This window comes from Cupressus sempervirens, chromosome 10 (assembly GCF_028749045.1).
Source record: "Cupressus sempervirens isolate cs-2001-9-10 chromosome 10, ASM2874904v1, whole genome shotgun sequence".
NCBI classification, from domain to species: domain Eukaryota; kingdom Viridiplantae; phylum Streptophyta; class Pinopsida; order Cupressales; family Cupressaceae; genus Cupressus; species Cupressus sempervirens.
In genome coordinates, this window is record NC_143127.1 from 81,264,333 (window position 1) to 81,408,511 (window position 144,179).

General features: G+C 34.8%; 2 protein-coding genes across 7 annotated transcripts; one reads left to right on the forward strand and one right to left on the reverse strand.

Moving 5' to 3' along the window:
- Nucleotides 1-35,972: 35,972 nt before the first annotated feature.
- Nucleotides 35,973-107,953, forward strand: LOC149532672 (uncharacterized). Of its 5 annotated transcripts, none has more exons than XR_016358161.1 (15): nt 35,973-36,010; nt 36,173-36,256; nt 55,627-55,688; nt 63,069-63,143; nt 74,016-74,094; nt 74,466-74,536; nt 75,383-75,484; nt 75,592-75,681; nt 75,805-75,879; nt 75,998-76,030; nt 76,309-76,389; nt 93,934-93,999; nt 94,399-94,544; nt 94,689-94,772; nt 107,664-107,953. XR_016358161.1 is itself a non-coding variant. In XM_089807720.1 (14 exons), exons 2-14 carry the CDS (start codon nt 36,202-36,204, stop codon nt 94,708-94,710), a joined length of 957 nt encoding a protein of 318 aa, XP_089663846.1. In that variant the 5' UTR covers nt 35,973-36,010; nt 36,173-36,201; the 3' UTR covers nt 94,711-95,135. The 5 variants fall into 5 exon arrangements, 2 of the variants coding, with proteins under 2 accessions (XP_089663846.1, XP_089663847.1); XR_016358160.1 differs by lacking the exon at nt 107,664-107,953 and adding an exon at nt 94,901-95,135; XR_016358162.1 differs by having other exon boundaries at nt 35,973-36,256.
- Nucleotides 107,954-138,069: 30,116 nt separating this feature from the next.
- On the reverse strand, nt 138,070-141,194 carry LOC149532673 (non-specific lipid transfer protein GPI-anchored 7-like). 2 transcript variants are annotated; one of them, XM_089803155.1, is made up of 4 exons: nt 140,478-141,194; nt 140,343-140,381; nt 139,636-139,703; nt 138,070-138,633 (listed from the first exon to the last, which is right to left on the reverse strand). In XM_089803155.1, the coding sequence occupies exons 1-4, from the start codon at nt 140,815-140,817 to the stop codon at nt 138,601-138,603; spliced, it is 480 nt and encodes a 159-aa protein (XP_089659281.1). In that variant the 5' UTR covers nt 140,818-141,194; the 3' UTR covers nt 138,070-138,600. The 2 variants fall into 2 exon arrangements, with proteins under 2 accessions (XP_089659281.1, XP_089659280.1); XM_089803154.1 differs by having other exon boundaries at nt 139,552-139,703.
- Between the last annotated feature and the right edge of the window lie 2,985 nt (nt 141,195-144,179).

Here is a 144,179-nt window from a genome sequence, read left to right on the forward strand (position 1 = left end):
TCTATCTGACAACTTCCTATCCCAATGGAAGTTAATTCCATCCATATCCAACCCCATGGCTTCTACAATTATCTCTTTAGTCACCTACATTCTCTGGTTTCCAACCAAAATAGAGTTGTCCCGCCATGTTTTGATGAATTGTTGTGTTATGACGGGATTGTTACCTTTGAGCCTTTCCATAAATCTAGTAAAATTTCCAAGCCTTAAAATGTCCTAGACCTCCTCTTTCTTCATCCATTCCTTGAAACTTGTAGATTCCACTCTCTTCCTTTTACTTCCCATATTCTTCCCTTTAATGTCACTCAATAGATTTCTCTGTAAAACCCTATACACACTATCACCGAAATGAAATCCGCATTCAAAGGAAATTTTGGAAATAACAACCCATAATCCATGTGAAATAAAGCTTGACATTTGAAAAATCATCACCCACCATAACCTGATACTAATCAACATATAATTAAAAATCTCTGACATAATCATTATTAAAACATTTTTGCCTACACCTCAATTTATCATAATCGATAAATTGGATAACATCAATAGGTAATGGATCATTATTATCCCAAATAACTTTTTGCTCACTTAAGCATGTTGCATTAGCAGCCCAATCAGTAGCATGGTTAGCTTCCCTAAAGTTATGGGTAACAATACATATATCAAAAGATTTGATAATATTACTACCCTGGAAAATAATATTGCTAATAGTCCATGAAGGTTTAGTAATATTATTAAGATAGTTAATGATATTGAGAGAGTCTCCTGCCACCCAAACCTTCCTCAAATGAGGACTCTTAGCATAAATAAGACCATGAAGTGAGTCACAAGCTTCAACCACATGTTTAGTTTGACACCCAATAGGAATAGCCATACATCCCACTTTCTCACCATAAGAGTTCCTAATAACAACTCCATAGCTAGCAATGCCTAAGTTCCCTTTAGAGGCCCCTTAAAAATTTACCTTGAATCAATCCTTTGGTGGGCTATCCCATCTAGCATTATCCCTTAGAATAGGGTCCTTCTTGTCCTTATACAAGCTCCCAAGGTTCCAATTTTGGATCACCCTATCTTCCCAATCATTGTGAGGTTGCTGTCCAAAACCAATAGCTTTGATATTCTCTATAATTAGAGCCTTTATTTTGCAAAAAACTTGATTTGCACTAGATTCCACACCTCTAAAGACCCTGTCATTGCGCTCCTTCCAAATGCCCCAACAAAGATGGCGAAGAATAAAATCTCACAATCTTAAAATCAAAACATTCTTGGAAGGGGGTTTCTAGCTAAAAAAGAACATTTGTATAGTAGCTAGAAAGACCCAAACCATATTCAACAAGTTGCACACCTTATCCCAAAGCATTTTGGTAAAAGGGCAATGCAAAGTAATATGGTTGACCAATTCACAATCATTCTTGTAGAGAACACACCTATTAATAGTGATGAATCCTTTCTTTTGTAAATTGTCTAAAGTCAAGATCTTATCCTACAAAAGAATCCAAAAGAAAATATAAATTTTAGGTGTTAAACCTTTCACCCAAGCCTTAGCCCAACAAGGTACTTAATGCATATCAAAATATTTAGCATAGGCTAAGGAAAGAGAGAACATTCCACTAGGAACAGGCTTCCATATTAGTTCATCCTCCTTTTGATTTAAAAAGACAACATTCAGACTCTTGTTAAGGTCAACCAAGTTTTGATTCACCCTGTTAAGGTCCACCCACATCTCATTTCGCCAATAATCCACCACAGAAATACCAAAAAGATTCTTGCATTGCTCCATATAGTTATTCCACCTTGGATCCTCACAAAGTGGATGATCCAAAATCCATGTATCTGCCCAAAAAAGAATTGTTCTTCCATTGCTCACCTTCCATCTGACCCCTTTCCTTATTATGTGTTTGAATTTCTAAGCATTTTTCCAGATCATGAATCCCCCTTGCCCCAAATCATTATGAAGGAATTGATTAAAATCAATGTTATCCCTATTGTATTTGTCAACCCAAATATTCTTCCATTCCCCTTCCTCTTTGTGCCATCTCCATAAAAGTTTGGCCAATAAAAATTCATTCATAGTTGTAACTCTTCTCAAGCCAAGCCCACCCTTATTAAGGGGCATACAAACTTTCTCCCAAGCAATCAAAGGTAACCTTTTTTAAATCTTCATACCTGTCCATAAAAAGATCTTCTAGATTTGCTCAATAGCCAAAGAAAACTTCTTTGGAATTTTGAAAACACTCAAAGCATAAAGCAGGACACTCTAGAGGATAGATTTCAGAACAATAACCTTTCCAGCCTGGCTAAGGAGGGAGCCTTTACAACTAGCAAGTTTCATGTGAATTTTGTCAATCAACGAACTCCAAAAGCTATTAGGTGGGTCCAGACCTAGAGGTAACCCCAAATAGGAGCCAGGGAGAGAGCCAATCTAATAGCCAATAATCTTTTTAATTTTATTTTTCCTAGGCTCATTGACATTAATAAACTATATCACACTTTTGCTCCAATTAATAGTTTGTCCAGAAGTTTTCCCATAATCCTCCAAGGCTTTTTTGAGATTTCTTGCATTTCTAACTAAGGCCTCTCCCATAAAAATAGAGTCATCAAAAAATTGTTGATGAGAGCATATCAAAGCTGAGGAGGAAGGATTTAGGCCCACAAAGTCTCTCTTCATCACCATATTTTCCACAAATCTCCCCAAGCATTTAGCCAAGACTATACAAAGAATAGGAGAAATCGGGTCTCCCTGTCTAAGACCTCTTGGAGCTTTAAAGAAAGGGGTAGGAGATCCATTAACAAGCATCAAAAAAGTAGCAGAAGAGACCAACATGAATATCAAATCCCTAAATCTCTTATTAAACCCAAATGTTCAAGACCACAAAGAAGGAAATTCCAATCCACTCTATCATAAGCTTTGGAAAGGTCCAACTTAAGAAGAAACCCTTCTTTCTTAGACACCAAAAGAGAGTGAATATTTTCATGCACAGTAATAATGGAGTCTACAATATGTCTACTAGGAACAAACCCATTTTGCTATCTAAAAATGACAAAAGGAAGGAGAGGCAGAATTTTGAGAGTTAGCACTTTAGAGATAATATTATAAAAAGAATTACAAAGGCTGATAGGCCAAAATTGATCCATACTATCTGCTTCTGGCTTCTTTGGAATAAGAGAAATGAAGGTACCATACACTTCTTCAAGAATATTCCTAGATCCAAAAAATTCCTTAACCCCATTACAAACATCAGTGCCAATGATATGCCAAAACTTATGAAATAACAAAAAAGGAAACCCATCATGTCCTAGGGCTTTATCTCCTTCAAAAGAGAAAACAACCTTAGCAATTTCATCACCAAAAGGGATGGAGGTAAGAGAATTATTCTGATCATTAGAAACATAATTTAGAATACAATCAAGAAACAAATCCTGCTTAGCCATATCCAAATTGGGTACACCTTGAAGCAAGTTACTGAAAAACTCCATAGCTTCCCTTTTAATAGCCTTCTCATTCTCAGTAACTCCCTCTTGCATATTAAGCTTAGAAATTCTATTAGCCATCCTATGCTTCAAAGTAATCATATGAAAATACTTAGTATTTTTGTCTCCTTCCTTCAAAAAAATCTTTCTGGATCGTTGCCTCCAAAAGATCTCCTCCTTGGAAATGTTATCATGAATCTCAACTAGTTTTACACTTTCCTCCTCCCTAGAGATGGCCTCATATCCATCCTTCTAAATCTTATCTTGTATTTCTTTTAGTTCCTCCAAAATCTTACTTTTATTCTCAAAAATATTGCCAAAGGTTTCTTTGTTCCATTTTTTGATGGTTTTCTTGACATTTTTTAGTTTGGCTACAACTTTAAACATAGTTGTACCTTCCACAGTAATACCCCACCACTCCTTGATGAGGTTCTCCATGTTCGGATGAAGAGTCCACATTTTTTCAAACCTAAAGGGGAAATTTCTCTGATAATTAAGCTTATAAGCCACAAGGAAAATTGGATAATGATTCGAACCCAAACGAACTTGAGCACTAAGAGAACATTTGTAATTAAGGAACCAATCATTACTTACAAGAGCACAGTCCAACCTGACCTGAATGTGATCATTTCTAGTTCTTCTAGTAGTTTAGGTATACTCAACCCCATGCAAGTCAAGATCATGAAGAAGATGATTATTAATAAAGTCCATAAGGTCTAATCTATTATCCAAATTCGTCTAACTACCTCCCCATTTTTTAGCTTCTTTTAGAGGGGTGTTGAAGTCCCCCATAACAATCCAATTCTCATTATCAAAAAGCTTTCTCTGGTTAGAAATTTCTTCCCAAAGAGCCTTTCTTCCCCACTTTGAATTGGGAGCATATACATTAGTAAGAACCCAAGTGAAGCCATCCTTGGTGTTAGTAAATCTAACATTCATCATGATTCTATTTTGAGAGATAAGATCTCCTTGAATCCATCTATTAATCCAAAAAACTATCATACCTCTTGATGCTCCCTCAGAGTCATTCCCTATGATCTTCCCACCCCTAAAAATTGGAAGACCTTCCACTTTTACCTTCAACATCTTAGTTTCTTGATTAACCAAAATATTCGGCTTGTTATCCCTAATCATATTTTTCAAAATGTCATGTTTGTGAGGATTATTTAACCCTCAAATATTCCAAGAGATAATCTTCATATTTTATGAAAATATTTTGATTCAAGGATAGTCCTCTGACTACCATCTGCAATACTTCTATTAGTCTCAACAATTCTTTTCTACATGTTAGAAGGTCTTCCCACTGGAGAGGAGGAAGAGCCAACATCCCCATTCTTGAGGATCAACCCTGTAGGTGTTGAGGATGGACAAAAATCTCTAATATTGTTATTTTTAGAATCCCCTTTTTTGATTCTAGGTTCAAGGATGTACCAAAGATGCCCCCTTTCTTATTCCTAGATTTGGTAGCAGCAATCTCCACTTCCTTTTTGTTATTACCTACTCCTTTCTTCTTGGTTTTAGATGGTTTACCAACTGAGATCCAGTTGGCACCAGAAGTCTCCTCCTCCCACATTGCTTCCTCCTCTTGTGAAACAATTAAGAGATCCTCTACATCTCCTCTAACAAAGCTACCTGCCAGAATAGCAACTTGAGTTAGAGGTTCAATACTCTCAACACCAGACAGATCCTTATGGATTAACCCATGATCACTATCCTCCCCTTTCTTAGGGTAATACTCTTCCCTTCCTTAGGTCTTAACACTAATATTCACTAATAGGATTTAGCAGTTTAGCTTGAACTGTAATCTCAGTCCCTAACACCAACTCCTTAACTCCCAAGTTAGGTTAAGGGACATCCACACTCAAAGACTCACCTCTACTCTTAGTAGTCTCAACAAACCCACCTGAGAGCTCATCTCCACTCTTAGGAGTCTTTGTACTATAGATTTGTTCCTGTGGGAGAGCATCCACTACTAAGGACTCACCTCCACTCTTAATGTTCTTAGAAACATTGTTCCATGCCTTTCTCACCCACACTTTCTTGACCTTCATAGGAGCCCCCTTCAAAGAAGGTAAATTTTTAACCCAATGGCTAGATTTTTTACAATGAAAATAGGTGAATGCAATAGGTTCATACTCAATATGTTGATTCTAGATACCCAACTTAGATTTGAGCGAGATAGATTTAGGCAAGTCAGAACCCTGGAAAACCCCAACAGAAAACCTAACATAGTTCAATCTTCTCCGAGAAACCATCATAGGATCCAATGAAAGAAGCTCCCCAAAGGTGTTGATAATGCCCTGAAACACATCCTCCACCCAAAACTCAAGTGGGAGGCTAGTCAGTCAGATCCAGACAGAGGTTTGAATAAAGGAATCATCCAAAGAGTATAAATTTGGAGTCCATTTCTGCAATATCAAAGTATGCTTCCCCAAGACCCAAGGGTTGCAACATAGAATATCCCACTTGTCTTATTGGAAAGAAAAATAAAAAGAAAGACACCCTTTGGCCATTGTCGTAATATCAACCTGGCCTTTCAACTTCCACTTCTTACTCACATAGGTCCTAATGACTTCAATGTTGGGTCTAGCCCCTAAAAACCTTCCAACCAAAGTTGAATCCATACAAGAGATGTTCTTATCAATGTTTTGATTTGGTATTTCAATGGAATACAAACCTTTGTCCTTTGAGGAAATATCCTTGACTAAAAAGAACACAGATTTTCTAGTTGGTCGTACCCCAAATAGGATGGACCATTTTTTATTCTGCTCCCCCCTGAGTCCTCCAAAGACCCGCCTTCATCGGGATCACAAGATTCAGTAGAGGAATCTCCAGCTAACTCATCTCACATTCTAGACTCAGACGGACTAGTCACGTTACCACCAGAGGAGTTCAAAACCAAATTCTTGCCCACTCCCTTCTCCACACTCCCACTCGCCATCATTCCTAAAATTTATTAACCCTTGGTTGTAAGCACTACAGGCAAGAAGCCCCACTATTTCACCAAGGGTCAATGTAAAACATTCTCAATTAAGATCCACAGTAGAGAATGGCCCTGTGGGGACTTCAATGTTGGTTGTAGGGCCTACAGGCAAGAAGCCCCACCATTTCACCAAAGGGAAAATCTTGGTATGATATGATGTTATATTGTACATCCACACGTGTTTTTTAGGTCCACAACAAATTCATTTCTTTAGTAGGCTTGCATTGATAGTTCTATCCTTTGGAGATGACTTGATTAGTTTGGATTCATTCAAAGGTGAAAGATGATGAGTTAGGTGTGTTATGAGGTGTGTTGACATGGTGTGATGATCACATGTTTTCGTTTTCCTTCAAATTTTAACGGGCGAAACATTTTTGGCCACCTACTTGTGTTCTACACATTACACTAATTATATTAACCCAATTCATCTTATTATTTATTATAGATGATATATAATGGATGAGATCAATTGAGGTATTACGTGTGTTGGATAAGTGGTTGTATTTGGTGTGTGGTTTTAGTGAAAAGATCTACATTTGTATATAAACAATAATGAAGTTAATTTCAAATGTTTAAAATAATAAATTTTAATCAATATTTTAGAATATGGATTTCTCTTCATCCCAGCACTCACAATTCATTATAATCAAAATATAGTGTATCTTGCCTCAAAGAAGTGATCTTCAATGTCTGCAAGTCCATTGTCTCTTGTGCCCTAAGGTTGTGCACCTTAACCTGCAAGTTAAATTAGGAGTAATTAGCTTCCTTGGCCAAAAGCCTAAAATATTGTAATTTTTAAAATATAGTAAGACAGTTTCCATCATGATTTTCACCACATTGGATTTTCCATATAAAGATCTTGGTATCACCATGTATTCCATGTTTTACTTCTATGATAAGATTTTGGTTAGTCCCTTCTTTTGTTTAAGGGCCTCATTTCCTTTGCAATCTATTTGGAAGGTTTGGCAAGAACTCCAAAAAAATTTAAATTGGAGAGTGTCTCTTTAGAACAAATTTAGTTCTAGTACCTCTTGTATTTGATGGAATTGACTAGTGCAATATCATGGACAACCTCTTGCAATTAGTCTTTCTCAAATATCTCATTACAATTTAGCAATATTTGGGATTTTAACTCACATGAGTGGGCTGAGTGGAAAAACATCAAAAACTCTTTCAAGTTAACCAATAATCCAAAAGATTTATCAGATTTTTTAAATGACTAGTGCTTATGGAGCTTCTGATGAAAAAATTCACTTCTCTCTAATGCAATATTTTTAAAGATTGGCTTTGGTTGAGGAAAATTGTATTTTATCTTCCCTTTAAAGAAGATTTGCTTCAGTTTTTCTTTCGTACATGAAACTAAACCCAAGCCTTGAATGTGGTTCCGTACTAAAAGAGTAGAAGCGGAGGTACTCAAGGGCTTAAATCTAGAGGTCAAGAGCATAAGTTAATGCTCAAATGTTGACATGGAAAATTCTATACTTCAATTTCTAATTATAAAATAAATCTATAACATTAAAGACATTTAAGTAACATTGAAGTATTTTAATTTTACTAGTTGATTTGAAGGTCAATTTTCAACATGGAAAACATGTATAAAGGATGAGATCAACCATCCTCATGGCATGGCTATCTTTGATTTTTTAACTATGTATGTTTTTTATTACTAGTCGTCAAACATTCATCGCGAACATTAAGTCTATTGCCCCTAATAGATCATGGGACTTTTAAATTGAACAAATCAATATAGTTCAAAGTGTTATGCTGATAAAAGGGAAGTAAAGAAAATATTATGACTAATTTTTGGTAACTTTTGTTTGAAGTGGATATGCCATGTAATTAATGAGTAAAACCTATTCATTTAACTTTTGATTTTTAAAATTGATTTAGATCTTAGTTTTTAAATTATTTTAATTTATTTGTTTATATTAGTTAAATTTTTTCTTTAAATATTATTTTTTAGTTTCTATAATTTATTTAGTCAATAGAATATTTGTTAGACATTTTTTTTTGTATTTCTCTTATTAATTTTTCATAATAGATTTTTTGATGGGTTTTTTTAAATGATTTTTTTTTCACATTTCATAAATTTAATTTAAATAAATAATATTTATTAATCTATTTAAAAGATTTTAGTAAATATTATGTTGTGATATGAATAGCAGGATTTAACTGTGTGATTTTGAGTCAAACTCGATGACCCATGTTTCATGAGTAGTGATTCAACATGAATCCATCTCTCATGAGAATAAATGGAACACTTAGCACTCATTGGATCTAGGTGATGCTCACAAGGGTGAAGCACCGGGACTTCCCGGGAGGTCACCCATCCCAGTACTACTCCAGCCTGAGCGCGCTTAACTACGGAGTTTCCTCCATAGTTAGATCACACAGTTACATCCTGATATTCATATCACAATTTGACTAGCTATGGAAATTATATCCTACTTATCAAATATTATGTTATTTAAATTAAAAATTAATAATAATTATAAACAAATAAAAATTGATGAGTATTCAAAAAGTTCGGCTATGCTCTGCAATAATGACAAAAAAAATGAAGTATCAAGCTAAACTCAGTCGCCCTATTTCGAGATTCGCTTCTTTCAAGCAAAAGCCCTATCCACAGCATCCCTTGGAGATCAAAAACAAATTTGCAGCACTTTCACTGAGAAATTTGGATCAAAAAGAAATTCGCAATTCAAACCAATATAAATTCAATTCGATTGAAAGGCAACAGACCAGGCAAAATTGGGAAATTCGCGATATTCAAACCCTAAAAAAAGAAGACAGATGGCAATTGGTACATAGGAGAAGAAAGAGATTCCAAATCAGGTAGGAACAAAACAAATTAGGAGAAAAAATTCAGAAGCAAAAATCCTTTTATCTTCAAACTAAATATGTGTCAGAACCAGAGGATATTCATAAAACCAAGCCAGAAAAAATTCGCATCCAAAAGGAATAGCCAGTAAAGCCACGATGGATTTTAGAAGTCAATGCCATCCCTCTAGGGCAAGGCATGGGAAAATTCTCTAAAAAAATAAAGGCACCACTTATGCATGCATTGGAAAAGAAATCGTGAATTATCAATCCCACCAAAGAGAAATTACTGTATATCTTGCCGCATCGGCAATCAAGTCAAACAAAACCCCAAGGAAGAACATCAGGAGAGTCTCAGCAAAATTTTCTAGTAGAAAGCACAAAATGAGATGAAGTAATCATCAATAATACGTATAGTGAAAAAAGATGGGTGGATTGCAAGGATAAGGGCATCTACACGTATTGGAACGGTCCATCAAGGAAAAGTTCCAGGCTGGTAGGTATGATATCTAAGATCAGGGGCAACAAGGTAAGTTCTCTTAACTCATTTGTAGATAAATTTTGGTTCATTCTATGTCAAAATGCACAGGACAAAAAGGAAATCTTGGAAAATGATTTTCTATTTTATAGAGGGCACCATATTAGATTTCTAGATTGGAAACCAAAATTTAACAAAAATCACATTAAAAACATTGAAACTATCAAATGGATGGAGAGCATAGAAATCTCAGCAGAATTAATGAAAGAAAATACTATTAAAAGAATCAATAATTCGTTAGGTACTGTAATTGGAATTGAATAAAATCGAAACAAAACCAATAAAATCAGGGTGCTGGTCAAAACTGATCAAAATAACTCGGTCAGCAAGAAGATCATCACAAACAGATCCATATCCAATTTAATCTTCAATGAATACTTGGGAGAAATATTAAAAATTGAAGATGCAGACTTCACAAAATATGGCATCAAAAATAATATCAAAGACCTAATTAACATTAAAAGGAGACCAGGCAAAAGAGAAGAGAGACAGGATAAGGATATTAACAAATCCCCAATACTAAAAGAATCTTAGAAAGAAGAAATAAAAGAAAAATTTCCTGAGAAAAGGGATGCGGATTTTAGATCAGAAATAGTGAATAATGAAAAGGAACTGGAAGGAACAAAGGAAATAGAAGAGAAGGAGAATATAAGCTACCAGCATTCACTTAACGAATTTAAGCAATGTAAGGATTTCCAGTTGGAAAAAGAAGTCATCAAAGAAATGGATTTGAATATCTTCAAACTAAATAAGCTCCAGCATGAAACACTCTTGATTCAAAACAATCTAATTGATCAAAGTTTATTAGCAGAAGAAATTCATAAGGAACATAAAGGGAAAAGGATACTAAACATAGAAATGGGGGAGACATCAAGAATTTGTGGAAATCAAAATAAGGAACAGAATTAGATGGCTGACATAAATCACATTTGGAATGATAAAATAAAACAAATAGGCAAGGATTAGACAGAAGGAAAGAACAAGAAGCAAGAAAACTGCCAGGAAAGGCCCCCCACAGAGAAATAATAAAGCAGGTGGTCATCATCCCACTAGCAGATTCAGCCCAATGGGGAAACATTTCCATTAGGAAGAAAGGGAAAAAGAAGAGTTATAAGTTCTGGAAAATACCTAGTGATGGGAAAGATATGTTTGCTACAGAAACAGAGAACACAGAAACAACCCTAAAAGAATCAGTATCAGCAGAACTAGCTCAAATCTGGGAGAGTGGGTAGTTGGAGAGTCCAAACACACAAGATTGCTTTAAAAAGAATGAATTATTAGAGGACAAGGAACAACTAATCAACAAAAAGCTAATTAAAGAAATCACCAGGGAGGACAGTTAGGAGGATGAGGTGTCAAAGATTGCAGAAAAGGTATTAGAAGAAAAAAATCTTGAAAAAATTGGTATAGCTATGAATCAGGAAGGTATGAAGACACCAATTTGTGGAAAACTAAAACAAAAATGTGGCAGAAAATCATTAGAAGAACTCAGAGAGGCTGCAGGGCAAGTAAAGGATCAGACAAAGATAATCGATGTTCTTCACATTGGGAAGGGGAAGTTCCTTCCCAAGGAGCAATGAAAATCACAACCTGGAATGCTAGGGGCCTTAATGCTCCTAGCAAAAAATACTTATTAAAGCGTAATCTTACCTTATTTGATTTAGATATTACATTATTACAAGAAACTAAATTAAATAAAGAAGAAGGAATAAAGTTGAGCCAGAAATTAGGGAAATGGAAATCAGAATTTTAGCAAGCACAAGGGGCCTCAGGAGGACTGGGTATAATATGGAATCCCAGATTAATAAATATCAAAATATTCTCATCACAAACAAATTGGATGGGAGCTAGAATTGTAAGTACAAAATCCAACTCACAAATTTTTATAATCAATGTTTATGGACCGACACCTACAGAAGAGAAACTTGCAGTCTGGAATGCAATCAACACCTTCATCAACTCTTTTCCCCTAGAAATAGTCATAATAGGAGGAGACTTCAATGCAGTATCAAGTAAGGACGAAAAACAGGGGGGTAGTAACCAAAAAAACAAAGCAATGGAAGATTTTAAAGATTGGATATAGAAAGACTCTCTTATGGATATAAAAACAAAGAATGGTATATATACTTGGAATAACAGAAGAAAAGGATATTGTTATATAGCAAAAAGATTGGACAGATTTCTTTTAAAAGGAGATCTTAGCACGAATAATTTGATCAATGTGGAAATTCTACCCATGGCTGGTTCAGACCATTTCCCAGTGCAAATGGAAATCAAAGAGCAATTTAAACCTAGCAGAAATCCCTTTAAATGTGAAAAAATGTGGTTTATGGACAAAAACTTTATGGATCATATTAGAGATTGGTGGCAAGAAGATCAGTTTGAGGGTTCAAAAATGTTTTGCCTAGTCTCCAAACTTAAAAATATAAAACAAAAAATCTTAACATGGAATAAGCTACATTTCAAAAACATCTTTAAAGAGAAACTTGAATTAGAAGGAAAATGAGTAAATTAAATAAAGAGATTCTAATAAAAGGTATGAATAACGAATCATATCAACTGGAAAAAGAATACCTCATTAAACACAAAGAAATTCTAGCTCAAGAAGAAATATTCTGGAGGCAGAAATCCAGAGAAAAATGGATCCTAGAAGGAGACCAAAACACAAAAAAATTTCATAACAGTATTATAAATAATAGAAACTATACAACCATTTCTAAAATCAGGAATCCAGAGGGGAAGCAAACTAAGAATCCAGAAGAAATTTTGAAATATTCACCAAATATTTCTATGATACTCTTAACAATTTTGAATCATCAGATAAAGCTACTCAAGAAGAGTTTTTAAGACATATCCCTAAGTTGATATCTGAAGAAGATAAAAAAATTCTTAACAAGCCCTTCACCCTTCAAGAGGTGAAATCGACACTGTTCAGCATGAAACTGGATAAATCTCTGGGTCTAGATGGCTTCCAAGCCTTCTTTTTTCAACAGTGTTGGGACATTCTAGGAGAAGAGTTGTGGAAAGCTTTAGAAGCTACATGGAAGGGAGGAGCAATTTTAACAGAAATCAATCATACATTCTTAACTCTCATTCCCAAAAAAAATGAATGCATAGTGCCAGGGGATTTCAAACCTATCGCGTTATGTAACACTATATATAAAGTATTTTCAAAGATCCTTGGTAGTCATCTCAAAAGCTTTCTTCCTAAACTCATTTCAGAAGAACAAACTGGATTTGTCCCTAGCAGATCCATATTAGATGGCATATCTATTATACAGGAAATTATCCATTCAGCGATTAAAAATAAGGAACCTTGCATGTTGCTTAAACTAGATTTCAAAAAAGCATATGATAAGGTAGATTAGAGATTCCTCTGTAAAACCTTAGAGGCCTTTGGGTTTTCCAAACAATGGATTAACATTTTTTACCAATGTATATCAACTCCTAAAATTTCAATTCTCATTAATGGAACCCCGGAAGGTTTTTTTAATATCTCAAGGGGTATTAGACGAGGAGACCCAATATCCCCATTCCTGTTTATAATAATGGTAGATGCATTTGGAAGGGCAATCAAGGTAGCACAAAAGGAAAGTAAAATCAAAGGAGTGAAAGTCACAAATAATGTCAATAACACAACCCATCAACAATTTGCTGATGACACTATACTTATTGGAACTAGCACTTTACAAGAGACAGAGCAAATACAAAACATCTTGGAAATATACACCAAAGCATCAGGGAAAATAATCAATGCTGAGAAATAAGAGATTTATTTCCTAAATACAAAGACAAAAGTTGAAAATCAAAATTTTCAGAAATTAGGCTTTAAAAAAGGAAACTTACCATTCAAATATCTAGGGATCTACCTTGACAAGAGTATGATTTCAAATCAGGGATGGGAACACATTCTCAAGAAAATTGATAACCATACTGAATCCTGGAAAGGAAGATGGTTAACTAAGGCAGGAAGGATAACAAAGATCAAAGCAGTCTTAGCAGCTACCTCATCCTATCAACTTTCATGTTCCCATTTGCCCAAAAATATCAACACTAAATTGGAAAGTAAACTACGAAACTTCTTTTGGAAAGGATTAGAGGACAAGCAAAAAGCATCCTTAATTAGCTGGAGTAAAATATGCAAACCAAAAGAATTTGGTGGATTAGGAATAAAAAACCTGGAATGGGAAAACGAAGCACTAGGAGCCAAACAAGTTTGGAGACTCTACCAAGAAAGGGATAGGAAATGGGCTAGAATAATTTTTAACAAATATCTTGACCCCTTAGATAAAACATCATTATTCAGAACCAAAGCGCCCCCCAAGGGTTCAGCAAGATGGAATTTTATTATACATAATCGTAATTTGATCTCCAAATACCTCACCTGGGATACTGGGAATGGAGAAGAAGCATTATTTTGGGAAGATTCATGGGATGGTAACCCCCCGCTGATAAGGGCAAAATTCTCTCAAGAAATAATATCTACCCTCAAAACTTTATGGGGAACTAAAGTGAAAGATTATTTAGAGGAAACTTACTCAGATATGGGAAAAAGTTGGAAATGGAAACAATTATCAAATTGCGATATTAACCAAGAAGACAAAGAGAAATTGGAAAACATACTAAAAAATAGAACCATTATACTTAAGAACAAGGAAGACAAGTTAATATGGGCAGCCTCTAAAGATGGGATATACAAAGTTAAAGAAGGATACAAAATGATCACAAATTTGCAGAAATGGGAAATAAGTTCCCTTCCCTTGAGCCTATGTTGGGACACAGCTGGTCTCCTGAAAGCAGGCACGTTTCTATGGGAAGCCTTGCAAAAGAGAATATTAACTATTGATAGAATTCGGAAAATGGGATTTGAAGGACCGTCTAGATGTATTCTTTCTAAAGAGGATGAAGAAAATGCAGAACACCTCTTATATACATGCAAATTTTCTCAAGAATGCTAGCGGTGGCTTCAAAGTAAATTTAATTGGTCCTCCCCATTAGCAGGAAGATGGGTAGATCACTTACTGGGGTGGCCTAAAGACAATGAAAAGAAAATTTATGGTAAACTCTGGAATATATCTCCGGCCATTTTTTATTGGGAAATTTGCAAAGAACGTAATCATCGAATTTTCCAAGATCAATGTCTATCAAAACAAGCCCTATTTACAAAAATAGAAGTAGCTATTTCGAAAGTAATGAACAGTGATCTCAGGAAAAGACCTAGAGAAGAAGGATCTTTCTCTGAATGGGATGCAGAAATTAAAAAATGATGGCCTTTATTAATAAATCCTCCCCTCTACTACAAAAAAAAGAATGACTTAGCTAGACTTGAGTGTAAATGGGAACCTCCACCTCCAGGATGGATTAAGCTGAATTTCGATGGGGCTTCAAGAGGAAACCCTAGGAAAGCAGGAATTGGATGTATTATAAGGGACAAATCAAGCTATTGGATTATCAAAAGATCCAAGTCTCTAAACAAGGTATCAAATAATATCGATGAACTAGAAGTAGTAGAATAAGGTATCAACCCATGTATTAAACTTAAAATCAAAAAACTTATTATAGAAGGTGATTCCCAAATCATCATTAATGCTCTTAAGAAAGGAAGTACCCCAAACTGGGTGTTAAATTCCAAACTAGAAGCTATTAACAAAGCTCTTTTAACATTTGAAGAAATAAGATATGTTCACATTTATAGAGAAGGTAACAAAGAGGCAGATATATTAGCCAACTTAGGTACAGATCGCTTTAATACATTAGAATTTAATCATAACGCTAAACCACTTTCGATAGCAATATAATCATTTTCCTTCAAGCTCTGACGAAGATAGTTATTCCACACATTTTGCGGCAGAGTACCAAGATTGCAAAATCTCTCACCTAAGTATTTCCATCCTTTCTAAATGATGAATCAACAAGGAAATATTTTATTCACTCGGATGTCATCGCCATTATGAGGTTTCCAAAAATTTTGATGTCACCTATTTATTTAAGGAATAGAGGTTACTTTCTCATTCACCTCAGTTTGCATTTTAGTCTCTTTCAATTAACAGATAGCAGTCTGCTTTGAGTGTCATGGATACCAACATAAGTTTGTTTCATGCATTTGAAAAATGCACCATGGCCTTTTGTGGGCTGGTCACACAAGAGCGTTGGAATTGTCTGTTAAGGCCCATAGATGATATGAGTCATGTAGCAGTCAGTTATGTCTTAGGAGAAGGGGTTTTAAGCTACGAATACTCATGGAGGACTAATAGCGACATAGTTGGGCTCTGGGTAGGATGTCTGGCTAGAGCTGGGGTAGAAATATGGGACATCATCAGGATTACCCATAATCTTTTCGAACCCTGTTGGTTAGTTGGGTTGGAAATTGCTGTTGCAAATATTGACGCTCGGCTTTGCATCCCTCTTCTTGAAGCCTACATGGAATTTGATGTGAAAAACCCTAAAATAGGAAGAAACCCTAGACGACCTTGCATGGTAGTCAGAGACAATGTCCAATTTTTAAAGAATGGCCGTGAATGGAGGCGAGTATCAACTTTCTTTTAAGATGGAGGGGAATTGTTGAAGATCATGAAAGGGATTAGTTAACGACTTACCTACAGATGTATGATGCCTATATCCATCCAGATGTGGACTTTAATAATTTGGAGAATGTGGAATTCTACTTGCCAAACTATGACATAACTAGTAGGGGAAGATCAACATTCAAGTTTCCACTAGGTTCCACAGCCACCAACCTGCATGAAGTTACAAAAACCATAATGGTTTTTAAGATAGAATAATATTAAGATGTTAATGGGTCACATGTATAATACTCCGACCCAAATTTTGGATTTTAGTGAATTTTAGTTATGGATGTTAAGTAGATAACAAATCTAGCGAATATTCGGCCAAACTGTTAGCAGGGCATATTTTAAATTAATGTCCATATCAAACTTTTCGAAAAAACTTATGTTTCTGTACATATTAATCTATAGTAATGGAATGACTTTTAGAAATAATTTGCTTCGATATCTAGATTGATTTGATCATTATATTTTGGATCCACCTTCCAATCTATGATTGTTTAAATTCAGTCTTTCATTTCCTAGTCTTTCATACATACATGAAGTTTGAGGCATAAAATTTCAAAGATTGGGCGCCCTACAACAATATTTTTCAGTCATTATGGCTTCCCCTCTGGATTCGTGTGAAAATATTAGACCTAGCTTTAATAAATTATCAAGTGTTAAAATCAATATAAATTTAACTTATGATTAGTTTAGATTATTTAATAAAAATCTAATCTTCAAACATAAGTCATTTCAATCTTATATTAATTGACTAAAATTAGTAATTAATCTATTAAAAAACATAACCAATATGTATTATCTAAATTTAATTAATCTCCTGATAATACTTATTTTTCAGTTAAAACTTAGTATGGGCCTCCTGGTTGTACAATGAGAAATAATTATGTTGGTTTTGTTAAACTTTAACAAATTGATGTTTATGATGACTGAAGACAGATTTTGTTAACATCTATACCAATTTGGAGCTTGGAGGGAAAGGCAGATTATAGATATGGATTTTATAATGAAGCTTTCACTGGGGTATGCCCCTTTTACTAATGTATAATATAGGATTGAAGTCCCGGGCAAGACTGGAGGTTTTCTTTACCCGTTCTTTCCTACCAGTGCCCGTCAAAATGGGGGATCTATTTGTAAATTACAAATTTAAATTAATAAAAATAATTATGGCCATGGCCGTTTACTGATAAAAAAAAATAAAAAAATAAAAATTATTAATAATCTAATGCGTTCACATAAGATTATATTTTAAATATCCACTTTTAACTATTGTTTTTCTTTTCTTATTTATTTGAAAAATAATTACTTGTGATCTCCACATTAGATTATGTTGTGATCTCTATTTATTAAACTTTTGATTTTTTAAATTGATTTAGGTTTTAGTTTTTAAATTACTTTAAATTTTTTTTTAATATTAGTTTAGTTTTTCCTTTAAATATTGTTTTTTCAGTTTCTATAATTTATTTAGTGAATAGAATATTTGTTAGATATGTGGCTATTTTTCATATTATTTTTTGGTATTTTTCTTATTAATTTTTTGTAATAAATTTTTTGATAGTTTTTTTAAATTTTTTTTTTCGTATTTGATAAATTGAATTTAATTGTAAAATCTTCAATTTTTTTTTTTTTTTTTGATCAGTAAACAACCAAGGCCTTGATCTATATTATGAATTTAAAAGAAATTACAGAACATATCTCTGTTCAAACGGGCACTGTTAGGAAAGAACGGAGAAGAAAACCTCTAGTCTTGCCCAGGACAAAATGTCCTATATTATTACAAATTTAAAAGGGGCATACCCCAGTGAAATTATTTACCTAATTTTTACATATAATCTGGGGGATACCCCTGAAAATTTACAACTTAAGAAAATCCAAAGTCTCTGCCGAGTGATGCTAGGATAGCGAACAAGGGATAGATTATAATCTCTCAATTCTTTCTTCCTGCATCCAACCATTTTTTATGCTAGACACTCAAACAAAGGGTTAGTAGCTTATGAGAAAGAGAGCAAGACACATAGAAACCCATCAAGATAAAGAGCTAATCATAAAACACTAACCTAACTAAAAAAGAAGTTTAAAGAAGGAAAGAAAAAGAGAACAAAAATGAACAGCGAGCTAATCTACTAGAGAGGGAATAGCGAGCAACTCTGCTAGAAGACCACTATGCTAAAATCTGAATGTATTAATAATAACCAACAATATGAGACAAAATACCACATCATAAATAAAGATTAAAAAATGGAGTCCCGAGCCATGATTGCACTTCTAAAAATCATTACAATTAAAAATCATAACTTAACCAAATATAGCAAAGATGAGCCTCTTCTATGAGATTGCCTAGCTATAACTGATAGAGGAGGCTTACTAAAGGATTTATAGATTTAAAGAACCCATATCGAGAGGCTACATGCCTACCAATCATTAATGGAGATAGAACTAGTGACCAAAAGGAAGAAAATGGGGGCTATCAAACAGATCAGTCGAGCAAATCCGACCGACTTTAAATAATTAGTCTTAATTTGGGAAACAGAGTCTAATCCTCATTGAAGATCTACTACTATATTCTGAATTACATAGAATCCAAAACAATGATACTTCACCCAGTATGAATACACTCAAAGAATTTCCTAAGGATGGAAGTCGATAAGCAGTTTCGAGAAAGCTAGATGATTACCAAGTACTAGATCTATATAATTTCTAAATTGAAGTCACCATCTAATTAATGATATCCTCATGAGAATTACCACAAACTATAGCTTAATCTAAAGCAAAAATTAAGCATTTATTAAAGCTCGGAGTGTTTAATTTCTACGAATTTCATGAGATTTATTCGTACCTTAGAGATATCGCATATACAGCTGAGAAAGCTACTAACTAAATTAAAATAGAGTAAATTGGGCCTTGCACTGCCCAGTGTTCACATGTATCACAAGCCTACTCTGAAGTAAGGGATTAAATCCATCTCAATTTAGATAGGATCCTAAAAGCATCCAAGATCAAGAAATACACAAAACCTCATCCAAATATCCTTATATAATACATTTCATAAAGTATTAACACACCAATTTACAGTAGAGTGCTTATCACCAATTTATAGACCCCACATTTATATGTATCACACCGATTTACAGACCATACATTTCTGCTAAAAACCGAAGGAAAAGCATCTTAGCTATATTAAGCGTAATAACAAAAGCGCTACCATAATACACACTAAAGATCTCTATAGGGCTAAATCTAACCAGACAAGCTAGTATCTAACTAGTCAGGCCCTTTCCTTCCTTCCAAAAAACATTAATCACATCCGCCATGTCGTTTGGATGCTCCACTTGGTAATTGGGAGGAAATACATAGTCGTGTTTCACCCTGCTTGATTTCTCTGCATTTGGGGTACTGAATACTAGATCATCCAGATTGTCCAAAGACACCCTTGGCTTGATGTAGGCGTTGAAGATAGTTGAGGAGCCATTCTTTTTTTTCTTCTATAATAATCCCTCGCCAATGAAGGAGAAAATGCAGACTAGCCTCCATTTTGGGCCATTCTCTATAGAAGGCTAAGTTATCCCGAATGGTCAGGGACTGACGGCGAGGAGCGGTGATTAAGTCTGAATACCCTAAAGGAAGACTCATATACCTTTCAAGGAGGGGAATCCTCCATTTTTCATCGATGCTAAACACGGCTTTTTCCAGACCCTTTCTCCATGACGGGACAAAAAGATCACGACAGAGCCTGACAATGTCATTCGCCGCTACTTTAGCTCTTACCAAACATCTGATAAAGGACCCGATGATGTCACTATTGGTCCTCCAGGTATATTGGTAATCAAACACTCCCTCTCCCAGAGCTCTCTAGATAGCAAAATGCATCATGTCGTCCACCGAATATAAAATATGGTTCCACCTTTCTGGTTTCACCGATCCACAAAACACCATAGTTCGACTTTCATAGGCGTGGAACAGGTAAATATTAGATTCCATGTTTAAATTGAGAAATTGGGGATGGATATCTCAGACGAGCTCTCCTATAGATACCGAGGGGAAACTTCTAGATGCAAGCATGAGAGATACAATCTCAAGAAATACCTAAATGAAATTTCCAAAGCTAGCCTATGCTAAGTACTTAAGGCGTAGAATATCACCTAAGAGGGAAATCATTAAACGAGAATGCAATCTTCCTACAAATTGTGGTTTACACAATAATGATGAGAAGGGTACCTAAATCATACAGACTATATACTCCACACACTCGGTATACCACAGAAAGATCTACCGAGAAATTATAAAAAAGATGAAGATGACTGAACTACTTCTTTAGTGATGTCACTAAATAAGACAAAAACTATATCCTACTGGAAGAAATAATTAAACTATACAGACTAAAAAGATACACTCAAATTAGTCAAATATTAGAGTGAATTAGAGTATTTTTATTAACGAGGAGAGAGTTGACTCCATCTACTCCTAAATTTGCTAGCTGATCTGCCAGTGAATTACCTTCCCTGTATATGTGATAGATCCTATACTCTTCCAACTTATCCAATAGGGAGAGAATTTCTTCTAAATGTGAATCAAGGACCCAGTTGGGGGTGGATCTTTTTCTAATAGCATTTAAGATAATTTGAGAGTCTCCTTCAATGATAACTTTGGATAAATTGAGCTTAAGGCATAACTGAATCCCTTGATGAAGAGCCTCCAGTTCTGCTATGTTATTAGAGGTGGGTTGGATAGACATCACTTTTTTAGCTATCTGAGATCTTGCCTCATTGTTTATAATACAACCAATACCAGCTATACCCGGGTTACCATGCGCAGCTCCATCAAAATTTAGTTTGACCCATCCAATTGGCGACGACTCCCATTTGCAGATTTTCCTAGCCTCTATACTTTTCTTCATATAGATAAGAGGGGGGTTAATCAGGTTAGACCAGGGCTTCTTCATAAGGCCATCCCAATTTGAAAAAGAACCTTCCTCTAACCTTGATTTACTTAAGTGTGAGTTGACCAATTCTACAATACTAGCTTCAATTTTGACCATGAGCTCTGCCAGTTCAAGTTCCAAGCTCTGGAAAATATGTCAATTCCTTTCTTTCCAGATTTCCCAAATAATGATAGAAGGGGAGATGTTCCACAGCTTACTATAGACACCCTTTACTATTTCTGTAGGCCAGCCAAAGAGCAGATCAACCAATGAATTTGGAAAAGGTGTAGACCAGCCCAACATCCACCTGAGCCATTCCCAACAACTTTGAGAGTAGGAACAGTTAAACAAAAGATGATCAACATTTTCAATATTGCAATGGCAAAGGGTACACCTAGAGGGACCCTGAACACCAAGAATGTATAGTCTATCCATAGTTAGGATCCTCTTTTAAATAGCTAGCCAAAGAAAGAAGCCAGCTTTTGGGAGACAGGAGGAATCCCAACATAGTTGTGATGGGATATCCACAAACTCTGTTTGGTGAGCTTTGACAATAGCCCTATAGCCATTGCTGACCATATATTGCCCATCATTGGAAGCTGCCCAAATTAGAGTATCCTCTCTGTTAGTTTGTTTAATTTTTCTACCTTCCAATAGCTTATCAAAGCTTTCAGTTATCTCTTTTTCAAAACCTAGTCCTTTGAGCGATTTCCAAGACCATTTTGGTGAACCTTCTACATCTGACAGAATCTTGTAGTCTTTAACTTTATTGCCCCAAAGGGTCGTTAATTTGTTTTTGAGGGTTAGGTTATTGAGATGGAGAGAGAGAGGTGGATTACCATCCCAGGAATCCTCCCAAAATAGGGCTTCGTCACCCAAGCCTACATCCCAAGTTAGAAATTTACAAATCAGACTACGACATTTTATCACGAAGTTCCAACATTCTGATCCTTTGGGAGGAGAAATAATTCTAAAAATTGAAAGTTGATCCTCTGCGATGAGATATTTATTATAGAGTATCTTAGCCCATTTACGGTTATGTTCATTGGAGAGACGCCAAATAAGTTTCGCTCCTAAAGCTTCATTTTGCCATTGAAGGTTTTTGACCCCTAAACCCCCTAATTCTTTAGGTTTACAGATATGCTTCCACTTGATGAGAGCCCACTTATTATCTCCATCCCTATCGTTCCATAGAAAATTTCTCATCTTAGTTTCAAAATTCTTAAGATGTTGCTTAGAAAGAGGTAGGCAGGAAAGCGGGTAGGTAGGAATGGCTGATAGTACTCCACTAATCTTAGTACATTTGTCTGCCTTAGTTAGCCATTTGTCCTTCCACAAACCTAACTTGGAATCTAATTCCCCTAGAGTATCATCCCAAACCTTACCCGACTTAGTTCCTTTCTCTAAGGCTACACCAATATATTTGCAGGGGAAGGTTCCTTTCTTAAAACCCATGATCCTACAAATTTGTTCCTCAATTTCTATCTTGGTTTTTTATAAGAAAATTTCGGATTTGAGATTGTTGACCTTCTATCCCAAGGCTTCCATATATAGGTTAATAATGCTTTTAAGAGATTGAGCTTCTGCAATTGTACTTTTTCTGGGCAGAATAGTGTCATCAGCAAACTGTTGGTGAGTTATATTAGGTAAATTTTTGGAGACAGTGATACCTGAGATCCGCTGATTGTTGTATGTGTCCTGAACCGCTCTTCCAAATGCTTCCGCCATAATAATGAACAGTGAGGGGGATAGAGGGTCCCCTTGTCTAATTCCTCTAGATATATCAAAAAAACCTTCTGGAGTTCCGTTGATGAGTACCAAAATTTTAGGGGTTGAAATAAATTTGAAGATTAGATTAATCCACTAGTGTGAGAACCCAAAAGCTTCTAACGTTTTACATAGGAACCTCTAGTCTACCATGTCGTATGCTTTCTGAATATCTAGTTTCATGAGCATACAAGCTTCCTTATTGAGCCTTGCAGAGTGAATAGTTTCTTGAATGGTGATGATACCATCTAGAATGGATCTACCTGGCATGAAGCCAGTTTGTTCCTCCGAAATAATCTTAGGGAGGATCTTTTTGAGTCTGTTCGCTATAATCTTGGAGAAGGTTTTATAGACTGTGTTGCATAAAGTAATTGGTCTATAATCTCCTGGAGAATCAGGATCAGACTTCTTAGGGATCAATGCAATGAAGGAGTAATTAATTTCAGCAAGGAGAGAGCCTCCATTTCTGGATGCTTCGATTGCTTTCCAAAGGTCAACTCCTATGATATCCTAGCATTTTTGGAAAAAGAATGCCTGGAATCCATCAGGACCCAAAGATTTATTTGGATTCATGTTGAAAACCACACTCTTAACTTCTTCTAAGGTTATAGGTTTGATCAGATTAATGTTATCATGGTGATCCACAACTTTAGGAATGCCTTTTAGAAGGCTCGTTTGTGCTGTGTAATTTGAACCTTTATGATTATTTAATAAGTTTTTGAAATGATTAATAAAGGTGTCCGCGATTTCTCCTGGTTTTTCAGTTGAGATTCCTTGTTGATTTTTGACACTCGTGATTCTGTTCTTTGCTTTGTTATATATGGTGGAGTTATGAAAGAATTTAGTATTACGGTCACCTTCTGCCAACCATCTTTCTCTCGATTTCTACCTCCAGAATATCTCTTCTTTAGATAGAATATCTTCTTGTTTGGCTAACAGTTCTTTTTTGAGGAGATAGCTCTTATTATCCATACCTTTGCTAATCACTTCCGAATTAAGATCTTTAAGTTGGTTTTCTATATCCAATTTTTCTCTGAAAATGTTGTTAAAATGTTCTTTATTCCACCTAAGGATATGATCCTTAAGCATTTTTAATTTGTTGACGAAGATAAACATTTTAGACCCTGCGAAGCTCTCTTGGTCCCACCAGGATCTTACATTACTGAGAAAATTTGGATCTAGGAACCACATTTTCTCACATTTGAATGGGTTTCTAGCTAGTTTAAGAGGCCCTAGGAATTCAAATCTAACCAAGAAATGATCTGATCCAGCTATGGGTAAAATTGAAGACTAATGTCAAGATTGATGGAATCTAGTTCCCCTTTAATCATAAATCTATCGAGTTTCTCTGCTATGTAAGCAAAGTCCTTTCTTCTATTGTTCCATGTATAAATGCCATTATTGGTGGGAATGTCAATTAGATGATGAATGGCACACCACTCTTTAAATATTTTAGATGCTTGCGATAGCATCTGAATGCCACCGACTTTTTTGTTGAGGTTAAGGATGGTATTAAAGTCTCCTCCTAATAGAAAAAATTCATTATTATGACTATTCAAGAATTGACCTAATTCTTCCCAGCTTAGTTTTTTATCAGTATTATTAACCGGACCATACACATTAATGATAATGAAATTGAGGTTTGATTTTAAACTTTGAACCTTACTGCTAATCCAATTATTAGAACTATTAAGGAAACTAAAACTAACCTTTCTTGGGTCCTAGAGGATTCCTAACCCCCCTGATGCCCCTGAAGATTCCTGAAACATGGACCGCCATACTCCAAGCATCCTACTTAACTTATCTATTTCTATAGAATTTAATTTAGATTCTTGAATTAGAACAATATCAGAGTTAAAAAAAAATAGGTTATTTTTTAATAACCTTTTTTTGCTAGGGGCGTTGAGACCCCTAGCATTCCAAGTAGTGATCTTCATACCTGATCGGGAAGGCACTTCCCCTTCCCATTGTGGAAATTTTGGTCTATCTTCTGTTGTTCCTTGCTCAGACCCTCTGCTTCTCTAAGAGTCTTTAGAGATTTCCTGCCTCTTTTACCCTTTACTTTGCCGCAATTTGGAGATTTAGGTCCTTCTTGAGACATGTAGATACCTAGTTGATCCAGGTTTACTTCCGCTATCTGTACTATATCCTTTTTTTCTGTTATGAACTGTTCCTGATCCTTTAGCTCAACTTCTGATAGAATCTGTTTAGCTAGACCCGTTTGACTAGTAGACTCTATTGCCAAATCTTCCATTTGAATGTTTAATATATCTCTTCTAAGATCTTCATGAGTGTAGTTCTCCCCCCATAACTAAATAATTCTCTGAATAAGTTCTTCCTTCTGAGTTGCTAAAGTATTGTCACAATCTTCAAAGCTAAAAGCTTGGACTAATTCATCAGTGAGCTGATCAATCTTTTCCCTTTCTGCCTCTAACATGTCTAGTATAGTGTATGATGAATCTAAGAAGATCTCCTTATTCAGGAATTCCTGAAACTCATTGATTGTTATCTTAGCTGATGTGTCACTGTCTTTGACTTGATACTGAATTCTGTTGTTAGGGGTAAATGGAGAGCAACAGATATCTACTGGAGTTTGCCAAAACTTGTTTTTTCTAGTGGCTTTCTCTGGCATTCTTTCATCTAACCTAGGCTGATTAGGTTATGGGAAGATTTCATCCTTTTGAGATTATTCAACACTGTTATCCTTGCATGAAGTGAATAACATGCAGTTTTCTAGCTCTACTATTTGATTTTCTTGGATATCTTCTGGATAATCTATTTGTAGAGGGTCAGGGATCCCTCTCAATTGACAATCTTTGCTTACTTGCATGTTTGTTCCCTTAGATTCCTTGTGTTGTTTACAAGTTGGCTCTTCCATTTCACTAGTACAGTTTCTTCAGCCTTTTGGGAGCTTTGTCTTTATGCCACCAGATCCACTTTTATTAATCTTATGTTTATTCTTGCAATTTCCTATTTCCTTAAATTCCTTGTCAGTTTTGGGGGAGACACCAGTCTTCGTTACTCTTGTATCCTTTATTAATTCCACTTTTGAGGCTAATGGTGAGCCTTCTGTCTGATCTGAAATGATGCTTTTCAATGAAGCCCTTTGCCTTGTTTGAGAAACTTGACCGATCTGGAATTCTGGATATCGGATCTGTTTACCTGGAGTTTTGATCCTTCTGACTATTTTAGAACTCAGCCTTGGAAATTTGTTCCTGAAGTCCGAGGTAAGGGGAAGGACCTCAAGTCTGATATTATGTGTAATATCAGATTTCAAGATATCAATAATCTTCCCTTTATAAGCTTGAAAGCTTATAGTAAAAGAAGCTTTCCTCGTAATAATTTTCTTTTGAAACTCTGAAGGGTGATTACTATTTAAATTAATGAGAATTTTAACACTGTTACAGCTAAAAAAAGAAGCGTCAATAGCAATAAATTTTCCTATTGTAGAGCCTATCTCATAAATGATATTAATATCACATAGCTCCGGAGGAAGAGACAACATGGAAAACCATAATAGGATCATTCAATCCACCCTATCTATATGAAAATTAGGAAACCATTCTATGAATTTGACACAGTAGCCTTTAAAAAACATTTAGAGACAGCAATAAATTCATTTTTAACCGATTCTTCTTCACACTTTAAAAATAATGTGTTTTCATAATGGTGGAAAATACTTACCTGGTCTTGGCAGTTACTCGATAGCCATTCCATTAGAGGATGGATATCTTTGGAAGGACCAGTCCAAATTGCAAAGATCCATTTCAATTGACATTCGAGCTAAGAATTTTCGATGTCATCAATGGTGATGTGAATCGGGTTATCATGGGGGTAGGACCGCAGCGTTCCAGGAGAATTATTAGGGTTAGGAGAATGGGATTCATGGATATGCCATCTGTGAGGAGGTATGTATGTAGGATGGGAAACTGGTTTAAAATTTGATTCATCATTTGAAAGGCTTGGAGGAAATGAGGCATTCCTTGGGAGGGGCTCGGTTATGAGTTATTTTGGATGCACATACTTAGTCATGTTAGAAACCCTGATTTGGTTGTCAAGTTGATCTACCGTAAAGATTGGCATTTGGGGGTGAACTCCAAAATGGTCTTCGTAACCAGAAGAAGCATCTTGCATTGGTTTTAACTTTTTGAAGCCCTCCTTCCTGATAAAAACTGATGGATTCATCTACTGATTTATCCAGTACCTCAAATCTGTTGGCCGTAGGGACATTGAACCGTGCATCTGTCTTTCCATATTTTCGGTTATGAGTTTTGCTTCGGTTCGTTGGAGAACATCCGTGCTTTGATAGCGTATGAATTCATGGGGTGTCTTCTTTTATCCCTCTGCCCTCGATTCGAGCCTAAATAATTAATGAAAAACTTTTCTTTTGCCATTTTCGCAAGCAGAGCCGTTATTTTTTTAATGAATTTTTGTAAAATCTTGAAATTATTGAACATGTTTCTTAAGCAATATTCAAATTTCCTAAATATTGTAAATTTTATATTTATGTTTTAATCTTCAACTTTTTAAAATTTTAATTTTAATTTAAAAAAATCTATATTTACATTATTTAATGTTCATTCTACATTTTTTTCTCTTAAATCTCATATCCTATTGATGCACTCATTGCATGTACAAAGCATGTGACTGCTAGTTTAACTATGCATGTTTTATATTTAATTGTCAAATATTCATTGCGAACATTAAGTCTGTTGCCCATCCATTTTAAAGTTGAAAGGCCATGCTTTATGGAGCAATAATAATCAAATTTCAACTGCCTCACATGTTACACATAGTCTTTGTACAATCTATGTGCCCTTGTATAATTTGCACCACATTGCATTTGCATTATAATTTAATAATTATATTTTAGTTTATCTAGTGACTAATATTATTGGTCCCTATCGTTAAGGCAGGAGACTATAGTTTTCAAATGCATTTTCATATTAGTTCATTTTTTGGGAATTGTAGCAACTACTACTTATTCTATGGTTTGAACTAATTCTCTATTAAATTGTATTTTTTGTTATTTTGTTTCTTTTTTTCTATTGGTTGTAGTCTTTTTTCCTGGTGATCTTTTTTTTTGGATGATAAAATTATGGAAAAAATAAGATTACTTAGAACATTGACATTTGGCACTCTATAAACATTACACTACATATCATGATCATTCCTTCACAATCCATGTACCTTTTCTATCCCTACACATGTTGCATAGACTTTGAATGTGGCAATGATGAGACAAAATAAAATCAACACCTATAGGGAGATTGGTTTGTTTTCATGTCATTTATAAAAACTTCTGTTCTAGTAGGGTTTCTAAATATTTTATCACTGCTAATTCTGTCAATTCTAATCTACATTGTTGATAGCAGGATACAATTACGGTGAACAAAACTACTCCACCTAAAAAAAATAAAATTTATTTGGTTTGCATAGTTTGAAGTCTCTAATTATTTATATTTATACAATGGATGATTATATTCTTGATTCAAAACTGTACACATATGATAGTTTCAATGTCATATCAATTTTTAAAATTTTTTTTGTGGTTTGCAATGTTGATTGCTTAAATATTGTTTTCTGGTCTGCAATGTTGATTGTTTACATTTTGAGTGCATTTCTTTGGAATATCCTTTCTTATAATTATAGATCATGGAAGCTAGAAGTCTTTAATCAATTATTGTTCACAAGGTGGATTGTTAGTTCCTACTTTCTTATTCGCTGAAATTAATGTTTCCGAGTTGCCTTTGGCTATTAATCCATTCATCCAAAAATGTGAATATTCCATAAATTTTTACCTATTCTATAGTTTCCTTTAATTTTTTTTTATTTAAATGAATTTAATTTTTTCTATTTTTCCTTTTCTATTGCCCATGGTGATTTTTTCCAACAATCTTTTTGTTTTCCTATATAAAAACTTGACAAAAAATATCAAATATTTGTCGCAACATATAAGAATTACATCAACATGGAACCAGACTGCTAAAAACTCCACATAAAAAAGACCTCGGTTGGTTGTTTGATTTTTCTTTCAAAGTATAGTGTGTTTGGAAGCTGAAGGATTATTATTTCTCATGGTGACCTTCAATTATGCTAATCAAGGATGATTCTTCATCTTTGTGCTTGTACTTGTATTCAACTTCCATTTCTTGCACTCATATATTTATTCTTTAAGACATATTTGTTCAATTTTTGAACAATCTTTCCTGCTAAATGCTACTTGTAAAAAGACAATCTATCAAAAGCTTGCTCTAAAACTTGAAAAATGTTTCTTGTGTGAAGCTATATGATTAACTTTTATTACATTATGAAAATTGATTTAATGTTTTCTCCTTTGATGTATCTCATATTTTTCTCTTATTAGAATGATTTTATGTCTATTACATAATTTAATCAAAATGATTGTATGTCTGTTAAAGAATCTATATTGATGGGCATTCTATTCAACTTGATTTTTCATATTTAAAAATAAATAAATTCTGAACCGTTCAATAATGTTTGCATTTGGAGAGCAGATGACATATTTTAAAAGTGAAGTAGGTGGCATTTCTAACAGAGGTGTATGTGGCTTCTCTATGCTTTTACATTTCATTCACATGCCTTTGGCAACTTGGCAGTATAGCAACTAGATATTCAAGGATGATTACTAATTGATATCTTTGGGGTATGGTTTTACATTTTTCTTATGCACTTAGTTAAAAGGAAGTCTCCATTTTTACTAGTAATGAAGTATTTGCGATTGGTTATTTAAAGACATTTTCTACATCTATATTGGTCTTTATATGTGCGCAGTTTACAGTATGACTTGCAATGATATGGAATTCTGATAAGTGAAAATGACATCAACAATTTTCATAATTCATTTTTCTCCAATTGTGCAAGGAAAATAAGGATTCCATAAATTGTGCTTGTATAAGATTGGCTTAAGTTGTTATGTTATATTTTTGGGCATAGTTCTTTGACTAGATATAAAGATTGATTGTAATAAGGGTTCATATTTCATCTTGTTTAGATTCTATTAATTTTTTAAGTAATATATTTGAAACTTTCTACTGATGTTCTATTTGACGTGAGATTAAGGTTATTAGTCCTTGCCTATTATATAGGCAGGGAACTAATATTTTCTGTGGACTGTAGCAATTAGTTTTTTCTAGAAGTAGGTATCCAATATTCAAAATTTTAGAGTCATTTATTTTTAAAATATATTTATATACATTAAATGCTAATTTTCTATTGGTTACCCCCAATTTTCCTAGGGTTAAAATCATCTTCTCAACCTCAAAAAATAGCAATTTTTTTTTTGTCAACATCATTTGTCAAGCTTCTCCTGAAGTCTAGTGTGGTTTGGAAGAGAGAAATATAGGTTGCATAGTTTGTTTATAAGCCCTTTCCTATGCAGCCCTGTGATTTTCTTCATTCTTGCCAAAGACCCTATTCTTGTGCCTGTGAATGCATTTTGATACTATGTCCTGGCGAGACGATGCACCATCTTTTGGGCCACTTGGCACACACGTTGGCCTCTAATCACTGCGGATAGATAATTCTTCAATTTTTATTTTGCTGTAAATTGTTTTGGCTATGTGCAATCATTGTATTGCCATTTGATTCTCTCTTGACTTCGTCACAACTTCTGTCTCTTGCTTGTAACTATTGGACATTTACTGAATCTCCTGCAGCTCTGGCGGCTAATGAGCTTCTATTTGGTACAAAATTTGTAACTTCAACCATTGCATGGTGTCTATTTGAAAAATGAAAGGATGTTTATTATTTGTAATTTTTTATTTTCTAGTCATCCAAGGAGGACTCGTCTTGATTTTCTTTCCTAGTGGTAATTGAAAGCTTATAAGGCTCTTTTAATAGGAAAAAGTCATGAGATAAAATTTCAAGGATGTATACGAGATATATAAAATATATTTTTGTCATGAAAAATCACTATTACAAATGATAATAAAGTTTTAACTTTCTTTCATATTTAATGCATTTATATCTATTGTAAGATGTCTTTCAATGAGAATTAAAAATATTAAAAAGCTAAAAGTAACAGTAAAATATTAAATAAAGCTTCCATACTTACTTAATCATAATAAATTGATCAAGTTATTTTATTTTAAGAGATTAAACAATTGTGCTAAAAAAAATTCATTTCTAAAGTAAAAATTAAGATTTTTTTATATTTGCTAAAGCCAAAAAGATAAGAGTTTTCATACTTATTACATAATCTATAAATTATATTAAATTATAATTATATTTAGCATAGATTTTATATAATATAAATTATTTAATATAAATATTGCATATTATTATTCAAACAAGTTAACAGATAATTTAGTATTTTCTTTAGAAAAGATATGTGATATAATTTTTTTTAAAGAATATATATATAGTTTATTTTGAGTGCAATAGAGACATTAGTGTGTCTATAAAATTTATGCTATTTACATATTCAAATCTTCATGTAACAAATTGTGTAAAAATAACATAAATATATTTTTTGTTCTCTATATCATGATTGATATTATATATATATAGATTCTTGCAATTTCATATTGTTTGTTTTAGGATATATCTTCCATAGCTTCTAGCAATTTATAATCATAAGTCATTTTTGGGTTCTATCTTCTCTAGTTTTAGCAATGTATAATCTTAAGTCATTTTTAATGATTTAATTTTATATATAAGCTTTTACCATTTCATAATCTAAACTCATTTTCAAGAGTATTATAGATGTAGTTTTTTTAAGATTTAACTATGTTTATTTTGTTATTCAAATCTCACAAATCTATGATCTATGATTGTAGAACATTTAAGTAGCAACTATGTTATATGTGCATGTTGTAGTGGCAAACTTGGCAACTATTCCATTGATGATATTAATGCAATCCTTGATTTTACTTTTTTCACCCCTAACCATTGCCCAAACGCTCTATGTGAATTGATTGATACACCAAAACTCAAAGTAAAATAGGTTTTGCAAGCACAATAGTGTCATAGTTTACAACTTAGGAGTCATGAAAAAAAAATTAAAATGATTTATTTTGTTTTAATATTATGAAAAACATGTCATTCAAGTTTTGTTTAATACAACACATAATTGATACTTTGACAAGCTTTGAATTTGTGCTTTATGCTCTTTTGAACTTACATTTTCTTTTATTGTTGGTGAAGTTTCTTCATAAAGTTGTAACGCTGTAATGCATGGTCAAACTTAAAATTAAGTCTTGATACTTGATAATGTATTTAGTGATAATTACTAATCATTTCCCCTTATTCTTCATTCAATGGTGGTTATCTAATGCAAACAATTCCTTATAATGTGATATAATTGATGACATTTATAAAAAGATTAGAAAATGATTCTTTACATTGATTTTGTTCAAAACTTATCATCATCATTGTATGCACTATGCACTTGCATACATTGTTTGTGCTTTTGTTTTAATTTTCAACTAATTTAAGAAATGCTCACCAAATATCTTAATAACAACATATTATAATTTTCTTTATATGATTCATATAAATGTGCTATTTGTTACTCAATTGATATGGCTAGACTCTGCAACATGTAAACTAATTTCTTTATTCATTTGTTGTATTCTCTATCATATTAGTTTACATCACTAAAGGAAGGATTTCAATTTTTTTATTATCTATTTCCTAAATTCTCTATTCTATCAAATCTTTATGATAATTTAATTTTTTCTACTTTCACAATAGGCATGGACTCTTGCTCAAACAGAGCTCTTGTTAGTCCTTGTCGTTAGGTAGGAGACTATAGTTTTCAGTTGCTCTTGTAACATTCGTTTGTTTTCAAAAATTGTGCAAAATTTGCAAAACATTAGGTCTTGAACAATATTTCTATTAAAAGAAATTTTCCATAATTAATTCTGATTTCCTCATTGGTTGTTCTAATTTATCCCAGTAGTCTTTTCTCATTTTAATGAAAAAGTTACACGTTTAATTCACTGTTTAAGGGCTAACATTTAATGATTTAGAAACAATAAATTCTTAATGCAAATAAAATATTTATGATATTTTTAAAGAACCTGAAGAAGCGGCTGCATGCATTCCACATCATCTGTGTTTCCACATGTCTTATCTGCATTTTCACATTATGCATGCATTCCACATAGCAACACATCATCTAGCAAAAGAATGCGTAGATACAACATGTCATGTGGTAAAAGCCACCATTGTACATGTCAAGGTCTCATTTTTATTTCCAAATTCAGGCATGTTTAATTTTTAAAGCCCAATTCTGTAAGAGCTTAGCATCAGCTGGTGTGAAACAAACAATGAACATGGTAAGAAGTAGTGGTGCTCTTTTAAATGTAGAACTTCTCAAGGTAGCCAAGATTATTGTAGATGTTGATAGTACCATGACAAAATCCTACAAAGACTCTATGAAGCTTTATATTTTAACACTATACGTATTGTATTCATGATTAAAAATGTATGGCATTCCGGTAATTTCTAAATTTAGGGTTGGAATTAATTTTATAGAATTAATTATTAATTTCTATGATTTTTTTTTTTTTTTCACATAGTCCGCGAGTAAGAAATGATTCCACAACATTATATATTTACAAATATTTTGCAGTGTAAATTTACAGGAGACAAGGAGTAGTTGGGACTTAAATTTTAAAAAATAATAATAAATGATCCTCATTTATCAAGTATGATCGCATGCTTTAAGAATTTTGTATTGATTGCAACATTAGCCAGATAATAGGGACAAAGATATGATAAAGATTATCAATAGAAATTTACTGGGTAAAGATAAGATTTTCAAAATAAATTTAAAACATAGTACAAGTTTCAGATTCTTTACAATGGGAATTTAGACTCTTGCATAGTAGGTCAAAAGGAGGGCAACTATTAATTGTTGGAAGAAGGTAGATATTTTATAATTTTGGTATAAATGAAATTGACAGAGCTAGATTTGATTTCAGAATTATATTTAAGGTTCTTTTCTCCTATAATTTTCTTCTTTTATATGTAAAAATGCTTCCTATCAATTGTATTATGGTTTGAAACTCGGAATGTTAGGTATTCAATTTTGAGATAGAGGTCTGATGATTTAGTTTGTTCTATTTTTTGGGTTTCTTAGTGAGGATACCTTCAATTATGTAACTCATTTTTGGGGTAATGTTTTCTTGTTCAGATTGAATGCAAGTGCAAGACACTCTTTATATGTATTTGTCTCCAAGAGCATGTATGTATGCTTGCCAATTTGCTATTTTTGAGTTACTTGTTTTGTTTATAACATCCACTCAACATGTGGACTAAATTATTTCCAATAAATATGGGGTTTATGAAATTACTCATGGATTTGAAAAGGAAAGTTGTAGGAAACTAGTTGTGTTTAGATCATTGTAAGATAGGGATAAATGTGTATCCTCTAAATATAGATTCATGCTATTATAAAGAAAGCTTTTATATCATTGTTGTATTTGACTATAGAGTCCAGATTAGGCACTTGTCTAGGAAGCTATATTCTCAGTGTCATGTAGACATAGGAATCAAAGATAAAATCATCTGTCAAAGTTTTATTTTAGTCTGTTATATCCTAGTTTAGCATTCTACAATTACAGTTAGTAGGTTGCATGATTTCATAAGATTCATAAATTAAACTTATACGTTTGTAGTGCCTATTACGAAAGGGAGGGTTCATTAAAGATATTGTGTTGTGTGCACCTATTGTAGCCTACAGTGAAGGGAGAGTGTTGTAATTATCTCCTTCAATGCAAAATAAAAAATAATAACTAAAATATAGGTGAGATTAGTATGTGCAATGCATTTTGTTCCTAATCAAAGCTCTACTTTTATATAACACAATGATTCATTTTATTGGAATAGTTCTACCATAGACAGACTTAGAGACCACGTAATTGATGTAGATGATTTTTTATTAATTTTTTTTCTTATAGAAACAAATGACAATAATTCTAGATATTAATTTTTTTTGAAACATATTAAAAATAACTTTACTTGGCAAATTAAATGTAACTTTACTTCTTAGCAAATTATATTTCTAGAATGCCGCTACTTTGTTTTTTAAATTTGTTTTACCAACATGCACGTAATATGTTGTGTATCAACAATATATTAGAGTACTTAGTATTACTAAACATACAATTATTTTTATCAAATTATGATAATTTCTAAATTTCTTATTCCAATTTCTTATCCCTCTCCAAGAGCTGAAGTTGTGCAAAGCTCTTGTACAATTACTTTTTTAATCAAATTATGGTCTCTAAATTTTTTAACCCTCTCCACACAATTTTTTTATCAAATTATGTTCTCTAAATTTTTTAACCCTCTCCACACACAAAGGCAGGACTCAAGCTTTACAAAGCTCTTGTTTTTTCAGACTTACTTTTACTCAAGAATAAATAGATAATATTTTAACACCCTAACAAAGCTCTTGTACAATTACTTTTTTATCAAATTATGGTCTCTAAATTTTTTAACCCTCTCCACACAATTTTTTTATCAAATTATGTTGTCTAAATTTTTTAACCCTCTCCACACACAAAAGTAGAATTTGAGATTTGCAAAGCTCTTGTTTTTTCAAGTGTTGAGTTACTTTTACTCAAGAATAAATAGATAATATTTTAACACCCTAATATTATTTAGTACTAATAAATTGTCTTATATATCTCCGTAATCTAGATTGCTCATTGCATTACGATGTACTATAATAGTAAATACATGCTACAAAGTTGCACTTGTCATCATTTTGCTCCATTGTGTGGAATGGAATCACCATTTCAAGGTTAGAAGTAATACCAATCTTAGAGCGAAGACCATGACCCGCACTTTCGAAATAGAACTCGGGGTCGTAAATTAAATTTATAATTTAAAAAGAAAAAAAAGAATAAAACAGTCCAAGGGTTCGTATCCCTTACGACGCTTCCGGGTCGACTCCGCTCCTGTTTCATATTGTAAATTTCTGTTCCATCACATGCTGATGTGATCCTTCGCATGAAAATTTCATTCGGTAGACATTATCGAGGAATTGGGAGATAATACACGATATGTAACAATTGTATGCAATATATAGGACACTAGAAATTGTTGTAACGGGGCTGGGAATTGTGGTGCAGATTGAAGGTTGTCAGATTTCTAAGACGTCATGGCGGTGCAGGCAGGAGTTGCCACTACTAAGATTCTTGTCCTCGTTGGTGCAGGTTGGAATGGCAAACCCCATATTATTGTTATTAATGTTACTGTTGACATCGTTAAGTTATTTTCAGAGTTTTTCAGTTTTTGTTTTTATGCTGAAACAATTTATCATTCTTTTCGATCTTCCAATTTCTCAGAGTTTAGAGCAATTGAAACTCCCGGTGCATATTAACACTGCCTTGAAAATGGAATAAGTTATTTATTGTATTGTAGAACCCTAGCTATTTGGTAGCAATGATATTCTGTCAACTACGAGTTAAGATAGTCGCACTGTAACCAAATCGATACGCAGGCTTCTCCTTTGTGCCCTGATGTTCAACGGATGGTCTTTAATTTTTGTGTCAAAATCTCATCGTGAAATTTTAGAGTACGGTTTTAGTCATTAAATTGTTTTAGTTGGACATTGGTAGCCTTATGTGGACCATTGTCGTAGCCTTACTTTCAATGGATGGTATTAGTGTCTGTATTCAAACTTTATTCCAAATTTTTAGGATATGAGTTGATTCATTAAATATATTAATTATAATTTGCTAGCCTAATGTGGAGCGATTTCTAGGATGGAAACCTGGGTTCAAATCCTGCTAGGCATGGTATTTGTGTTGAAAATGGCTGCGATAATAGAATTAAACAACGGAAGAGTCCAGGGAAACTCCCTGGATCTGGTGTCGGCCAGTCTAAATTTGTTTTCAATTTGAAAATAAAACTTGTACTGGGCCAGCTGGATGTGCCTATGTGCCTGGTAAATTTCGATTGAACAGTACTTTTGTTGAACTTGGATGGAAAAAAAAATCTCTGTTGAATGTGGACTGTATACATATCCTTTGATGCCTCTTTTAGCATGAAAGACGAATGGTGCTTCCCTGATCAAGAAACCAAGCACCATTCAATACATTATTAATTTATTTGTATTTTGAACAGCTATAGCATTTCAACCTGCGATATAACATTTGCCATTTCAGTGCCCTGTGTGTTATTGATTTCTTGAAGAGCTAATTATTGGTCAATTGCAAGAAAAGGGTTATGGAAAAATTAAAATACATCATTTTTAACAGAACCTAAAAATTTGAATGCAAATTCATTGATGTTAAACACCACCAGTTGAATAGAATCAGGGGCAGTTATTTGTTTCTCTCTCCAAACCCCAGAGCAAAGTAGGGGACTGAAAGCATATTTCTAATGTTACAATTCCTTCAGTAGCAAAACCACAAATATTATAGACAAGTGGTTGCTGTTGCGATGTATATACAGTGCCTCATAAGCAAATTACACACAGATTTTACTTGTTAAGGCCTAATCTATTTTGATTAAAATAACCAAGTTGGTCATATTAGCGTTATATAGTGACAATAACAGTGTGAATGTCATAAGAATGATAAAAGCCAAAGATACATAGCTCCTTTTGGAAATGACTTGAAGCTGCCACTAGCATAAGTACTCCCATCGATCCTCACCTCCCTAGTCCACATGATGTTGGATAGTGAAGCCATCCATCCCACTATCCAAAGACATGGAAAATGATATAAAACTCAGATTTGCAAATACCTTTGATTTTGCTGATAAAAAATTGGCAAATAATCTGAAACCCACGATTTGTTTTAAAAAACTGTGTGAACATTCTGAATAAATCGTTCAAAAGACACTTACTGAATCAAACCTGTATATTATTAAAAAATGGAAATTTGCACTCTGTGTACCCCCAGAAACCCTAGGCATGAGCTTGAATAATCTTGACAAGGAGCATGAAACCTTGATTTTTTAAAATTTTGCTGAAAACAAGAGCAGAACAAATATGGCAAAAAATTTCATCGGCAGACTGCACAACAATGATTTTTGAAAAAAGTCAGAACCGGTTGCTGTTTGCAGAAATGTTGACAATCAGACAAATCATGTCACAAAAAACCTTGAGTCAGAAACACGAACCTTTGCAAAAGAGTCACCCGCAACCCCCCCTCCCCCCACAAAAAAAAAACAATTACTATGATAAAAACCCACGAGCAAAAACAAGATTTGCAGGTCCCCAATTTATTCAGAAAAATAGATTAAAAACTGATTGTGATTATCAGAGAAGAAATCCCACAATTTTTATTGGAAAAAGTCATTTAAAACCTTTGCTATGATGATTTTTCAAAAAAATCAGAACCCATTGGTGTTTGCAGAAATGTCGCGAACTTTTGCAGAAGAGTCACCCACAACACACTCCCTGCCCCCCTCCCCCAAAAGAAGAAGGCGATTACTAAGATAAAAACCATGAGCAAAAAAAAGATTTGCAGTCCCTCAATTTTATTCAGAAAAATAGATAAAAAACTGATCGTGATTATCACAGAAGAAATCCCACAAATCTTATCGGAAAAAGTTGCTACAAAAACCTTCGATCTCCAGCACAAAAGCCACAGTTTTTGCAAAAACCAATCATTCAAAATATCCTTCATTTTTTATTAAAAAAAACCTATTAAAGAAAACCATCATTTTTTGTTTTAAATAAACTCGTAAAAAACTTAGACCACAAATTTTATTATTAAAAATCACCAAAGAAAGTACCTATGCTCTGATACCATGAATGACTGAAAATCAATTAATTACAAAGGAGAGGAATACTACTACAAAGTTTCTGTCCATAACAAAGACGATCAAGAACTAAAGATAGAATAGAAGGAAACTAAAAACCAACTAAATGACTTATTGTATAGAAAGTTACTGAAAACTAACTAAATGGCTTAAATGACCAAAATTTTAGCAATGCGACTCCAATAATTTTCATTGATTTGGTTTTAAACTTTCAACCTAAGTTACCAGATTCACACACTGGACCCTTGAAACCAGTTTTAGATGCAAATCAAGCCCGGATTCAAGAAGTGGTTTGTGCTCGGTTCGTAAAGGGTTTGTTGTTCAGACTTGTGGACGTCTGGGTCTGCAGACAGACCCAAGGTCTGAACATGGATCTTGTGGGGACATGACAACCATCCTACCCCTGGGAGTGGAGGATTTCACCTGGGTCACCTTCCTTTTCATTCTTTGTTCAATTGTTGCCGCAAATTTATCTCCATCCAATTTATGCAAGAACGACAAGTAGTCCCGCCACCCATTCCTCACATTCACCATGTGGACCTATATAGGGAAGGAGGACGACTAGACAACTAGTGGCTGCAACTCACCATTCCCTCCACTAACGAGCGTCCATGGTCCATGTACATTTGCAAACCCACTCCAATCTTTGTGATGGCCACAATACTAGCTAACCCACCAACCCATTTGGGGTTGAAACTTGAGACACACTTGAGCCACTTGCAACACTTCATCACATGAAGAGCCTTCCATTAAAGTCAAGGCCATAAAGGGGGATGAAATGTCGAGGTTAGTCCTCAATCGCAAATCTGTGTTAAGGAACTCCTCCCTTAGCATCAACACTATCGCCTCCCAGAACTTGATGTTATCAATTTTGAAAATATCGCACATCCTTAGAATGGAAATGCAACTTGTGAAAGCGGGGATTTGGCCCGTGGTTAGCAGAGAGAGATTGGCCTCCATTGCCAAGATAGTCGCAGAGCCAGCAAGCTCACAAAACAAGGATTTGTGAAACCGAACAAGCTATCACACCCCTTAAAGGCCGACCTATGCCTCAAAAATTGCTCCGACTTGTGTAACTTGTCCAAAATTCCTTTCAACCTCTTCTCATCATAAAGGGATCTGAGAAAATCCCATGTTGTACTTCCACTCACTATAATGACAAGCCAATCGTCCTTTGTTATTGCTTTGGTATGAGCGCTATACTTTCTCTGCCTCCATTTTCATAAAATCATACATGACATTCGAGTGATGACATTACATGATCACCTTAAAAGGTTGCATTCTGACAAGATAGATCTAAGTACTCAAAGTACTGTAGATCCTCAAAAAGTTCAAAATTCTCCGTTAAGGACCCATTCACCCTGATGTTGCAAAGTTTGTCAGCAATAAAATTTGCTTCCCTGAGCATGTCTCTCACCTTGAAATCTTCCAATTCCTTGTGCAGTACCCAAATCCTCTTGATGGGTTTATTGAGGTACCATGTGCCCATCTAAACTTTGGTAATCCCATTCGTAGTGAGTTGGGAATCGCCTTCAAGATGGATTTTCTAAATCCCCAACTTCTTGTCCAGAAGAACAACACCAACCAATCGTTGTGAGACACTACGCCTCATTGTTTGTCCCATCAGGCAACCTTTTGGCACCAACCGCCAAAATGCTCCCATTCTCATCCCAAGCCACATATCCAGCCTCTGATGGGCCTAGGTTACTTCTTGAGGGCCTGTCGGAGTTGACTTTTATCCACCTTCCCTTAGGTGGCTTCCAACACCCTTTTTGCCCAATCTTCAACAAAGGTTTAGCCCTCTGAGGCCCATTAATGGGTCGATGAAATGGTTTAGCATTACAATTATGCATATTTCTCTCTTTTTCTTTATATATGTAGTCCACATATATAGTTATATACACACACAAATCCATATGAATCACAATGATATTTTTTTTTCCACAAACCCACGTAACATGTTTTGGTACTTGAATCCAATTTGGTAACTTAGCTTTCAAGCATAAGAGAGCACCATAAAATACACAAAATAAGTAGTGACAATCATTGGGGTAATGAAAGTGAAAATGAAGTGAAGGGAATATCAATAGACCCTTCAACTTCTAAAAATTTAAGATCAGATGCTATTCTACTAGATTATCTTGAATGCCCTTTACTCCTTCAAAAATCTGCAAGAGGCCTTTTTAACCCTAAGAAACCATTGCTTGCTTCACCGTCTCTTAAAAAATTTGCAAAATGCCCTATCAACCCAAAGAAACCATTCGTTTAGTTTGCCACTTAGTTACCAGGTTCTGCTGTTTAGGCCTGGGTCCTGGTACTGGTTCTTCCTGGGTACTTCTTTGGTTCTTTGTGGGTCCTCTATGAAGGACCTAGAGTGAACCTGGGCACCCAGGATGTACCCCAGGGCGGTAGGTCAGTTTATGTATGTATTTCTGATTTGTTCGTTAGCATGTTCTTTCTATCAGCTATAAATACTCTCTTGCAACAGCTTGGTAATATTATTCAATCTAAAATTGTTTTTATGTAATGCCCTTAGTTTATGACAATAGTGAACAGCAATCTACTTTGATTCATTTGAAGGTTAGGGTTCGACTTTATTTTATTTGTAGATCTAAGGACATGACTGTTCGTAGATTTGTAAAAGCCAGCCAATAGTTATGTTTGTTGATCATGTTCAGATTGATGTCAATTGCTAATGCATTTAATTTGAAACTATATCAGTGATACAATTATTTTATTTATAACTTTGTTGGCCATTATTGATTTATGAGTACCACTTTTCTTTTACATTTGTAACTTCGATGTTCTAGCATACATGCATGCATACATATGCAGACGAACCCGAACCCACAAGGGAGAAAAAATTGCCATACCCATGTACTTGAACCCCGTACCCGTACCCGAACCAGAACCTGTATTGGCAACTTAGGTTTGCCATGAATTTGACTACCAACATGGGTAAAAATGAAGGTGAAACAACATTGATTTTTCATGTTTGCAACGTTGATTACTATGGGAGCTATACTATGATTACTACCCAATAGTATTATGATTAGATACCATCTATTGGGGGAGAAGTGGACACAACATTAGATTTTGTGAGATTATATTGGAACACCATGTCTAAATGACAATGTTGATTGGAGTGGGCGAGGACAAAATAATTGGCACAACTGACAATAAGAAATGTTTGTTTACTAATATGCATGCCTATTCCAATGTTAGTTGGAGAGAGTTGTGATAAAGGGAAGATGATGACTGCTTTAATTGTAGGTGAGAAAAATATTGTGGTAGGGTTAAGGAATATGCAAAAAGATGAACATGCCGATACTTCAATGGCAACTTATTTTTATCCCCATGCTATTCCATTTCATTTAGTAAAGTCAACTTATTTCAAAGTTATGTTGATAGATGCATAGGCAGTTGGACCATCTCATGCTCCCTTTGGAGAACATAGATTGTGTACATCCTTCTTGGCAAACAAATTCAAAAGTGAACATGTTGATGGAGGAGATGAAACACATATGGGTGAGGATTGGCTTTTGTTGTTGTCATGGATGGGTGGATTGATATTCAACATGGATCACTTACAAATGTTATTATTACATGCCTTGTTAGTTTATACTTTCTTAGAGCTATTCATTGTTTTGGTAAACTTAAGGATGGCGATTTTGAAGGAGGCCATGGAAGAAGTTGGGTTTTCTAATGCTATGTAGATTGTCAAAGATTTAGCTGGCATTTGTAAGTTGGCAGGTTTTCTTGTGGAGAGTGCTTTAAAACACATATTTTAGACTCCATTCTATGTATATATTTTGAAAAAAATTGGCAAAATAGATTGGGTGAAGCCAGTAACAGTAGAGGCTAGAGACATACTTTGTATGTAACCATCACACTTTCACTTGCATTATTCTGATCTTATTCAAAGAAAGAATTCTTCAAACCAGTTGAGTCCAGATATGCTAGCTATTTTATTTTCTTGGAGAGGATATTGGATGTGCGGGATGCTCTACAATGCATGGTTGTTTGTGGGACTAGAAAAAGTGGGCTCAATCAAAGATAGAAGGGAAGTGAGTGCTTGATGACACCTAGGGGTCCAATTTCAAAAAATGAAAATTGTCTAAGTTCGTGTTTATTTTTTCTTTTAAAAATTTCAATATTAATATTGTTAATGTCATGCTTTTTAATTTAAAAAGGTTTAAATGTTGCTTGTGAGTATATTTGCTTCTATCATATCGGTTGTTGTGGGGGTAATCAAGTATGTAGATATACACTCTTCTAGTCTTGGAGAGGTCTATGAAACTTTTGGTAGCATTTTTGAGCAAATGAAGCAAGCAATTTGTAACAAGGTTCCCGAATTGCAATTCTATGAGGAGCATATTAGTGTTATTGTCACAAAGAAGTGGAACCAACATTCCATCCCTTGTTGGGGACGAGAGGACAAAGTTGCTAAGTTTGGGAGTGAAGGAAGAGGGGTGTTTGGGTCGTTGTATATACTATATTATATACATCCAGTTCTTGAAATGCTAGTTAGGAAAATATGTATAAGAACAAAAATAACAAATTTGCAAATACTAAAATATTTGAACATTGAATATCAATAGAGCTAAGAATAGCTACTAAACTAAATTTCAATTTGACAAATGAAATAGTCAAATTGACAAATGGAAGATTACAAAGATGCTTACAATGAGTAGCATGATATTAGAACAAGTACAAAATATCAAAATGTAGTGAAGGGAGGCCTTTAATCAGCCCTCAAGGTAAACTCATCATTGCTGGAACTCGGCAAAGTGAGTATAAAAACATCAACTTGATTGACACGATCTCCCCAACAATTACTTCTTTTGTTTTTAATTTTGAAAGTGAGGACCTGGGGGTAGTAGCCCACAATGGGGTCAAGGGGCAACACCCCTTGAGGGTCCTTGGGTGGGTTTGAGGGGTAACCTCTACTGCCAAGTGCATTTTCACTCTTGTGTCCTTTGGATTCTTTGTTTTTGAGACATTTTTCCTCCAAACCTGATGTGTTTGAACTCCCTTGGAAATGCAACATTTTTAATGTTTCTGTGTGCAACTCTGAGCTTGTTGACTCTCTTGAGGGACGCCATGCTGTTTTGCTGGCCCTAAATAGTGGGGGGATGTGCTGTCCTCAACCCCATGTCTCGGGCACGTTCCTGTTCCTGGAACACAGGTGCTTAGGACGTGTCACCATGTTTTACTAGGTGGAACACTATGAACACCCCTCTTCATATGGCTGCCTACGAGCACAATGAAACTAGACTTGGCCAAATGCTTCCTTTCGAGGATGATGAAGTGATGTAGGGGTTCATGGAAGCCCTTCTTTAGATGTATAGCATCAAGGAGGTAATCATCCTTTGATAGCAGTGGCTTATGGAACCTCTTCAATAAATTTATAGCACCCATTCTTCGAGAGCAATTGCTTCAGTTTTCCATCTTTAGGGTCCTACATCTAACAAACTAGAGGCTAGACGGATAGGGCCACTGTTGCACAAAAAAACCCATTGGATGGTAGGAATTTCACTGGAAAGACACCCCCAAGTTGAAACAACCTGCCATTTGTTTTCTCTCACAAATTGCTAGTTCCTTTGCTCCAAAGAAGAATTGGTCTATTTGGCTTTATCCACTCCATTAAGAAGGCTTACCTTGAAATGAGCTGAAAAACAAGTTGCATGTCATAGTACTTTGAGACCATGCGGCTGATAGACTATTGAGTGTTGACAAACTCCAGCTAGGATTTTGATCTTGAAGATATTAGGCAGATTGATAAGGAGGAGGTAAAATAGAACTGGTCGGGCTACCATTGGATGATCCAATTTAGACAGAGTGATAGTGAAACAGATGGTTCTGATTCATTGGATATTGATAACCTGAATGGGGCTTAGTGTCATAGATTGGGTGTATTTTGATGTTTGAGTCTTTTGGATATTGATAGCATATGGCATTTTGATTTTTGAGACTTATGTAATACTACTGCTTTGAATTTTATGATGCTGTTTTACTGTTGCTGCCATGATTTATTCACATATTTATATTGTTCTTATCAGTTATTGACATCTCTCTCTTTCTAATATATTTTGGAAAATCCATAATAGATACTGTAGAATTTTTATATCCCTGTTCCCCCATCATCCCCAAAAAATGGCCCTTGCACTGCTGTCTCCGAAATGTACCCCTGCCATCCCCCATGCCTTTTCCCCACATGTGAACACAGGTTCTTATCCATTGGTGGATAGTTGATTTGAAGCAAAATTATTAGTGAATGGTGCTTCGGTTATTGATTAGATTAGTAGTAATTGCAGATTACATTGAAACATTTAGCAAAGCAAAGTTGCATAAAATCAAATGGTAGTGAGGCTATTTATCTTTTGCAAGATGCCTTCAGAATCGTACATAAATGGGTTGTAGAAATGAAGGGCATTGTGACTGACATAAATTTTCTCCATTTGTGGAAATCATTGATATATTCTGTTGTCTTAACAAGTGTACTGCGCTTTCAACGAATGCAAGAATCAATACTGTGTAGCCATTGTAGTCAATGAAGTTTGTAATAAAGAAAGTTTGAATGGATCATTTTCTAGGATATTGAGTTGGCTGACATGGTCTTGTATCTTGTGCGTTAGAAAGCTGATCATAGAGCATCCTAATCCTGTTATTGTCAGTAGAAGGTTTTGATCGCGACCCTAGACAATGCTTCACAATATCAGAGTTGAAATTGGGAAGCAAGATGAAAGATTCGAAACTGGTCTCAAGGCAAATAACTGTCTTGTTTGAAGAACTTATCTTTGACCAGTGTTTAAAGTTTAAATCCTTGTCCGTATAAGTGCCAAATTCTGATTTTTTTGTTGTTTTTCTCTAATAACCTTTGTTTTTGGTCTTCAGGAAATACAAATAATTGCATAGAAAACAGTAAACAAATTCCAGCTCGAACAATAAGCAAAATGCTAAGAGTTTAGTAGTACTTTAATTCTGAAACAGTACATGCCCATACAAGCAAACAATCTGATTTACCCATACAAGCAAACAATCTGATTTTTCTTTAATTCAACAATGGATCCTTGCATTAGTTTGATGCGTTCAACAATCTGAATTAATGCCAACTTGAGGAAGATTAATAGCCGTAAACAAGATGATACAATTTGCTGTCTATAACCTCTTCTCAGCAATACTCAACAATGGCATCAGCTACAAGATGAATTACGCCTCCAAGAACACTCACATGAGCTGCTACAGAGGCATGTGCAAGCTGAAATGAGTTGGCCGCTCAGCTGAAACCCTCTCTACCAAACTAAATCTGCGGGCAATGATGAAATTGATCTCTACCTTTGACAACTCAGTGCCCAATCAAACAAATGCAACAACCAATCCTTGCTGAAGGTTATGTCCCAACAATTCCAGTCCTGGGGTTTGCATCCCATACCTCCAATTCACTCCACTAGAGCAATGACAAATTTCAAAAGTGTAATGTTCAAAAGATGCTCAGAAAGTAGGGTTGCTTCTCGTTATATCCCCTCTCCAAAGCAATTCGAACCCAAAAAGGGAATTTCCCACTTTGCATTTTAATTAAAATAACATTTCCCATATAAATGGCATCCAAACTTAGGAAAAATGTTACTTTATTAAATTGTCATAACTCAATGCATCAAGTAATCTCCTGGTAGAGAAAATAAGTTATAATAATTCAAGACCTTTCCAACGAGCTATCACACATAGGCATACAAGCCTAGATTATTAAATTATTCCCTTATTACTTCAAAATGATTTTAAATATAGCCTTATTATAATTTATTTCGTAATCAACTTAGTAAATATTAAAATATTTCTTTTATTCCTCCAAAAGCCCAACGCAACCAAATAATCCTAAAACTGACCATGTCACTTGTCTGTGATTGACATCGAACAGGATGGGTCAACTAGTAGTCCCGTACCTAAAATCTAGGGATGCTCCTAAAAACTAGGGAACTCACCGAGTCGTTCTGAAACTGAAACCATGGATTGGTCTCGAGGAACCACATATTTGGAAGCTACCACATCCTCGTAAGTTTTAGGGAAATCTCCTAAACTCAAGAAATTGCTCCAAACTGGCTCAAAACTGCCTAAAAAAAATGCCATGTCTGACCACTGAATATCCTGTGTGAATCTCTGTCCAACATTGCTAGCCTACGAGACTCCCATGATAGGCTAACAATCATGACCCTGATAGTCCAACTAAGGAGGGGACATGACAGTCCTCCCCTCTTAGCGATGCTTGCCCTCAAGCGTCTGCAATGCTGGGTGTTGTAAAATGGATTCACTTTCCCAAGTGGCATCTTCTATGGGAAGATCTCTAGTGCACAAAATACTCTGAATTACCGTGCTCCTCAATCGTCGTAACCTAACCTCAAGAGTTTCATTAGGAACCAAAGTCAGCCTGACTTCCTCATCCAAGGGGGGTAAATCAGGTGATGCTGAAATATGCTGTCCTAGTGCCTTTTTCAGGCAGGACATGTGGAACACCTTATGAATCATACTATCAGGTGGTAACTCAATCTCATAGGCAACCTTTCCAACTCACCTGAGTACTCTGTATGGACCGTAAAAGTGAGGTTTGAGCTTTTCAGCCCCGCTCCTTTTTAAGGTGCTCTGTCTGTAAGGCTGTAAGCGAAGGAAAACCTTGTCACCCACCTCAAATGCCCTCTAGTCCTATGCTGATCAGCATACATCTTTTGCTGATTCTGAGCATACTGTAAGTTCTCCCTAAGAGATCTCATGATATCTTGGTTCTCTTGTAACCAATCCTGTGCCAAAGGAACTCTGCTGTCACTCAACACCAAATCAACAAAAGATAATACATTGTAGTCATAAAGGGCCCGAAAAGGAGTCATATCTATAGACATGTAGTGTGTAGTATTATAACAATACTTGCCCAAATACAATTAACGCACCCATGCCTTCTGCTGTCCTGACACATAATTACATAGATAACCCTCAATCCACTTATTAACTATCTCAGTCCGTCCATTCGTCTGAGGTGGTAATTGGTACTAGGTTTCAACTCAGTGCTTGCAAGCTTGAAAATTTCTTGCCAAAAAGTACTCATGAACCTGCTGTCCCTATCACTTACTGTGGTCTTAGGAAGACCATGGAGTCTAAACACCTTTCTAAAGAATAGCTCGGCTACTTGGGATGTTGTGAAATCAACTGCATTTGGAAAGAAGTGGGCATATTTAGTCAATCTATCCACCACTACATAAATACGGTCCTTCCTTTGAACTCGAGGAAGACCTTTAATGAAATCCATAGAGATTCTTGTTCACTTCTGTTTCGGTATAGGCAAGGGCTGCAACAAACCAGCAAGGAAAGTATGTTTTGACTTGTTTTGCTGACAAGTCATGCACTCACAAACATGGCGTAAGACATCATCCTTGAGACCCTTCCAAGAGAATCTCTCCCGAACCGCTCTGTATGTCTTACCATACCCTAGATGCCTTGCCATAGGAGTATCATGAAAGGCATGCAAAATTTGTTCCTTCAGCTGTGATTTAGGAACAAAATAGACTTTGTTTTTGTAGTAGATGATGTCATCAACCACACTGTATTTGTCATCCTGTACCAATCCATCCATGACCTCACAAGCATGCTGGTTCATGGAGTATTCAACTAAAGATTGAGCCTTCTAATCTGCTGAAATCTCACTTAATGAACATTGGGAAGCAAGTGACGGTTTTCTAGAAAGTGCATCAGCTACAGTATTGTTCTTTCCTTTAACAAACCCTAATTCAAAATCATAGGCTTGGACCTTGGTTACCCATTTTTGTTGACGATCATTGAGCTCTTTTTGATCAAGGAAATATTTCAGTCTATTGTGGTCCATCTTTACTACAAATTTGTTGCCAACAAGACACTGTCTGAATTTGGCCAATGCATGCCTAATAGCCAACTTTTCCTTATAACATGGAGAATACAATCTCTCACTATCATGCAGCTTCCTACACTCATAGGCAATGGGATGTCTGTTTTGCATTAAAACTACTTCAATGCCTTCACCCAAAGCATCACACTTAAGTACAAAAGGCTGCGAGAAATCAGCAAGTGCCAAAACCGGACAAGTGCTCATAACCTCCTTGAGTCTATCAAAAACTCTCTGCACCTTCTTCGTGAGATAAGTCAAAGGTGCTGCCAGTTGAGAGAATCCCTTCATGAACCTCCTGTAATAAGCACATAAACCAAGGAATCCACGTAACTCTATAATGTTCTTGGGATAGGGCCAGTCTCGAATTGCCTGTATTTTCTCATCATGCACTTTCACCTCATCAACACTGGTCACATGGCCTAAATATAAGATCTTTGTAAGTCCAAATTCACGTTTGGACAACTTAGCAAATAAAGATTGACTCTCCATTATGCTAAGTATCTTCTCTAGGTGCCTAAGATGATCCTCCCATGTACGATTGTAGATCAATATATCATCAAAAAACACTAGAACCGATTTTCTCAACTATTTGTTGAAGATGTGGTTCATACAGGACTGGAAAGTGGCAGGTGCATTTGTGAGGCCAAAAGGCATCACCAAGAACTTAGTGCCCATATGACAACGCAAGGTTGTCTTGTGTACAAAATTTGATGATAGCTTGAAGGAAAATCAATCTTAGAGAAGTAGATAGCCCCATAAAGCTCATCTAACAACTCATCTATGCGTGGAATCAGATATTTGTTTTTTATTTTCTTTTTGTTTAAAGCTCTGTAATCTATACACATCCGCAGAGTCCCATCCTTCTTCTTAACCAACACCACAGAAGAAGCAAAAGGACTAGAGCTAGGGCAAATGAACCCCATGTCCAACAACTCATGAATGGTCTTCTCAATCTCAGCCTTGTATGCTCTAAGATGATGATATGGGGTAGTAATCACTGGCTTAGCACCATCCTCCAGCTCTATCACTTGCTCAAAACCTCTATCTGGAGGTATATTAGAGGGTATGTCACCAAAAACTCTACCATTCTGGTCCATCACTAACTGTATATCAACATGAAATGCCCTGCCATCTTGAGGTGTGGGAGTTTTGGAATTCACATAACAATTTGTAGCCCAAATCACATCATCATGTCTAATAGTAGACTCCATCCTATGGGAAGACACCTCCATAGGTCCACCATTTGAAGTTGCTCTCAGAACTATCTTTTTCCCTCTAGAAATGAACTCTAACCGTATATGGTGGTGGTCAATAATGTATCAGCCAATACCTTGTAACCACTGCATGCCCAAAACCACATCATATTCCTTTGATTGTAGCACATAGAAATCATCTGTCAAAGTATAATCCCCATCTAGATGCTAAGCTGAGAAGTCCTAGTACAACGCAATACTGCACCATCTGCAACCTTTACTCCAAACCCAACAAACTATTCATACTGTAACCCTCGCCTATCAACTAACTTCTGATCAATGAAGTTGTGTGTGGCCCCTGTGTCTACCGAGCTCATAACACACTGGCCTTCTAGCAAACCTTTCAATTGAAATGCATGAAACTTGGGATAACTGGAGAGAGTAGCCATAGTCACCTTGGCAGACCTATCACCTTGGTTCACCTTGTAGCGAACCTATCAACTAACTCTAACCGTATATGGTGGTGGTCAATAATGTATCAGCCAATACCGTGTAACCACTGCATGCCCAAAACCACATCATATTCCTCTGATTGTAGCACATAGAAATCATCTGTCAAAGTATAATCCCCATCTAGATGCTAAGCTGAGAAGTCCTAGTATAGCGCAATACTGCACCATCTGCAACCTTTACTCCAAACGCAACAAACTATTCATACTGTAACCCCCACTTGTTAACTAACTTCTGATCAATGAAGTTGTGTGTGGCCCCTGTGTCTACCAAACTCATAACACACTGGCCTTCTAGCAAACCTTTCACTTGAAATGCATGAAACTTGGGATAATTGGAGAGAGTAGCCATAGTCACCTTGGCAGACGCCAAAGGTTCAAGAGTGTCTAACTCCAACTGTGGGTGCTCCTACTCAACCTCCTTTGGACTATCTTCAGTATCAATATTAGGTATCTCCTCCTTACCCATCTCAGTTGTCACTACAATCAAATGAACCTTACCTTTACCTAGACAACAGTGATTGGGCTCCCATGGTTCCTTACAGGAGAAGCATAGTTTCCTCCTCAACTTGTTCATGGTCTCCTGGTCCAACCTGGGAGGTCTGAATGGTGGTCCACCTCTACCCTGAGGGGTTTTGGCCCTCTTGTGTAGGCCAAGAGTACCTGAATGGCTTCTTATTTACCTGATAAGAAGGAGTGGTGTCCAGTCTCAATGTCACATCAATGGCCTCCATGAGAGTGCCTGGCCTGAATGCTTGCACCAACCCCTTAAGCCTATCCTGTAATCCCTCTATAAAAAACATCACACTATGCTTTTGAGGCACATCAGGTACTGCGACTCCAGTATGCTGGAACTCATTAATATAAGCCTCCACGTGCCCTGTCTGTCTAAGAAGTGCCAACTCCCTATAACGAAGCTTTACGTCTTTCTGATCAAACCTAGTAATGAGGCGCTTTGTGAACTTTGCATAAGAGTCAACTAAGGCATGATCTTGGGTGACTAATCCATGGTGCCACCAGTCATAAGCAACCCCGTCTAAATGCAAGACATCAAACTTAATAGCCTCTCTCTCAGGCATAGGCCTCTTGGATAAATAAATGTCCAACTTATGCACCTAAGCTCATGCACTCACACCACTAGTGCCATCATGAGTAGCCAATGTGATCTTTTCAGTAGCCCTATTGAGATCATTGTTTTGTTGTAGCCTATGGCTTTTGTCTCCTTAGAACTTGGTAGTATCTCTACATTGTGCACAATATTGGGGAAAAGGAAAAACATCTCTAACCTTTTGGGGTAGGGCTCTTCACTCAGTTGTGGCTGCCATAACTGATTCCTGGAATCCTTCCTCAAGTGGCTCTACTTGTGCTGGCTGCCCACCTGGTATAAACTGAGGAAGCAAGTGTCTATCCCTAGCAGATGTATGGGGTTGCTCCCATCTAGTGGAATGAAGGGAGCCCCCAACTGATACATGGGATCTATGACTATGCTGGCTTCCTGCAACTGAAACTGATATGCTCCATTCCTGTCTCTCCTCCCTCCCTCTGTGTGTGTCCAACTCCATCTGTTCCAAGGTATTCTGTAACCTCTCTAGGGTCTGCACTATCCTGCGCTACGTAGTGATGAGAGTTCGCATCAACTCTCTCTCTTCCTCCTTCTAGTTTTGTTTGGCACCTCCCTGTTCATTTGCCATAATGGGTTCTTCTTCTATACCAGACTCTAAATCGTATCGAGCTGTCCTACGAGTGTAATATCGGAGTAGGTCTGCCCTTCCTGGATGCATAGAATTTTCTTTTTTTTAATATAAATTCACAAAGTGGCAAGATCATGGCTCTGATGCCACTGAAAGATCCCAAACTGGTCTCAAGGCAAATAACTGCCTTGTTTGAAGAACTTATCTTTGACCAGTGTTTCAACCCTTGTTCGGATAAGTGCCAAATTCTGATTTTTGTTGTTGTTTTTATCTAATATTCACCTTTTGGAAATACAAATAATTGCATAGAAAACAGGAAACAAATTCCAGCTAGAACAATAAGCAAAATACTAAGAGTTTAATAGTACTTTAATTCTAAAATAGTACATATCCGTATTGGCAAGCAATCTGATTTTTCTTTAATTCAACAATGGATCCTTGCATTAGTTTGATGCCTTCAACAATCTGAATTAACTCCAACTTGAGGAAGATTAACAGCCGTAAACAAGATGGTACAATTTGCTGTCTATAACCCCTTCTCAGCAATACTCAACAATGGTCTCAGCTACAAGATGAATGACGCCTCCAAGAACACTCACGTGAGCTGCTACAGAGGCACGTGCAAGCTGAAATGAGTTGGCCAACCAGCTGAAGCCCTCTCTACCAAATGAAATCTGCAAGCAATGATGAAATCAATCTCTACCTCTGACAATCTAAGTGCCCAATCAAACAAATACAACAGCCAATCCTTGCTGAGGTTATGTCCCAGCAATTCCAATCTTGGGGTTTGTGTCCTAGACCTCCAATTCGCTCCACCAGAGCAATGGCAAATTTCAAAAGTGTAATGTTCAATAGATGCTTAGAAAATAGGGTTGCTTCTCCTTATATCCCCTCTCCAAAGCAATTTGAACGCTAAAAGGGAATTTCCCACTTCGCATTTTAATTAAAATAACATTTCCCATATAAATGGTGTCCAAACTTAGGAAAAATGTTACTTTATTAAATTGTCATAACTCAATGCATCAAGTACTCTCCTGGTAGAGAAAATAAGTTATAATAATTCAAGACCTTTCCAACGAGCTATCGCACATAGGTATACAAGCCTAGATTATTAAATAATTCCCTTATTACTCCAAAATGATTATAAATATAGCCTTATTATAATTTATTTAAATCAACTTAGGAACTATCAAAATATTTCCCTTTATTCCTTCAAAAGCCCAAATCAACCAAATAATCATAAAACTGACCATGTCACCTGTCTGTGACTTACACCGAACAAGATGGGTGAACTGGCAGTCCCATCCCTAAAATTTAGGGATGCTTCTAAAAACTAGGGAACTCACCCAGTGGTCCTGAAACTGAAACCATGGACTGGTCCCCAGGAGCCATATATTTGGAAGCTGCCACATCCGCCTAAATTTTAGGGAAACCTCCTAAAATCAAGGAACTGTTCAAACCTGGCGCAAAACTGCTTGAAATGCCATGTCCAACCACTGAATATCCTATGTCAGTCTCTGTCCAACATTGCTAGCTTACAAGACTCCCATGATAGGCTAACTCTCATGACCCTAATAGTCCAACTAAGGAGGGGACATGACACAAGAGCTGTTTTATTAGAGTTACTACTACATTATTGTTTGTTGTCAACGGAATGAATGTTCTCTGACCTTCAGGCCTGTCTGCACATATGTGGTTCCAAGACAATGGTTAGCTTATATAATTACCAATTATCTAATTTTAAAGTTTCTAATATTATTTCAATTTTATCTTTCTAGTTATAGTATTTACCCATTGCTTTATACATCATTTAGCATTCGTTTTATGCAATCTTTGTCTAGTGTAGTTGTGGAAATCACTTATATACAACTCTTCCCCCAAAGTATCCTTATTTTGATTTTTCGGCAATTTTATGTTGTTTGTTAATTTATACCGTCAACCCATAATCATCTTGATCTTGAAAGGAAGCAAGGTATGTGAAAGCGCTTCCTACACCAATCTAAGTAGTGGAGATAGTGCAAATTTTTCTTATACCTTTGTACAGTTATAAAACAAGATGGACACATAATCATCCTGATCTTGAAAGGAAACGAGGTATGTGGAAACACTTTCTAGACCAACCTAAGGATAGGAGATGGTGCAGTTTTTTGCGCAAGCCTTTATATGGTTACAAAAATAGATGTTATACTAACAATAAAGTTACATGCAATCAAGCAACAATATCATAACTCAAGATGTATACTGGGAAAATTACTTTTGGGATTAAAATCCCACATTCGAAAAGCCTCCTCAATCTATTAATAATAATCCAAGTTTAAAAACCATTTGTGAAGCGAGTCTTCTTCACATATGTATACAATGTTGATTCTTGGAGCTATTCTGGTGGCATAACTGTACCTGCAAAAGAATTTACACAAACAACATTCCAAGTCATCCAATTTTTAGAGAATAGTATTGAGGTAGTTTCTAAAGAACCCCCAAGAGATGCGCATCCAAAACCACTTGGCGCATTTTCCATCCATCAGGCGTTTTGATTCCTTATTTCAACCTTCAAACTTGGGTGCCTCAATTTTTCAATAAACAGATATGACAGATGCTCTTGCACACCTAATAGCTGTCATAGAATCTGTCGTAACTGATAGCACTTACAATTGTAAGAGGATTGGTCATAATTGACTATTAATAGTTAATTCATTTGTCATTACATAACTTGGGCATCCCCAATCACCATGCAAAGACACTTCTTAATGCTTATCTAAACTGTCATAAAATCTGGTTCTTATGCACCATAAATTGTCGTAGGAATTTTTCATTTTTCATAAGTTGCTGTAACCTCATCTATATTGCTAAATATGTTGGCACATGGCAGAGAATGTCTACAACACAGTGTGATGCTTGCCATGCGGGGACAAAATCATCCTTGTCACCTCCCATGTCACCTATCAGTGTGATGACAAATCGCTGTGCCAAGTCATGCTAGATGACAAAATAAGATGCGCGAGAAGATACAACATATGCATAAATATATATATTCGTTATTTAAATCAATGCTAGGAAATGCTAATGTCAAGATATCTTAATTCCCAACAGATCTGTTTCTTGATTTGTTATTTGCAGAACAAGTTACATTTACTATACTAAATTTGGGTTTTGAATTAGGAGTCATAGTATTAGCTATTTGGTTGTTGTGGTTTTAATGCATCTACTTTCAGTTTTGAATATGTGCCACAATTAAATGGCTGTCTCACAACTCTTATTTTTTTCTACCGATTTTTTTCTTATAATGGACGACAAATTATCTTTTTGGCTTATTTTTATCCTTTTACAGAAGTAATAATATTTATTTTATTCTTGTCTTTTGCTGTGTACCCTCATATGATCTCTATCTTCTTCTTTGAAGCACTGAAGTTCCATCATAGTGTATGTAAGAAGGAATTTATTTTCTCAACATTCCAAATTCAAATAATTTCTAATTTCTGAGTAATTGTTGTTGTCGTCTCTTATATTCAGGATTGGGAGGGTCTGTTCTTTTAAGAAGTGGTCGCTTGTCGGATATCATTTCAGAGCTTCAGGTACCATACATATGAAGTTGAACAATGCCTGCAGTTTTTGCAGGCTATGTTGGACAGATTTACTCTTGTAATGTAAAATAGATATATTTGTGAGTGTAGTTATGAATTAAGTTACTTAGCTCAGTACACATGCTTTTTATTTTTTCAACAAGTTGGTTTCAGGCTTTAGCTACCCTTTATCCAGACCTTTTAGTTTTATAATTATGTAGTTTTGAACATTAGTGTAATTGAATTAGACACTAAATTGCCTTTTTGTGGCCTCTTTGTGCTTAAGCACTTCCATATTCTTGAAACTGTACCTCTGCATATCATTTTAGTTTGGAGTGCTATCTAAACAAGCTGAAAGACTACTTGTTATAATTTTATGATGCAAATTCAAGGCCAACTAATCTATACATCCTCAGCACTCATCCGAATGGGACTGAAATTTCCATCTGCAGATAACATGGTGCTATCTTAGAGGAGTATCCACAATCTCCTTTTATTTATTGTGGCTACATGCAGAGAAATATGGATAGTATCTAGCCATCTATTTTTACTCACTCCACTTGAAGTATAAAATGATTATTGGGGTGGTTGATTTGCTAAATAATTAGTTGTATTGGGGCCTTCATGGTTATGGGCAACTGTGACTCCTCTTCTACTGATGCATATTAGTTTTATTTCAACCAATTGGGCATTATGGTGTTCTCAGCTCTATTTACATTGGCTATGAATCCTTGGACTACTTATAGTCTATAGATTGTTTTTAGCATTTAGTTTTACTCAATTTCAGGGAATGTATGGCCTCTTTCCTTTCTGACAGGACTTGGGTACTTGACTTAGGGTGGACTTCTTTTTAGTTCTCCAGAATGCCTTTCAGCTTGTGTTTAGCCATTAGTTATATTTCAGTTTGCAGCTTTCTTGCAGCCTGAATTTTAATATAATTTCTTTCTTTACAATGGCGATACTTTCAAAATTGTATTCTTTTCTTATCTTGCCTTGCCTCGATCACTCTACTTGGAATTGTGATATTGCTTTTTTCTACGTCCACTCTTTGTTTTTCTCTTTTGATTTATTTTTCTGTAGTGACCTAATTTATCCTACTTAGGTCCCTTAGTTCAAGGAGGACAGCCAGTAAGGTTGAATGATCTACCTGAATTAGGAGAGGTTTATTCTTATAAGAAGTGGTTGCTTGTTAGGTGTCATTTTTAGAGCTTAAGGTACTGTGCATATGAATAAAGTCAGTAGAGCATTCTTTGAGGGTTATGTTGGACAGGTTTGCTCATAGTAAGCTAAACCATGTTTCTGTTTAAAGGTGGCAATGGATCAATTTATTCTTTAGAACATATGTGTAGTTTGTTTGTTGGATGATAGAATCTTAAATACTCTTTATCCAGAGCCTAATCTTTACTTCTGATTGTTGAGAACTTGAAACTGGAATCAGAGCATTTTAAATATTAGAGTGATGAGTTACATGCTACGTGGTCTTATTATGGTTGAACTGTTCCCAGTAACTGGTTTTTTGTGCTGTCACTGCTAGCTACTACCATATTTTTTAAGCTGTGGTTCTCTATATCATTCTAGCATTGAATAACATGTTGGTGCAACAATTTTTTGCAACTTAAGTTTAAGGTAGGTAAATTAGGTAACAAGAGCTCTATCAACTCTCGTGGACTCCCTTGATCGATGAGATTTTTTGCCTCCACCTCATGTTGGGATTAAGGTGCCATCAACTATGTAAATATTTTAATTTTAATTACTCTTAATATTTTAATTCTAAATACAACACAAGGGACAATGATCCATTGACTGTGTTAATTTATTTTTATAGGTTTAGTTATTAATTATCAAAACTATGCAAGCTCATTGTTGAACAACCCATGAAAAATCATCCTTGTTGAAGACAGGATCCTTGGCCTGGATGATTTAATTTGACAATGGGTCAACCTCCTCTAGAGTGCTGGGAGAGAAGTTGGTTTTTATGATTTACTTCTGACAGAGGCACAAAATATAATAAATGTAAACTCGATTATACAACGTTTAGTTGACAATTAGTTTTCTCTGGGGGTATATGAGCTCAATCATAATCCAATTATGTTTTCATCTTGAAGAATCATATGTTCAGGTCAAGACACACTGTATTCCTTTGAAGATTTGACATCTTATCACCAAACTATTCCCACCATGCATCTGAATAAGAATAAGAACAATTCAGTCTGGTCATTCAACTTCAAGTTTCAAAATTAGCATAAAAAAGTGAAAATTTGTCAACTTAGATTATGCCCTGAATAGAATTTTACGTGCTTGGAATGTTGTTTGAGTTGCCTTGAATATATTCTGCTCAAAGAAATTAAATTTCCTTGCAGAACAACGTATATAGCCCATCTTGGGCTTCTCCTCATCTACTTGGAGGAGGGCAACTAAAGGCTTAATGAACTGCAAAATAAGGGAACACAAATTTATAAACAAATAAAATTATTATAATGGATAACCTACTAGAATGAACAAAGATATGATGGAAATATGATCTTAGATCTATGATCCCCTTCATTGGAAGAGGGCCAGTTTGCTCATTGAAAAACCCAATAAACCATGTCCATCCTTGCATTGTCTTAGCACATGAGGATGCTGCCCATTTCTTGCTAACAAACATGCACCTCAAGGCAGCCTTTCGTTGGAGAATAGATTGTAATGTGACTATATTACATTCATTATTTCAATTGAATTTGTGATATTAGGGCAAGATCCTGGATCATCCCAAAAGGAGACATTGCAAGAGCACCTTGTTGTTATATGCTCCATTTACTATCTCATTTAGGGAGGATTTAATTACCTCCATAGGGACTTAGGCAAATCCTTCTGTTAGATATTCAGACCAGCAGTGTTTGGCTCTTTTTCTTCATGAGGTCAGCACACTCTCTTGCAAATTCTTGAGTGGGGGGAGTCTAGAGGCACTAGAACCCTCATTTTGTAATAATCTCAGCTAGTCCTGATAAATGAGTTTAAATCTGAGCTATGAGGTATTACGACAAAAAGTTGCCATGAAATCATAGGCCTTCAGAATTTATGCATACAGTACGCAACATCTTGCTGAAACAATGGCTATGGAATGGTATTCAACTTGACCAAGTGGAATAATACTGAAATTAAATTTAAGAAACTATGCCCATACATTCATGACAGTATAAGTATGTGCCTCACTAAGATTCATAAACAGGCCTGCCCACATTGACCAAGTAAAATAATGCAAGGAGAGTTATAAACAGTGCACAAACCCATGCGAGGAGAATGCCGTGAAAGTGTTTTGGTCTGCTCCATGCACACAACCCGGATGACCTTTCTGATTCCCGTCCAACCTGATGCTGGCTGCAATATGGAATCACAACCCATGCCGAGGAAATAATAGGCTCCAACCTGTGGAGAAAATAACACAACTGCTCCGTATGCAGATTTCGTGGTTATGGCCCGAACTCACCCCATGATTCTCAACCCATGTTGTTCCTGGTGAACACGTCTATCATATCCGACTGGCAATTGACCCCACTCAAACACGACCGAGTGATTGACGAGAGCTTGCTGTAGATTCCATGACCACTCACTGTAATAATCTCAGCCTGTGATAGTAATCCACCCATACAATATTTCATGGAAGGTATGTAATATTCCAGAATTGTTAGCTTATTCTAACTATGGCATTGGGTCTGAACATTCCTCCTCTGCTGTCTACCAACTGATTAATCTGATATACTATAAGTGCCTTATTAAACTCCACTGTAGAAAAAGAAACCAGAATGCACTTACTCGTAGCACATTTCATCTTGCTGATTTCTGCCTGGTATTGTTAATTTTCCAAGAGGAAGGATTGGGGTGATGTCCAATTTTCCTAAACAACTCGAGGGATTTCGTCCTCAAAGTTTGCCTAGTCACATCAAAGTGATCGGAACTTCAGAATATTTGAGTTCATTAATTCTTATGTGTGAATCCCAATGCAAGGTCCCTTATTTTATAACCTTGAAGTGAGGAAAAAACATTGAATTAAGGGATGTGGTATTAAACAACACTTTCGTCCTATAGTCATTTAAGTCACTTTATAAAGTAAATGACTTTATAACATAAAGTAACTTTATCCACACACTTTAATATAATAATTGGAGTGCTTAAAAATAAAATCTCCGACGTGACTGGTAGGCATCCTGATAGTTGATGTCGTTAATCTATCCGATGTGGAGATAGATTAACTTGGCACCATAACACTAGTGTGGAGAAGGGGACATGACACATTTTTAGTCGCCTCAATTTTCCAGCTCACCTAGGCAACAAGTAGCATGGAATTACCTTTAGATGTTGACACTTCATGTTGATCACCTCTTTTTTCCAGCTTGTCAAGGGATGGGAACATAAACCGATCTTCAGATTTTGATACTTAAGATATTGGAGCTAATAGATCAACTAGGCAGTGCTACCCTTAAAACACTGTTTCTACCTAGATTTGTTTCTTGTCCCTTATCATCGTAGCTTTGCTTATTCCTCATGGCATGATTTGGCCGCACTTTAGCTACATGGATCTACTACTTACCGGCTGCATTGAAGACTAGAGGGTCAGATTCATATTATGAGATTCTTTTATATTGTAGAAGCCATACTAGCCTTGGATGTGTTGATGTGAGCTTTATTCCACTACAACATGCAAAATCAAATACCTAGAGTTTCAAATTGAAACACCAAAAATATCCAACTCTCTCTTGAATAAGTTCATCTTTCATGCTAAGCTTTCAATCTAAGATCATGCAATGTCTTCAAGGTTCCTTCCATTATGAATACTCGCTCAATGAAATAATGTGATTTGCTGGTAATTAGTTAGGGTACTTAGCATTCATTCAATGGATATCAACTATTTGCACTAAGAGATTTAGCTTCACAATGTGCAATGAAAATATAACTTTTGACTTACTAATTTCCACTTCAATTTAAGCATAAACTTCTTGTTCTACTTCCCATTATGAATGCAAGAACTTGCAAATGATTTGGACTCTACCAAATGTTTTTTTAAGCAATGACTTCACCCATCTAGTGGAAACTTCTAAGGATTATAGAAATGGTAATCGCATCAATGTCTCCTCTCCGATCTCATCAATTGGATGCAAACTAAAGATTGAATATCAAGTTAAGTGCTTTCAATCATCGGTTTACCACACAAGGCACAATTACAATCAGCAAGAGGTTAGTGGCCCAGAATTGTTGAGTCAATCAAGTGAGCACCCACATTTTTTTCCATCCAACTGAACTGCTACTTAACATGAACTGAAATCCTGATCTAAGTGAGAGATGCAAAGAGCCATGCAATGCTCCAAAATGATCATATATATCCACCATGCAAGCTCAACAATGAACAAAAAACAATTTTGGTAGTACTTTGACAAATATTCTCCAACATATCTTGCTTTTACAAATGATGTGAGAAGGCCTTTATATAAGGAGCTTAAATACAATGAATGGCCAAGATTGTCAATTAAGCACCACCTTGTGGGCCTATTAAAAAATTAAATTGCCTTCTTGGGCCAATAAGAAAATAGAACAGGCATAACCACTAGATAAGATGCTCCATCAAATGGGCCAATGAGAAGAGAGAACTTGTAGAAGAAGCCACCGCCTTTCAAACCAATGAGAAAATTCAAATGCAACGAAGAACCAAACAGAAAAAAGGCCACTACACCACTTCATCACCTTAACTTGCAATGTAAACCACCACTTGTAAATAATTGTAAAATTTTAAATGAAAATTTCAATAAGACTTGGAAAATCATCACAAACTTGCTATTTTAATTTTCAATAACAAAATTTAATTGGGTAATGCAACTCCAAATCTCATCTCTCCTCTCTAGACTGATTTACATCCAAAAATAATTAGCATTATTAAAAAGTGTTATTTTCCTTATTTAAAATGGATGCTAATTATTTAAATTAAAAGACTCCCTGAATAAATCAATTTTAGCTGGCTCTCCATTGGTTGAAATTAATTTATATTTTGCAAAAGTGAGGGCCTTGGAATAATTCATTCAATTTATGGCCCTTTACAACTTCAAGTTGATTGGAAAATATTTAATTTATTGCCATTTTTGAATTATTTTTCATTAATTTTAAATGCCCCTTTTTTAAAATCAATGCCACAATGGAAGAATTAGTTAGTTCATATTTAAAATCAATCCATATTTTGCAAACTCAAGGTTAATTTTTAAAACACTTTTTCATTTTGCAAAGTCGAGGCAATGTTGGATCTTATCTAAATTTGAAATTTGTTTCCATCCCAATTAATGCCATTAAAATCAATCTTGCCTTGCTTAATATTATTATTCACAAGTAAATCAGACTTTTGAAGTCACCAAGTTCTGAAGACAAAGTGTGAAATTGAGTTTGAGGACTTAGAATGCACTATGTATAACTAGATTTCAAGATCTTGCAAACCACACTCCTCAGATGACCAAAAACGGATTATAGACTCTAATTTTCTAAGAACTACAGTTAATAAGAGCGAAGACATCATTCAATCAGTCCTAACACCATGTTAAATGCACTTAAACTAATGAACAAAGATTCCAACACGAGTTATAAATCAGATTATAAGCCAAACATGAGCAACAAACCACCTTTTATCAATATATGAAATTCTAATTTCTGAGGACAACTTCTGGAACATACCTGTTTTGGATGCTTTTGCACTCTAAACTTGATGTATTTCGTGCAAGGACAGCTCCCTAACACTCAGCAATGAACCTTGGACGTGACTGGATTGGAATTTTTTGTAGCTTATTTTTTGTGAAGAAAATCAACCCTTGAAAGTTTTCAGACTTAGTCTGAAAATTGACACTCTCTCAGTTGGTTAATGGTCCTGGAAGTCAGATTTAATCCTCTAAGAAAGTCTGCAATGGAATCTAACGAGGATTAATGACTTATGATTTTGTATGAACTTTCCAAAAAAAATATTGAACCCTTGTATTTTCAGACTTTTGAAAGTCTGCAGATGTCTTACTTGCAGCCCTCTTGATGCCTTCAAAAAAGTCTTGGAACTCAAATATTATCCTTCACACAGCCTGCAACCAATCTTGGGCTGATTTGGTGGTTGACAAAAAATCTAATAATTTTTTTGCAACTTGAACCCCCCATAAGAATTCTCAGATTTAAATCTCTAACACACTTGGATATTTACCAACTTACCTTGTGGACTTTCCTCTTTGGAGTTTAAAGGATATTCTGGTTTTTACCCCAGCAACCTTGCTATATCAGACTTTTTAGTCATGGTTATGTCCTTTGATGGTAGTTATCTGTTATTTTACTGTCACATTACTGAAGTATATGTTTATATGTAATTTCATGGTTTTTGTTCTTGTTCTCTTTTATCAGGGACTGATAACAAAGATAGATGAAACTGGAGAGACAAATGGCAACTCTGAGACTGCTGCTATTCTTGCAGCACAGGTATTTGGCATTTTTATTGTTACTCAAGGTATCTGTAAAGCTGAAGTTTATTGAGTAATATCGATACTTTTATTGACAAAAAAAATTAAGTTAGCAAAACAATTAATTTTTTTTGAAAAATGGTGAGTGAAAAGGTATATGCTCTAGCATATTTTTTTCTCTCTGTGGTGCTATATGAGATATTTTCAGCCTTGTTGAAAGGTAATTGATAGATTCAATGTATTTACAAAGGAGATGAAGGCTCCTTAAATAAGGGGTTACATGAAGATCTTTCCATAATGGAAATAGTCAAAAACGATAGTCAGAATAGAATGTTACTATACTAAATAATTGACAAACATAAATAGAAAGTGGCTAAATAAACTAACTAGACACCCTAAAAGACTTCAATGACCATCATAAGCTAAAGAATACAATATTATTATAATACCTCTTTAAGGATGAATTTTCCACACCTAGGTTTGATTGTAATTTTTCTTTCACAGGTGCATTCTATAAGTTTTATTCCAAGTTTACGTTAAAATTTGTAGCCAACTGCACCAGTGAGCAAGGTCATCTCACTAAGATAATAATGGTGATGAGTGTTAAATTCAAGATAATTGCAGTTTTTTGGAGAAGCTAAGTTTAATTGTCTTTGTGAAGCCTTACCTCACCTAACACACTGGGATGTAGAGGCAGATGTTCTTATAAAAAATAATAAGGCAGAATGCTGAAAAATTGATAATATTGGAACTGATTACTTATCACTGTTGTGCTTACAGATAATGAACTGTTTTGTTCTTTGCCTTTCTTTTGGGAATATGGGTTGGTGTTGATAGCTTATAGTTTATGCTCTGAATAAGCTTAAATTAGGTACTTTGAAGAGAATCAAAGATATCAGTTTTTGTGAAAATGGATTAAACAGCGGGTCTTTTCATTGTCTCTGAAATGAGTTAGAGTAATTTTCTTGTCGCATTGGTGTTTTTTTGACAGAGTTGCTTCATTATGAATAAGAGTAATAATTTGCTCATATATATATATATATATACACACACATGAGAGAGAGAGAGAGAGAGAGAGAGAGAGAGAGAACCATGGAAATTGAAAAACTTAAGTGCATCCAACAGACCCATAGAAGAGAGAGAGAGAACCATGAAAATTGAAAAACTTAAGTGCATCCAACAGACCCATAGAAAAGAAAGAAAACATTCTAAATACCATGGACACAATCTAACACCTGTACCATTCCCTGAAATTCAGAGTTACTTTACATGTCCTTGCAATACATGGGCACACAACAGAATCATGGTATAGTAATATATTTACGAGTGATAGCACTCAGCTGCAGCTGATTCCTAGTTGAGTAAACATGTCTATAATTCCTTTGTATTTAGGTGTATAAGAGATGACAGTCATTCCTTTTAGGTTCTAAACCTTGCTTCATTATACAATGAATATATCTTAGTAGCTGTTTTGCTGCTTTCTAATGACACATCTTTGGTTCTTTCATGAATCTTGAAAGATAATTAACAACAAAACTCATATCTGGTCTAATATAAGTCGAGTAAGTCAAACCTTCAATCACATGTTGATAGGGAAGTTGCATTTATAGAAGACAATGCACCAGAGATAGAAAATTGTAATTCTGATTCCATAGGTGTAGACATGGGTTTAGAATCTGTCATTGTGAAATTCTCAAGTAGAGTCTTGGCATATTTCCCTTGAGATATAGAAATTTTGCGATTAGATTACCATACCTTAAAGCCAAGACAATAACATAGTAGCTTGAGATTTGTCATACAAACATATACATTTACAAAAACAATCATGTCCCCTTGTTCCTTGAGTCATACAATCATAGACATTATATAAACATCGAATCAAATGGGTGCCTACTAAATTTATGTTGTAGTAAATGTCCATTAATTTTAATATACCAAGCTCAAGGACCTTGCTTCAGGCCACATAGGGACTCAAAGAGTTTGCATACCTTTTTTCAATACCAGGTGCAGTGTATCACTTTGTTTCGGTCATAAAAAGTTCCTCTTTGATGTCTTCTTTGAGAAATGCACTCTTTATGTCCATTTGAAATAACTTCATCCAAATTGTATAGCTAAAGAAAAATCATTTTGATGACTTTAATCTTTGTTGTGGGAGCAAACATTTCCTCATAGTAATCACTTCTTTCTGTGCATATCCCATAGCCACAAGCTTTCTGCTGGAGCATGACTGTAAAGATAACTTATTGTATGATGCCGTCATTTTCTGTTGGCATATGACTCTAAAGATAAACCGCTGTATCAACAACTTTAGCCCAATGTGCATGTCTCCAATGAGAATTATTCAGTGTGCTATGTACCATCTCCGTGATGATATGGCTACACCATTTAGCAACTCAGTTTTGCTAAGGTGTGTATGCAGCAGCCAGTTGACCCTGGATTCCATTTTCCTTCATATAGGTGGAGAATTCTATGACAATGCATTTCCCCTTTGATTTGACAGGAGGACAAAACATGATATTTCTCTAGAAGAGTGAAACTTTTTGAAACAAGAAAAGGCATCATCTTTATGCTACAAGCAATATATCCACATTTAACTTGTGTGAAAAACTCAGAGTACTTGAATCCATTGCGACTAGGTGCCATGGGCCCACACAGATTGGTATGCACCAACTGCAATGGTTCGATTGCACCATGCTCTCTAGGACTGATTGGTGCTTGATGTTGTTTCAGTAAGACAGTTGCAACAAATAGCATTCAGCTTCTCAAGTGAGGGAAGCCATTTAACTATGCCTCTGTTGCTAAGAATAAATGACCCTATGGGTGATGCCAAAACACAGAGAGATCACTTTCATTGGGTACCAAGGCTTTGTTGAGATAAATTGTGCTAAGCTTAAACATTTTACTAGTTTTATAGGCACGTGCACTGATCTTTGAACTTTTATATGTATTTCAGATGAGACATACCTTTGTAACACTAGTTCTATCAAACTTAATCCTTAAGCTATGATCTAAAATTGGTTGATAGATTAGAGAACATAAGTAATTCCAGACACACATACAACTTTAGTTAGCCTACACTTACGTATGTCAAATCTCAAGGAGATTTCACCAATAACTTTGATGTCATATGTTCTCTTATCTCCCAAGAAAACTTTACCATGATGGGGTTTCAATGTGTAGAAACCTCTCCTGTCCAATCATGCGCTTTGTAGAACTAGAGTCTACATACCAAATATAAATTGATTGTGAATTGTCTTTTGAAGTGTGTTAGGACTAGTCACAAACAGAAATAACAATTACATGCAAATATAACCAATATTAGAAAATAATAAACCACACAAAGAGAATACAAGACACCAAAATTTAACGTGGCTAACCCAATTGTTGGGCTACGTTTTCCAAACAACAAGTCCGATATTATTACTATCTAGTGATTACAACCTAATTACAATCCGTAATCCCTTACAACTCAATGCCGCCACAAGAAGCAATTACAATTTGTAATCCCTTACAACGAGTCCAATATTATTACTATCATCTCCTTGGCTGCCTTTGTAGCAACAACATACTCTGCCTCTGTAGTGGATAAGGCATTAACCTTTTGTAATCGAGAAACCTAGCTCACAACTTTTCCACCAGCAGTAAATACACAACCTGTAGTACTTTGCCTGGTATCAATATCCTCTACCAAATCCGAGTTAATATAGCTCTGTAAGTTAGTAGCAAAGCCCCCAAAGTGTAAACACATACTGGATGTTCCTCTCAAATACTTGAGAATCCATTTGACTGCATTCCAATGCTCAATTTTGGGATGACTCATATACCTGCTAACAACTCCCACTGCATGTGCAATATCTGGCCTTATAATTGATATTTCGTCTAATGGATTATTATTGATTAAAGTTAATAGGTCTTAACATTATTGTAAATTACGTTTCACTATTGTTCTAAGGATGTAAAAATTTAAAAGAGATTCATTAAAACAAATAAGGTGTTAAGCCTTTTAATTAAATGAAATTTGTTGTTTAATTTAATTAATTGATTTAACAATGAGCATTTAAGTTTAACAATCTATTCCTATATGACGTGTTCCAAAACTAAATTGTAAACTTAAGGTATCGATAGGAGATCATGTATTTGTCTTTCAGTGTACCTATACTTAACCGTGAAACAAACCTATTGAACTTAGTGAATTTAATTATTACACTTTAAAAAAAATTAAAAAATAACGTGTGTTTTTGCCTCATGTATTTTGGGCATGAAATTTTACATACCATAGCATACATCAAACTTCCTACAATTGAAACATAAGGTACCTTGGACATCTTATCCTCCTCTTTTTGTGTCTTTTGACACGTCTCCTTCGTCAACTTCAAATGAGCAAGTAAAGGTGTGTTGACAGCTTTAGCATTCTCCATAGAGAAATGTTGCAACACCTCAATATAATCAGCTTGAGATAATGTCAATTTTCTATTTTTCCTATCTCTGCAAATTTTTCATGCCAAGGATTTGTTTTGCTACCTCCAAATCCTTCATAGCAAATGAATGTGCTAACTATTGTTTTAACCCCTTAATGCGATTAATGTTAGACCCAACTACATGGATATCATCAACATATAAACATAAAACAATGAAGCTGTCATCATCCAACCTTTTAAAATAAACACAATGATCTGAATGACACCTACTATATCTATGCTCATGCATAAAACTGTCATATTTCAGATACCATTGCCGAGGTGCTTTGCTTCAAGCCATATAAACTTTTCTGCAATCTGCACACTAAGTTCTCCTTACCTTTGACCTCAAATCCCCATGGTTGTGCCATATAGATCTCTTCATCCAAATCACCATAAAAAAAGATTGTTTTAACATCAAGTTGCTCCAAATGCAAATCTTCAGTAGCTACAATACTTAAAACAGTGCAAATAGAAGTCATTTTAACAATAGGAGAGAATATCTCATCAAAATCAATGCCCTTTTCTGTGCAAATCCTTTTATCTCCATCCTTTTATTTCAACTTGTAAACCCATTTATTTTGTAAAGCTCTTTTACTTGCAGACAACTTACATAAATCCCAAGTCTTATTTTTTCAGCAAAGAGTCCATTTCTTCTTTCATTGCGGACTCCCACTGAATCTTTGTATCCACCTACCCAACTTCATCATAACATTTAGGTTCACCGGCACCAGTTAGTAAAATAGAGTACAAAGAGGGAGAAAATCTTTCTAGAGGTCTACTCAGCCTTGTTGACAGTCTAACATGTATTGGGGTATGTGGTATATGTTGTTGCGGTTGTTGTGGATCATGAGGAACTGTCGGAACATCATCTTTTGGAGTATCACCCATCACTACATAATTATTTTCTTTCTTCTCATGCTATTGCAACAAATCTTTGTACACTACTTTCTCATTGAATATGACATCCCTACTTCTTACAATTTTACAATTTTCAAAATCCCAAAGCCTATAACCAAATTCATCAATGACATATCCAACAAATATACATTTCTTTAACTTAGCTTCCGGCTTGGTTCTATTTTTAGAATCTATATGCGAAAATGCTTCACAATCGAAGGTTTTGAGAAAAGAATAACTCACCTTCGTACCAGTCCATGCTTCCTTTGAAATACCACACCCCAAAGGATTAGAGGGACCTCTATTAATCAAATATACAACAGTAAAGAAGGAAAGCATCCTCTTCGGATTTGTTATTTACAACATTTGCCTCCTTGTTCCCTTCTAGTTTATCTCCTTAATTGTTCTTTCGAGTCCAACAATCTTTCTTCTTATGCCCTGGTTTCCCACAGTACCAACAATCTCTTGGTCCTCTGAATTGAGACCCCTTCCCCTTTGAATAACATCAATCACATTTAGGGTATTAGATCCAAAAATAGAATTACTCAGCCGTTACCAAGCCATTCCAACTTTCCGGCATAGAACACAAAATCAAGAGAGGCCTAATTTTTTCATCAAAATTGACATTCATAGAAGATAAGTGACTAATAACAGTATCAAACTTATTTAAATGTTCTGCAACAGATCCACCTTCTGCCATCTTCATATTAAATAAACGCTTCATGAGAAATACCTTATTTGAAGCAGAGGGCTTTTCATACAATTTCGTTAGGGTTTGCATCAACTCTTCTGTCATCTTTGCTTTTGTAATGTTAAACGTCACCTATGGTGCTAGGCATAATCAAATGCTTTCCAATTGGCTTTCTGTCTAAAATTTCCCATTCCTCTTCTGTCATAGTTCCTCATTTCTTGGTTTTTCCTTCCAATGGCTTCCATAAATCCTTTTGATAAAGATAGTCCTCCATTTGCATCTTCCATAACTGAAAGTTGTTAATTATTGTGGATCTCTGATAGATAAAACAATTACAAATAAATGCTTGTAGAGAATATCTTACTTGAACAATGCAGAATGTCTTTGCTCTTCTATGACAGCGATCTTAGTAGTATATTTGTTTATCCTTCTCCTTCAGCAGTAACTATAACAATGAAGTGCAGTATAACAAATGAAACAATGGTGATAACAAAATGATGCTTATAGAATATTGTCGTTGACTGCAGGTACTTGGATGCCATGTGATTAATACTTTCCCTGCGGCAGCTTATGCACATATATACAAGGGTGAAAGACATGACTCCGAAGAGTCATGTCTCTACATGGCCCAAGGGCCACATAGAGACATGCCTCTTCGGAGGCATGTTAGTTTAAATAACAACCAACCTTAGCATAAGTTAGTGCCCGATAACAATAACAAGGCATGATCAGAATTAACACCCGATAACAATAACAAGGCACGATAAGTATTGACACCTGATACAAGGCATGATAAACATAAGTCCCTGATCATTATGAAGTTTGCCGATTAATCAATAACATGATCTCAGTACTACTGCTAATCCATGAACTATTACAGGGATGTAAGCATATGTATGTGTATACGTACATTAATATATATATGTATGTATGTATGTATGTATGCATGCATGCATGCATGCATGCTTATATCTCTGTGGTTATGAAATCAGCAGTAGTTTCAGAATATCAATTAATTCATGTTTTGCTTCTTCTAACGCTAAACATTAACAAAAGTTCTGCCCATTAAACTTCTCAACCTTCAAATTACCCTCATCTGCCATCGCTCTCACTCAACCATGAGACTCCCACTCAATCGTGAGACTTTCCTATAGAGGATAATTGAAAAGACAACCTTGCTCTGACACCACTTGTTAGGATTAATTATGGACAGAAATATCAATTACATGCAAATATAACCAATATTAGGAAATAATAAATAGCACAGAAGAGAACACAAGACACCAAGATTTAACGTGGTTCACCTAATCCCTAGGCTATGTCCACCGAACAACGAGTCCAATATTATTACTATCCAGTGATTACAACTTGATTACAATTCGTAATCCCTTACAACTCAATACTACCACAAGAAGCAATTATCGCATCACACCTTATGAAATTTCTAACCCTATGCCTTTTTTATAGAAGATTTTTGCCAGTTTAGGGTTATAATTAATTAGAACATGTTGGCCCAAAATTACAGATAAAATAGGCCCAAGAAATTACCGATGAGATGTGTATAGTACATTCCTGATCAGTCACCACATATCAATAGTGTGTGTTGCAAGCACATCTTCCTTTTTTGAAGAGTCTTCTCCTCCAACAACATTCCATTTTGTTTTCGTTTATCCTTCTGTCGCATTGCCTATTGTCACTTTGAAATGGCTTCTTTCGATGTCATTTCTTGGATAATTCTTTGGCTAAGGAGTTGTAACACCTTTATTTTACATCATGTCCAATCCTTTTACATATTAGGCACTGCTTTTGAGATCTAGATGAATTACGAGATGTGGGAGTTCCACCAAACTGCTTCTCAGGCTTCTTCCCTTTATGGTCTGTGTTTATTGCATGATCCTCTTCGGTGCCTCACCATGGTCTTGGCTTAGAGACTCTTCTTCCTGAAGTAAATTTAACGACTCAAAAATTGTGTGTTCTGTGACATTTAAAGTCGTCACAAACACTATGTATCTGGAAGGTAGTGCACACAAAACAATGTGCACTACGACAACATCCTCAGTTGTTTCACCCAAAGCTTGTAGCAATGCTCTCAATTGAGAAATCCTTTTGAGAAAGAATTCTAACGGTTCTCCATTCTTCATTTTTAGGCTGTGTAGATGACTGCAAATTTAAGATCTGATTTTGATTCTTCATTTCATATACTATCCTGAGCTAATGCAATGCATCTATGGCTGTGGACGAGTCTTGGATAGTAGGCTGAACTTCATTAGAAACATTGAACATAATGATCCGTTTGGCCTTTATGTTGCCTGGATTAAATTCGTTTTGCTTACAAGCATCAGTCATAGATTTTATTGTGATGCTATTAATGACTTGCAAAAGCAAATTGCTGAATTGTTGGCTCCAAAAATAATATAAAAGGAAAAGATATAAAATATAAATTACTTGAGTTGGAGAAAAATGGTGTTCATGGATGTATGTTTTTTTGCAATAGTCACTGTCTGGGACATGGAAGCTTGACGAATTCTTTACTCAACTCTTAGACATTAATCCTTAAACATTTCAAGGTAATTTAAGATAGGAAATATGCGTTTCTCTACACTGTGCAGATTAGATCCAACATAAAAGTCACAGAGCTTGGGAGTCCCCATGATGACTTTCAAGAAGGATTTCCTCTCCTTTTGATTGGACTCAGTCTGGCTTTGCTCAAACAGTGGGTGACTTTTGATGATGTGTGTACTCTAATGGCCCCTCCTCGTGCAGAACACAAAAGTTTGTGTTCCCAAGTTTTTTGATTGAGATACCCAAAATCCTTTCCTGATGTAATGACTCAGTTTGTGGCCTTAGCTACAAAAGCGGCAAAGGTCTCTCCTTTCACTGTTTTGATACCATATCCTTTCCCAAATAGATTAGAAACAAGATTGATTGTGGAAACTTAATATCATATGTCATGTTACAAATTAGAACTTAGTGGTTTCATATGAAACTAAGACATAACATCTACGATGTAATATAGACTAGTGAACCGACAATCAATAATAAGTAATAACAAATTGATAAAACACTTCACAGATAGAAATAATGGAATATACAGACAAGCCATGTATGAAATATGGTGTCACCACAAGATTCTATATGTACAGATTTGTTTTCAGGACATTTCGAGGAACCCTTTGAATTTCAGGGAGTCTCACAAGGGGTTATAATATTCGCAATGCACATAGTATTTTATGTAGGAAATAGTTTGCTTATATTCAATTTACGTTGTATGATTATTCATTATCTCAGAATAAATAAAAAACATTTTAAAATTATTATAAGGAGATTCCTACCAGATAATAGGAGTGTTTTAGAAAGTCATTAAGAAATGAGCTCAAGCTGAGAAGAAAGTAAGAATGAAATCATATTTATATAAACAGGTTTACAAATGTAGGTCAATGATGCTGCAGAATAAATTATAACATATTTTATTTCATTGATTATACATTTTAGTTGTTTTATTGCTTTTGTTGGTGTGTTTTTCTTATTCAATTAGATACCATGAGAGACCTCTCTTTTTATAAGCAACAGTCTTTCCCAGTAGTTTTGTTATTGTCTATGCAAGATTCTATCCCTAGAATGTCTCTTAAGATTTTGACTGATGGACATCTGGTGTTTGTTAACCATATATTATCATGGGGTCTACTTCTGTGCCCCTGGGTGCGGACAAGGGGAAAACCTTTGGTGTTAATTTGAAAAGGGTCTACTCTGCTTAGATGGGTTGGGTAAGGAATAATTTGCTTTGAATAAATAGGCTGAGCATGCTTATTTCTTTAACTGTCTTTTCTTTGTAACCGCATATTTGTAAATACATTCATTCCAAATCGTAAATGTAAAGCTACAAACTGCAATTACACTTTTCTTTATGAAACAAACCTAGAAAAATTGTGTGCAAATTGTGAAGTCAAAACGGTATAACTATATTTATTAGTTTTGGGCAGTGGGAGAAAGTCTTGCAACATCTATCATTGGGTCAGGAAACTTTTGAGTTTTCGTGCACTATTAGGATAAGCTGGATAAGCACCACTGAATTGCTGTATGCATGCGACACACTCCTTGGTCTTCGAATCTCAGTGCAACTTCTGGATCCTGGGGACAGATAATTTTTTTGTAAACCTTATTAAATCTGAGATTTCTTTGTGACAAAGACCAGGGAGAAGTATTAAGGTGATAGCCCATAGCCTTCCACAGAGCTTTTTAAATAGAGAAGCTTTTCATATTCATTTGTGTTTTTAATGTATATTTTTTCATGAAACTCAGGCATTCCATACATTTTAAGTAGCTTTATTTCAAGGCTTGGCAGCTTATGTTGTTTTGAAAAATATGGCTAATATGTTTTGAGTTGTATGATCTTTTTTGTTTATACAATTTTTTTTTTTGAATATGTTTTGTGAGTGATCCTTATTGGATGGGGGCTTGATTATAATAGCCTATTAATGCTTCAACCTGCATTATCTTTTGATTGGCAATCTCAAATTTAATCTGTCTTGTATGGCCTAGTGATCACCATTTTCAATTGACACAGAGTTGGCAAACTTAAATGGTTTATGATTTTTAAATCTTTTTTTATGCCTTAAATGATACAGCATTTCCTCGACCTTGCTGCCCCTTCTGTCCTGCCATCTTCAGGCAACATCTTTCGGTTTAACCAATTTCTTAATATGCCAATTGCAGCCTGTATGCTTACTGATGTGTTTGTTATGTGGCAATGAGTTTCTAACCGAATAGTAAAGACTCACGTAGTATCAAATTTGAAATGCAATTTCTTTGGTCTTTACTGTTAATAAATTGTTTTCATGTGCAGGTACGTCGTTTGGCACAAGAAGTAAGGCAGCTAGCTGCATCCAGGCCAATAACAGTTGTGAGTGGCTCTGGTCAAAGTGGTATGTTAACCTTTGTCCATGCTGCTCCTTAAGTCCAAATCCATTGCCAATAACTTATTTTTGTTTTGTTAGAGTGTCTAGATCATGAAATTTTTAGTGTGAAGGTAACACGTTGTACAGTGTTGAATTATTGGATATTGAATTTGTGATATTTTCAACCACTGTAAGATTTTCTAAAATAATTTAAATTTAGGCAATGCGTTCTACTCTTATAAATACAGACTTTAGACAGTGACAGGCTATCACTTTAATATTGATGTTGCAAGCTGATTCTGCATTTTGGATTGCCAGAATGATTAAGCTCTATACCAATTTTGTGTTTGTCTCAATCTAACACGTAAGTTAATACTGTCTATTTTGTGAATCTGCAGGTAATCTATCATCTCTTTTGATGCCAGCTGCTGCTCTTGGGGCAATGGGATATTGTTATATGTGGTGGAAAGTAAGTCCTTCACGGTTTGTGTTTTTTTTGTACAATGTGCATTGTTTCTCTGAATTGGTTATTGGTTACAAATATCTTGCTCATGCGAGTGTCAAAATAAGATCAATACAACCTCCATACAAACAAATACATCAGATATTAATATTACTTACGGAAGACCAAAAGTCACTGCTTCAAAACTCACTTTTTATTTAGAAACTACCTCCTCTTTAAAAGCCAACAATGGAAGAACAACTATGAATTCCACTTTAGATGTCCATATGGCAAATTGAACTGGGTCTCCACAATGAATACCCGATGTGTTAACCAATTAAGCTCAAGCCCTTGGACACTGGTGTATTTTATTTGAGTTTTGTGTCAAATATTCTTGTTTGTGATCTCCAGAATGCTATTATAACATCCTTTGGAATGCTTTCTCTTGATATGGGTTGCTTTTCTCTGTGGATTTGGAAATAGATAATATATTGAATGCATGGTATTGGCTCACCTGTCATGCATTTCGAATTGTTTGGCCATATAACAATGGCTCTTCAAACTAAATAAAAAAGTTGCATGCAGACAGTAGTTTAAGTTTACAACTGTTTTGAAATCCATACAGTTGTTGTTCTGTACTCTTGCAAATAATATGCATTTGCATAATTTGTATCATATATATGTATTAGAATGCTGTAACTTGCTTATTTTGTAAGCCACTGTATACTGGCAGCACATACATCAATTTACATTGTGTATATATATTGGCAATATTTAGATGTGTCTTTATTTCTTTGATAAAAATAAGAGGACCAGTATTTATAATCATGTGTTAATAATTATCATTTATCTCTTGCCTTTTCCAATTGTCAGGGATGGTCCTTTTCCGATGTCATGTTTGTTACCAAACGTAACATGGCCAATGCTGTTGAATGTGTGACGAAACAGTTGGATCAAGTTTCAACAGCCCTTGCTGTAGGTTTTCAACTTGTTTTCTGAATGTGTTTTATTTGTCAAATGGCCACTGTCAACTTTGATTTTTGGAAGTTTATATTGTCATTAATATAGTTCATATTATTCAGGCCACAAAAAGGCACCTGACTCAGAGGATTGAGAATTTGGATGGGAAAATGGACGAGCAGAAAGAAATATCTAAATTAATTAAGAATGAGGTTTGTTGTGTGCTATTTCAGCTCCTACATTTCGCATTACTTGCTATAATTTCATTATACACAAGCTAAGAATTGAAGATCAGTTTCAAATGTTAATTATTGGAATGTCACATATTTGTGCAGGTTGTTGAAGTCCGTGAAGATATTTCTCAAATAGGATTTGATATTGATGCAATTCAGAAAATGGTTTCTGGTCTGGTAATCATCTAACCAATGCAACAATATTGTTTGACCAATTATTAAATATTCCATTATAGTGATTATGTTGTTTAGAAGGAATCAGGCTGATATTTGCAATTCTATATATCTTCAACAGGAAGGAAAGATTGGCTCACTAGAGGATAAGCAGGTACAGAAACAAATCTGATGTAAACACATTTGCAAATAGCAATTTGTTTTCATTTTCTAGGGTTGCATAGGAACTTCTGTTTTTCGTGCTTAAGAGATTATACCGACATGGATATTTGTGCCAGAATGTTGTTTACAACTTTTGAATATTACTTGTGATACAATTTGTGTATGTTTAAAGCATTCCACTGAATTGTGTCAAGTAAGTGGATTAGGTGCTAATATATACCATTTGTTTTCTGCGCTCTAATTTTATAACTTTTAAACAAATATTCTCAGGATTTTGCAAATGCTGGTGTTTGGTACTTATGCCAATTTGTAAAAGGATCTAAAGATGGACGCATGCCAGAAGCTTTACAGGTTAGATTTCAACTTGTAGAGTGTCATATTCATAATTTCAATAATGTCATTTTACACTTGATTTGAGGAAATATATTTTAGTATGAATACACTATACCCTAAAATATTAGCAATTAGAATTGCTTATAGTGAACTGAATGGTAAATATAAACATCAAGTTGTGACAATTTTATTCTTGATTTTTCTTGAATTCATGAATGTGGGGGGTAGAGTCCACCTCCATTGTAATATAAAATATAACAAAAAGCAAATATGCAAAAATCAGACTTTGTATGAGACCATTGTTGTACATATAAGACTAAAAATAAACCAGATGTACAAACTTTCAGATCTAGACACTAGTCAAACTAAGATGAATATTGGGTATGTTTGTGTCTACCAACTTGTGCAACAACTGAAACTTGTTACACAGCAACTGAGTATTGTTAGACCATAATCAACTACTTGCTATGTAGCAATTGAAAACTGCAAGAGTAGAGAATTTGTCATGCAATATTTGGAGACTAGTTATGCAACAATCAGAGTGCAAAAACTGAAACTTGTTAGAATCTGTTGCACAGCAATTGCAAACCTGAAATGAAGCAACAAAAAACCTTCTTCTATAGCGATTGATGATCAAATGAGAATTGGGTCAAAGCCTGCCTCCTACCCTTTCTGAAGAGGAGAGTTTCGATTGACCACCAAGAGCCTAAGTTGCCATTACGGGTCAGACATGGGTACAAATATGAGATTCTGGTACAGGAATAAGGGCAAATTTTGTTTTCCCTTGGGTATGTGGGTTTGGGTACTTGTGCAACAATCAAAACTGAGTATTAGTATACTGCAACTAATGACTTCCTATGTAGCAATTGAAAACTGCTCTGTAGCAATAGAAAATTTGTCATGTTATATTTGAAGACTATTTATGCAACAATTAGAGTGAAACAACTAAAACTTATTAAAAGCTGTTGCACAGCAACAAAAACCTGAAATGAAGCAACAAAAAACCTTCTTCTGCAGCGGTTGATGATCAAATGAGAGTTGGGTCAAAGACTGCCTCCTGCCTTTTCTGTAGAGAGCTTTGATTGATCCTCAAGAGCCTAAGTTGCATGTACAGGTCAGACATGGGATGAGTATGAGAGTCCAGTATGAGAGTAAGGGTAAAATTTGTTTGCCCTTGAAATTTGGGTTTGAGTGTGTGTATAGATACACACACACACACACACACATATACATATAGATATACAAAAACACATCCTCAGCTTGCCCCTTCCTCACACCAACCTAGCAGCAAGACCAAGTTAAGACAGGTTGGGCACTAAACTGGGTCACGGGGATACCTCGGCGCAAAAAAGAAGACAATATATATATATATATATATATATATACATACATACATACATACATACATACATACATATATATATATATATATAAAGACTAAGTTAAGACAGGTTGGGCACTAAACTGGGTCACGGGGATACCTTGGCGCAAAAAAGAAGACAATATATATATGTGTATATATATATATATATATATATATATTTATATATATAACCCATGATCTGGTGTAAAAAAATGTACGGAAATTCTGAATATCCCCAATTTTGTGGAAAAAATCACATGAGTCTTCACAGTTCTGAAATCCACGATTTTGCACAAAAAATTGTCGAAAAACCAGTTAAAAAACCCTCCTTGCTTTGGAGGAAAACAGCAACACCCCCAATTTAAAAAAAAAAATTGTTCAAAAACTCAGACCATATGCTGGAAGAAAAGCAGTTCGCAAAAAACTCTACACTTATATGATTTTGATAAATTTTAAAAAAATGATCAGGAAGCTTCTGAAAATTTCTGACAATACGTTTAGCAAAAACCACAAATTTTTTTGTACAAAAAACCTGATGACTATTGTTTTCTAAAAATTGATAAAAAAAACCTTCTAGGTAAAAGATTGATTTTTATTAATTTTTAGAAAACCATTCAAAAAACACTGGGCAGATCCATACAGTAATTATCTACTCTGTATCCGAGGTTCTGTAAACCCAAGCTCTGATACCATAAAATAATTTAGATGATTGATTAATTACAAAGGAGAGGAATACTCCTTAAATAAGAGATTACAGACTACCTTTCCATAAGATAAACAACCTTGATCTAAAGACACAAAAAGAAGTTACTAAAAACCAACTAAACAACATACAAAATTGGAATTTACTTAAAACTAAGTTACTAAATGACTTAAATGACCATTATAAGCTAAATATAACAATAGTAGAAAGCTGCAGCGAAATAGTTTTAAATTCTGTTCTCTACATGTATACAAACGAGCTAGCTGGTAGGGATTAGATGTATAGCAATGTTTTTTTGGATCTATGTACAAGTCTCCCTTCTTCCCTTGGATGTATTGGATCACCCTGGGTCGTTGACAACCTTGCAAATGAGTCCTGAATGTGCCATACCTGGTAAAAAATAACTTAACAACATGAAAGTGCTCTGTGAATGGCATTTCTTTACTGAAGTAGAGAGAAATTATCCACACAATTGTATCTAAGCTCTGATTTTTGAATGAGGAATCCCTTCTTTGTAAGTGTTTCAAAATGCTGCCAATGATATTTGGTGGTTGCAAATGAACATGTGTCTGTTGAACTCTTCATGGTGTGCACACGAGAGTTCCAGTAGATGCACTTGTAGGTGGACTCAATCGATTTTATTTGTTGCTGAATTACTAAATTAGTAATCACATGACTACTTTTCATTTCTCATGATGTATTTATTGAGATGTGTCTTCCATCTGACCTATTTCACTCAAAATCTTACTAGACATCTCCATCTCCATTTTTTTTTATGAAACTACAACATGAACATGCTCTGTTTGCAAATAAGGTGCAGTAACTTGATCTTGCATGTGAATGGAACTGTCATCCCATATAGTGTTTAAACTCAGGCTCAAATGTTTTTGATAAACAATATTCTTCTCAAACAAGAGTCCCATTTTGTTTAGTTGTGCACACGGGTGTTCCAGTGGATGTGCCTGTAGATGGACTCAACTGATTTCATCCATTGCTCTTCACACGTGCTAAATAGTAAGGTAATGCTTTCTTCTAGAATTTGGCCTAGTTTATAACCTACAAACACAATTACAATAACTAGGGTTAGACGGGTGTCTTACCAAGTAAGATATTTCATCCATTGTGCTTTGAATATAAGTCCTGCAATCACCAAATGAGGAATACGTGCATATATATATATATATATATATATATATATATATATGTTTGTCTGTGTTTGTGTACACCAGGCACCTATATATACTCTAATTATGTTGTTTGTGTAATATAATCCACCTCAAGCTTTACAAATTCTTAATGCAAGGGGATATGCAATCCTAACCTGGAGATTAGGTAACAATATAATCATAATGCATATGCAGGATTATAGAATAAACTTACTTGTAGCACTTAACTCTCATAACCTTTACAACTTCCCCTCCATTGCTCCATCTTACTCATTTCATCTAGTTAAGGATACTTTTCTTAGTTATTACAATAATTCTCCCACTTGAGTTGGTGGAAGGATTTCAATAGGGCGCCCTTACCTGAAACCTAGGCCCAAGAGCAGTATTCTCTTATCCCAGTGGTCCTCATGTTTCACGAGGTGGTGTACTTGGTGAGGCCTCATTGTTGCCCCTTATTAGTTCTTGCCTTTGGCAGGAAACTAATGGAATCACCAAGTTCCATATTAGTTCTATAATCTAAAAATTTCATTGATATACCAATGTTTGCAAAAGGTTTATTAATTTGCATATTTTTTTGAAATTGAAAAATTCAATTTTTTGAAAAATTTATTGGTTCATGATGAAAAAGGCAATGAAAAAATTCAATTTTCTTCATAAAAAATACAATTATTTTTTTCAACACCTCTATTAATGCAAGCATTAATTGCAACTTTATCTTTTCTTGTGACAAGTGGATAAACTTTTTTTTTAAATAAACATTTTTCTAACACCTCTATTAATGAATGCATTAATTTCAATTTTATCTTTTCCACATTTGTGACAAGTGGATAAACTTTAAAAAAAAAGACAATTAGTTTTGATTGATGGTTATCTTTGTAATTTGTAAAATGTTATTCAAATATAGATATTTTAATCAAATATAGACATTTTAACTCTTTTAAATTGTCAATTTTCAAAAATTATTTTTTATATAGTTTAATTTCATATTTATTTTAATTTTAATTTCATATTTATTTTTAAATTAGAATTTAATTATTTTTATTTTTACATATCTAAACCAATGCTTTTAATACATTTTCTTTTATTTTTTATTTATATATATAATTTTATCAGAATATACATTTATTTAACATATATAATTTATACTATATTGATATTTTTAATTTATACTTTAAAATACATAATATTAATTTTGTATCAATTTTAATAAAGTTCAAATTATTTAGCTTGGTATATTATCAACTTTATTTATTATAAGTGTGTTTGGTTTTTTTAAAGCATAAATGTTATTTTTAAATTAATTTATGTTTTTTTCAATGCATTATATTTAACCTTAAGAATATTGTCCAGCTTCTACAATTGGATGAATTTATCACTTGAACAAGATATTCAAACAATTTAATAATTGAAATTAATCAATTTAACTCTTTTTAAAAAAAATTATACAATTTTATCTATATCTCATGTATAATTAGTTGATAAATATCTTTGGTATGATAAATGTTTTTTAGGATGTCATCTAATTTTAATTTAGCATGATACTATAATATTTATTTATATATTCTTTTACTATTTTAATTAATATACATCATTGCAGTTATATAATTTAATAATATACTAACTATACTCGTAATTTAATTTAGTTTAGCACTATAATGTTATATTTTTCATTACTATTTATTTGTTATTTTATTAAATTAAATACATTATATTTTAACCAAAATCTACTTCAATCAACTATAAAATCATGAAGGCAGGAACTTTGGTGCATGTGCCCCTGGTTACAACTATTGAACATCCCACACATGGTTAATTAATTATATTGGCAAATACACTTTTACATCATAAATATATGTTGCAAATAAAGTATTCAAAGCCCTGATCCCATATGTAATCAATATAGATCTGATTTAGGGTGACAATATGCAGTTTGTTAATATAATGCAGTTATATTCAATGCATAAACAGCTCATCATAAATATAATTGATGTAATCAAATGCATAGATTTTGAAGTTCCATATATACATTCCATACATTTATATCAGTTTAGTGACCAGTTTGAAGTAATTATTTGCGACTTATTTATTAGTATCCAGTCGTATTTAGCATATGAATTATTACAAGGCATGCATATATGTAATGTTTATAGCACTCTGATGTCCCTTTCCATATGACAGTAATTGGAGAAGAATTTTTCTAGCTTTCCTCATTCCAGGGGCTAGTGAAATTGTGTGAGTTCTGAACTAGGCAAAATGTTCATAGTGGGTTTTGAAAATGGAAACTGCCTAAAATCTTGTTCTTTATTTATGTAATCACATCTCTTTGAAAGGGATCGAATTATTCAGGAACTCAAAGGGAAGGAGCATTCAATGTCTATGATTTTCTTATTTGTTCTCTCTGAAACTCAGTTCAGGACGAAACCCCGGAAACCTTCTGTTTTGGACACAAACTCAGAATAGAGTTGTAGACATGGCTTATATTTGTGCCTTTTCATCTTCAGTGGGAAGAAGAAAACTTCTGTAGCATATAGCAACAGAGACGTCTGGGTTTATGCTCCAGGAATTAGACAAGAAGTGAGCAACCTAATCAAATGCGCATCTTCAACCAAGAGTTATGCCCCAGTTCTAGAAGTGAAGCTACAGCCTGCAACAAGAAAGAGCAGCACAGGCCATTTTCAACAAAAATCTTCTCTGTATATTTGGAAATAAGACTACTGTAGTTGGTATAAATACTGTGTATTTTAATAATAGATTCTGGATATTTCTCGTGTAAGTTTGCTTGTAATTAAGCTGGGGGTCTCAATAATAGTTTCCTGAGAAAAACAATGATTTCATGCAAGGTTCTGTCATTGCATTTATTGTATGAAAGTTTATCTATGCATGTATAAACAAATTCCTATTATGAAACAGAATTGATGAATTCAAACAAGGCAAATTTGGAAGTTTATTTAAGTCCCAGAAGAAAGCATATTTCAAGCACACAAGAAGTCAATTTGGACAGCAAGTGGAAGGGATTGGAAGTAACCCAGTTGAAAAAGATATGGGAGAAAGAAGAGCCGAAATTCCGCCAAGGGTTATGGATAATCAACTCAATGATTCCTGATAATTTTTGCTCAACAGTAGTAGCAAATGTTGCAACAATAACATGATAGAATGTTCACAGTTATGGGACAACTGAGAGTTGATTTTACATGATCAAGAAGGTCTAGTCTATGCTCCATGGAGTTTTTGGGACGGGAATGTTTTAGGGGAAGGGGACATGTTTCCGGTATGGGGATGTGTCAAAGTCAAAATTTAGGGGACGGGACCTCAGGGGACATCGATTAAAAACATAGAGGATTTTTTATATATATAGAGACAAAATTCAAATATGCATATCATAACATTGATAAACCATTTACCATAGACATTTTAAAAGATCAATACATAGAAAATTATCAAATGACAAATTCTAAGTACTTCCATTATAACAATATCACATAAATATATAAAAAAAATCAAAATGCCTAAAGGCTCCAAGTATCATGAACGAAATCAGAATGAAATAAAGAGAAGTCCAACTAAAATAGTAAGTAGTAAATACTAAATGCAATCTTTCCTCACTGCTGCTGCTGCTCTATGTTGTTTTTTCTTCCTCTTACCAAGTATGTCAAATCTAAAAATGAGTAGAAGAGTTAGTGTTTTAGTATTTTAATGGGCTGAATATGGTTTGCATATTTTTATTATGTCTTCAAGACAACTAGGGGCCCACACATACAACAAAAATTTAAAATAAAATCAAATTGGGGGTGTTTTGTGTAATGCCTCACCCCAAGTTGTGTTTGAGAATTATCCTATTGCACTATAACTGTCCATAGCCAGTTTTGAATGGGTACTGAATCTAAAATTGGTCTATAATTCACTGTAACTTGGTACATAGGAAATAGAAGTAACCAGTTGTAGAAACTACTCCATTAGTAATGGACACGCTGATTCTAGTGAATGATAGTAACAATTTTCTTTGTTTTAGTTCCAAATAAGCATGTTATGGTTTCCAGCAGGACATAATATGACAAGGAAGAGAGACAAATAACACAACCTAGTATTGTCTTAGCCTGTATGTCCACGAGGCATCTGTAGCTGCAGTTCCTCACGTCTGCTAGTCTTTGTCTAGGCCCCCTTTAGTAGGTCAGTTCACCTCGTCTGCTATGTTCAATGGTGCCCTCTAATCTGACCACACCTGCACATGCCTTGCAGTAGAACTCATGCTGACTCTGTGATCATTAAAGTTTGGCTCATTCCCGTGTCTGATTTAAAGCGGCTGCCTGATCTCGATCCTCTTTTCTTGTACATGTTTTCTACAACCACGATATAATAAAATATCTGTCAATTCCTAATCATCGCTGAAACACTCTGTAATTTTCCCTTTTTGGGACATTAGAAAAATTGAAGTCTTATTCTATATAATATTAAAATTGACTTTGAGACATAGACTCAAAATGTTAAAAGGTCAATTTAATGTTATAGAAAAGACAAAGGGTCAAGGAGGCCCAAGACGAAATGCCTTTTAGGAGTTGAAGAGCCACAAGGGAATAAGACGAAAGCCAAAGAAGAGCCGAAGAGTCTTGGTTTGTGTGTTAAAGGGGGAAAGAGGCTCATTGTTGGGCATGCTTGATTTTATTATTCAGTTCAGTTTTCTTTCATGTGAGAGTCTTAAAAAGCTTCAACTTTCAGCTAGTTGGAGGACGTAGCCCCTCATGCTAGCAGACAATGGATGCAAACCCATTGTCTTGGGAAACATCAGTTTAGGTGTTTCATTCGCACTTACAGGTTCTTATTCTAGCATTCCAATTTGACTATCAAATCTGTATTTAGGATTGGGCTTTTGTACTGGTTATTGTATTGCTGTTGTATGATGCAATAATTTATTTGCGGAGTTGTATGGAAGTTTCTAGTTTTAACATTATAAGTCTGTAATGCATTTCTATATGCCTGAAATCTTGAATATTATTTTGAAAGGAATTGGTTATTAATTGGTGAAGAATCTTTTGGTTTAAACATCGTATTGTATTCCATTTGCCTATATCTGAGTTTAAACATTATAATTAAGAAGAAACTGGTTAAACATTTGTCGGCTATTATACTGAATTCGTTTGTGCTGAAATACATTTGCAAGGTTTTAGTTCTGATTATTTTGTTTATAAGAGAAATCGACAAATATCTAGTTAGGGATAGTACACACTTTCAAGCCCCAAGACCATTCTATAGTCACGTCAAGGCTGCTAATCTGTGAGGATTCCATCCTATACGCCATGGCTCCTATGTTAGACCAGAAAAATAGATTACTAGATGTTCGCAAAATACCTCCATACCATCCTCCTCCTGCGATGACTTCTTAACTCCTTTCTTGTCAGTTTCCCTTCTTGAATGTAATTGCACTGCCAAGGAATCTTCATCAATGCCCAACACATGGCATGGAGTGGAATTTAGCCACTTGTGCATCCACCTAGATAGCCAAGAGCTGACGTGCTCATATAGGACAAATAACAACCCCATTGGCTTATTCAAATGCAAAAGCAATCCTCAGTTTTTCTTTTACCATCCGCCCAAACCCTAGATGGCCTCAGAAAATAACACGTAGGAGACCATGTCCATTTTCCTTAGCCAACGATTCTGGGGATGGCTGGAGGGGACGACCAGAAGTTTCGGGGACGGTTGGGCTATGACAAAGCTATCTCTGATATTGCTGGCCGTCCCCAAGTTCCCTGCAAAAACAAATTTTCCGTTTCGTGGGCGTTTTCGGATTTGGCGAAAAATGGACGCCTTTGGGAACAGCAAAAATCTGTCCCCGCATCCTTGTTTCATCCTCAGAACAGGTACGACTTGAAAATGATAAGGGATGCATCCCCGTGGAACACTAGGTCTAGTAATTAAGACAACAGAAGTGAAGCCAGACTTGGGAACCAAGACATAAAAGTTTCAATATTGTCTGACCAAACATTATGTCCCACCTTTTTACCCGGTCAAATTGAAAGGGAACCAATTCAAGATGCAAGGGAAGAAGAGACACACATCAAAGATGATATTATGATGGCTCGAGATGAATACATGCAACTTATAGCTGATGTAAAGCAGCTTATGAACTTAGATCAGTTCATGAACCAGCGTACGGACAATGATAAAAACCATTTGGAAAGGAAAGACACTCAGCCTATGTAATATAAGGATGCTTTGAATAAAATTTCTATATTAGCCTTCAATGTGACCAAAGGAATACTAGCAAGTTTATGGGTTCATAAATTAGACACTATCTTGGCATGCAAGCCCATTGAAGAGAAAAATACAATATAGTTTGCTACCATGCACCTAGAGGAAGTAGCATATGGTTGGTGGCACTATGGATTAGTATCCCTAGATCATGCCATGGTACACTCATACAATGAATTTGTGAAAAGGCTGGTTACTCGCTTTGATAATTGGAAACTTACGACAATGGGTTTTTAAAGGTTTCTGTAATGGTTCCTGATATGCCACAAAAAAGAGAGTCACAAGCTCCTTGTCGAAGGGATAAATGACAAATTGAAGTGTTTGGTTGAGGCTCATAGGGGTAGTTCATTAGATTATGCAATTGGATTAGCCCTTGACTTGGAAGACACACCCTCTTTTCAGCCACAAAAGAAAGATTTCAGCTGATGACAATCCGATAAGAAAATTTTAACGAGCAAAAGAAAATGAATTTCAATCAGTAAAAGAACATGCCTTCACAAGTTGAACAAGAATCCAGAGTTGAATTGAGGAGGAGATAATTATTGTTCTCTTTCAAGGAATTGTGGTAACTGGGTCATGTTGCCTTGGAAAAGGCAAGGTACCCCTCATTGAGCTCCATTGTGACGATGAGGATTAGGATGAGTAAGAAGACATTATGATGAGGATGTTGCACAAGAGATTCAGCCCCAACAAATAGAAATGGAGGATACTGTAGTCAAAGAGACTCCATGCATTGCCACTTTATTTGGAGTACCTCACAACCGTCCTTTCCAGTTGAAAGGTGTCCTTAAGGAACATCATATGATATGTTTAGTGGACATTGGAGCTACAATTTTATTGATGAGGTACTAGTGAGTAAATGTGGACATTAGGTTGAAGAGTGTGATATATTCAGTGCTATTGGTGTAGATGATTTCCCACTAAGTTGCAAGCGAGTTGTGCTTCAACTAAATATGCAGATTGGATAGTACATATTGACAGGGGAGCTTTTTGTGCTTGGGTTGAGCAATGTGGATGCTATATTAGGGTGGATGCTATATTAGGAATAGTCACTTTAATGATATGTTTAGGACTTCAAGTAGATGCAGTTGGGATTCATGGTTGATGAACTATGCTTAAGGATATGGCAGATAGTGATCTACAAGTGGTTTCAGCAAGGAGGACGAAGGCTCTATTCAGGCATGATGATGTGGAGTGGGCTACCTAGTGTTTTGTATCCACCAAATCTTCCTGTAATAGTGAACCACAATATCATGTTGATTTTCAGACAGTGCTGAATAAGCATAGGGCAATTTTTGGAGATATTCCTCCTAGTTGTCCAATTGTGTGCGGGTTTGAGGATGTCATTAAGCTACGCATGTGCATTGAGTACAAAGTTGTAAACAAGAGAACCATAAAGAACAGGTTCTCCATTCCTAGGATCAATGAGCTTCTAGATGAGTTACATAAGGCCATGAATTTTTCTAAAATCGATCTTTGTTCATACTATCATCTGATTAGTATCTGAGAAGAAGATGTACATAAGACTTCTTTTTGTTGTCACTACGATCACTTCGAGTTTCTTCTCATGCCATTTGGACTCATGACTGCACCAACAATATTTCAATCTTGCTTGGATCACACTTTCTGTGAGCAATTGTAGAAGTTTAGTTTGGTTTTCTTTGATGATATCTTGATATACAACAAGATGTGGGATGAACATTTACACCATTTGGATGTAGTCGTAAGTATCATAGACGCAATTGCTATCTGTGAAGGCTTCCAAATTTGAGTTCAAAATGACTATGATTCTTTACTTAGGACAGGGGATTAGAGCTGTGGTGTTAAGGTATATGAAGAGAAAATACAAGTAGTTTTCGGTTGGCCACTTCCAAAGAACATATCTTATTTGAGAGGATTCTTGGGCTTGTGGTGTTATTACAGGAGATTTGTGCGAGGCTTCTCATAGTTTGCATTACCCTTGACAAATGTTACAAAAAAGGAGCATTTCATTGGTTTGATCAAGAAATTGTGACATTTGAAAAGCCCAAGGAGGTCAAGAGCAATTGTCTAATGTTGGCACTATTTGGCTTCACACAATTGATTGTTATTGAGTGGGATGGACCAAGAAAAGGATTAGTGTAGTTCTCATGCAAACTAGGTATCCCATTGCATTCGAGATTAGGAAACTTAGAGATCTAGAGAGGTCATTCTTTACTTACGATAAAGAGATGCTAGTTATGATGCATGTGCTAGCTAAGATAATATTTAGTCGGTGCAAAATTTATTGTTAGCACTAATCATAATAGTCTAAAATATTTCTTGGAACAAAAAGATCTCAATGAACGACAACAAAAATGGGTATGCAAGATTCAGACAAACACTTTTGATGTGACTACATCAAAGGGGAAAAGAAAATTGTTGCTGATGCTTTTTCCAGGAAATCCACCCTATGTGCTCTCATTGAGATTTCAGCTGAATTAAAATCTTAATTGCTGGTCAAGTATTCTAAGAACACGTTTCCTTGAGATTTGGTTTATGGACAGGTGCAAGATGATAGGTATTCTGTGGTAAATGTGTGATTTTTTAAAGAACAAAATCTATCTTGTACCTGGTTCTAAATTAAAGGACAAGGTTATGACGCCATTAAATGATATCCCTCTAGCAGGTCATTTAGGTTCCTTAAAAATATATTATCAGGTGTGTGAGAGATTCTCTTAGAAATATCTTAGACATTGTGTTGTAACTTGTCAGAGAGTGTTTGACATTTCAGTAGAATAAGTGAGCATACACATTCTTCAGGCCTTCTTTAGCCATTGCCTATACGTGAACAAAAAATGGGAAGGAATATTCATGGATTTGTTAGAAGACTTCCATGAGTTCAGGGAAACAATTGTATATTTGTAGTTGTAGACAAGTTGACAAAATAATTCCATTTCTTCGCCATTGCTATAGATCTTTCAGCACTTTGGGTCGCCGATTTACTTCTTAGAGAGGTGTTCTGGTTTGGTCTACCTAAGGCCATTGTAGTGATTGAGACAATTGATTTTTTGACATGTTTCAATACGAGTTGTTCTGACTGGTAGGTACAAAGTATCAATGAATGGGAAAGCAAAAATTGTAAATGGCTTCACCTAGGTGAGTAATGTTATAATTAGTGTTCCAAAACTTGCAGCGAGTTGTTCGAGTAGTGTGGTTAAGAAGATGTGTAGTGCTAGATGGATTTTCATGACTTGTTGCCATGTGTTGACAGGTCATAGAATGTGACCTGTATGACTTGCCATGACTTGGAGGGTCATGCCATGTTCACCGAGTCTGTGGTCTATGACCCAACTGTTGGAAACAATGAGCTATTTTTGTAAAAAGACAAACATTTTATCATTCTGAATATCTATGTTTTCTATTTCCTTAAGCTACAACTTATGTGATGGATGTATGTGATCAAATTGACTTCTTTTTGATGATGTTACAGTGTCTTTAAGTTTTATTAGAGGTTGAGGATGAGGTTGTGACTATGGCTTGTCAGTCAACTAGGACCTACCTCAGTCGCATTTGTAGGAGGTAGACAAACTACTTTGAGGTTGAGATTGAGGTTGAGCCTGAGCGATAGACTCATTTTTGTTCACACATATTTGGGAACATTTGATGTCAATAATGGGTGTATGAAACAAGTTTTAAATTGTAAAAAAATCTCTATTTTTCCACTTTGTCAAATCGTTGTCGAGTCATTGGCTAGTCACGGGTCGAGTCAACCTTGCCGAGTTATAGGCGACTTGTAGTCATGGAACTCTAGTTATAATAGCACCTTTCACACGTACAGTTCGTTATGCGAAGGAAACAATTCACAGTTATTAGAATTTTCACAAGGCACTAAAAGATAACATCCAACATGGATAGAATCAACAAAATATATATGCTGACAGGCATAGAATTGAGAGAACATGTAAGATTTGGAACTTTGTGTCTACAACCATACATGCAGTCAAAGCCACACTATTATGGGCCTTACAAAGTTCTTAGGAAGATTGGCGAGGTTGCATATGAGTTGGAACTTTTGGGGGGTCTAGGTTTCATAACGTTTTCCATGCTCTTGCTCGAAGAAGGCATTGGGTCAACATACAGTTGCATCTCTAGAACTGCTGCCTTTGGATGAAGAAGGGAAGTTGGTGTTAGTACCTGAAGGTATTGCTGCTTGGAGAGAGAGGAAGTTGAGGGATGAGGTGGTCCAGGAATACTCGATAAAATGGAAAGATTTACTAGTTGAGGATGCAATTTCCGAAGGAAAAGAAATATTGCAATATCCCAACTTACAATTGCTTGAGGACCAGCAATCCCGGGAAGGGAGGAGTGTGATGCCTTTTTCCATATGACAATATTTCAAGAAGAATTTTCCTAGCCTTCTTGAAAAGAGCCAAAAATGCTAAAGTTCGAATCCAAATATATTTAATCATTTAGTCATTGATGGGGCTAACTTGAAGTTACCCATGTTTTCTTTACTAGGTGAAATATTCGTGGTGGGTATTGAAAATGGAAACCACCTAAAATCTTGGCAATCACAGCTTTTTGAAAGGGAACAAAATATTAAGGAATTCAAAGGGAAGGAAGGGGCAGTCAATGTGTATGATTTTCTTATTTGTTCTCTCTAAGATTTGGTACAGGACGAAACCCCAAAGTGTTTTGTTTTTGACACAAACCCATAATAGACTTCCATTATACGTTTTATATTTATGCCTTATTATCTCTTGTAGGAAGATGTCTTTAGCAGCATACACCAACAGAGATGTTTTGATTTACACACCAGGAGTTAGACAAGAAATGAGAAACGTAATCAAATGCCCATCTTCAACCAAGAGCCATGTCCCACTTCTAGAAGCAAAGCTATAGCCTGCAATAAGAAAGAGCAGTCCACCCCACTGATTTACCAGCGAAAATCTTCTTTATATATCTAGAAATGATACAACTGTAGTTGGCATAAATTCGGGGTATGTTCATAAATAAATTCTGAATATTTCTATTGTTGGCAAAATGTTCAATGCTCCCCTCGGGATTTGTGACAAGGGCTTAACTGCCTCCTGTGTACTATAAGTTGAGTGGTTGTATCGGGCATTGAGATATTGGTCTTTGGTGCAACGGCAGCGCCATTGTAACAAGTGGTATTAGAGCTTGGTCACAGGTTCGAATCCTCAAACCCTCAGATAACGTTGAGGGGGAGATTGTTGGCAAAATTGTATGCGCTCCCCTCGGGATTCGTGACAAAGGCTTAACCGCCTCCTATGTACAATAAGTTGAGTGGTTGTATCGGGCACTGACAGATTGGTTTTTTGGTGCAACGACAACTCCACTCCAACATCTCTTACATAAGTTTTCTTGTAATTAAGCTAGGGGTCTCAATAATAGTTTTGTGAGAAAAACACGATTTCCTGCAAGGTTTTGCCTTTATGTTTATTGTGAAGTTTATCTACGCATGCATAAACAAATTCCTACCATGAGACAAATTGATGAATCACAAGGCAAATTTGGAAGTTAATTTAAATCTGAAAAGAAAGCATATTTCAAGCACACTGTAGTTTGGGAAGGAAATCAACTGGCTGTATTTAAGAGTACCTTTTTATTTTGACGAGATCCAGAGATCACAGGTTATGTAAATGAACTGTTAAATATTTATTGCAATTACCGTATATCATCTCTTCCTCTGTCAGGCTCGGTCGTCAATCCTTTCCTTGCTTACGGAATGTGATGGTGTCTTGTTCGATGTATCGTTCTGCCGGTGGTGGTCGAATGGAGGGGAAGGGAAGAGAATTATATATCTTGCCAATAGATGCTCCCTTCATTGTCCTTTGTTAATTATACCCCTTCAGTAACTAATCTTTTCATTATTGATTGACCAATTTTAACAAGGTGATTTGTAATCTATTTTTCTGATCGGGATTAATTAATTATCTTTCCCAGGGTGATGCTGATAGAGGGATAATGTAACAACTATAATGAATACTTTATATTGCTCATCACAGTAATTGATATTTTTTTGATGCTTAATCGTCCTCAACGTGCTTCTGCTGTCTACTTACTTCCAGTACGTGCCGCAATTCCATCTGTATAGTCTTGTCTTGCGTCAGCCTGAGCTTTGATATAAAGGGGTTTCCGTTAAACCTTAAAAATGAAGTATCAATATTATATTAGATTCCTCTTTTTAGCAATACGAATCTCATAATATATTATTCCTTGGTAGCATTGATAAAAATTGTGCACAATCACATCAGGAATTACTGCTTTGATGTTGTGTCTAGTGGTGATTAGTTTATCTCTTTTGTATAGTGCGTATTCCCTATTTCTAGCGTATTGGCATGGAAATATTGCTTTTACTCTAATGGGAAGGTATATCGTTCTATCAGCTTTGTATCTACTGCGGAAAAGATTGGGTGTGTGTAATATTTATAAATTTGTAGTGGCCTGTAATGTTCACAAGGATGTGAGGGCACTGTTAAAGGATTTCTGTGCAATGACAGTACTGTTCTAAAAGATTTCCAGTCATGGAAGGATTTCAGTCAACTGGGTATTACAAAGTGTAAATTAAATTGCTGGTATTAAAATTTTGACACTAAACAAGGTAATGACCGTCTTCCTTTATAGACTGCATTTCTGTCACATATAATCTTGATTATTCTCATCATTACTTTAAGTCAATAGATGTTTTTGACTTGGTCAATTTGACTAAGTCTTCCATTGGTGCCTCATGAATATCCTAATGTTTGTTTAGATGGGGACATCAGTCTTTATCAGAGACTTCCCAAAATTGTTTTGTAATCATATTATTATAATTTATTGGTTCATTTATATATTTATTTATTATATTTATGTTTAAATCTTACTATTATTACTATTAGTTATTGTTATTAAATCTTATTTCAGATAAGGGGACATCTAAAGGAACCACATCAGTACTTTCCATTTATCATGGAAATATTTACTGAGACGTCTCTGCAATTTGACCTATTTCATTCAAAACCTTACTAGGTTACCTCTTTACCTATATAATTAATGAAACTACTATCTGCGTGTGATCGGTTTGCAAATAAGGTAAAGGTAACTTGAATATCCAAGTAAAATGCAACCGTCATCCCATGTATTGCAGTAGTTAAATGATTACGCTGAAGGTCAAATGTCTTTGATAAACAATATTCTTTATAATCAAGAGACCCATGCTGTTACTTGCAAATAACAACTGTCTTAATTTTTATCTTTTATAATTATAGTTGATTGTTTTTAGTGCCTAGTCATGCATTAAGGACCTATTTTACATGCTGTACTTTAAAATGTTATTATCTCGTGGGAACATTATTGCGGTGGGCATGAGCTACCAGCAGTGTGGTTCAAAGTGACCAAAATCTAGCATTTCTGCTCAATTTTTAGTTTAGTAAGAGAATCAACCTTCAATGGGCATGGAAAACAAGAATTCAACTGTTAGTGATTGTACCCAATGAATTGACAGCAGGCTTATGTCAAAAGCAAGCTGTCCAGTTAGTAATTATCAAGTGCACTTGATGTATTTATAAATTAGTACTATTTCAGATATTTGATCCAGCATGAGATATGCAAGTTCAAAACAAGGTTGGAAGCGCTCAAAGAATGGATCTATACATCGATTTTATGGTTTGGCCTTTAAGCGCTTTGCCCTCTGGTGGTTTGATAGAGACTGATTCAAGGCTTCATTGCTGCATATAGATATTGTTTTCACAGTTATATTTACATATTCAAATGTTGATTATTACCTCAGCAATGCTCCAAGCTTTCCATCAAATCCTTCTTTTCTCGTGTTCTTTTTGATTTTTTTTACCTTTTTGTCATGACTGTTGAATTTCAGAACTAGTGAGTTTTTAATTATCTAATTTGCAATGGTATTTACTATTGAGCATTTAGGTCATCAGTTATTGTTTTTAGGGTCAGACTAACTTAATGATTAGTTGTCACATGATGGTAGTGGTTCTCTTCTAGTCAATGTATTCACTGTTTGTTCTTTATAAATGTCGTGTAAAGGCATATTATCCTGTACTGATGATGATTGTTTTGTATTTTAATATTTTTAAGTATACTATTTGTTGTTCCAGGACTTTCCTGCCAAGGCTCAATTAGGACGCTCTTCACCAATGTTTTCTGAGGAAAAAAGTTTAAAGGTGCGTTGTCTTGCCTGTTAAGGAAATGAACCATGGTTAGTCATTCTGAAGCTGCTGCTTACCCTGAAGGGGCTGGAAATGATTCGTGTGATATTTTTCTTAGCTTCCTTTGCATTTGTTGGTGCAGTTACAGCATTGTAACTATTTCTAACAAATTTTAGCAAGCTAATATTCATTCTTAGGTATTTGATACTAGATGCTGTCTAGCTGCATTAAATTGCAGAAGTCTGTAAATCAGGGATTAAAGCTTGATCTGCATAACAATACTTCATTATGATGTTACTGATGCTATGTTGTCACTACTTAATACTGGGTGTTCTGGAGTGATGTATTATCCATCTTGCTGTTTAACTGTATTCAGTTTTGTCTGAAGTGATTTTGTTAATGCATGAGTTGCAGGGCCTCCAATACCTCGCAGATACAATTGAGAAAACCAAACCGAATATAAACTCACAGAATGATGTAGACGACGTATCTTCCAAAACAAAAAGTGTAACAGGGCCCACCAAAATACACAGATTTGCAACTCGTGTATCTTTGCAAAGGTTTACAATCCATACACTAATTTTAATTCTTATTTTCTTAATGCATTGAGCCATTGGCTATCATAAGCATTGCATTAGTGCATAAATGGATGAACATTATTAGAGAAATATAGCTCTGAACCTTGATTACTATTTTCTGGACAGGACCATATCCCTGAATGAATGAGGGCGTTGGCTCTTTACTACTTCTAGACATTATTTTTCTTGCTTCAGCCAGGATATTGGCAGGTATATTTCGGAGTGAATAATTTTCCAAGCACAGTTTTCTTATGGAAGGTTCTTTTCAAGAGATTTCATACATACGATTCTTCTGAGAGTTTTCATATGGAAGTAATTGACCATGTATTGATGTGCAGATAGTATTGGATTCTGTAAATTCTGAAAGTGAATTTCTTCTGTATTATTTTATGATGGGCTTCGTTTGATTCTTTTACAAGCTGAAATATATTATCATATTCTCTTGAAGAGCAATGATATGTATATGTCTACAGTTTTTCAAACCCGGATTTATTTTTTATGGTTCTATGATTTTGATAGTGATTGACAATTTCCCTTCAATTCTGAAACTTATATTACAGGATGTTTTCTTCATTTTTTGCTTCCATTTCTTTGTATTTTTTTAGCTGTACATGTTCCTCCAAAGAGCAACTTGATTTTTAACTTGGTGCAAACAAATTTAACTCTCCAGGTATTCTCTATTTGCTCATACTTGAAATACTTTTCTATTTAATCTAATCTATCAACTTAAGATTTAACATTCTGGTGAAAAATTGGGGTAACCAATATGGATTTTACTGTAATATATTTTGTAGTGTTGTAATTTATTATTCACATGATTACATCTTTGGTGTGGATGATGAAATGGTGTTTATTGTCATTCCTACCTTATATTTAGGAACAGGCCTAGAGTACATTGCTTGTTTAAACTGCCTTGCTTAAACTACTCTAATACCACCCTCCCAACCTACCAAAAGTCCGCCTTACTAGCAGTTTGTAGGCAAGAGACCACTACCCCTGTCTGCTTTATAAACCAACATACATCCATGATCCATCCCAGTTCAAAATTGCAACTTCACTATAATGCATCACAGAAAAAGAGGGATCCCAGATTCCTCTATCGACATGGATATGGCAAAATATACAGATGAGACTAAATTTGCACTTCCATGAGCTCTTCAAAATACAGGGTTTCTAGTTCCCATTACAAAAAGAGAACAGAAATTTTATCAAATTTCAAAAACCTAAACTAGACCACAATTGCCTGAGTCTACCTAACGACTTCTTCCATGCGCGCGCTTGGTCTTCCTTGTTTGCCTTTGCCTCGACACCTGTGGCTGTGCAACCACCATGGTCATGGCTTGAAGCCTCTATTCACCATGTTTCCCGAGTGCTATCTTTAAAGCACTTTCCCATGATACACATCTGTTTAGTCATCCAGGTGATTGAATAAACAGGACAGTACCAAATTCCTCTGCTTCCTGTGGGTTTTCAATCCCTTCCGAATATCAAACCAACACCAGTTTCCTCCCACTCAAAGGTGGAGTCTAAACCCAGCAGCATATCACCATTCACCAGCGATTTTAATACCCATTTAATGATTTCAGTATCTTTGGCTAGCACAAGACTCCATGCCAGACCTAAGGTGATAATGCCCATATTGAGACGATAATTGTGCTTGGCATTGATCCTTTCCCAACAACACCATCGTGCTCCAAAAAAACTGTTGTCATGGCATCACAAGAGATAAAGTTGCTTCCATCTGTACTGCCGCTTCACAGAGAAAAACACAAATCAACCTCACAATTACTGCAAATTGAACAAAGCTCCACTTTAAAAGCCCTTCGTAGGCTCACCCATCGTATCACATGCTTCAACGCTTTTTCACTTATTATGACATTCACTCTGCTTTATCTTTTCATCATTGACCGGTGGGTATGTAAGGATTCCAAATTCTAATTGAAGATTCTGAAAATCTTCCTCCCTACTTCCCCAATTTCAAACGTCAGCAACCGTTTAGAAAGTGAATCCACCCCCTCATTACCCTGATGTTTGCCATGTGAATTCTTAAAACCTTCAAAATGTGCTAATTCTTTTTGAATGGTATTTATAAATTTCTATTGAGGCGATGCTTGCATTGTGCCCATTATAATTGCCATTGATAACAAAGGAATCACATTATTAATGCAAGTTCTTAACATCTAGGATGCCAGTTTGGGTTCGGTCCTAAGTTCGAAGTTCAAGAACGGCTTTGTAAGTTCGTCAAAATTTTGGAAAAAGGGTTTGGGTTCGTTAGTACAAAAACATTTAAACATTATATATATATATATATATATATATGAAGCATGAGTTAAAATTAGAATGTAGCATAGTAGCATAAACACATTTAAACAACAAAAACACCATAAATAGTTAAACTTGTAATCATAGTGATCATAGTATCATACCATCATATAGTTCAATCGACTTCAACATCAAAGATTCAAAACATTATAAATATCATTCATTGTTCAACTAATGAAATAAAAATCAGAAAAACCATTAATATTCTAAGTTCTTCAATCTTCATCTTCTTCGTCTTCTTCATAACAACTTTTAGTCTTTTAGGGTTGTGGACTCTAAAAAAGTTAACAACATTTCAATTTTGTCCGAAAAAGCACTTTCGAGCCGTCTGCGCGGCCCAGTTTGCTGTGAGTTTGAATTGGGTTCAAACTTTTTGGTGTTAGTTTGCCCCGGTTCGAACCCTATCGAACCTGCTGGGAAAAAATGAACCCTGCCTGAACCAAGTTCGAACTGGACCTGAACCGTGGACCAGTTTGAACTTTTTCTGGTCAGTGGGGAGTTGTGGGGGGGGAGAGGTAACATGGTAACTTAGCTTAACACCCATCCTCTTTCCAAGCTTTATGGCCTGTAACACTGCCAAAGTTTCTGTCACATTATTAGTTCCATCTTCAATTCTTTTTACTTTCATTCTCAGAATATTACCATTACTATCTCTAGCCACACATCCAATACCAGATGGCCCCCTATTGCCTCTCAAGGCCCCACAAAAGTTTATTTTCATCCATTCTCCTTTTGGTTGTATCCATCTGACTTCATTCTCCTTGGAAGCTAGATTTTCTCAGCTCTGCCACTTAACAGGTCTAGTGGGCAGGACTTTTTGAACAAAGATGGGGTACCATATTGACAAGCCCTAGATGGAGGTTGGATTCATGACTGATGTCTAGTTCCTTCCAATCTCCAGGCGAGGATTTTTTGCAGGGGGTTAAGGCTATAATAGCTTGAATTGCAACCTAATTATCCTTTATGAGGATAGGGCTTGACAGCTTCATTTTCATTACCAGTTAGTTGTGTAACTTCCTCCAACACTATCCACGCAGTGTCAGAGTTTCAATTTCATATTAATTCCCACTAATATTCATCTTGCTTTATTATGGCTGTATATGTCCGACACCTGATTTCATTGAAAGTATTACTATTGTCATCATGGGAATACTGAAACTCACTGGAGATATTACAGCTGTAGTTGTTGGAGGATAATTTCACAAATGGCCATCTATGCTCAGGGCCTTGCCTTTAAATGCATAAAATTGTTATCATGTCTGAAAACAAGAATAGATGAAAGGAAGCCTTCCTTGAAATTTTATCTACTTAGATGCTCATCATGGTGTACACTCAATGGGGATAGGCTACTGTTTTTGAAGTTGATGAACTAAGCTTCTAGTCTATGGGGGACATAAATGATGACAGTAACTCACCAATCTCTACAAATAGCTTCTCCAAGTACACCTTTTAATTCTCTTAAAACATTTTTTTTACAGTTGCTTCTGTTTGTTGGCATAAAGTTATTTGCCATTAGTGACAACACTTACAGTTCACACCGAGTAATACAGTTCACATCGAGTAATACAATTCACACCGAGTAATACAGTTCAGACCGAGTGATGGCGACACAGTTCAAACCGAGCATCGCAGACACAGTTCTAACCGAGTGAAGATGCACTTAGTGTTAACCGAGTAAAGATGCACTCAGTATTAACTGAGTGAGGAAGCACTCAGTGATGACTGAGTGAGGAAGGACTCAGTGATAACCGAGCTCAAGAGGTTATCGAAGAAGTTAGTTTCTACCGAGTGACACTTTATCTACCAAGTCACCAATGGTTACCGAGTTCCAGGCAACGTTGTATGACTAGTATGAACCGAGCCCCTACCTCTACCGAGTGCATGACGATGCCGAGTAACGTAGTGGATGCCGTGTATCAGAAGGTCATCAAGTCTATCCGAAGAACCCGAGTTTATTTTACCATTTGGCCGACTCAGTTATATTTTGTTCACTTGTGTTTGGCCGACCTTGCATAAATAATTATTGGAATGGTATATATATATATGTAATGTATTATATCATTCAATAGATATATAGAGAGATACAATAAAGACATACAAGATATAGAATATTGCAAAAAGGAGGGACATAAGATATGATATGCGAATTCATCAGCAGAAAAGAATACTCAGCAAGGTCTACCAGGAGCAGAAATGATTTCATCAATCACAGAAGGTGATCTACAATAAAGAACTCAGTCAAGTTGTAATTTGATCTGTTGGTTCATCCTAACAGGTGAATCATTTTTGTAAATCCTTTAACAGGGTAGACTTAACCGTCTTTATTCAAATCTCCTAACAGAGTGCATACTTATAAAGTATGTTTGTAAATCCTCTAACAAGGTGGATCTAGCAATCCTTTGTGCTCCTAACAGGGCAGATCACCAGAAGTGATCATTGTAAGCCTTAACCGGCCAACTTCATACTGCAATAACGAAGCTTTGTGGGTATCATCCCCACCCCAGTTTTACTTTCTGTTTGTAAGGTTTTTGGGTCACCAAATCTCTGTGCATATATGGTTTAAATGTTTAAGTGTTCTTTTATGCAGCAGGCTAGATGAGTAAAAGTTGTATATGGTTATTTTGAATTTACTTAAAAGTTTTATGGTTAGTGATTCACCCCTCCCCTCTCAGTAACCTATTATATCTTGAATATTTCCAACAATTGGTATCAGAGCATTTTTGGTTTTCAGGACAAAGTTTGACAGCTTGAGCAAAGATCTAAGTTATGGAGATATTTAGAATGGAGAAAGTTATTGAAAATGAAAAGCTAGATCTAGAAATGGCCATGGTTCAACTCAAAAAAGCAAAGGAGCATCTTTCTCAATCCCTAAAAAGAAGAAAGGAACTTGCAAGACAAATGAATGACCATCACTATGTTGAAGAAAAGATTGAAGATTTGTTACCATCAAGTAGTTCAGAAGAAGCTGACAAGGCAATCAAAGAACTAGAAAAGAATGGATCTCTGCAAGAAGAGGTAAGAAAGCTTAAAAGAGAGCAAGAAATACGGTCAATTAGGCTATGTGAAGTTTTGGAACAAAGAAACAAAGCACAAGAAGAACTGGAAGATAAAAGCCATAATCAATCCCATCAGCATGAAGACCTTATAGACCAACTCTCTAATGCAAATGAAGAAATCAGGATTCTCAGAGTACAAAATGAAAGTCTACAGAATGATTTAAGAACTGAGAGACAAATCAATGAAAGCTTGGAAAATGATCTAATCTCTGAAAGGCAAGTCAATGAAAGAATGATGAAATCCCAAGCAGATATGAATCAATTAAATCAACAAAATATGGAAAATCTTTATAGACATAAAGGTAAAGCTGGTCTTGGATACAAGGAAGAAGGTGAATCCTCCAAACAAGGTGAACAAAGGAATAAAAAACCCACTTGTAATTACTGTGGCAAGTTAGGTCATACATCAAACAAATGCTGGAGCAATGGAAAAGCAAAATTCAATGGTAAATGCTTCAATTGCAATCAGCATGGTCACAAAGCAAATGAGTGCAAGGAAAAACCAAAATTTGAAAGCAACTGTAACAAATGCAAAAAACATGGTCACAAGGCATTCCAATGCAGATCCAAATCATTCAATCCAGCTGAACAACTTGTCAAAGCCATATTTGGATGGGACTACAACACCTGGTGCAGATGTCACTATTATGGAGAATATGGACATACTGGCATAAACTGTGCAAGACATCACCTAAGGAAGAAGGACACTACTGTAAGGTGCTATACATGTACAAAACTTGGTCATATAGCTAGAAATTGCATGAATATAGAAAGAATTGAAGATGAGAAGAAAATCAAAGCAGACAACATTCAGAAGCAAATGAAGCAACAATGGATTCCAAAATCTACCGAACAAGATAAGTCAAGCAATGGAAATGTCACTCAAGAAATGAGTGACTCCATCATTTCCAATTAACATTCATAAAAGAAAGTATGGAACTGCATCCTCCAAGAATCATCCTAAGCAGTTCCAAAAGAAGGAAGATGATCAGAATAGTATCCAGATACACTTTGATCCTACACTTAATCGAGTTCGGTCGGATGCAATAAAGTTTCACGTACTGAGTTATATCAACCAAGCAAGGTAGATTCGTGACCTTACCGAGTTAGGTCGGTACATCAATGTTTTCTCTTGGTTACCGAGTTGATAGTATCTACTGAGCAAGTGGATGACAACATGTCATTTCATCTACCGTCGTACCAAGCATTTATGACGAATGTTTCGTCAAAAAGGGCAAAATTTGATCTCATTCTTCACTACGAACTTTGAGCTAAGTTATCTTCTGCGATTCCAGAGCAAGCTTAAAGCAATTTCGAGCGAATTTTTTTTAAGAGCGAAGAATCTGTTCAGAATTTCTCTTCACTTACCAAGCAGCAATGGCATCCGGTAGCAGCAGCTCCAAGGCAAAGAGAGGCTCAAAAATGCTGGGTAAAGGTGTGGAATGGAAGGCGCCGAACTTCAAATTGACACCAGCAATTGCAGAATCACTTGACCCTAACGGTGCTCAGTCTCGAATTCCTCCAAAGGTACTCCTTATAAATGACATTCGCTCTCATTTCAAATGTTCCATTCAAGAACTTGGAAACCTAGAAATTGATAATGCCCTAGGAGAAATGAGCGTAGATGGAAATTTGAAACCCGAGCATAAGCATCTTGAAACAAAAGGGTTAACCCACATTTCACATTTGCCAAGAAATTTTCAAATTAAATGGGTTAGGTATGTACTCAGTCGGGTTCACAACGGGCAATTGTGGTTAGAGCAACCAGTGCTTATCACAAAGAAAATGATTAACAAGATTACTGGCCTTCCCATGTTGAGCAAAGCTAAGACTACCAAAACCCTAGGTCGGGAAGAATTGCAAAGACTAACCCAGGTAGAATGGGATGGTAGAGGACTTAAGCTCAGTACAGTAGCTGACGCTGAATTAAGATTTGGTATTCACGTCATTGCTCATAAAATTTACAGTTCCAGCCATCCAAACAGTGTACCTTGCGAAGCAGTAGATTTAGCATATAAGATAGTAAAGAAGAATGTTGAGTTTGATCTGTCTGAATTGCTTTTGTCTCAATTTAATAAAAATATGGAAAGCATAAGGACTTCAAAGAATAATTCTTGCAAATTCGGTTCACTTTTGATCTGTTTATTTTTCTATGTTCAAAAGTCTTTTCCATCAAAAGGATCAGTAGTATGGAGAAAAGATATTCCCATTCTCTATCAAATAAATGAGTTTATTGCAGAGTTAAGTGAAAATTTTGACAGTGTTTTGGATAATTACTTTGAAGATTTTAAGGAAAGAATGAACAATAGGTTTCGGATTCCACCTAAACTGGTTGAGGAATACAAAGAAGATGTATGCTTTATGGTAGATTGTGACAAGGTATACATACAGGCAGTCAGGCCCCGAGTTGCATGGGTGAAACCTCTTCCTTATGAGGTTAATATTGATGAAACTAGAGATATCATAGAAGCACTGGTGAATGAACCAGTAGACCCAAAGCAACCAGTCTTTGGAACTCATGATGAAGCTAAAGCCAGAATTGAGCTTTCAATCAAAATCCCTCAAGTCATTAGCAAAGGAAAGAGGAAGATTGCAAAGCTAAAAACAAAACTTGGTCCTCTGATGATTACTGAAGGGAAAGGAGAAGATGATGAAGAAGAAGAGGAAACCGAGTCAGAAAAAGAAGAGGAGCCTCAACGGAAGAAAGGTAAGGTGATTATCACCAAACCTAAAAAGCAAGCTACTGCAGTCTTCTCCAGGAGAACAAGACAAGGGAAGAAGGAACTTGTACTTATCAAGCCTCCACACACATTTGAGGCAAGGTTGAAGCAATTAGAAGAAGGTACTAGCTTCACAAACTTCAAAGCATTGAAGTTTGAGACAAGAACAGAACAGGAGAAAATGCAGATTGAGGAGTTGGTATTGAATAAAATAGGAAGATGGAAATACTCTCCGGACGAGATTGCCTCTCAGATCCCTAAAGAGCTATTGGAGAGGTTGCAACCAAGATGGGAAATTGCAACCAAAACTGTCAAGGATATCTTTGAACAAACCCTGAAAAATCTCCTGCCGAGTCTCACTGATGCAGAAGTGAAGAAATCACTGAAAGATCATGAAGGTAATATGATGATTAGATTTCACACTTGTTTGATACTTATCAAAGACATTGAGCATGTTGTCAATGATGCAACAAACATGTGGAAACATATCTATCATCTACATAAATCCAGTGAGGATATTGTTGAAATCAAGGACAATGATAGCAGTGATGATGATATTGATGATATTCTAGGGGATCTGCATTCAATGATGATAAATGTTGAGGAAGAATTCAAGGAAGATGAAATGGAGGAAGACGACAAGGAAGATGAAATGGAGGAAGAAGAAGCTGATCAAGCTAAGAAGGAAGATGATCCTGTAAAAATTGCAACCAAAGTCATTGCATCTCTTCCTCACTCTCCACCTAAAGCAGCTACATCAACTGTGGAGATAGCCTCTACTAGTGAGATTGTGTGCACAACAGCTTCATCAATTGCTTAGTCTTCACCTGTCTCCTCTCAGCTCCGAGCACCATCTATGCAAGTGTCTACCACTTCATTAACCGAGCTGCAGCCATCTTCATTGACCGAGGCATCATCAGCTACAACAGTAAGTTCATCAGGCATATCAACTTCTACTGCAAAGTGTACAGTAAATGTACCCACTGGTACTTCAATTTTGACAACTTCATCTGCTCCAATTTTTGCATCTGTTAGTTCTCCCATACCAACCTATACATCAATCTTGGGAAGAACATCAATTTTTGATACTGTTAGCACTTCTCTCAGTTTTCCTCTAGCTAGTCCTATTCCAGTTTTGTCAACCAGTCCAGCCTCATCAACTATTGTTTCAGATTCAAAGGGAAAAGGTGAAGTCATTGCAGGAAAAGCAAAAAGATACATGATTTCCAGCAAGGCAGTGGATGAGGAAATAGACTTGGATAAAGACATTGTCATTCCTAAGATAGATTTGGATAATGCATCAGTTGATGAAATGAGAATGGTCAGTCAGCTATTAGATCAGAAGGCAAGGCAAAAACAACTGAGGCATGAGAGAGACCAGGAATATAGTATTATTGAAAGTGCTAAGAATATTCTAACAGAGGCTATAGGTGTTGAAGTAGATTCTACTCAACACATTTTGATTCAGTTAGAAGAGGCTGTATATAAATTCAATGAGGATACCTCCAGCCAAGAAAAATTGATTGAAAAAGCAGAGAAGACATTTGACAATAAGGTGCTTGAGCACATTGCTCAACATATTGCATTAAAACAGGTAGAACTGTCTACAATTTTGAGTAATTTTGAACATTCTTTTAATAATGTAACTTCACTTTTTGGCAAAATTTGTGATGTTACCGAGTATACTAAGGAAATCAAAGAAAAGTTGAATAAAATTGATGAGGATATGAAGGTCAGTGCACAAATGTTGCAGCTTGACCACAGTTCAAGTTCATCCCATCATCTCAGAATAAGATTTTTGTCAGAGAAATAGGCAGAATTGTTGAGAGAGGAAGCAAGGATCAGGTGTACTCTGATTGACATCCAAAATATGATCCTTCCTGTCATGGACACAATGTAGAAGCATATTGCCCATTCCAAAACATTGATTCATGACAAAAACTTCTCAATTGCAGATCATATGATTGAACTCTCTGCAGAAGTTCAAATAGCACTCTCCACCAGCAAACTTTTGCAAGAAAATTGGGATAAGACATTGGCTCTTATTCTCAGGGTACATTATGAGTTTCTCTCATTTTGGACTCTCTGTGTAAATATATATTGTTTAATTTGGCATTATTGTCAAAAAGGGGGAGATAGCACACTCCAAGAGATAATTGTGCAAGAAATATGTGTAATGACTTGTAAATACTGTGCATATTGTATGGGGGAGATACATGTAAGAAAGATATGTGTAATAAGACTTGCAAAGAGCAATTTTGAAAATTCAGAACTGTATGTCTATTTTTGCACATAAACTTTGAATCATAATTGTTTTTGTCACTAATGCCAAAGGGGGAGATTGTTGGCATAAAGTTATTTGCCATTAGTGACAACACTTACAGTTCACACCGAGTAATACAGTTCAGATCGAGTGATGGCGACACAATTCAAACCGAGCATCGCAGACACAGTTCTAACCGAGTGAAGATGCACTTAGTGTTAACCGAGTAAAGATGCACTCAGTGATGACCGAGTGAGGAAGCACTCAGTGATGACCGAGTGAGGAAGGACTCAGTGATAACCGAGCTCAGGAGGTTATCGAAGAAGTTAGTTTCTACCGAGTGACACTATATCTACCGAGTCACCAATGGTTACTGAGTTCCAGGCAACGTTGTATGACTAGTATGAACCGAGCCCCTACCTCTACCGAGTGCATGACGATGCCGAGTAACGTAGTGGATGCCGCGTATCAGAAGGTCATCAAGTCTTTCTGAAGAACCCGAGTTTATTTTACCATTTGGCCGACTCAGTTATATTTTGTTCACTTGTGTTTGGCCGACCTTGCATAAATAATTATTGGAATGGTATATATATATGTAATGTATTATATCATTCAATAGATATATAGAGAGATACAATAAAGACATACAAGATATAGAATATTGCAAAAAGGAGGGACATAAGATATGATATGCGAATTCATCAGCAGAAAAGAATACTCAGCAAGGTCTACCAGGAGCAGAAATGATTTCATCAATCACAGAAGGTGATCTACAATAAAGAACTCAGTCAAGTTGTAAGTTGATCTGTTGGTTCATCCTAATAGGTGAATCATTTTTGTAAATCCTTTAATAGGGTAGACTTAACCGTCTTTATTCAAATCTCCTAACAGAGTGCATGCTTATAAAGTATGTTTGTAAATCCTCTAACAAGGTGGATCTAGCAATCCTCTGTGCTCCTAACAGGGCAGATCACCAGAAGTGATCATTGTAAGCCTTAACCGGCCAACTTCATACTGCAGTAACGAAGCTTTGTGGGTATCATCCCCACCCCAGTTTTACTTTCTGTTTGGAAGGTTTTTGGGTCACCAAATCTCTGTGCATATATGGTTTAAATATTTAAGTGTTCTTTTATGCAGCAGGCTAGATGAGTAAAAGTTGTATATGGTTATTCTGAATTGACTAAAAAGTTTTATGTTTACTGATTCACCCCTCCCCTCTCAGTAACCTGTTATATCTTGAATATTTCCAACACTGTTGAGGCTTGCAAAATCTTGTCCTCATAACTTTATATCTGTTCTGTGACATGGATAACTTGATTAGCAAATTGAACAAAAATTAGCGTAGATGAGTTTTGTAAGGGTAATGCTTGTTATAGTTATATATTTAGATTCATCCATTACTATAGCCCTTTTCTAACGGGTGTTTTTGTTAATGTCAGCTTGTGCAAGTGAATGACTACATATATTAAGGGCTATTGATGCCAATGTATTACATATTATCATTATATTGAGACATCCAAACCTCTCCTTGGGAAACAAAATCATGCTGCACACGAATTTGTCATTGTAGGAATATATGGCCCATCTAATGTTTTTATACGTTCCCTCAGTTTGATTTTCTATTGTTTTGTTTGTTTGTTAAAGCCTGTAAATTTCTTTCATTAGTCACCTTTGCCTTCCTATATTAGAGTTTCTGTTCTTCGCCATGCTATGATTGCTCATATACAGTGAATTTTTTCATGCTTACTTTCTCTCATAAACTGATTTGTTTTTCCCAATTAGAATTTCTAATGTCGCATCAAAATTAATTTCCCTTTTAACTGTGCTTTTTGTTGGTTCCATAAGAGATGATGTGCTCCATTAGTGCAGGTTGAAGGTTAGCCTTTTTCTAGATTTGTTTGTAATGCCTTACATCGGTGTTAAGTCATACTGCTTAAGGTTTGACTTTGAGAATTAACCCTCTTACTATTCAGAACTGCTAATCTCCTAACATCTTCACTCTGAGGATAGTTTTTAATGTTTTGAACCCCTGAATTGTAGATGCACTATGTCTGTTGCTGATAACCATGAAGAGTTTAATATATGAGGCAAGTATCATCCATAGGTTTTTGTTTCTAAATGTCAGGACTGCAGATCTGTTGGTTGCCTGTAATTGGGTGCTTGATGCCCTGGGTAAAAATCCTATGTCTGCCAATTCTTGCTTTCCTCATTCATCTTCAAATAATTTTTGCACTCAGTGTTGATGAAGACACACCCACATATTATCTCTTGATATGTAGTCCCAACCATGCCTTTTGAGTCTTGACAATGTCCATGGGGATAAATGATAAGAGACTTCAATCCTTTTGTGAATCAAGAAATGTTTTCGTGTGCATAGAAAGAGTTACATGATAAGGATATTGCGCTTCATCCACAGAAAGAGTCTCTCTCTAAAACCAAACTTTTGGTGAACAAACTCTAACGCTGTTTCAATGGTAGAGAACACAACTCACGCTCTTGGCGCTCATAGGAGTAAAGTCATGAAAGCATATGTACTCTTATCCAATTAATAGTAAAATTAATATTACAGTCATATTTCAGCAGTTTGGAAGGTCTAAGGTCAGATGTGACCATTTCTCCATTGAAGGGATTGTAAGGTATGTATGCTATATTGTTTTACAGTGATGAACTGAGAGATAGGATGCTTGATTAGTTGGTTGATCTTTTCTTCATCCTTTTTCATTAATTTTCTTTTGTGTAGCGAACTCGTGGTATTGGAGCCAATAAGATTAACATATGGTCTCGAAGCTTGAAAATGGAGAAAGATTGAGGAAGTTGCAATTTAAAAAATGTGGTCGCCAACCTTCCTAATTGTAATTGAATCAAGAGGAAAATAAGAGATATCACTCAGTTGTGATTATAATAGTCTCTAGAAATATTTTATCCAATAAACTTGAGATTTGAAAATACCAAATCAGATTTTGTAAGAATAACTACACTACAATTCTGAACAAATTAGTGAAATCAATTTTCTTCAATGTTCACCATGAACACTTGAAATCTTCTCCACTGATCGAAATCGGATTTTGTATAGGATCTACAACAAATGCCATATTTTATTTTTGGAAATGACTCACCTACTGGCACATAAAACTTAATGCAAAAAACTATAAAATTAACACATCCATTGTTGAGGTCTCTTGTCAACAGTATGAACCACAGAAACACCAGCAATACAAACTGAAAAGTGAATAATATCTAGATTTCAAACCAAAGCCACACAAAATAAATATCTGAAGCTTTCAGTAAAAACATACAAAAATGCTGGCAAACAACTCAAATAAACTCGAATGCAATCTCTAGACGAGATTACCTTTTTTGAACGAAAGAGCTTTTACCCTTAATCAATATTTTTGTTTGTAAATTAGAATCTCTTTCGGGTTTTACTCCACAAGAGAAATTATATGTTAAGCAACTTTGTTAATAGTTTTTGTATGAGAAACATTAAGTGATTGACACAATGACAACTCCATCTATATATAGATTATTCGCATCAAACTTAGTTCCTAAAAACCAATTCCTCATTTATTGGGAAAAAGAAGACTTGTTTTCTTCATTTACCCGCCCCATGGTTATTGGCTAAAAATCGTTTGTAACTCTATTTGAAGTCAGTAAGACAATTCTCCCTCATGAAATCAACTTAACGTGGAGGAGTTGAAAATGGCCTCTTGAGGATCCCGACGCCCCACTTTTAGATAAGATTACAAATATTTAATGTTTGATGAAAGGCTTTTGAAAAATTTGAATTCAAAATAAATCTTAATTAAATATTTCTTTCTAATTTTTTAATTTCTTTTTATATAAAAAATATGGAAATAAGTTGAATGGTGCTTCAATAGGAAGTTTATTTGAAATGTGATATTATAGAAAAATGTGAAAGCATAGCAAGCCGAGTTTAGGAGCTACATTTCACAATTGAAAAAATATTTACCGTGTAGACTGCAATAGTAAGACATTTACAATTAAAGTAATTTGGTTTCTTTTTCGAAGTACTACAGAGAGGAATGTGAACCTACAATAAAGCTGAGTTATGAACAGCTACGATTTGCAATTGGAAAAGTGAGTGTTTGTACCATATTAGTAATATATTTACAATCAAAGTAATTTCAAATCTGGTTTCTTTTGCCAATGTATCCCTACCATTACATAGACATCACATTAGATGCAAAAGCAATGCATATTTATAATTTATTAAGAGAACACTTCTCCCAGAAATTAGCACATGCAAACAATACACAATTTACAAAAAGAAAAAAGAAAAAAGTGTAAGCAACATGCAAGTACATGCAATTTACAAACTTTTTCTTAAATCAATAAATCATACTATCAAAACCTTTGTCAAAGATTTGTGATTTTCACCAAAAAAGACTTCAAATCTGCCAATGAATTTGCAAATCATATTTTTAATGATACCTGAATATATATATATATATATATATTTTGATCTCTAAAATAAATTCTTGGAAAAAAGAGGTGCAATTTTTTCTCTTAATTTTTTTTTACCAAAGTTTAGAGAAGCCCATGGAGCCATTGTGATACCATATTATTATATTTTATTATTTATAAAGAGTATAAATAAATAACGAGTGATTACCAATTGAGAGAATAACTAAAATTCAAGATTATGGGAAAATCTTTTCAATTGGATAATAGATAACAATGGCAAAGAATCAAAAGAGAAGATTGCAAACACATTAAGGGACAATAAAAACTCTTCACTTGGAGAATAATTATTTACTTTCAAAAGTCGAAAGGAATTACACACATCGACTTCGAAAAACCATGTAAGAATTTGCTTAAGGCAAGAATGAAATTCCAAGATTTAGAAGCTCAAGAGATGGCACGAGAGAGACGAGATGATCAAATGAGAATCTCAATAATTGATCAAATAATAATGGATCAAGATGTCCAATGTTTAAATTCAGATATAATCCATGTAGAAGTGTTTGAATATATAGGCAATGCAAGATAACTAGGAGTGATGTAGAAAATAAGCATAACAATTAAGCACATGTCCGCCAAAGATGAATTATCCTCCATTGTGCATGAAAGTATGTGCAACAATGAGAGGATCTGAATATAGAGGTGTATCACACAAAAAGAGGTGTGAGATAAATGTCCTCAAATAAAATGCAAACTCTTGTGTCTTCTTGACAACTAATATGTGCAAGAATGAGAGGATAAGAACATAAAGGTGTATCACACAAAGGGAGGCGTGAGATAAATGTGCTTAAATAAAGTGCAAACTCTTATGTGTCTTCTTGACAACTAACATGAAAATGCATTATTCTAAATAAACATAAGTAAAGTGTAATTAGTAATATTTAATTGCACCAATACACCCTTTAAGTGCAACCTAGAGGATTGCACTTAAGTTTACAAAATTTAGATGATATTGCAAGATGGGTCTTGGCTACTAGATGATAATGCAAGATGGATCTCGACTGTTAGGTACTTATGTACAAATTGCAATTGCAGACTATATGCATTGCAATTTCTCATAAAGTAGAGAACGAGGGAAAGCCTTATAGGAAAAACCTTTCCCCAAAAAGAGAGATGAAAACAAAAGGCAAGATGCATGCATGGATGGAGTAATCAAGAGCCCACTATCATAACATACACCTTGCATATAGAATAGAATATCCCTCCATAGGAAGGACATGAGGATACCATGGTGAATGACCTGCAAGTATGGCAAGTGCTTGAAGATAAAGATTGGTCCAATGCTCGCCAACAATATTTATCTCATTAGGATGAAGATAAACCAAGTGCAAGTGCAAGAAGGCTTCCCATTTTAGATATGAAGAAGAAAGGGAAACTATATGAAGTCTCTAAAGTTTGATGATGTGTCACCATGTCCTTCGTTCATGAAGAGGCGTAAACCAATCATAATCAAACCCAATAGAAGAAGGTGACAAGCTAGGAACCAATGGCAACCGCTCTTTGTAGGAGTAAGGATCAAACTTCAAAGACTAGGATGTCTCCTCAAAATATGAAGAACTAGGAAGAGAAGCAAAGTAGCACCTCCTCAATGTAAAATGTATACCAATGATAAATGCTCCTAGATTAATGTAGAAGTTGCACCAGGAAAACTAGATGATGTTCCCCCCTTTAGGAAGGAATGGTGTCATAGGTATATCAAAGAATATTCCCTAATTAGTAAGAAGAACCCTCTGAATGTAGGATGCATCAGGATATTGTATAGGAATCTCCAACACACGAGTATGATCAACCATGCAATGTGACATATCAAGTGAAGTTTGAGACTTGTGAATACCAGTCTCCAGAGACTCATCTATCTTCTCTAAAGTGAAAGAGATCTCCAAATGGTGTAAGAATGGATCCACAATCATGTCAAACTCAAAGGAATGATCATAAGAAGAATAATAAGGGCCAAAGTGTTCCCTCACAACAACTAAAGGAGGATCATCCTCAACAAAGACAAGATGCATATCATCAAGAATGTCTCCTAAGTCCTCAATGTAGGACTCCACAAACAAAACTGCAATGTCTATTAAGAAATCACCCCAAGGAGCTATAAGTGAAAGACACAAAATATGTTGCTACATTGAATCACCTTAATCCATGGCTATGTGAATGTAGTATCATCAAGAACAACAGTAGATGAAGTGATCTCAATTGGAGAGGAAGGAGGTGCAACAAGAGGTAAAAGATCTTTTGGGAATGGAGGAACATGCGGATATCCATACATCTCTCAAAGATGGATTCGAACATCTCGAAGATTAGTTGTCTCTAGGTCATCAAGTGAATCCATAACCTCCATATCAATGTGTAGATAAATTGTACAAGAAATTAGGCTCTTAGCGACATTATTGTAAGGAAGTCCTTTCACACACAAATATGGCAATACATTACACTCACTAAAATAAGTGAGAACTAATACACTCCATTGCTAATAGTTTTGTGTTGTCAAGTCAATTAAATCATCCTCAGCCATGATGTAATAATCAATGCACCCCCCAAAATGCAATGAAATAAAGAACCCTCCTAAAGAGATGGTTTTGACACTTTATATCTAGTGCGAGTGCGATTGCCACTTGCTCAATTGGCCAAAGTGGACTTCTGATTTTGATTATAACAACAAAGAATATGAAGCATAACAAACTCAATACAATTACAACACAAGATCTCTAAAGGAGCAACACAATACAAGTACCCAATGGGCCAAAATAGACCAAATGTCGAAAGTGAAATTTTCATCCAAACAAGTCTATTCTATAAAAGTATATCTGGATTGCTCATTAAAAATTATGCACTTTAAAAAATGACACTTGGAAATGTGTCTGAATGAGCCCAAACAAAACTTATGAAGTTGCAAAATCAAAGACTAAATAGATAAAATCACCAAAATCTACAAATTCAAGAAAATCTGTCAACCAAAAAAAACTGCACCATTGAGATGTTTAGGAAATTTTGGCCAAAAAAAGAAATTGAACTCAATTTGGAGCTCAGATAACCAAATTATGGCCCTACAAAGTTAGATTGGAAATCTGAAAATGCAAATGGTGAGGGCTGGAAAAGTCAAACTAGTTAATGATGTAAGCAATCTCCGAGATCAAATTTGAAAGACTTATGACAGTCGTAGGAAAAAATCCTCCTACCCCTGTTTGACGTCTTGATAGGCATCAATTTTTGGATGGCTAATTGGAAGTCATAGCACAAAGGGGCCACTCAGAGGATGATTGGACTACTGACTGGGTAACGATGACATGGGAGTATCTGAACGGTCACTGATGACATCAGGAATGTATCGACTAAACAAAAAAATGCAGTGTCCCTGTTTTTCCACGAAAAGGTCGGGCGACAGGTTGAATCAACATCAATAAAGAGTCCACCATGAATATGCACTGCTCCGACTTGGGATTAGAAGCAGATCGAGTCTCCTTTGCAATATGCGTGAGAGGTTAGTGGCCTGTGGGATAGAAGACCACAGATAGTGTGCCCAATGTTTGTGCAATTAGGGCTGGAGGCACCTCGTGATCGAGGTTACTACGTTCCCTGCTGCTGGATCTGATAAGGGGCCGCTTGACAGAGGATCCATCGACGGAAGATCTGTGGATCTAGGAATGTCGCGTTAGATATTTCTCCACCATAGTGAGTGCCTCCAATTTCGATGTAAGGACCGTGTGGACAAGGCGATCTCCTATCGAATTCGGCTTGAGTTGGGTTGCGTGCTCAATGATTGATCAAAGATAGCCCTCATGTATCTACGTGCTCAGAAGATCAACATGATTGGTATGATGTTGTAGAGATCTGGAATGCGCCTGTGGTGCATGAGTAGCAGATCAACTCTCTGAATGAGTGTGCTTGAGGTGACCATCAATGCTCAGGTTTAGAAACAAATATAGATTTTGGTCTGATGGATGCCGATTAGGACAAGTATCAACTTATACAAGCTACTCTTCAAATCACAAAGTTTGTGCTCAATCTTAAACCATGTAAGAATCTGTCTCAAGTTCTGATACCATGTCAGAATTTGTTTAAGGCAGAGTGAAATGCCAAGATCTAGAAGATCAAGAGATAGCACACAAGAGACAAGAGATGATCAAATGAGAATCTCAATAATGATCAAATGATAATGGATCAAGATGTCCAATGTTTAAATTTAGATACAATGCATGCAGAAATATAGGCAATGCAAGATAACTAGGAGCGATGTAAAAAATAAGCATAAAAAGTAAGTATATATCCACCAAAGGTGGATTATCCTCTATTGTGCATGAAAGTATGTGCAACAATGATAGGATTAGAACATAAAGGATCAAAGAGAGATGTCAAACAACATTTGCTCAAATTAAGTGCAAACTCCTATGTGTCTATTTGACAACTAATATGAAAATACATCATCTTAAGTAAACTTAAGTAAACTTAAGTAAAGAGTAATTAGTAATATTTAATTACACCAACTCAAAGATTACTAAAGTAGAAAATAACCAAAAGAAAAAGAAAGATGATTATGAACAAAAAGTTTTAGACAATAAGATTTCCACAGAGGAAGCAAACGATGAAATAGAAATACTTACCTATATCCTTGAAGAGAATTGAAAATGAGATTGTTGAGGACACAAAAAGGTAGGAATCATATGATGACACATTCAACATAGTCAACTTAGATTAAAAAAACTTGGGATTGCCACAATTTTAGAAGGTTTAAACTCACCAATCATAGCGAAAAATCAGAAGAAAAATGGTAGAAAACCTTTATTTGAATTTAGAATCATAGATGAAGCAACAAAAATTAGTCAAAATAACTACCTTATTTTATGCAAGAAAGGGGAAGGACCTTCCCAAAGGCCTATGAAAATCACTACCTAGAATGTTAGGGACATAAATGTCCCTAAGGAAAAGATAGAATGACAGAAAAATTTAAAATTATTTAACTTATAAATTATTATCCTCTGAGAAACTATTCTTAATCAAGAAGAAGTGAAAAAGTTTATTTAAAAATTGGGCATATGGAAATTTGCATGGGTATAATCTAAAGGAGCCTTAGGAGGTTTAACATTATTGTGGGGTGCTAGGAAAATGAACTTTGAACCTACGTTTTAGAACCTAATTGGTTATATGAAAAAATAAATAGTATAAACAACAATTTAAGCTTCTGCATTAACAATATTTATTGCCCAACTAGTAATAGTAAAAAACTAGAATTATGGGCATGAATAGAGAGATATATTAATAACAATAATATTGGAACTCATATCTTGGGAGGGGATTATAATGCAATTCTAGATTGTAATGAGAAATATGGAGGATTTAATTATATTTTACAATCATAACAGATTTCAATAAATGGATTATTAAAAACAACCTAATGGACCTTAAAACTATTAATGGTATTTATACATGGAGCAATAGGAGAGAAGTGTTTAGTCAAATAGTAGAAATAATAGATAGGTTTTTATACAAAGGATATCTTTATAATCTCAATTTCACACTTGAAGCAAAAATTTTAACGAATGTTGGATTATATCATTTTCTAGTAAGACTAGCATTCATCAAACTTGATAAACCATCTAGGAATCCCTTCAAATTTGAAAATATGTGGTTTCAGAATAAATATTTAGTAAAAGTAATAGAACAATGGTGGAATGAGGATTCATTTGAAGGATCCAAGATGTTATGTTTCATCTCCAAACTCAAATCCCTCAAAAACAAAATCCTAAAATGAAATAGGGAATATTTCAACAATATTTTTGATGAGAAAATTAAAGTAGAACAAGACATAAGTATACTCAATGATGAAGTAATAAGAGTAGGAATGAATGAAGAAATATATAACAAGGAAAAATAATTGTTGGCTAAACATGAGAGATATTTTAGCAAAAGATCTTTTGGAACAAAAATCAAGGGAATCATGGCTTTTTGGAGGCAACAAAAAGACTAAATTCTTCCATAACAGTACCAAATAGAGAAGGAATATAAATAAAATAACCAAAATCAAAGACTAACGAGGTAATGTAATAGAAGAACCAGACATATTGACCACATAATTTATAAAATACTACCAGAACATTCTCAATTACACGAAAGGATCTAGTCTGAAAGAACACCAAAAGATGCTAAACTCAATTCCTACATTAGTTACTAAGAACAACAATAAACAACTAAATAGTAAATTTTCTCTTACATAAATTAAAGAAATCATTTTTCAACTACATCTAGATAAAGCTCCGTGCTTGAACAATTTTAATGTAAACCTTTTTCAAAAGTGTTGACACATCATAGGAACATAATTGCACAAAGGAAACCACTTGAAATTTAGGAACCATCTTATCATAAATTAAAAATGAATATTTAGTCCTCATTCCAAAAAAAACCATTTGTACTAAGCTAGAAGAATTCATACTCAGAGGAACAAACAAGTTTTGTTCCAAATAGATCAATATTTGAAGGAATAATTACTGCCCAAGAAAATATACACACAACCCAAACAAATAAAGAGCCTTAAATGCTGATCAAACTTGATATTCAAAAAACTTATGACAAAGTAGATTGGAAATTTCTATGCAAATATCTAGAAGCATTTGGCTTTTCTAAAAGATAGATAAAAATGATTTTTTTTTTCATACCAACCTCCGAAATATATATCTATACTTCTAAATGAAAGCCCATAAGGGTTCTTCAACATATCATGAGGTATAAGACAAGGGGACCCAATTTCCCTTGATTTTTACGTTATAATGGAAGAAGATTTGGGAAGAAAAATAAAAAACACACTAGGAAGCGAAAATTAAAGGAGTAAAAGTCACCATCAATTTTCCTAATATTACTGATCAACAATTTGTAGATGATACAATTCTTGATGGAGTTAGCACAAAAGAAGAAGCCAATCAATTGAAACTCATCCTCAATCAATATATGAAAGCTTTGGGTCAAAGAGTGAATGCATGTAGATAAATCACAACTTCATTTTTAAAACACTAAATCATAGATAGATAAATCACAACTTCATTTTTAAAACACTAAATCATAGATAGAACAAGAGCTATGTAGAATAATGAGATTTAAGAAAGGACTTCTACCATGTAAATATCTTGGTATACCTTTAGACACAAGGATCAAATGTAATAAATTATGGGACATAATAACATCTAAACTTCATAATAAGATAGACAAATGGAAAGAAAAATGGTTGCCAAATCCTAGGAGAGCAATTATGATCAAATTAGTACTTATAATCATTCCAACATATCAAATGTCAGTCCTAGCCATTTAGGACAATATTAGTAAAAGTTAGATGCAAAATTAAGGAATTCTTTTTGGCAAGGGACATCATAAAATAAAAAATGTACAATGATTAAATAGGAATTTTTTGTAAACCTATCAAGGATAGGTATAGGAATTAAAAATTTCCAATGGAAAAATATGACACTAGGAACAAAGCTAGTTTGGAGTATGTTTCAAGAAGCTCATAGAAAATGGGCTTTGGTTATTTTAAACAAATATATGTTAGGATCTGACCTAATATTTTCATATCTAAAACCCACCCTATAGGATCACACGTATGGAACAACACTATGAAATGTAAAGACATCACTAATGACAAGTTAATATGGGACATTTAAAAATGAGAGAATGCCATCTTTTGGTAAGATTCTAGGGCTTGATATGAACCTTTAGACTCTTTAAGATTAGATCCCAGTATAGAAAAATATATAGAAAAAAAAATGGGGTAAAAAATTATGCAATTATATCAAAATCAATGATAAAATCCTTCACTAGGATGATAATATAAAAATATAGATAAAACATCCTTCAATATAAATCAAAAGACAACACTAATAGAAAATTTAAAGCATAGACAATTTTCACTAAAAAAATAGAGCAGATAAAATTATTTGGGAAGGATCCAATAATGTAAAGTCCAAAGTCAAAGATGGTTATAACAAGATTCTAGAATCTCAAAACTAGCAAAATGTAGATATCCCTTTGAACATATGTTGGAACAACGTATGTTTTACTAAAGCAAGCACTTTTTATGGGCAACACTCCAAAAGCGCATTCTTACATTAAAATGTTTTAAAAAATTTGGATATGAAGGTCCACCAAGATGTGCGTCATGCGAACAGGAAGAAGAACCTATGAATCACATCCTTCTAAAATCTCCCTATGCCAAGGAATGCGGGAATTCAATATGCTACAAATCAAGTTAGTATTCAACACACCATGAAAACTTGATAGAATTTTTAAAATTATATGGCCAACAATAGTGACTAATAGTCTTTATAAATATATATGGACAATCTAACCATGTATAGTCACTTGGGAATCATGGAAGGAAAGAATCAAAAAAATATTCTAAGGAAAATCAATGTTATCCCTCTCCTTGATTAATAAAATAGAAGCTAGTATAGGAGAGGTCTTAAACAATTGACTTAGAAAATCCAATCATATAGAAGGCATCTTTTAACAATAGGGTGGTCTTATAAGAAAAAAGTGGTTTGCACTAATTATACCTCTCAATTCAAGAAGGAGCCGACAAAAGAAAGATTGAGAGAGAAATGTGTAAATGGAACCCCCCAAAATTTGGTTGGTATAAGCTGAATTTTGATGGAGCAATTAGGGGCAACCTAAGAATAGCTGGCATGATTTTTTATTTTGGGGCCCATCGAGTTTTCCAATTATTTTTGGATCTTCTTTCTAATTTGTTTTCAATCCCCAAAACTAGTATATAAGGAGGATTAAAATTTTTATTTTCATCTATCTACACACACGATTAAGCACACACATGTACATAAGACTTCAAGGAAGCATTATTCAAGCATTCATCAAGATGGAGCATTTCCTTCTTGCATCAAGCTTCTTCCTTCAAGGTGGTGGTGAAGTTTGACTTCTAAAAAGGACATTTACTATTCCAAGCATTCATGTTCTTCCATTATATATCAAGGCATGTCATATACATTCCCATTCATGAGGTTTTGACTTTTATGGCTACATTTTGGTTTCTTTGAGTAAAGACTATTATATTTGCATAGTTGATCACATATCAAATTTAGTCGCATCTAAAAAGTTAATTGTACCTTTCATTTGATATATACAATCCTACAGCATGTTAACATTTCTTTATCAATATTTTTTTACATCTGAATTTTAAGGTTGATTCCTCAATTGAGGGCTTGACCAAGGCAAGACCACATCAAACAAAAAGAAAAATCATGCTTTACTATGTGCAAGAGATATCAAAATTGTGACCATAGACCTAGAAACTATTCATCGAATCATTTTTGAAGAAGTCGGGTCAAATTTTCTACTTTATCCTAGGAACATGTCCATCTTCCAGTAAAGTGTCTAAACACTTTGTCACCACGTCAATGTCTTCTTGGACTCCTAAAAAAAATCATTTTTGGGTTTTCTATTATGATCATGAATTTTCAATCATAATTTCTATTATATGTATCATCCCCACCTGAGGTTTTCCCTTAATAGGGTTTTCTTGAAGAACAAAAATCCTTGTGTTGGTGTTAGATTTTATATATTTATGAATTGTTATATTTGTGGTTGATGATTTTTTAAAGAAGTTTGAAGTTTACAATTATGGAAACATCATGCACTCTCCTCCTCCTTTGTTAGGGTGGTTTGTCCTCCTCCTCCAAGGGTGGGGGAAACTTATCTAGTGTTGTCAACTAAGGGAAATGACAATCTCACATATTGGTATGTGCAAGATCATGAGGTGCCAAAAAGTGGCGATATAAAAAAGATGTAGTTTTCAAGCATTCAAAAGTGTTTCAAAATTTTCTCTTATTCTTTTCCCCACCAATCCTAATATCAAACCCAAAAAATAATACCTTACCATATTGGGTACTCAATATTATCAGGTATCCGATACCTATGCATAAAAATAAAAATCCAAAAACCTGAACATTGTCTTTCATTTTCATTTGTTGTCGTTTGTACCCTACGCTTTGTGTATTCATTACCAATTATATCCCATATCAATCTTTGCATCAAGTTACAACATTTAATGAAAGGCAAGTTGAATTTTCATCATTTTTGGTTATTTTCATTAATTTTATATTAAAATTTAGGTTTTTAAATGTAAAAATACAATTTTTTTGTTTTTCATTTTTATTTATGAATTTAATTTGTAATTATTTATTTAATTATATTTTAATATGGCATTGCTAACACCAACAAACTTCAAAATCCTGACCCACAAAATAATGTTTTTGAATTCAATTTTCAACCACCACCAAATGGTCTACACCCCCCCTCCAAACCCTCCCTGAATTGAATATTTGATACAAAAATCTTACTACATTGAGGGGTTTACAAGACACATATAATAATATACCTACATTTGTTCCCACACTATCCACACTAAACACTCTTGTGGATAGTATTCATACAATTTCTGAGAAGCATGATGCTACTCTTCATTGGCATAAGGAGATGCATGCTAAGTTTGATGACGGGTCAGATTATGAAGGGATCCCTTAACATAACCAAATATGACATAGCTAACCTATTTGTAAAATTTTGGGATCGTAGGTGGATGGATTTCGACAAACCACCATACCAAAATCTAGAGGTGCCATTCTATTTCTTGAGAAAATTGTTTGTTGAATTTGTGAAGGGGTACAAAGTGAACTATTGGAGCATGAGGCCCAACATGAGCATAGGAGGAGGAGCTCCCTAGGATAGACTGTTTGCCCAATGGAAGAAATATGACACTTATGTCCCCCCTATTGATGCCTCCCCCCTCCTCCAGTACAACATCCTAATGCCATTGCAGAGGCTAGCTCTTAGACTACCAGAGTCATCCATAGATTGAGTAGCCTATTGATTATCCAGACTAGATCAGTGTTGCCTCCCCATGTTGATGATATTTACACAAATTCATAGGTGACCAGTTCACATGTTTGTGTGCCCCGTACTTGCATTAGGTGCAAGAATTTATGTTCAGTTCCTTTGGGTGATTTTGATTATTAGTTTGTATTTGGGTATAAGGATACAACACACGAGGCTACAAAGACTATAGAAATTGATGTGAGATATGAGGAGGGGCATGCAGAGCCATGAAATCCTCTTGTTTTGGTAAGCATATACAATTTTTTTTTATCACAACATAGTTGATTTAAAATAAATATTTATATTAGAATAATTTTTGACAATTACACAGTTATGTACAAATATGTGATTCATTTATGTTCACTTAATGTCTGAGGAGGAGCTAAGGTAGGTTGAGGGTGTCATGCTCTTAGCCATTTCATTTGGCCTCCAAACCTCTATGCTACATTAAGTTATGTTCTCATTGCTTTCCTATTTGATACTGAGCTATACATGGTTTCTCGTCTTATTTTCCTTGTGCGTAATGTGAAGCGGTTGATCCTTTGCACATTGATAAGGGGAAGGTAAAAAGTTATTAAAATCACATAAATACTTTTCACTTGTTTGTATTAATGAAATGTTATTTCATTATTTATTTTCCAGAGGGTGGCCTTTGATGATGTTGCAACAGAGATTCACCAACCTAGACCCTTGAGCATATTATTTCATAGCAATAGCCCTACAGTATGTATATTTATGATTTATTTGTTATTTTCCATTATTTACTAGGATTATATAAATCTGTTTGTCTTGATTATAACAACTATATGTTTGACTCTCGCAGAAAATACCATTTGCAATTGAGGGTGAACTATAGAGTTTTGTATATTTGTTGACTTAGTTGACACTAACAGAGGAGGTATCAACACAGATACGTTTTAATTTGAATACTTGATTATGTTATATATTTAGTATTCTATCAATGATAAAATTGTAGGTTAATTTGTATATTAATCTCGCGACCATACAAACATATATAGGCCAGAGACAATGAGGTTCCTACATCGTCTATGGCACATAAGCGGGCTCTTGACTGCCACAAGAAGTCGTGGAGAGAGGTAGATGATGAGAGTTTTAAATTGAAAATATTCATAAAATTATTTATCATTATGCATTTGATTAAATTTATGTTTGATATGTACAATCATATAAATTAAGTATTCAAAGTTTGGGTTTACCTTTTTTGTTCATGTAGGAGCTATTTGATCTAAATAGTACATTAAAGAGGTTGCATTTTGATGATCCACCGATAATATAGATACTATAGTTGTCTAGAGATGTCTCATGGCATATGCCATATTGTATATATAAACTTTCATATTTATACATATATTTCGATGGCATGTGTCACATTTTGTATATGACTATATATTTTGATATATATATTGCACCATTTATTTGTACATGGATAAACATTTTAATATATTATATTATTTTTATTTGTTGTAAATTTGTATTTTTCATGTTTACAGATGATCGATCATTTTAATAATGTTTAGTATTTTTGATAAGATTAATTTTAATTTGTGAAGAAAGGTCAAATAAGTTAAACCGATTAAAATAGGTCTTCTAGTTAAATAGTGCTTAGTGTACCTTGGGGACACTTTGGTGCGTGGTGGTTGTGGATGTTGTAGCAATTCCATGGTTGAAACAAGGTTGTCAATAGGGTTCACCTATCCATTTGGATCTAATAGAGAAGATGCATTGATGCCAAAATGAACAATTGGAAAGTTACGTTGTGGTGCACTAATGAATTGAGCTCCACTACAAGTTTTGACATCAAGTGAGATCGTTGTTCCAAATTTAAATGAAATCAAATCTCCCAAAAGAGAGATATGTTATTTTAGACATCAATGCACAATCTTATAACATATGTCAATTTGTTGATACCCTCATGAGCTCTGAGTTACTACCCTTGAAAAATTGTTGTTCAATTGTGCTTAAAACACCTTGGGGTCACTTCAGTGTGTAGTGGCAATGAATGTTCTAGAAACTCCATGGTCAAAATAGAGGTGTCACTAGGGTTCACCCACCCATCTAGAGCTAACAACATAGAAAAATCAATTCTAGAATGAGTAGTTGGAAAGTTACATGTTATTGCACCAATTCACCTAGGAACACTGTAAGTTTTGGCATCAAGCAAGATCGTTGTACCAAATTCAAATGAAATTCAGTCTCCTAGAAGTGAGAGATTTTATTTTAGAAATCAATATCACTATCTTGTATCATCTAACAACTTGTTGATACCTCTCACGAGATTTGAGTTACAACCCTCAAAAGATCATTGTCCAATCGTGCTTAGTGCACCTTGGGGACACTTCAGTGCATGATGGCTGCAAATGTTGTAGCGAATCTATGGTCAAAATAGGGATGTCACTATGGTTCATGTACCCATATGGAGCTAACAACATAGATGAATTGATGCCATGATGAACAATTGGAAAGTTATTTGTTGTTGCACCAATTCACTCAAGAACACTACAAGTTTTGGCATCAAGAGAGATTGTTGTGCCAAATTCAAATAAAATTAAATCTCCTAGAAATGAGAGTTTATTTTAGACATTCATATCATGGTCCTTTAGCATCTAACAATTCATCAATACCCATCATGATCTTTGAGTTACAGTTATGATCCTTGAAAGATCGATATTGAATCGTTCTTAGTGCACCATGGAGACACTTTAGTGCAAGATGTTCACAAATGTTTTATAGACTTTCTTCTCAAAATAGGAGTGTCACTAGGGTCTATTCGCCCATCTAGAGCTAATAGTGCAAATGAATTGATCTCATGGTGAACAGTTGGAAAGTTACACATCATTGCACCAACTCACTGAGGAAGACTACAAATTTTAGCATCAAGCAAGATCATTGTGCCAAATTCAAACAAAATCAAATCTCCCAAAAGTGAGAGAATTTATTTTAGACATCAATATCATAATTTTTTAGCATTTGATAGTTTGGAAATATCACTCACAATCTTTGAGACATGACTCTCAGAAGATTTTTGTTCAATTGTGCTTAGTACAACATGGGGAGACTTAGGTGTGTGACGGTCACAAATGTTCTAGAAACTCCATGGTTAAAATATGGGTTTTACAAGGGCGTAACCTACCCATTTAGAGCTAACGATGTACATGAATCAATGCCATGATGAACAATTGGAAATTTACACCTTGTTGCACCAATTCATCAAGGAAAACTATAAGTTCTAACAATCAAGCGAGATCGTTGTGCCATATTCAAACAAAATTTACTCTCCTAGGAGTGAGAGAGACTATTTTAAACATTGAAATCATAGTCCATTATCATCTGATATTCCATCGATACCCCTCATGAGTTTTGAGTTACAACCCTTAAAAGATCGTTGTTTAATCATGCTTAGTGCACCTTGGGAACACTTAGGTGCATGGTGGTTGCAAATGTTCTAGTGAGTCTATGGTTGAAATAATGGTATCAAAAGGGTTTAATCGCCCATCTACAACTAACAATGAAGAAAAAATGATTGCATGATGAATGGTTGGAAAGTTATACACTTTTGCACTAATTCACTAAGGAACACTACAAGTTTTGACATTAAGTGAGATCATTGTGCCAAATGTAAAAAAAAAACAACCAAAATCTCCCGTAAGTGAGAGAGATTATTTTAGACATCAATATCATGGTCCTTTAGCATATGACTATCCACCAATACCCCTCACGAGCTTTGAGTTATGGTCCTTAGAAGATTTTTGTACAATTGTGCTTAGTGCACCTTGGAGATACTTTAGTGCGTGGTGGTTGTGAATGTTCTAGTGAATTCATGATCAAAACAAGGGTGTCACTAGGGTTCACCTGCCCATTTGGAGCTAATGACATAGAAAGATTGATGACATAATGAACAATTGGAAAGTTATGCACCATTGCACCAATTCACCAAGGAGCACTACAAGTTTTGGTATCAAGCAAGATTTGTGTGCCGAATTCAAATGAAATTGAATCTCCAAAAATAGAGAGAGTTTATTTTAGATATTGATATCATGGTTATGTAGAATCTATTAGCTCACTGATATCCCTCATGAGCTCTGAGTTACAACTCTCAAAATATCATTGTTCAATCATTCTTAGTGCACCTTAGAGGAAACTTAGGTGCATAGTAGTCACAAATGTTCTAGTGAATCTGTGGTCAAAATAGGGGTATCACTAGGGTACACCCACCCATCGAGAGTGAATGACACATTCAAATCAATGTCCACAATGAACAATTGGAAACATACGCGTTATTGCACCAATTTATCAAGGAACATTGCAAGTTTTGGCATGAAGCAAAATCACTTTGCCAATTTAAATTTAAAATTGAATCTCCCAGAAGTGAGAGAGGTCATATTAAATATTGATATCATGGTCCTATAGCATTTGAATTTTTTTTGATAGTCCTTACAAGCACCAAGTTACGAACCTTAGAAGATTCATGTTCAATCATTCTTAGTACACCTTGAGGACATGCAGTGCATTGTGGTTGCAAACATTCTAGTGACTTTGTAGTTAAAATAGGGGTCTCATCGGGATTCACCTGCCCATTTGGAGCTAACAATGCAAACAAGTCAAAATTAGGATGAATAGTTGGAAAGATATGTAGTGGTGCAGCTATTAACTGAGAAACACTACAAGTTTTGACATCGAGTGAGATTGTTGTTCCAAAATCATATGAATTTGAATCTCTTAAGAATGATAGAAGTTATTGTATACCTTGAAAACACCATCATGTACCATCTTTTTTTTTTTTTTTTTTGGATACCTCTCACACACTCCTAGTTATGGGCCTTTGAAGTGTGCATATAAATATTATTTAAGGAACTTTGAGGACACTTTGGTGCACCATGGCCGTTAATGTTCTAGTTTCTCTACGGCCAAAATGTGGTTGTCACTAGGGTGAACTCACCCATCCAAATGTAATGACATTGATGAATTGATGCCATGATGAACGGTTTAAGGTCAATTGACAAGTTTTTACAATAATTTCAATTTGTGACACTATTACATCAATGACACTTTTAACTTTGTAAAGATAATATTAATTAAATGAACTAAAAACATCATTTTTATGCTTCCTCCATGTTATTTGATGACTTTGAATTCTTTGACCACTTTTGCTAACCTTTGACCAATAGGAACTAATACGTGAAATAGTTCCATAGATGACGATGGGAATTTACAATTGAAATTTATTTTATGAAAACACATTAGAGAACCTTATGAAAACATATATTAAATCAGTGAGTTCACATTTGCAATTTTTAAGTGTTTCATCTTAGTTACAACTAGATGATAGAAATATGAATACATCTTCACCATGTACAAAGTAATATGTAGATGAAACAAAATGTACATAATTGTGCATTCTCAAATCCTTGTGTAAAAATACATTGTATATTATTGATACAAGAATATTATGTATAAATACATCAATATTAATAATGATCCAAGATACATAATTTCCAAAAATCCTAGAGTCAAAACAAGCATATAATTATCTTCATTTTGCTCCTTAAAATGTTTCTATCTCCATGCACTGCTACTCTTGATGACACATACATTCGAATATCATACAAAATGTTAGTATTATAGGCACAATAATAAACAAATATTGATACAAAAAAATGCTCCAAACTAGGGTAGAGGAATCTCATACATCCATCATTTGTAATCCTTGTATTTGGAAGGCATGAGAATAAGATAAGTTATATGGAAAAAAGAGAAATTAATTGGATCACCTAATCATTGTGAATATAAAAAGTAAATCGAAGAAATAACATAAGAGGGCAATGCACAGTGGACTTTATCATCAATTTATTTGCATGAATCAAGTGTGTTTAAAACTTAGATATCTATGATATGCATATCCAATTATACTCACATACCGTGGGAATTGAATTGAATGGTCATCATAGGAACTCATCGAAGTCAAATGATTCACATTAAATTTTAAGCATATAATGAACATATGAAACCTTGTTGTGAGTTAAAACAAATATACCTAATGAAGTGTTCCTGAAGGGTAATCTCTCTACTTGAGGGTCTCAAATAGGGGTTCAAGGTCAACATTACTAATACTAAAAAGTTCTTTTAGTTTTGGTCTTCCTTGATGCTTCAAAATCTTGACATTTGCTGCTATAATAAGGCATGAATAAATGCAAATTATTTTGTGCTTCTCATAGTCTTTGAATGTGACAATTCCATTCTTTCTAAGCATGTATGTTCGCAACCATCTTCCAATAACAACAACAACAAAACCAGTAGGATACATAAATCCATCATCATCTTTTATCTATTGTGCAAGATTTTGTTTACTTCTTACACAATGTTCTAGCCAATAATCTGATTTCTCATCATTCCCCTATGGTAAAAATAATGCAAAGACATTACCTGGTTGAATAAGATTCGATGGATGGTCATACTCAAGTGAACTTTCCATTTCATCCTTTCTGATAGAGGGCATGAAAGATAATGGAGTAAGATAATGTGAAACCCATGTATCAACCCGCTAAATCGACTCACATTGATCCCAATCACACTAAAAAAACTAAGACACAAGCAAGCTAGTTGTTGTGTACAAATGGTCTATGTACTACAAGTAGAGCTACAAAATGAATGCATCTTTGAAGAATCTCTCACTGTAGAAAAATACAATCTATCACCTAAGGATCCCTCCTCAACTAACCAAAATAACTTGTGTACTACTGAATCAAGATTTCCCCCTGTAATAATGTAGGCGTACACCAATCAACTATGCTATGAGCATCAAGAAGTTTTGCACCCGAAATCTTCATTTTCTCCTTAAGTAGTAGAACTCTCTTCACACATGCCCCCACTCCATCATGGCCTCTTTTCCAATGCCCAAACTAAAACAAATCCAAATATGAGGCACATCCCTCTCTACATGCATTCTCCAATACTAATAAAATGTGCAAGCATTCTTGAATTGACCTGTATAGCTATCTAACCAAATGAGATGCCTATCTACAACAATATCATGTTCCCACAAGAAATAAAAATAGTTCTCAACACATTTTTTGAAAAACTCATGAGAGTGAGATCTATCATCTCTTATATAAAAGTTCTATTCTTTGATTATATCTCGCTTACCCTCTGCACTATCAAGGACATGCCTATATCTTATGTAAACAAAAATACAATTCTGAATGGAGTTTTAATATTGAGAACATGTCTCATTTTGGAGCTCCAATGTGTAGTTCTCTTCAAAGTCAACAACTAATATAACAATGCCAATGGAAAAGTGTCCTTACACATTCTAAATTGTTGATCCAACCACCAATACTTATGAGTATGCATTGCATACCTGTAAACCATATTTTTCTTGAAATCTAAATAAAATCAGCCACACACATTTCTTTTGCAACCAAATCACATATAAAGTCTTCACCTCCACTCTTCAATGTATATTTCACCATTTCATATACCTTTTTTGAAACTATTGTCTTTCCAAGATTTGTTTTGCACCCCTCATGGAAACATGTCATAAATTTTGGTAAACCATGACATTGTGAGAACTTCCCATTTAAGAAATCATTTCTATAAAAGGAACAACAATCATCTCTAGGACATAAGAAATTTTAAGAGGATCATCAAGTATTTCTATCTTTTGAAGTACTCTAATCAAAGTATTATTTGTTCAAGTCAACACAAGTCTGTCTCATGAATCTACCCTTTCTCAAATGATGACTTACCAAGCATGTTGTAATAACCCTTTGAGAAAATCTCCTATCCTTCTCTCTACTATTTTTCAAATGTTGTTTAGAGAACTAAAATGATTCCTCACATTCTCTCCACTTTCTTGTTGACACAAATGTTCAATTTGGATAATACAGGTCCCATTTTTTGCATCTATAACAACTACACAACAACTTGGCATTGGTCCATCAATGCCTTGTTGCAAAAAAACAAAAAAATCATAAAGTTTTGAAGCCCACAATTGAATGATTCATTGTGATCTCTTCCCTTCAAATTTCCTCATAATAGTTTCATCAATTTCAATTAACCATTTTGGTGTTCTAGAAGGGTCTTCTTTTCAGTTATAACTAGGAGATGTGTAGGGTTTTTGAGAAAAATAGTCATTGTCAATCCCTTCATATTCGTTCCTTAATTCTACATTTTCATTCTTCACATTTTCAATTTCAATCCATGAATTGTCATTCTCAATTGATATATTTTCATTCTCCAACTAAACATATTCATTTTTGAACTCTACGATTTCATCTTTGATCAATATACTATCCTTTACAATAATAATCTCCATATTATTTTCAAGTTCAACATCCTCTTCACTTGAAACCATACTTATGGACTCAACTTTCATTCACATTTAACATACCTTGCCTCTTCTTCCAATTATTTTCCCTATCTCTTTCCATGTAGGCTTCAATTTCTTCATTTGATAGCTTTCTTTTGCATTTACACTATTGATAATTGTTGCTCCTCATGTAGACAACACCAAGACTCCTTATCAACTAGTTTATCCACCTTTTCAAAAAATGGGCCCTAAAACTTGCATTTGACTTCAACACTATTGAAACCTGTAAAAAAAAAAAAGACATGATTATCGGGTCTCTAGTGACAAAGAATATTTTGCTAATTGTTCACAAGTAAACTGGATTGGGTACCCAATATTTGTAGCCAAAAACTTAGCGCTCAAATTAAATGGAAATGGGGTTGACTAATCAAAGTTAGCATATAGGGATAAGTTCTTATAAATATTGAATTAAATTTCTTATACATATTATTATATAGTATTATATAGGATTTTTATATAGTATTATATAGAGGTAAGTTCTTATATATATTCAATTAAAGTTCTTATATGTTGTTATATATGATAATATCTAGTAGTTTATACCATAGGTGGTAGCTTATATAAAAATATTATATAGTACTTTATATTAATATTAAAATTAGTTCATATAGTATTATGTAGCTGTATTATAGTAGTTTATATCTAGTATTATATATAATAATATCTAGTAGTAGGTTTTGAATTACTTGTGTGCCTAGGGTCCTAGGACCCCTAGGCACACCTAGCGTTATCAAATGGGTCATAGGGGGTTATAAGTAGCCTTGTGACACCCCCTGACCCATTCAATCAAATTACTTGTGTGCCTAGGGGTCCTAGGAACCCTACGTACACCTAGTTCGATCAAATGGATCAAAAGGGGTCAAAGGGTACCCTATGATCCCTTTCAACCCATCAGATGACAATATGTGCTTAAATTGGTTGAAATGGGTCATAGGGTACCCTATAACCCCTTTTGACCCATTAGATGATGACATATGTTCTTAGGGGTCCTAAGACCCCTAGGGACATACATCATGTGTTCAAATGGGTTGAAAGGGGCCATAGGGTACCCAATGACCTATTTGGACCTTTTTGATGAAACCATATATTCTTGGGCATCCTAGGATGCCTAAGAACATATCTCGTATGTTTGAATGGGTCGAAAGGGGTCATAGGGTTTGACCCATTAGATAACATGTGTTCAACTCCTAGTAACATATCTTATATGTTTTAATGGGTCAAACAGGGTTATAGGGTACCCTATAACCCCTTTCAACCCTTGTGATGACAACATATATTCCTATGTGTCATAACATCGCTATGAACATATCTCATATGTTTGAATGGATCAAAAGGGGTCATAGCGTTTTAACCCATTTGATGACATGATGTTTGCGACCAAATTAGATGATAACATAAGTTCTTAGGGTCTTAGGACCCCTATGGTCACATACATCATTCTTGCATCAAATGGGTTGAAAGGGGTCATAGGGTCAAAGAGGTATCCTTTGACCCTTTTCAACCCATTAGATGACAAGATATGTTTGAATGGGTCGAAAGGTGTCACAAGGTATCCTATGACCACTTTCGACCTATTAGATGACAACATATGTTCCTAGGGGTCATAGAATTCCTAGGAACATATCTCATATATTCATGGGTTGAAAGGGGTCATATGGTACCCTATGACCCCTTTCAACCCATTTGAACATATGATATATGTTCCTAGGGGTTCTAGGACCATATGGCATATATTCTTATGGGACATATATAATGTCAACAAATGAGTCAAATGGTACCCTATGCCCCCTTTTGTCCCCTTAGATGATAACATATGTTCTTAGGGGTCTTATGACCCCTAGGAACATATAGTAATAAAGTATTTTCTTATTAATTAAATCATATTGATTTAATTATTAAGTCACTTATTATCTCTAGTTTACTTAACCTAAACTTTGGGCATATAATAATTAATTCTTTTATTAATTATTATCATGCAACCTAGATTAGTTACCTGTTAGGGTTTTGATATCTTTTATAAAAATGTATCTCTTTTTTAATTGATTCATTAAATATAATTATAATTTATTTCTTGCACATCAAGAATGTCTCATCTATGGACCTGGAAATTCTAGCCTCCATAGATTTTGCTTCTCTCTTTTTGTGACATGTGTTTGCATGTAGGTGATTCTTGGGAGCTATCAGGTTGATCTTTTATCAACTTCAACAACTTAGGGAGGGGTGTTAGAGTAATAAAGTATTTTCTTATTAATTAGATTATTGGGTCACTTATTATCTCTAGTTTACTTAAGCTAAACTTTGACATATAATAATAATAATTTTTATTAATTACTATCATGCAACCTAGGTTAGTTATTTGTTAGGGTTTTGATCTCCTTTATAAGGATGTATCTCTCTTTGTAATTAATTCATTCAATATAGGAATGAATGAATTAAAAAGAGAGATACATCCTTATAAAGGAGATCAAAACCCTAATAGATAACTAACCTAGGTTGCATGATAATAATTAATTATTATATGCCCAAAGATTAGGTTAAGTAAACTAGAGATAATAAGTGACTCAATAATTAAATCAAATTGATTTAATTAATAAGAAAATACTTTATTACTCTAACACCCCCCCTTAAGATAAACTTAGGGAGTAGCTAAAAACTTAGAAACTACCACTGAAAGTAAATTTGGGTCCCGACAAGAAGGCCTGATGAGGTACCCAAGCACAACCAAATCTCTGAAAAAAGGAGAAATAGAGAAAACCACATGGGAAAAACCCTACTCCAAAAAGAGATGGAAATAATGCTGAAAAGAATTGGTGAAGGATTGAAGAAGCCTCCAAACTAGGGAATGTTCCAAAAGATAGGAACAAAAAAGATGATCATGAAGAACACCATTGACGCGCCAAACTGTTGATCTGAAGAACCTCCACTGTATAAAACATGACCATGTAGAGAAGACTAAGTCCTAAAGAGATGATCAATCAAAGATGGAAGGTATCTTTATCCAAAAATATAAATAAAAGAATGTCTATAAGGTAAATGATCCATCTCACCAAAATGTATAGGTATCTAACCACTACAATCGCCTAGTACATAGGATCAAATAATGAATACATAGCTCACCCCATCAAACCAAGAAGGCAATAGAACCAACATAACCCCCCTATAATATTGAGAGGTAAGACATGAACACTAAAACCAAATGTAATATCTTCGATAGAAAAAAGAACCAGGAACATCAAGAGAGCAAAAGAAGTATAAACACCTGTAATGACATGTGTCATCAACACATCATGATGCTAATATCGTGGAAGGAACACTCACTTGAAAAAAAAAAATGATGAATATGGCCAACACGAAACCCCCCAAGACACTTTATAATGTAGTGCGAGTACAACAAAACACAAAGATGTGCAAGATCCTAAAATGCAATAGAGTGGCACTTTATCTCATTGTATTTGCAAAAATACTACAAAAGGATGTTAACAAAGATCAAAAGAGACATAAGGTTGATACAAGAGATAACACAACCAATGAAAAATCATCTATAGCAAGAAAATTTATCTTCAAACCTAAAACAACCAAGATATCTACCAAAATGCAAAAAAACAAAAAATTGAATGAGATGTGGCTGAACTAGAATCTGGAAAAATAAATGTCTTAAGATATGTCTTTGTAGTGAAAAATAGAACCTTTGAATTTGACTATATAAACTGGCACACAAATAGCATAGAAACTCTAAATAAAATGTACCATCACAATGGGCTTGGAATCAACTTTCTGATGATATCTTCTTTACGAAAAATGGAGTCTGGATGAGCAAGTTATGACCAAAAAACCATAGGTAGGTCAAAAAAAAGCCAAAAGGGCAAGTAGAGGTGAATTGCCTTAGTTTTCATGATAACATGCTTAGTTTTCATACCAAAACACCTTAATTTTTGTGTCAAATCATATTAGCTTTTGTACAAAATTGCCTCAAGTTGCGTGCAAAAATCTCAATTCCAGTGCCAAAAAATCTCGATTTGCATGTCAAAAGCATGTTTTGCATGCCAAAAAAATTCAAATTTTGTGCTTAAAAATATGAATTTTCATGCAAAAAGATCTCAAATTTTGTGCAAAAATATTAATTTCTGTGTGAAAACATCATAAAATTGCCACCTTGGAAAATGTGCCCATACAAGGAGCAAATATTTTTGCCTCAAATTTCAACTGTGTTCAAATTGGAATTTTTTTAATTTTAAAATAATAGTTTTTGGGTCCTCTGAGCTCAACAGTGAGGTCCATTTTGGCTTAAGTGCATCGAAAAATGGTGACCCCCAAATTCAATACAATTTTTTTTGAAAAATGGAACCCTTTGAAAGAAAAAGCATAGATGTGACAGCCAAACCAAACCTCTGATAAATAAAACATGGGCATCAAGATCTAGAGCTTTGATACCATGTTGGAGTTGATGAGAGATCAACCCTACAACTCCCAAGAATCACCTACATGCAAACACCTGCCACAGAAAGAGAGAAGCAAAAGCTATGGAGGTTGGGATTCCTAGATCCATAGATGATACATTCTTGATGTGCAAAAAGGGAATTGCAATCATATTGAATGAATGAATTACAAAGAGAGATACATCCTTATAAAGGAGATCAAAACCCTAACAGGTAACTAAACTAGGTTCCATGATAATAATTATTAAAAGAATTAATTATTATATGCCCAAAGTTTAGCTTAAGTATACTAGAGATAATAAGTGACTTAATAATTAAATCAATATGATTTAATTAATAAGAAAATACTTTATTACTCTAACATATATCATATGTTTGAATGGGTCAAAAGGGGTCATAGGATAGACATGAAGCCTTTTGACCCATTAGATGATAACATATGTTCCTAGGGGTCCTAAACCCCCCCTCCCCCCAAGGGACATAGATAATGTCATTAACTAGGTGAAATGGTGTCTCAGGATATCCTATAACCCCTTTCAACTCATTAGATGACAACATATGTTCCTAGGGGTCTTAGGACCCCTATGGACATACATCATGTCGTCAAATGGGGTCATAGGGTACCATATGACCCCTTTTGACTCATTAGATGACAACATATATTCAAATGATCCAAAAGGGGTCATAGGGTACCCTATTATCTATTTTGACCCTTTTGATGATAACACATGTTCTTAAAGGTCCTAGGACCCCTCAGAACATATCTCAAATGTTCAAATAGGTCAAAGGGGGTCATAGGTGTTGTAGGGTACCCTTTTGATGACAACATATGCTCTTAGGGTACCCTATGACCCCTTTTGACATATTAGATGACAACATATATTTAAATGGACCAAAAGGGGTCATAGGGTACCCTATGATTTGTTTCGACCTTTTTGATGACAACACATGTTCCTAAGAGTCCCAGGGCCGCTTGGAACATATATCATATGTTTGAATGGGTCGAAGGGGGTCATAGGGGTCATATGGTACACTTTTGATGACAACATATGTTCTTAGGGGTCCTAGGTTTACCCTTTTGATGACAACATATGTTCTTAGGGTACCCTATGACCCCTTTTGACACATTAGATGACAACATATATTCAAATGGGCCAAAAGGGGTCATAGGGTACCCTATGATCTATTTTGACCCTTTTGATGACAACACATGTCCCTAGGAGTCCCACGACCCCTTGGAACATATCTCATATGTTTGAATGGGTCGAAAGGGGTTATAGGGTACCTTTTTGATGATAACATATGTTCTTAGAGGTCTTACGACCCCTAGGAACATACATCATGCCATCAAACATGTCAAATGGGGTCACAGGGTGCTGTATGATCTTTTTCAACCCTTTTGATGACAACATATGTTTCTAGGATTCCTAGGACCCTTAGAGACATATCTCATATGACAACTTAGTTTGATTGAATACTATATAATATTAAATAAAATTAGTGTATATTAAATAATATATTTAATAATATATAATAATTTGTAATACTATATAAAACTATATTATACCATATATTATATAATATTGTGACCCTATTGTACTATATAATAATATTTAATACTATATATAGTATAATAATAATATTTATTAGGAAAGAGCTTATAACACAATGGTAACTTGCGAGCCTCTCACTTGGGAGGTCTTGAGTTCAAATTTACTTAACACATGATAACAATTAATTTGAACAAATAACAAATAAATAATCTAGGCTTCAATTATTTACCTATATATATATATATATATATATATATATATATAATAGTAATAATAACATTTATTATATAGTATATATAATAATACAAAATACTATATAATAATATTTATATATAAATATAACTTACTTAGAACTATTAAATATAAGTAGGAGGTAATTTCCACAGCTATTCAAATTGTGATATTAATATCAAGATTTAACTATGTGATTTTGAGTCAAACTCATTGACCCATGTTTCATGAATAGTGATTCAACATGAATCCATCTCTCATGAGAATAAATGGAACACTTAGCACTCATTAGATCTAGGTGATGCTCACAGGGGTGAAGCACCGGGACTTCCCGGGAGGTCACCCATCCCAGTACTACTCCAGCCTAAGCACGCTTAACTACAGAGTTTCCTCCATGGTTAAACCCAAAGCTTGCAAACCTTCACCAAGTGTTGTGCCTTATGAACCATTCATTAGAAAGCCCCTTAAGCTCATCAATTGATAAGTAGGAGATAATTTCCACAATAAGTCAAATTGTGATAGTTATTTCTTTTTCTGTTCCCCAACTATACATGTCATCTATAAGATATTTTCAAATCAGAACAAAAAAAAAAAGATGATTTGCATGTACTTATTTGACGAGAACTACACCCTATATTTTTTACAGTTTAAAAAAAGACTTCAAAATTAAAAAAATGAATAAATTCTTACTACAAACATTATAAAAATTATAGATGTAAAATCCATCCAATTCTACACATATCATCAATTTACATTATCTTCAAATTCTAAACACAAATACCATTTTTTATGTCATTAAAGTTGAACAATTGCATTTTGATATCCTTTTTCTTTATAAAATATTCTAATTTCCCGAAGTAGTTTTCAATCTATCAACAACTTTTATTGGGTTTGGAATCATGAAATTTGTTGCCACCATGAAGATTTTGGGTGAGATTTAGCAAAGTTTGGAAGGTTACTTCTTATGGAGATGTTATTAGTCTGTTTGTCTACATGATCATTATTGGTATGCAAAGCCAAAGAACATGGATTTGCTCTTCTCATAGTATGTATTTGATTTTTTTATTTGCTCCTTTGATAGTATGCTCATGCAAAAGGAGAAAATTTTAGTCCCTCCTATGTAATTCTACAGCCGAGGGCATCTTTTTGTCAAATTTGCTATGTCATTTGGGTGCAAAAGATATATAAATCTCGATGTTAACTAGTGAAAAAGGTGAAAGCTTTTGAACTTCTCCATATTTGTCTTCTCATCATGAAAACCATCAATCTGAACAACATTATTTGGGACAACAAAATTGTAAAGGAATTCTAGTAGTTTAAGTTCAAGGTGGTGATAAAGCCCAAATGAAGCTACTTGAGGGAGATAAGCTTATGGACATGCAATCCAAACTCACCAAGATTGTAGTATAAGATTTGTTCAAATGTGGGGAATCAATTCATCTCATTTGAGGACATTCTGGAATCCAGATATTGGCTTAAATGTGAGTTGACTATAGATTTTTTATCCACCAATTTTCTCTAGAGGTCTTTCCATTCTATTCCATCTAGATGCATAGTTCCAACTTTGATATGATTTTGTTGGTTGGAGAGGGAAACTTGCACTGTTCACCACTATGCTTTGCTTGATGTCCATACCCTATTCCCAAACTCCCATTTTAGCATAGGTAAGAAGCATGCTAAAAAGGTTAAGATGTCAATGACTCACTTGGTAGTGGAAATTCTGGTTTTTGCAGGTGGATGAACAATACTTTCAAGAGTACAATTATATTAATGTGCAACCAAATCCCTTGGCTTTGTCAATGAAAATGATTTATATTCTACATGTTTGGAAAACTATTATAGAAGACTGAGAGAGAATGGATTGCATACGATAGTTGGAATTGAAGGGAGTGACAAGAACGTGCAGAGGGCTATAGGCTAGGGCATGTATATATGTTATTTTATATATACATTGTCCATGTACATTTTTACATGGTGTGTGGCTCAGGGTTAGTGGATGTACTAAATAAATAGATGAATAATATGGAATGGGCGTATTTCACAAATGGACTAAGGGGTTGCATTTGTGCTAAAACTTTGTGTTGAGCGAAAGTCATCCCAAAAAGATTGGCGCCACAAATTCTGTTATTGAAATACAACAAGGGTTACAATGTTGTTAAGAAGTAATTGTTGGTGTATTTGCACAAATTTTTTGTGGTTACACGAGGTACACATACTATTTTTGCATAGATCACTACTATCCTTGTGATAATAAAAAAGAAGGGGAGAATAAGAAGAAACAAAGCAAGATGAGGATCTTTCTCTGAGAAAGCACACTATTTGATGTTATTATTATCATTTTTTTTTATTGTTGATTGTTGATTGTCTCTTGGGGGTTTGTAAACATTACTACTGGAGATTGGCAAGACAAGCGAGAAGGGTTGTTGATCTCATATCATGAGATCCTTAGTTGTCAAAGCGAACAACATTATTGTTATTATAACAATAGAGTTGTGCGCGGTGGAGAGAAGGATCCTAAGAATCTCCACAGTTGGCCATCACAATCTCCCCATTGCACATCACATCAACCACATGCTATGACAACAACCACCCTGGTTTTAGTGTGTTTAACAATCTCCAAGGCCCTGACTTCAGAGTGTCTTGAAGTTAATTTGAAAAGCTATCTGTGTAATCCATTTACAAATTTGTAAAACCCTTGTTTTTTTCACAAGGAATGCCACAACAACCATGCTGTGAGCAATTGATTGTAGGTTAGAAGACAATGGAGAGTGATATGCAATATATCAGTTGACAGCATTAAATGCAATTTACTCATTGCTAATTTTTACTATTTTTTCTTAATAAGTTTGATTTTTCTCCTTGCTATTTTTCTCAACCACCAATAGCATAACAAATAAAAATCTTTTCTAAGATTTAAAAAATATATAAATTAGAAATCTTGGGACAAACTTATGTACTTAAATTCTTAAATGCTATTGGTTAAAGAAACTGTATTTGACATTGTGTCTCCAAAGAACTAATAACCTACTAAATAAATATATTTTCTTTAAATTTCTAAGAGTATATAAATTTATAATTTAAAACTAATAAAATTTAAAATATTAATGACATCATTTTTCTCCGTACTTTTTCTTGCTTCATTATGATGGAATGTGATTGAAACTTTGATACAAAAATCTAAAAGCAATCAAACCCAAAAATTCTTACAATAATTATCATAGATTGTGAAAATCTTTTCTCATTGATATCTTCCCAGCTCATAAAATTCTGAGAGTTGAAAAAAATATCAATTCAATAAAAGTAATTTTATGAATCCTCTCTAGATCATAAAGCTCCCCCATGAAATCGCTTCGCAACAGCAAAACATCTGCAGGAAAGCTCAGGGTAGAACAGCTGGTGCTATCGCAGGGTAATTTTTCCATGGTAGAAGGGGTGAAAGAAAGATGAGAATTGAGTTTTTCCATCATCTGACTGGAACAATTTTATTTTTCTTACAAAATCAGAGGCTGCTTAATTATTCCAATTACACAGGGGATTGAATGAAAATGTAACACTACACCAAATTTCATGTACTAATCTTAAAGAAGTTTAACTTATCAAGCTCAAATAAGCTGTAAATATTCTGATGCTGCTACTGTTGACAGATTCAGGAAATTGATTTGAACACGCCAAAAGAAAGGACAACCAGAAGAGGCAACGGTATTTGCAAAGAAGTTGAGCCTATGCCGCTGCTGTCGCTGGTATCAGCAGGTACTGCATGTTTCAAACGCACAAATCAAACGATTATAAAGCAGAAGAACAACATCCTGATCAATAAAGGCCTCTAATTGCGCACAAGAAAAAAATGTGCTTACAATCTGATAAAAACTGCTTCAATTGTACAGAAATCGAAATATATTGACATTCTGATCAATAAAGGTTTTCAATTATTGAGAAAACAAAATATTTTTACATCATGATCAATAAAGGCTTTCAATTGTAAAGAAGAAAAAATATATTTACATCCTATTACTAAAAGCTTTGAATAGTACAAGAGACAATAAAAGCTTTCAATTAAGCCTCTTTCATTGTACAGAAAACAAGTATGTTCACATCCTGCTCAATAAAAGACCTTCAATCGCACACAATTGTACAGAAAACAAAATATATTTACATCCTGCTCAATAAAAGACCTTCAATCGTACAGAGAAAATTTATCATTATAAATAAAAGGCCTTCAATTGATATTTACATCCTGCTTAATAAAAACTTTCAATTGTACAGAAGATTAAAAAACAATCCTAATCAATAAAGATCAAAAAAATTCTCATTGATATCTTCCCAGCTCATAAAATTCTGAGACTCAAAAATAAATCAAATCAATAAAAGTAATTTTATGATTCCTCTCTAGATCATAAAGCTCCCCCCATGAAATCGCTTCGCAACAGCAAAACATCTGCAGGAAATCTCAGGGTAGAAAGGCTGGTGCTATCGCAGGGTAATTTTTCCAAGGCAGAAGGGGCGAAAGAAAGATGAGCATTGGGTTTTTCCATCATCTGACTGGAACAATTTTATTTTTCTTACAAAATCAGAAACTGCTTAATTATTCCAATTACAGAGGGGATTGAGTGAAAATGTAATACTACACCAAATTTCATGTATTAATCTTAAAGGAAAACCTAACTTATCAACCTCAAATAAGCTGTAAATATTCTGATGCTGCTACTGTTGACAGATTCAGGAAATTGATTTGAACACGCCAAAAGAAAGGACAACCAGAAGAGGCAACGGTATTTGCAAAGAAGTTGAGCCTATGCCGCTGCTGTCGCTGGTAGCAGCAGGTCCTGCATGTTTCAAATGCACAAATCAAACGATTATAAAGCAGAAGAACAACATCCTGATCAATAAAGGCCTCTAATTGCGCACAAGAAAAAAATGTGCTTTTACAATCTGATAAAAACTGCTTCAATCGTACAGAAATCGAAATATATTGACATTCTGATCGATAAAGGTTTTCAGTTGTGCAGAAAACAAAATATATTTACATCATGATCAATAAAGGCTTTCAATTGTAAAGAAGAAAAAATATATTTACATCCTACTAGTAAAAGCTTTGAACAGTACAAGAGACAATAAAAGCTTTCAATTGAGCCTCTTTCATTGTACAGAAAACAAAGTATGTTCACATCCTGCTCAATAAAAGACCTTCAATCGCACACAATTGTACAGAAAACAAAATATATTTACATCCTGCTCAATAAAAGACCTTCAATCGTACAGAGAAAATTTATCATTATAAATTAAAAGGCCTTCAATTGATATTTACATCCTGCTTAATAAAAACTTTCAATTGTACAGAAGAGAAAAAAAACAATCCTAATCAATAAAGATCTTCAAATATGTTAAAAAATAAGCAAACAATTATACAGAAGAGAATAAATCCAGATCAATAAAGACTTTGAGTCGTTTCTATATAGGCTTACCTGAAGGTGTGGTAGAAGCCGAAGGCGCCTTTGCAGTAACTGAAATTTGCAGAGACATAAAGTTCCGATTAGAAGATCAAAATCAAAAGACATGAAAAAAACAAAAATGACCTAGGCAGGGCAAATTCTTCGTACCGGTGGAACAAGCCTTCGTAGTGACATTTGTGTCGCCGCAGAGGCGAGGAACGTTTAGGGCTTGAGTCATGTTGATTCCCATTTGCTGGACGATGCTGCTGTTGAGGAGGTTACAGAGGCACTTCTCCTGTGTTTGGATAACGTTGAGTAAAGGAAGGCAGCACGAATCCGGGGGTTTCGTTGTGGCGTTCAAATAATTTTCGCAGGGGATAAGCGAACTCACGCAGGTGTTCGCATCGTTTTGCGCTGCTCCGATCTTTATCAACATCAACACCATTAACCCTAGCATCATCTGCCTGTATGAAAACCTGTAACCACTAATTCTGCTGCTTTCCGCCATTATTTCCGATTTCCTGTTTTTCAGTAGCAATTGAAGGCAAAACAGGGGAGAATTTATGAAGGCGAAAACGATGTCACCGATCAAAGGAGACTCTGTAATCTTTCAAAGACAGGTGAAAATGTTTGATTTCACAAATAGGCCAAAGACTGGTCAAGATCAAACATGTGATTTTCCTTTCCGACCATGGGAGTCGTATATCTTGGTTTCAAGATCAACCGTATGTTCTCTTCGATAATTGATATGGTTAACCATGAATCAGGTCAACTTCCGGTATGAACACCTAGCCAGGAAGATTCTGTTTCCAAATTTTCTCACTATTTTATTTACAATTTAATGAACTTTTCTTCGATCATAAAATAATGGCCATTCCTTTTCACATTGAAATTGCCATTTTTTCGACTACTTTATTCAGAGATTACAATTGACAAGAAAAGAAAAAATGACCGAGTCGGTCGTTGAGGCCGCCTTCGCACTAAAGATACGGCAGGAACACTTAATCGCTTCTAGAAGATAGTAGCTATAGATACGTGTATGTGCCTGGCTGGACAATGTTTATGCCGTGAGAGTTTGTCGAGGGTTTATTTGCTTGACGTCCTAATTTTTGGATTTCTTTATAATTATTATTAGTTTCTGCCATGGCAGGATACTATTGCATCCATTAAATGCCATAGTATGCAATAGTCACTTTTAAATAGCCAATCAAAGACAAGAATTTTTAATACATATGTCTATCAACTATAGTTTGAAATTTTTCATCTATTTAAATGATTTAAACAAAATAATTTATCTTTTTTTGATTGGCTTAGAGCAAAAATAGTAGGGAGTAAAATTAATTTTCTTCATAGAAAATTAGGATATTTTGTACACTCTACTTTTAATACATTAATTAAAGCTTATGTCATCTTTGCATTAATTATAGCTTATGTCATCTTTCATACAAATCTTCTTTCACCATATAAAATCATTTTTAGAACTATTTTAAATTATATCAATGACATGACATGTTGACTATTTTCTTTATATAAGAAATAAAAATTAAATCTTCATTTTTTTCAATATAGTTTTATTTTATTTATGCTATTTTATATTATTATGTTCAATTTTCAATTTTACTTTTTCAATTATTAATTGTGAACTACAATATTTATATAAATATTTAATCACAATAATTTAATATAAATATATTAGATTTTATTTTATTCAGAATTATTTATTTATGAAAGTTTATTTAAGAACATTATTAAAACTTTAGGAATTAAGCTTTTACATTCTAAAAAATCAAAGAAATTACCATAAAAATTTAGTAATTTTTTACATTTAAATTATATTCACAAATTTTCAACAATACAAAGACCAACAATTCGAATATTTTGTTATCAATACTTTTCTCTATTCTTGAATTATTTTCTTTTAACTTATTTATCTTTCATATTTCTTATATTATAAGGTGAATTTGGTGCAAATATACCAGAGCACCATCTTATTTGAAGCTAGATTTCCTATCTAATGCAAATAAGCTACTTTCAAGATTCAACATAGACCCTCTCGTGTAATTATCAATGTTTTGAATGGGAACATTGCTACTTCTATTTTCTCTAAACTAAAAATTCAAATGGCAGGAACTATGACACTTGCGTCACTTGTTTATTACGTCGAGACACATGTCTATATGTCACTTACAAATTGTTTGGCTAAGTCCATCAGAATTTGAATAAATGGATTTTAATACATTGACTCTTAATTCAATTTTAATTGACAATGAGCTCCAAATTGGTCATTGCACAAAGCCGTGTCTAGGATGACATGGTATATAAGGAGGAATGGCTTAAACATCACACACTAAGCTTAATTCTTATATAGTAAGTGTTAAATAGTCAAAGCTGACTTTTTTTTTCCAAACTTAATTCTTCCCTTAGTGTGTGATGTTTAAGGGTGACCATACAAAGAGAGACATTGATTAATGGGGAGAAGGGATAGCATATTATGGGAAGCTATTAACACAAATTTCATCTTAGCTATCACTCTTGTATTTTGAACTTAAAAAAAATTTCGCAGAGCTCTAATGTTTAAGAAAACAAAAAGCACATAGGCTAATGCAAGAGATGATAAAATGATTTTTTTTTCTTAATTTTGTGAACTCTTTTTATTGAGAAAAACAATCACAAATTTAAGGTAGTATTGGAAGAAATGTCTACCACTTTCTATTGTTGTCACTGTTGAGACTCCATCTTGTCTTTGTCACGATATTGATCTTGATCCACTACTAATGATTGTGGAATCAAACTGTTAGGTGTGCCACCTTTGTTTATGCAGGCTTAGATGCTTGTTCGTAGCTCAAGTTCTCATATGGATTGCTTACTATCAATTCATATATTCTCTGAGCAAAGTGCTCGTCAATGAATAATTCATTGTTAGAAATGAATTAAAACTACTAGGGACTAGGGTATCTAAGTCATAACAAGAAGTAGTAAATGTGATAAATGAAAAATAAATGACATCATCTTAGCCATTGGGATCGGTGCTGGCTAATTTCTAGACAAAATGCACCAAAGGCAAAAAAGTCAAACATGATTCTTTTTTAGATTCATGAAAACACAATGAAATTTTCTCAATTTTGTTGTTGTTTTCAATCACAAAATACATGAAGATAAAATGCTAAAAATTTCAAAAAAGGATCTATCTAAAGTGACTATATAAATGAGTACTCTTAGCAGGTGCTAGAGCTATAGGGTAACATAATAAATTAAGCTTGATAAAATAAGTCAACTTTGACAATTTAGTACTTTTAGCCTAGGAATCAAACCTTAGTGTGTGATGTTTAAGCCATCCCATATGAATGAATACTTTGGGAGACAATAAGACTATTAAAAGGATAAAAATTGATGCTATTGTTTTTTCATGTAAATGTACTTAATTTTATTCATTGCTTAAAATTACATCCAAGAACAATGTTAAATTGTGCTTCCCACTATAATTATAACTACTATGGTTGTTATCATCTTATCCAAAGAAAATATTCTTATAAAGCATTTCAACAAACTACACTTACCAAGACAAATGGGTAGTTAGATTAAGAAGACTACCATTCAAATTTTTTGAATAGCTAGCATCCCTATCCATTTTGGTTGTAGAGAAAAAAATAGAAATGGAGTTATGATTAGTGTAAATAAAAAATATAATTTCATATATTTATAATAGTAATTTAAATCAATATATCTTTTTTATCATATTAAATTATACTTTCTAATATATTAAATTATATATTTTTCTATATCTATATTCGTAACTAAGTAACCTAACTCAATAATTGTGGGTATTTTAAAAAGTCACTCTAATTTGAAAGAAAATATTTCTCTAACAAA

Coding starts and splice junctions, on each gene's coding strand:
- LOC149532672 (XM_089807721.1), top strand. CDS start 36,202: ATGGCGGTGCAGGCAGGAGTTGCCACTACTAAGATTCTTGTCCTCGTT. Junction 36,257..55,626: donor TCTTGTCCTCGTTGGTGCAG/GTTGGAATGGCA, acceptor TCTTATATTCAG/GATTGGGAGGGTCTGTTCTT. Junction 55,689..63,068: donor ATATCATTTCAGAGCTTCAG/GTACCATACATA, acceptor CTCTTTTATCAG/GGACTGATAACAAAGATAGA.
- LOC149532673 (XM_089803154.1), bottom strand. CDS start 140,817: ATGGCGGAAAGCAGCAGAATTAGTGGTTACAGGTTTTCATACAGGCAG. Junction 140,382..140,477: donor TACGAAGGCTTGTTCCACCG/GTACGAAGAATT, acceptor TGCAAATTTCAG/TTACTGCAAAGGCGCCTTCG. Junction 139,704..140,342: donor GGCTTCTACCACACCTTCAG/GTAAGCCTATAT, acceptor TGAAACATGCAG/GACCTGCTGCTACCAGCGAC.